This window comes from Haemorhous mexicanus, chromosome 7, assembly GCF_027477595.1.
Source record: "Haemorhous mexicanus isolate bHaeMex1 chromosome 7, bHaeMex1.pri, whole genome shotgun sequence".
NCBI lineage: Eukaryota > Metazoa > Chordata > Aves > Passeriformes > Fringillidae > Haemorhous > Haemorhous mexicanus.
The window spans coordinates 26,105,490-26,249,668 of NC_082347.1; the positions used below are offsets into that span (position 1 = coordinate 26,105,490).

At 40.2% G+C, this 144,179-nt stretch overlaps 1 protein-coding gene across 4 annotated transcripts; it reads left to right on the plus strand.

The window, feature by feature from the left end:
* Window positions 1–37,503: 37,503 nt before the first annotated feature.
* On the plus strand, window positions 37,504–102,728 carry PCGF5 (polycomb group ring finger 5). Of its 4 annotated transcripts, XM_059851603.1 has the most exons (11): window positions 37,504–37,579; window positions 47,469–47,579; window positions 69,553–69,862; window positions 79,033–79,129; window positions 83,458–83,513; window positions 83,627–83,686; window positions 86,829–86,977; window positions 88,040–88,138; window positions 89,184–89,273; window positions 91,100–91,159; window positions 93,264–102,728. In XM_059851603.1, the coding sequence occupies exons 3-11, from the start codon at window positions 69,751–69,753 to the stop codon at window positions 93,309–93,311; spliced, it is 771 nt and encodes a 256-aa protein (XP_059707586.1). In that variant the 5' UTR covers window positions 37,504–37,579; window positions 47,469–47,579; window positions 69,553–69,750; the 3' UTR covers window positions 93,312–102,728. The 4 variants fall into 4 exon arrangements, with proteins under 4 accessions (XP_059707586.1, XP_059707585.1, XP_059707588.1 ...); XM_059851602.1 differs by lacking the exons at window positions 37,504–37,579; window positions 47,469–47,579 and adding an exon at window positions 68,972–69,108; XM_059851605.1 differs by lacking the exons at window positions 37,504–37,579; window positions 47,469–47,579; window positions 91,100–91,159 and adding an exon at window positions 68,972–69,108.
* Window positions 102,729–144,179: the final 41,451 nt, after the last annotated feature.

Genomic DNA, 144,179 nt, shown 5'->3' on the forward strand with positions numbered 1-144,179 from the left:
ACCCCTGTGCTCTGTTAGCAAGCTGTGCTGAACCAGGTGTTTCTCCTAAGGACGAGGGACCAGCTGACCTTCTGGCAGGTAGCTTTTAAGAGAGCAGAGGAGAGCACATCATCTCCACTGAGAAGGCAAGCAGGAGTGGAGCAGCTTTTGGTGCCAGCAGGCTCCTTTTCAGCCTTGAAATGAGGTAAGTGCTACCTTTATTTTGGGATACAGTTGAGGGAGATATGCTTGCTTTGTTTACACTGATATGCTGCAGTCTGTTTACTGTGTTTAATTGTCATTTATAATGTGCCCCACAGGAGCTGTGCTTTGAGATTATTGCCTTTGTGCTCTGAGATGTTTTGTAGAAGTTTAGACTTCTGTTTGAGTGTTTGGAATCTGTGCTTTAACTAGCTCCCTTTCCCCAGGGTGACTGACAAAAAAAAAAAAAAAAAGGTGGTGTATAAACTTAAAAACTTCACCAACTTCTGTGATTCTGTAATTGAAGCTGTTTGCTTGGCTTCTAAGAGTTCCCTAATGTTTAGGACAGAAGATAATTCAGAGGACAGGTTGGGTATAGCACCTGTTTCCTGTAGAGCAGTGAGAAAGGAGGTAAGATGTGAATAGAAACCTGAGGTTTGTGTGATGGACCACTTGTTGCTCCTCTGCAGGAGCAATTTCTTCAGGAGGATAAAGGCAAAAAAATCATGTTTGCTTTTTTTGATGGCTCTGCCTTTGCCTGCTACAGCCTTTTAGTGCCTCATTTGAAAGAAAAAACCTTGAATATTCAGATGGCCAATCTAACCTTTGCCAAAGAAACCCCTGCCCTTTCCCCCCTTAAAAACCTGCTGTAAATCTGAGTTCACGACACCCCTCGTTCCCTCTTTGATCCCAGTTCCTCCCCTCAGGCTGCAGAAGAGATGAACTAAGAAACCACTGAGGCACAGGGGCTTCCCTGAGACCTCCTACTTGTTGCAATATATCTATGGAAGTTATTGCCAAGTATTCCAGGGGAGAGGGGGGAAAAAAAAGGAGGTGTGGGATGCTAGTCTTGAAATGTTCCCAGCCTCCCGCATGCAGAGAAGAGCTGGTGTTTGGCTGCGGTGGGGCAGAGGGGAGCTCTGCAGCTGTCCCCACGTGCCCCCTGCTCTAAGGGCTGCGTCTGCACTCATGGCCAGGTGCTGAGTCCTGGAGGCAGCAGCTTCCTCTGTTTCTGCTACTCTGGGAGAGGCCAGCAGTTGTTTCTGTAAAGGGCCTGCTGGCATCAAGCTGTGTTTTGACTGGGAGTACTCCAATATCTGCCTTAGTGCCTATTCATAGGTAGTCAGGAGCTCAAAAACCGTGTCTAGTCAAGTTGCCAAACGGCATATGTGAAGAAGTTAGATTTTTGTAGATGGTTTTTCTCTTTTGGTCTTGCTGCTTTACTAGAGTCAGAGGGATCTCCAGTACTTTTCAGTCTCTGCCTCTCTGTAGCCAGCAGCAGGGCTTTGCCAAAAGCCTGATTCCATCACTGACCTTTCTGAGGGACCACACACCTACAGACAGGGCAGGGGTACCTTGTACCTTGTGTGCCTTGTACCTGTGATGGCACATGCTGACTTACCTTCCCTCTGCTAGGCTTAAAAACATCAGGAATTGTTTTGTACCTCCTGTAGCTGTATTCTGTGGCACCCAGGGCAGAGCAGCTGGATGACTGAGTTGTGCTTGGCTGCAGGTAACAGCCAGAGCCTTCCTGGGACTATCCAGCTCCTTGTTACAGGCACCCTCTGTGCAGACACTAATTGTTCCCTTCCTGTCCCTGGCAGCAGCGAGGCTGCAGAGGAATAATGCACAGCAAATAGTTTGACTCATGCACACCTTTAGCCTCTCTGCTGAGCAGCAATGAGACCTGCATTCGCACATCAGCTTACGGAGGAATGATTTCCATAGCAACAGCCAGAATATGTGGGATAGGATGAATGCTGCCTTGGAGAGCATGGAAAGCACCTGCTTAAGAAATAACTGACTACATGGGCTCTGAAAAAAAATCCAAACCCCTCACAGTTGGCTGTGTGAGGGGAGGGTTGTGAATTTTTTTGGTTTTGGTTTTGTTTTTTGTTGTAAAAAAATTTATATTCATGGATTTTTTTAGATGTCACTTTCAAAAAATAAACATTATTGGGTAAAGAGAATGAGGAATTTCTGCTTTACATAAACTGTTAGTGGATGCAGAGAGCATGGAAAGATCTGTGGTGATTCTTCAGCAACAGAGAGAGTTTAATACCCAGAGTAAAGACCTGAAAGGGAGTTACCTGAGGCAAGCACCAAGGGGAAGGGAAGAATGACTGTTCCATGGATTGAGGGGCAGGGAAGCAGGATCAGCTGGTAGTCCCTTTAAGTAAGAGGTTTTGTGGTCATTACTGTGGGGTGGACTTTGTTATCAGAAGTCAAGGAGGCAATGCTCTAGTCCTTGGACATGCAGAGAAACAAGATGGGAAATACGCATGAAAGACTGAAAGCCATTTAACTCTTGGTTACATGCATGTGTATGTCTTCCCCTTGCTGCTGTTCTGCTTCTTTTCCTCTTTGGATGTTTTTTGGTTCGTTTTTTTTTTTCGAGTGGTGGGGGTGTTGCACAGCTCTCTGTACCCACAAGGCAGCCCAGTACCTGGACACCCCCACCAGGCTTCTCCGGGGAATGTGGCAGACAAGAGTCTTGGCTTCTCTAGGGTCAGGGGCATTACTGCTTTGGGAGGGTTTGGGTTTGCCCCTTCCTCAGCCCTTTCACCTCAGAGGAGATGAGTCCCTGGGCACACACCTGCAGCCAGCCCTGCGGTGCCAACACTGGTTACCTGGATACAAACAGCTCTGTCTTTCCAAATGGCACGAGACTGGAAGGAATTGCTTCAGCCTATTATAGGTGGAATGAATAAAAGCAACAAGGCTGATGTCATCACTTCCTTAGTAAGGTGATATGTAGTCAAAAGCGTGTGCTGCACTGCAGCACAAGTGTCTTAAAAAGAAACAATTTTGGAAGGGGAAAATTTCTTCACATTTCAGAAGCTTAACAGATTAAATCAAATTCTGGAAACAGCTAAAACCATTGGAAATCTTGAATTTGTATTTAAGCTGGATGCTGCAGACATGCTCCACATGCTATTGAATTCCTGCCCCTTCCAAGAGATCTAGATGAGTTTGCACAGCCCATCTACCTAGATATTTTTTTAACCTTTTGCTAAATAATTACTGTTCCTTAAAGATTTTCCTGTTGACTTGTGCAACCAGCTAATATTCTGTCCACCTGGTACTTTTTCAGCGAGAAGGGTGGTGTGGGGACAATGACAACCGGCTGTGCTTTTGTATGGACCCTGTGTGACTGTAAAGCAGCACCCAAAGGATTAGCTGGACCCTAATATTTGCAATTTCCCTTTGGACATGTGTGCTATAGCTCTGGCACCTGTCCTGAGTAGGGATCCTAAATCTGTGTTTTCATATGGGAGCAAAGAGCAGGGCTGTGAGATTTCTGCTGGCAGTGGAGCTGGGAATGGCAAGCCCTGCCTGCAGAGGTCAATAATGGTGGGTTATCCCACAGTGTCTGCTGCTGTGGGGCTTAGAGCTCAGGAACAAAGCAAGCTATTCTCTTTTAATGAGTATCATGTACTTCCAGCTTATGCTTCAATAGGATTAAACAGTCTCGGCATGGCCTTGGCAAGGTTGCACATACCCTAGGGCAGGGGAGCCTAGACTCATCCCTTTGATGCTGCCATGTGAGGATTGTGACTCTGTGGGCACCCTGGCAGGTGTGGTGGGGCTAAATCCTGCCCTGAAACACACTGCCTTTGTCTGGCAGCAGCTTAATGCCCTGTGTGCATGTATTTAGCTGTAACGTGGATTTTAAAAAGGTAAAAGATGAGCTGGGATACTGCATGTACTGATGTAAACATTATAGTGAGAGGTGCACTTCTCTCTAAGGAGAATTGGGCTGGAGCCTTTAGCAGCCATCTGTTTCTGCAGGAATCTTTCCCACCTCCTCTTTTTCTGTCTTTTGTTCTCCTTGTTTATGACTTGGACATTAAATGTCCCTATATGGCCAACTCAGTGTGACCATCTGAGAGTGTCCTTGTTTATAGGGATGCTTATTCCAGGCTGATGTGATGCAAAGGAGGTTCAGAGTCTGAAGCAGAGTGGGATGGCAGCCAAAGGTTGTTGACATTTGGTGTAAGCAGCAAGTTTCCCTCTGGGAGCAGGGGGGTCTCATGAAGCAAGACCTGGGTGCCATCTCCTCACTCTTCCTTCTCAGCAAATAAAATACAGCCTCTTTTCATATACTTTCTTCTCCCACTAGCTACATCTCCTCTGCCCACATACTAGCTCTCCTGGAAAGTCTCAGATATGGGAGTTGTGGACCCTCATTTCAGTGCCTGGCCAGCCAGTGTTGTGGAGGAAGAGCATGTGCACTTCTGGGGTGGAGATCTCCTCTTGCTGGTGTCTCTGAAGGCAGCTCTGTGGAAGTGAGTTCCAGCTAAAATCAATGACTGTAGAAGACCAGTGCTGCAAGATGTTATTGTTTTATCCCATGCATCTGTTTTCTTCACAGCAATGCAATGTGTCTTTGCCAAGGCTATAAAATAAGATACCACTTTTCCAGAAATTAATTGTGAATGCATAAGGTGACATTGCCATTTATGCTGAATGGAGAACAGAAAGGAAAGAGCAGCTTGTAATAAAATTCCTTTTATTGAAGCAGTAAATATCCCCATGATCTTCCACCTACCCTTTGAGGAAGTGCCTCAGCTTACCAGCACTGGCAACAAGGAGTAGATGGCTTAAGAGTTGTTTTGTTAGAGGTAATATATATTAAGTACAGCCTTGGATTTATCAGGATTTATATTAGCTCCTGAAATAAGTATGAGGAAGAGGGTCTTCCTTTAATGCTCTAGGGCTCATGCTAAGCCATTGCCCTGAAAAGAAATCATTCTCTGCTGTGAAGTCTGCCCCTCTGCCTTCTTTCTGGGGAAGCACATGTAGGGTGGAGCTGAACAAGCAAAGAAGGAAATTCAGAGTCTTGCCAGAGGCTGGAGGATGAGGCTGTGGCAGAGTGGGAAGATGGGGCTACACACAACCTTGCACCCTGCGTGGCATTTTTGGTAGCTCCCTTGGCAGGAGCTTGGCTGCAGACCTGGGATCCTCGTGAGACTTCATTGAAGCATGACCCACATTCTGGACTTGCAGGTGAAGGCACTTCAGAGACACTCTTGTGCTCCATGTGAAATATAATAGCTGGGAGCAGAGGAAGAGGTAGAAGGGGATATGTTTTTGTTTTTACTTCTTATGTGAACTTGCCCAGAGGCTCTGGGAAAGGGAGCTTCCCTTGGTGCAACTGATTGTACCCCTTGGAGGCTTGTAGGGTATTGGTGATTCCCTTCTGAAAAGGGTTTAGCTGAGGTGCTATGGGGCTGGGTGTTATTGGGCTGTGTCTCATCAAAGCACTCACATAGTGACTGTGCCTATGGGATGTTCTCATTTCATGGCAACAGGCTGGTGGTATTCCTCCTCTTATTTCCTCACCAGAAACTGATTTTTTTTTAAACAGTCTCTGAATCGATCCTCAGCTTTGACCACTGAGGGCATAAAACTCTGCTTTCATCCTTGACAGGGCCTACTGAGCTCTGGCTATGAGCCAGGAAATTCTGCGGGTCCTCACTCAAACCCACACAGTGTTGCTTGTACTTTAATTATCTGCTGCTGCAGGTTGTGCCTGCAGACATCTGGAGTTCAGATTCAATCATCTGTGGGAAGATGCCTTAAAGGATATCTTAGAAGAGCAGAGTTGAGTTGGTGCCCCGTGGGACTTCTGAGTAAAGCAGAAAAACATCATGGATGGCCTTGGGAGGGAGGAGCTAGGTCTGTTTAATTTGGAAACACTTTACAAGTGAAAACTTCACTGCTCAATGCAAGAAAAATGTGCTGAAAGTATGCTGTTGAGGAGCAAAATAGATTTTATCTATTGTTTTGAAAGTCCTTGTGTCTCAACATGGTGGGGGGGGGGGAGAAGTATGCTGGTGTTATCTTCCCAAGGCAGAAAAACTGAGGCCCTACCCCTGTTAGACTCTGCAGAACTTCTTGGTAGAGAAAAGCATGAGCAGGAAGGTCCTGCATCCCAGCCAGCAGCAAAATGGAGAGAGACTTCTGTTTAATAGTGTGCTAGAGAAAATGCCTCAGGTTTTCCCAGAGTAGCACTAAACTGTAACAGAGCTTGGTTAGCAGCCTCTGGGGGTGAGAAGTTATTCAACCTTGGCATCTGGTACAGCAGTGGGTGTTTTGTTGTGAACAAAATGCCTCAACGCGCTGCAGAGAAAAGACTTCTCCAACACCAGCTCTCGGGGGGGAGGGAGTGGTCTTTGTGCCACACCCACATTTTATATGCTGGTGCTTCTATAAGGTTCTGCAGACCCTCATTTTTAACGTGCAAAATCCTAGTAGCTCCTCCTCTGAGTGTTTGGGAAATTGACTGGAGTCATGTCTTGTGTTGGGAACAGATGCAGATACCCTTATTTTGCTCTCAAAGGGTATATTTGTTTTATGCAACAGTGCACAGCAAACTCCTCCACACACACTTAGCAGCTGCTGACATTGTCTGCACCCAGTGTGGGGCAGTCTGGTGCAGCGGGACCATTGCCCTGGGCTCCAGCAGCAGTGGAGCTGTGAGGAGGGCTGCAGGCAACACTCTGGATGCCCTGACCATTGCCCTGACCACTGCCCCATGTGGGAGCTGCTTCTGTGGGGAAGCTCACCTTACTGCTCCTGTGCTGTCTCACAGCACCGGGGCACCAGCAGAGCACAGAGGGACTTCTGAGGCTTTGCCAAGAGCAGCTGCACCTGTAGCACCTTTAGCAAAAGTATCACTGGGCAGGGATTTACACTCTGTCTAAAAAGTCCTTCACTCTCAATCTATTTCCCACTGCTCTGCTTTGCATCCTGGTGAGCTGTCAGCCAAACCTGCAGGTCAATAAGTGCACTTCCACATGCAGCCTGGAAAGGAGAAGAATCTTTCCTGGGACAGTCTTCAAGACAGTGAAACTTTCTCCTGCAAGCTAGAGGTTGCTGTAGCTTTCAACAAAAAGTATCCCAAGAACAAGTCACACATCCTCCAAACTATAGCAAACATAGAGTAGGATTTATGTTCTCAGGGGAAAAAAAGCTTCCAAAACAAGGGACTCTGCTGCAAAAGCCTGGCGTAAAGTGGGGGTGGGGGGTGAGAATGAGGAGCAGAGATTGGAACAAGCAGCATGTGACAGACCCTGGCTGTGTTTTTTAATGCTGGCTGGAAGGTGCTCAGCTGATTAGCTGTGTGTAGGAACCTAGTCAGAGCAATGCTGAAGAGATTTCCAGGGATCACTCTGCTTTGGTTATTAGGGCATTAAGCAGTCCACTTCAGTCCATTTAGAAATTTAAGAAGGATATAATAGTTGATTCAACTCTGAAAGCTAAATGAGATTTCTCAAGGTTGCCTTGATCTTCTTGGATGGACATGGAGAGGATCTGGGTCAAGGGCATTAGCTGTACAAGGCCCAGCTCCAAGCATTACCTCAGGATGAACAATGTGATTTGCTATGTAAAAAGTAGAAAGAAAACTTGTCTGAGAAAACTATGGCGAGCAGATGTCTAAAATGGAAGGGAAGAGGAGAGGAGGCGAGGCAGAGTAGCTGTCAAAAAGGAGGTTGTTACTCATGATGCAAAAATATTTTTGGGTTCCCCTCAACATGTTTGTAAGACCCACTGATCCATCTTCTTAAGGATGGGTCATTTGAAGCAGTGAAAACTGGCTATGGAAATACTTCACTCTTCATCACCAATTTGGCCTGTCCATATTTCTTTAGTTACAACAACTTATCTTGTTTTTTCTGTTTTTTAATCTCATGATATTACAGGGGTTTTGATAATCTGGCATAGACCAGATCTGGTAGGAGAAATAGGAATTTCATTGAATACTCTCTGAGGGTGGTAGAGGTACCTCATAAATGCCATTTCCCCACTAATTCTTTCTGGGCCAGTTTGCATAAGTTCAACACTTCCTAACTGTATCTGTTAAAGTTTATTATAAGAAAAGTTTAAGCAAGTCTTTGGGATAAAACTTCTCTTGCTGATCTGTCTCTAGGGACAAACCTCCCTGGGAATTCTTCTCATTTTCAAGAGATAGGCTTCAGAGCTCAGATCCAAGGATTTGCAGTGTGAGAAACATTGTGGCAATTTTCTCTAGGAGAAAATATTTTAATATTGTTTGTCTTGCATCAGCATCATTCCATAGTAAACCATATCTGTGCTTTTATACTTGCTGTACAACAAACATATCAAAAGCAGATGGGTTTTTTTCTGTCATAAATCTGAACAAGTGTGATGCACACCTGTTTAGTGCTCTGAGCACTCACATTTTCAGAGTGCAATTCTTCCTGTGGCAACACTTCAGTCACTCCAGATGCCTTCGGTCTTCCCATGATTCCAGGTTATGTTTTCCCAGATTCATAGTAAATATCCATGTGGACAAATATCATTGCTCCAGCTCAGCTGGTGCTTTTGCAGAAGGCTGCAGTGACATGGCAGCCTGACTCCTTCAATTCAGTGGAGCTTGGAGCAGCCAACACCAGGCTTCAGGTGGACACTGCTGTGTGGATTATGGAGTCTCTGCTTTGACTCCAACAGTAACTGGTGATTTTCTACTAAAACTCTCTTGGTACTATTGTGTGAATAAGCTATGGCATTAAAATTGTGGCACTCATCAGAGTGATCATAAAAACTTTAATATTCTTGTCCCAAGTTGTCCCCTGGGTAAGATGGAATAAAATTTCTCCCTGTCAAAGCCTGAATCATTGCAAGACCAACCCCAGTATTTCCTCGTGCAGTAAAAGCTAGTCTTATTTGTTTTCAGGTCAAGTTGACGGTAATTTTTATGGTAATGATGTGATCAAAACCCAATTCAGTGCAGTTAGCAGCTCAAGGACAACCTTTAGTCTAAAACTGAGTGAGAGGTCATGTAAGGCTTTAGGAAATTCACAGAATATAATCTGCAGGGCACTCTTATCAGGTGTTGATGATCTTTTTTCTCTATGATAACTTTATCATGAATGTAAACATGTGTTACTAATTTTCTTTTCCTTCTCCATGCTTTTCTTGATTATTTCTTAAATATAACAGACATGGTGCTGCAATTTCTCTCCTATTTCAAATAATTTCTCATTTTCTTTCAATCCCATTTTAAAATCCTGAGGATAAGATTCTAGTTTTCCAACTTTCCATAATTCCAAGTTCTCCCAACTCAAGCTCATTTTTCTCCTTGTACCTCTATTGCTCATATTTTAGGTTCTGCTGCTGCGCATGTGGCAGTTTCAATTTGATTGCTTTTCATTTTCTCATCTGCCTAGAGCAAATTTCATATAGCAGCCACCCAGCTATTCACCACTTTTTGATCCTTTCTCTGCTGCTATTTAGTCTTAACATTAACTTCTCTCCACCTCTTCCTCTCAAATCTAAATTCAAATCATGCAACATCAAGTAACCTGAGTCTGTATATAAAGAATGATGTGCTTTTTCTCTTCTTCCAGCCCTCAGATCTTAAATATCAACTAAGATGGATTCTTATTAGTTGTTTTGATTTCACTCTGTTTTGTTATTGAGATCTTCTTAGGAAGTTTCCTTTTGGTTTGCTCCTACCATCATTTCTAAGCTGGAATCCAGAAGCTCCTTGGCCAGCCTCAGGGACCTTCACCTGCAGGGAGGTGCAGGGTCCCTCAGGAAGCAGAGCTGCACACTCTGGCTCCAAAGTCCTCTAGTGTCTCTGACAGTAGAACTGATAAAGAGTTTGGGGTTTTGGGGTTTTTTTGACATACCATATTTCCAAACAAAAACATTGATTCACTAAAACAGACTCATCTCATCTTTTAATTGAGCCTTGTTCTTCCTTAAGTTCTTTTCACTATAAGAATGGAAAAGCAGAGCAACAAATAGATAATGATTAGGAGGTTTCCCCTGGACAAAGAGAAACAGGTGCAAAACTCTTGTCAGAGTAGGACATGGTAAGGTTGTGAACTCAGGTATGTGGTATCACAGATGAATTCCTGAGTCACTGAATTATTCCAGGATAGAATTGTTATGCCTGTTCACCAAGCAGTTTCCTCTGTTTCTTCACTCTTCAGGGGATTTATATAATAAAACAGTGGAATAATGTTTCTATAAAATTCTAACCTTATGCTGAGTTTCTATTTTTAAATTGTATATTTGATTTGTCATGTGTGGAGGTTTGCTTAGGGAGCTCTTGGTTGGCACGTGTTAAAATCTGTTTGCAGATTACTAAATCCTATTGCATAAGAACACATTCATATAGCCAGGGGCCACACAAATACCTAGATAAGTGCTCATGGGGCTAAATTGCTTCTAATAGCTTTCTTTTATGTGCACATAACAGTTGTTTTCCTGCCAAGGAAAAGTATTGCAATAAACATAAAATAAAAAACATGAATAATTGGAAGTACATCTATCAATTGAAAATATTTCTAGAGAGATAAGAAATGTAGAGCATTTAATAATATTGACATGTGCTATTTGGCACTCATTCTGTAAGTGTTGATACAAGATCCTAGCAAGAACAGAACTGTGAGGAAGGCAGTTTATTCTACCGATGCATGCTTGGCTGTCTGCTGAGGTAGTGTGTTCCAAAGTGGTCCATTCTTAGGAAAGTAAGATGTTCCCAGCTGGATATATTCTTTCCATAAACTAAAACTAAATCTATTTTTTTGTTGGTTTTACCCCATCCATCACACTGAATGAACCCTGCATAAATGAGCAGAAAAATGAGTGATAAGCAGATGTTCCACTTAGCATACCGTAAAAACTTGTGGAGATGAAAAAGCACAAATGAAAATTAACACAGGGGAAAGTGAAAAGAAAATGGACAACTAAAAATTAGGTTTGACATAGTCCTGAAAATGAAATATTTTTCTATATCTTCTCCTGCTGTGACTGCATCATGCAACTACCTCATACCATTTTATGGAGACGAGTGCAAACTAAAGCAATCTAAAATGCAAGCTTGCCAAAGTAACAAAACCTCATTTCAGTGCTGTGATGACTCCCTGGCCTCTGCCTTTTACTCCCTGTAGACACCTTTTACCTGTGTGATCTCACAATCATCTGCTGTAGCAGTCCATTAGTGCACCTGCACCCGCACAGTCCCAGGCTGCTGAATTCACTCACCTGGGCCTGCTGCACACAACAGCCTGCACCGAGGAAAAGCACTCAGCTGGCACTGGGTGAGTCCCTCACATAAGGCCTTGGCCACTGCAGCATGAATTCTTGGCTGAAGCTCTCAGCCACAAAAGTAATGTGAATAAGTAACTGCACATTATCATGGTGATCTGAGCATTGTTTTAGAAGCCAGCCTTTTCCATAAGCCCACAAGTGAAGAATAAATTCTAGATTTAAGCTTGTTCTAATGTATTTGTGCTGATGATCTCTGCTTACTGTTGTTATGTAGTTGTTTGGCCATTGAAAAAGATGGGAGGAAAGCGCTTGTCCTTCAGTAAGGGGAGTGATTGACCTCCAGTGCACAAAGAACAGTCATTGCAACAGTCTCAATGATCATGCAGCTACCTATAGGCAACACAGCCCTTCAAGCAAGAGACTGGATTGTGTTATTACACACCCTGAATTCTAGTTAATCAGGGTTTACTCTGCCTTCTACCTGTGATGGCTGAATTGTAAAGGATGCCAGAAGCGAACTGCAGATTTGTGCCAGGCCCTCCATCGTGGCATGATGAAGTGCAGCAGTGCTAGTGTGTCATGGAGGGTCAGTGGCTTTGCCTGGTTCCATCTGCACTGGCTGCTCTGGCATTGTAAGTACTCATGTGTTTGCAGGGTCATGGCTCATGCTGACAGTACAGACTGAGTTTCCCTTCCAGTTCTGTGTGAGATAAAACTTCACAAATGGCATTTGTAGCTATGTGAAGGCAAACAGTGCTAGAAAAAACAGAGTTGCTGCTTCTCCAGTGGTGTCTACAAAAAAACTTAGTGTCCTCCAATGACACTTTCATGCTCCATTGTGCTTTTTCATTCTAAAACTCTGACTGCATCTGTTGTGACAGGTATGCAAACTTCTTATTGAATACTTCAGAATAATTAGGTAGACCTCAAATTTATAAACAAGCTACAGGGTATAAACCAGAGAACAGGAGATGGGGGTGCAAGTGGGATGCCAAGGAAGAGAACTGGACCTGAAGCTCATAGCAGCTCCTTCCCTTAAATAAAGCAACCAGGACTGGCTGGAGTGGAGAATTCATTTAATACCCAGCTGCAACTCCCTAAAAATATCATGGCTGTAAAATTATTCTCAAGTTCATCACAGCATTGCAGGCTTGTGCTGACACCCAGTGAAAATGAAGCAAGAAGGAAGACGCATTAAAGACTTTTGTGACAGCTCATTCCCTTTCTAAAACTTCCTGTTGCAAAAACTCAGGTCTACAGTCTACATTGTTGCTGGTTTTATGTGGCTGTCCTTGCATCTAAGCTTTATGGCAGGAATGGTCACCAACAGAGAGACTATTAAACAAGTATTTCAGAATCTATTTTCAGCTTAGAAAACAAATATTAAAGCTGAAATAATGAGGTCTTTGGAAAAGATGATGCCAAGTGTTATTTGTTTGTGATAGTTGATAGTCCATCTGTTGGTAACATCTAGTACAGAATATAGCTTGTTGTGTTATGTCTTCTACTTTTTAACATCATGTCTTGAACCTGAGGCAAAAACAGTGAGAGGAGGCAATACTTCAGGCAACTTCTTAGGTCAATTTACAGCCAAATTATGTCCACTTCTTCCTCTTCATCCCCCAAAGACAAAGGGGATGAAGAGGAGGAAGCTGCAGAGGGAAGGGCAACGTGTTCAAGTCCTGCTAAATTCAGAAGCTATCAGGAATGCTGCCACCTCAAAATAACAGGTTTGCTCTCCCAAGCACCAGGTGATACAGCCAAGAGTAGAAGAGCTACAGGGCATAAGGCTGTGTGAAGTGAATTTCTCTGTTAGGAAGGGGAAGATTTAAAGTGGAAACTTCAGTTATGGTCACTCAAGTTTTCTTTTAGATCTGAGATTTGCCAGCATTATTTTTCCAAACCCAAATTTCTTTCACTCTTCCACACAACCACACACTAGATGCACAAGTAAAAGTATTTTGCAAGAGGTAGAAATAGAAGTGTTGATTTATCCATTTCAAGTGTTAGTTTTCATTTGTTTAAGAATTGTAGAGTTACTGCATTTAGATACTATTGAACCATCTACAAATATCATTGTCAGTAGAGGAATATCCAGTCTTCTGAAGACCCATGGGGGCTGAAAGAGGTTCTACAACTAGAATCACAAGATATTTCAAATTGTATATGGATGGATGATTTTCCTCTAATTGATGCAGTTTCTCCTGTGATTGAGTCTATGAAGCATTTCCATTGAGCATCAGCACAAAGCTCCTCCAAGCTGTGCTTCTGGAAACAAGCTGAGGAGTGGCTTGTAATCAGAGGTCCCTGAATTAGGAGGGGCTTTTTGATCAAAGGTTAAGCTGGAATGTTCGAGAACAGCATTGGGTTGACACTAAATGAAATTGGCTTGGATTTGTCTTCTCAGGAAACTAAAAGATCTCCTTACCTGCTGTTTCCCTTGACCCTAGAGCAGTGTTTGTGCTGTGGCACAGCAATGTTTGGTGTTTTTGGAAGGGCACAGCCTTAATTCCCAAGTTGCACATCTGTGCAACCCTTAAAGCAGGGCCAGCTCACTTGCTTTGTGCTTCCTACAGGACTCTTCTTGCTCTGTGTGTAAGCCTTCATGCACATGTAGTTCTTAGTGATAAAAGGGTTGTTTGCTCTAATTAGTGCTAGCTTTTATTTAACAGTAAGGCTTTATAGATTTACTGGCAGGGCTGCCAAATTTGTAAACTGTGTGATTCAATAATATTACTTCTATGCTGACGATTACTGTAAGACAAGATGATATGAAAAAAAACTACAGACTTCTTTCAATGTTGGATTGTAGATGTGGAATATTTGATTTAATTCAAATACTCAGTTTTTAGCCTTGCCCATTCATGAGGAAGGTAAAAATCACAACTTGGGCTGGCACAGAATTTTAGTCAAGAATGAATTATATCATCACATCAGAGTATTTCAGTACTTATTAAAAAATTGCTGAAGCAGAAAAAGAAAGGTTTTGAATAGATTTTCTGTTCTACAAAGCCCAAAAGGAAGAGCTTTTCATGCAGGTGTCCTGTTTGTTTAAATTTATCCCTTAACCTTCTAAATAAACCTTTTTTATATGAAAGACTGCTCAGCAGTGTCTTACCACTGATGCTAAAGGGAGGTGAATGTTAAGCTGCCATATGGGACTGTTGCAAAGCAGCAGGGATAGAATCAAAGGAAATAACTTCACTGCCTTGGGTAACTTAAACAGACTACATCATCAGCTGTGTCCTTAGGTCAGCTGCTACCTGCTCCCAGGTGCATGCTAAGCTGTGATCTGGAGTGTCTGGGAGTCTCCCACAGTCTTCCTGACGCACCAAACCCAAAACAAACACATCTTCTTCCTTCAGCTTTGACCCCCCTCTCCTTGGCTTATTTAGGTGGAAAGCACCCAAAATGCAAGTTTGGCCAAGCACTTTGAACCCTGCTAAACTTCATCAGGTCTTTAAAAATTGGGGACTGAGCAAGAAGCTTTAAAGCCCATGGCTTAGATTTCTAAACCCCTAGTAAAAATTTTACCCCCTTGCTAGACCAGCCCTTACATTCACTGCTCCCTAATTCTATGAAATAATAGTTCATGGACTCCCCTTATCCATCAGTTGTGATATAAATGATTGCCAACCAATCTATTTTCCTTTTTAATTAGCATTAGGAAAGGGCATTGAAGTTGCTTTTCCCCTTGAGTGACACAAGGGAGTTCCAAGCCTGAGGATGACACAGGATGCATTCTCTGCTGTAGGCAACAAAAGAAAGTGCCTTTTTTTTTTTTTTTTTTTTTAGATTATTAAGAAGTCTTATGACCTCAAAGAAAAATACTAGGTGCCCTGAAACTCTTAAGTGTAAGGATAAGGGGAGGATGGGTTTTTTTCAACTGTGTATTTGAGAGAAGAAAACCTGGACATCCACTACCATCATGAGCTACTTACTTCAGCAAAAGATGTAAGAACTATAGTCCAAATTCAGTGAGATGTTATCTGCTTCTCTTTGTGACCACAGGGCTATCTGGTGGTATACATTTCTTCCCAGGCAGAAAAAATAGATTATTAATATTATCATAAAGATTAGCCTGATAACACCATGTCTATTTCCCCCCTAGGGAGCTACAGAAGAAACGTATGTTGGAGATAAGTTTGTAACAACATCCCATAAGGAGGTCTCCTGGACACTTGCTACCCTGCTCAGTAGGCACTTAATTTCATTAGTCTGTGAAAGAGGAGGTAGAAATTGTAAAGAAACATGCAAAATGTGTTCCCCAAACTTAACCATTAACATGCTTATGTTAAATGGAAATACCATGTTACGATTGCTAGCTGACTGCATCAGGTTTTACTTAATTTGTGGCCTAACCTAGTAACACAACAATAATTAAGACACATTATCCTCATTAGAAGAAAGGAAAGGTTTGTTGCACAAAAGACTAATTAGATAACTTACACCCTCAATTTTAAGAGCTTTTGAAATCAAACCAATAGCTATGTGTAATTCCTGAGACTAGTTTGTCTTTCATGTAATGCAGAAAACCACCACTAAATGGATTGTGATTTACCTTTGAGGAGCCTGCAGCTTGTCTGCTATGGATTAAAGGAATATATTAGGCCTCAAGAGTTAAAAAAAAAAAAAAAAAAACCAAAAAACAGTGAGACAGGATCACACAGAATCTAGGCCATTTGTCCTTCACAAAGTGGAAGGGCCTATATTTTTAAGCCCTACTGATGCAACTGCTCACACACTCCTGCTTTCTTCCTTTCCTTTTGGAAACCCCTGGTGATGGATGTCCTATGTAGTGTCTACAAAACCCTCTGCAGAGATTAACTAAAAGGATGATTTCTGCCCCCTTGGGCTATAATCTTCCTGTTTCTCTGGAGTGTTTTGACATTCATAAATCCTTTTCCATCTAGCATGCTCCTGGCACAGTGATCAGACATAGCCTTGATGATGTTACCAGCAGTTTGTAAACAGCCCACACAGTATGGGTCTATTTAGGTGGAAAACAAAGTAGTCAAACCCAAACAGCAGAACTATGTAGTTGAGATATATGTTAAGAAAAACACCCAAACCATTACCTTAGACTGTTTTCTGTTGAGACTGCAGAAGGTTTTCCTCAGGATTTTAATTGCATGATTATAAAATTTGACTCAGCTTTTGAATTGTGCAGCAGCTCAATCTGACAAAGGTAAGTACAGAGCTCATCCCTTGAGTTTTCAGTGATCCCAAAGAAGTTAACCACTTGAAGGACATTTTCAGTCATGTAACTCTGTATCAGTTTTTGCCTCCCAGGAATGAAATGAATAAGTCCTAGTGATGCTGGAAGTAACTAAAAACATCTTCTGATGACTTGAAGAAGCTCTGGGCCAGATCTAATGCAGCTACAGTATTTAAACGCAATTGATTTATGTCAGTCTATGTTGGTAGAGTACTTAATCCTCTGTGTTCAGATTACACCACTCTGGAAAATCACTTCTAAGTGCTTCTTTGCTCTCTCTCCTTTCCACCCACTGTAAATAGCCATAAGAATGAAATGGCAATGTTAGCTGGCTTACCCCACAGCACAGAATTCAAGGTGCATAATGCTGCCTCTAAACTAATCCTGTGATGCACAGTTTTTGTACTTGCCCACTCCTTAGCCTGGCTAGAGAACATGTTCCTGTTGAAATGCTCCTGCCCTTCTGGATAGTGTTGTAACATAACAAATGGTAATGGGAATAGGGCTGCAGCAGGGAGCTGAGAGTTTGGGGACTCTTTAACATGTCACAGCCTTGTTTTTGTCTACAAGGTAATCTCTGCAGATAGGTGCAATATGTTGTTCAGCTTCCCAACTCTTTCTTAACAGCCAGGCAGGCCCTGGATCTGTTGTACAGGGAGACCAACACTATACAGCCTGGAGGGAACTGCTAGAGTGTCCCCAGGGCCAGAGAAAGAACAGTCTGGGGCACTGAGATATGTTTGCCATTGCAGTGGAGGAAAGATGTGTCTGGGAGCTGTTAAAGATAGAACTGGCTTTATTGTTGCCTCAAACTCTTAAGGAGGAAAAAGTCTCCCTCTTGATTTCCTCAGTGCATGCATGTCCTAGTTACGTAGGCTGTGTGCTAGGGGGTCAGGATTTGAGCCAGTGTTTGGTGGCTCCAGAAATCAAAGACTTAGCACTTCAACTCATTTGCAAGTACCGTATAATGAGCTTCTTTAGTCTGAGTTTGCTCTCAGAAGAAGTTCTGTAGCCTATGTATATTAGGGCAGCATAAATGACAGATGAGTCAAAGCCTTTTTCAGTCTCTTCTCTTTTGAACCTGTAGAAGAATTATCAGACTTGACTGTCTGTGCTCTCCTGAAATTAATTAGAGCTTTACTACTTTTAGTCTCAGTGAAAGTTTTGTTTCCAACTTATCATGACGACAGTGAAGAGCTTCTTAATATTTATCAGCAAGTTCAGCACTTTCAAGTTCCCAAAAAAGTTAAAAGGTGAGAGCTTAAAGTTTTTTCCCCCCTGTTCTCAGATTCTAAGAAGGTAACCAAAATCTTGATGCTAGGAGAAAATTCTGTACTCTGAGTTCAAGTTCTCAGCCTTATTGCATGAAAAGGAGACATCCTTTTAAGCTAAAAATCCCAAAACAAAGCCAGATCATAACTGAAGTATGCTTCAAGGCTCTCTGTGAGCCTTCCAGTTTCATGGGATAGAGACACTCCTATGGTTTTTTTCCTCATTTGCCTTAGTTTGAAAACTTTATTTTTAACTTTGAAGTGTATTTCAGACATTAGTTCTGAAAAATATCTGTATTGGCCCAACTCCTATTGAAGTCAGCAGAAGCTTCCACTCATGAAGTCACCATAAACCAAGCTCACCAGAGTGACCAGTTGTGATGAAAAAGAAAGGAGAATGGTCCTGCTTGGGAATAAGGTGACTCCCTGGGACTTGGAAAGAAGCTTTGGTAGCAGACCATTAGTGTGAGCTCAACCTATCACTTTTCCAGTGCTACAGTTACCCTTGCTCCATAGAGAGGACAGTTCCTTACCCAGCAGGAAATGATCTGAGATACCTGGCAAATAAATGATTTATGAATAGCAGCTCTTTCAGCTGACTAAAGGGCAAGCTTCTCTCTAGTGCAACTGTGACTGCAGGTCTCTGGACTGGTAACATTTTCTGTCCTCACCTTGAAATCAGGCCCACAACTGCCACCCTTCAAAATTTAGTAAGAAGCAACAAAGTGACTGAGAGGTTCTGGCACTGTAGCTGAGTCATGTTTTGATACTCTTGCAGAGGGCAGTGAAACATACCCTGGATATGGGACAGGTCCAAAAGTTATGCTGTTCTCTTTCTGGAAAAACGGTGAAGTTACAGGTCTTGCTGGTGGTAAGAAATATTTTCTTGCATTTCTGCTCTAGAACTTGTATGGATCAGATGCCTGCCTGCCCAATATCAGCCAAAAGACTCCCTTCCTTATGTCTCCTTCAAAAGAAAAAGCAGGAACTCTGATATGGGTGGGGCTGTCTGAAAGGGGAGGGGGAGTGAGAACCAGACCTGAGCAAGATGGCTGGGCCAGTAAAATCCATTCTGCTTCTTCCTCTGTTGTTGTTCAGGGTTATCTAGCCCTTAATAGTGAGGGAAGTCAGGCAAATAAGAGCCTCTTTATGTCCAATTTCTTAAACAATTGACAAAGTAAAGACAAATGCAGGCTGGTCGAAGTTGTGCTGTTCATAATGCTAAATGCCAGCTGTTCTCTTGTAGAATTTTTGGTCAGGACAGCTAAGTAAGAGCAGAGGGGAGTGCAAGGCTGTTTTAACAATCTTTTTACATGGATATGTACATATATGTATCTATTTTAATTTTTATGTATATCATTGAGTATGTCCTACTTTTGGGGCTATGTTTGGTCTTTAAATTGGACATGCCTTTTTTAGATTTAAGTTTATTCCCTGGGTGGGTCTTTCCAAAGTGAGCCAACACTACAGTTAAAGAGCCCATCAGTCCTCCTGACAATCTCAGCTTTTGGCAAAAGCAGCAAGAAGTACTATTGACATCTTATCTGTTCTGTCTCTGGTTTAAAATACAATAAATAACTGACTGAAACATTGATTTATTACAACTGTAAGTTAGGCTCTGGTGTCTAAAGTACAGTTTCATACTGGACCACTTTTGGTGGTGTACCTCTGCTAGTAATCACATTAAAATGAAATAGAGGCTCCAAAGCTAAAATGCTGTTTATAAGATCTATTCATGCAGAAGTCTTCCTTGTCTTTTTTATTCTCTCTATTGCCAAACATTCTCTTAGGTCCACTACAGGAAGCAGTATAAACTATACCTTCTTCCATGTTTCTTAAAATGTCTCTCGTTGAAGACAGAATCAAGAGCACTTAATGCAGATTGTATTGTAAACCCTTCTGCTGTACAGAGGTGAAAAAGACCTTGGTAAAGGAAGGGTTTGAATCCTGCCTTCTTATGGTTGAATGGAAACAGAAAACTGAGGAAAACTTTTCAGAGTGGGATCTTGAGCTAGAAATAAGTCCTCTGTACAGGAAGTATTCAAATGATAAATTATAATGGAAGAAGTGTTTTTTTAAATTACTTTGGAAGGAGTGTGGATTTGCATCCTGTCATCTTGAAGGAGACCCAAGTGCCAAATCTGAATGTTTTATTGTAGAATAATGGTAGACAATTATTGGTGTGATAAAGCCACAGGGGAGGAGGTAGGGAGGTGGGAAATGCAGCATGTCTCTCTGAAGTGTATTGTCCTCTAGCAAGAAAACAAGATGAATTCTGAGCAGTTATATTTAATATCTCAAGGAAAAGAGAAGGGGGTGACCTCCAATTAATGCAAATCTGATTTCCCAAAGCCACACATGACAAAGTTTGCTTCATTTAGATATCAACAAAATCTCACCAGCAAAAATGTGATTCTGATCATAAGCCTCTATTAAGTTGAGTTTATGCTACCATATTTGTAATTTTACAAACTGATGCTTGGTGCAAAAATAGAAATATTAACATGTACTGATCCTTGTACTGAATCTAGCACACACAAAGGAGAAGTTCAGGAGGTAGAAGCCACTGGCAAACTGCCATTTAGAGATGAGAAAACAATTCAACAGGGATAAGAAATTTACAAATGCTATGTGTAAGAGAGCATTTAAGTTCTGGTCTGCATTAATTCCTTGTTATTTCTGGGTTACTCTAAGTCCAGAGTGTGTGTATTTTGAAAAATGTGCATGTTCAGTTGAATGAAAAAGCTTCACTTTTAAGCCATAGTGTAATTGCCAGAGGTAGATTAAGCTCCTTGGTGGTGGGGAGGGACTGAAACAATTTCAGCTCGGGTTTCAGAATTGTTTAGATACTTCTGGGGTGCTGTGTAACTGATGCAAAACACAGATAAAGGGCTGGGGCAAGGAAAGTAAAGGCTTTTAGTAGATCAGTCCTGAATGTGCATTTATTTCTGCTCTCAGAAATTGTAGCAGTCACTGCTGCTTGCTGGGGATTTTGTTGCCCTGGGAGAGGAGGCCATCAGAAAAACAACCACGTGGCAACTGGTACAGCTTGTCTGCTAAAAAGACAAAGCATGATTGTCATGAGAAAGGCTACCTCCATACCGAGCACTTAGGCTACTCTTGGAACTTGGCACTTTGCTAGCTTGTCTCTGTACACAAACTTCACAACCAGCTATTTAAGTGTACCTGAATAATTAGTAAGAAAAATTCTGCTGTTATCCCACATCAGGAAAAAACAAGACTCCAAGTATATTTGTTAGACAATGTCTGTATTTTTTGTGCAAGAGTGCTCCATTAAACACAAGAATCACTTAAGTCTTGAATTTTACCAGCATATATTGCTAGGAGCAAATTTGAGAATTAAAAATTAGTATAGCGACTGCAGCCAATTCAGAAGCAAGGAAACAATGTAATTTGCTCCTTTGAGTGATGATAGGTTTCATAAAATCTTTGGCTTTATAAACTCTTCTCATGGTATCAAATCTACCAATCTAAGTATTCAAAGACATTCTCTTTGTTAAGTACTAGAGATTAGCACTGCCTTCCTGAATGAGCCCCTGGAGCAGTGCTGCACCCATGAGTGATGCTCCTGCACTGATGTCAGCAGCTGCAGTGAGAAAATGATAAAAGTTGTCATGGACGTGTTCCCCAGCTGAAGATGTGTTTACCTTGAGCATCACCCACCTAAATGCGCTTCAGTGGAACTCCAGTGAGCTCTTTCCAGTCTGCAGACTGGCAGCAGAGGCCATGTCCTGCTCTGCATGGGCCCACACACGGGCCGTGTCCCCCTCTGTCCCTCTGTGAGGGCACACACACCCACGGGCCGTGTCCTCCTGTGTCCTGCTCTGTGTGAGCACCCACCCACGGGCCGTGTCCCCCTCTGTCCCTCTGTGAGGGCACACACCCCCACGGGCCGCGTCCCCCTCTGTCCCTCTGTGAGGGCACACACCCATGGGCTGTGTCCCCCTCTGTGAGGGCGCACACACAGGCCGTGTACCCCTGTGTCCTGCTCTGTGAGGGCACACACCCATGGGCTGTGTCCCCCTCTGTGAGGGCGCACACACAGGCCGTGTACCCCTGTGTCCTGCTCTGTGAGGGCACACACCCACGGGCAGTGTCCCCCTCTGTCCCTCTGTGAGGGCACACACCCACGGGCCGTGTCCCCCTCTGTGAGGGCGCACACACACACACACACAGGCCGTGTCCCCCTGTGTCCTGCTCTGTGTGGGCACACACCCACGGGCAGTGTCCCCCTCTGTCCCTCTGTGAGGGCACACACCCACGGGCCGTGTCCCCCTCTGTCCCTCTGTGAGGGCACACACACCCACGGGCCGTGTCCTGCTCTGTGAGGGCACACACACAGACTGTGTCCCTTTATGTGGGCACACACACCCATGGGCTGTGTCCCCCTCTGTGAGGGCACACACACACACACAGGCCGTGTCCCCCTGTGTCCTGCTCTGTGTGGGCACACACCCACGGGCAGTGTCCCCCTCTGTGCGGGCACACATGGTGTGCGACCCCCGGCATGGCCAATGTGGCTCCTGCGGCCTCTGCTGCGGGAGAGGAGGAGAAAAGCAGCGGGAGGGAACTGAGCAAGGGTTACAGCTGGGAGGACAGGCAAAACAGGATAGAGAGTGTGTGTAAAGCTGGGAGAGGGCTACAAGTGCAGCCGTAGTTCCATCAATTATACATCCATTAATAATACAGCTCTCAGTTTAGGGCAGAGGTGGCTTCCTTGTGCCATTCAACCCTGTCCCCTATCACCTGTGCTCATGTTTCTGGGACAACATAAGTTCGTCCTCTCTTGTGTAAGGGAGGCCCATTTTGACTATTTGTCAGAAATCATTTCTTCTAAAATATGATCAAATTGTGGATTCCAAGTAAGTTGCATCAGTGTTCCCAGGGTGCTACAATTTCTGTGTCATTCTTATGATAAAGCTATTAGGAGAGAACCTCATCCATGACTTGTTTCTGCTTCCTTGTAAAGCTAACACCCTCCAGGTTTGGTAACTTGTTATGACTAACAACTTGGTGGAATCACTAAAAATAGCTCCTGGGGAGGGAAAAGGAAACAAAGGAGAAAATTTTCCAGAGCAAACACCAAGGAGGTGTTTTCTGAAAGTTTGCTTTGATCCTGTTTATAGTAAAAAGTACTGTGAAAAACAAAAACTGTATGGCTTACAGGATAAAAAAACCCCCAAAACCTTTAAAGGGCTTAAATCCTCCTTCAACAACTTATCTGAACAGAGACTTGTACCTGACTTCTTGTCAATGAAAAAAAAAACTAAGAAATTAATCATATTGATGGTTTTTTGCTTATACAGTAAGAAATGTCCTTCACTAGGTAACATTTCTTTGATGTTTCATTGTGTTGCTTTATTGATATTAGAATGATGAAGAATGCCTTCTTTGGTAGTTAGCTCAGTGAGGTTCAGTTATGTTTACCGTACGGAAAAGTAAAACTAATGTGGTAAATGAGTAAAACTAATGTGCCATTAAGATATTTTTATTCTGTGAACAATATTTGCCTCAATAACTTTCTTTTATGTGTCTAGATTTGCTATGGACAGGAATAGGGAGTGCTTTTAGGTATTGTCAATATATCACTTAAATTGCTATTTTCCTTCTTGGTGATTTCCTGTTTGTGGGTCTTGGAATTCTTCTTCTAGTTTTCTAAGGAAATGGGTTCATACAATCATGTGATTTGGATGTGGTTTGAATCTGTCTGTCCTGCTGTGGCACCATCTTAACCAACTAGTAAATTAACCAAATTGGAGAGTGGCAGCAGTCTCCAAACAATTTACATTCTTATATATTCATGAAAATCAGGACCCCATTACCAAGGTTAAGCTGCTTTTCCTGACTAGGGTTAGGATTACGCCTAGGGTTAGCATCTCGGAAACCACAAAGCCCACAGCTCCAGGCACACTGCAGCCTCGAAAGTCAGCCCAAGGGGAGCGCAAAACTGCCTCAATACTCTTGCCTCCACGGCTTTTTCCTCGGAGGCAACCATAGGCCGGGGCTGCTTCTCCTGCCTAGGGTTAGGGTTAAGGTTACACCTAGGGTTAGCGTCTCGGAAACCACAAAGCCCAGAGTTCCAGGGGCAATGCAGGTGTGAAAGGCATCCCAAGAGGAGCGCAAAACTGCCACAACATGGCTGCCTCCATGGCTTTTTCTTCAGGAGCAGCCCTAGGCCAGGGCTGCTTCTCCTGCCTAGGGTTAGGGTTACGCCTAGGGTTAGCGTCTCAGAAACCACAAAGCCCACAGCTCCAGGCGCACTGCAGCCACCAATGGCATCCCAAGAGGAGCGTGAAACTGCCCCAACATGCCTGCCTCCATGTCTTTTTTGTCGGAAGAGAGGCTTTAAGTGTGCCCCTGACAAGCGATATTACCTCTACTAAGGATTCAGCTCCTCCAAAATACAAAAGTTTCCACATGAAGAACTATGTCATAAGTATCCTAAATCCAGATAAAACTTCACTTAAAATGCATGCACAGTTTGCTACCAGTGAACTGAGCTCCCAGACAAGATCTATGGCATATCAGGCTCTGTGAGCTCTCTTCACAGAGCCCTTCCTTTTGTGACCTTGGCCGAGGGTAAGCTAGATCCAAATTCTGCCTCTACGTTACTATCCTTGTTTATTTAGACAGATATGGATTAGGCATGAAGAAATAATCATAAAAATGCTGCATTTCATGATTAATTAGGCTTTTAGTTTGCACTTTATGACATAATAAATAGAAGTGCACGAGTAGCATTTCTAGGGCCCTTTATTAATTGCTCTACTTCTGGGAAATCAGCTTGGAAAGTGGCATGTTAGTGCTCCTCTCCTGCAACAGCATGCATAGTTCTTTCACCTCTAATGAAGTTTAATCAACACAGAAAACGTGGTAGGCGTTCCAGGTCACAGGCATTGTGATGACTCAAACACTAAGTGCTTTTGAAGACCAGAAAGCACTTTGCAAACCTTCCATTGTTCTTCTTGTAAGAACAAAGGTAAAACTACAGACTCCTTGCTGCATTCTCTTTTGTCTTGATGGAGGTGATTTGTCGCTCCATTTTTGCATATATGAAGCAGTGAATGAAATCATCCTTTTGGCACATTACTGCTGTTTGAATTCTCATTCTGTTGTTCAGTACTTCAGTCGTTCTCAGGAAAATCAGTCCCAGTGATCCACCAGTTTTGTGTAGAGCAACTGAGTTTTATTATTCTGAGATGTTAAATGTATTTTCATTACATAAATCAATGTGATATTTCTTTTAAAAAGATGGTATTTCTTCCTAAACATTTTTTATGTCGTAGGGTATTACAGAGCTGATAATTGTGAAGTTTTCCTATTATTTTCTAGACTCAAAAGTTAGTGTTTCTGCTATTATTTCCTTGTTGAGGAAAAAGGGAAAACTGAGAACAGGCTCAGTTTTATAGTTTCAATATTTTATACCTGAAACAAAACTGCTGGTTTCATGTACTGCTGTGAGAAAGCTCACACACAGAAAATGTTTCCCTTTCAGTTCACCTCCCAGTTCCAGTACTGAATGAAAGTAACAACATTCACCTAGGAGTCACTTGGATTTTTCTGGTTTTCTTTAGCAGGTGGTGACTCTTAAAAATCTGTCACCTTTTCTTGCCTCACTAAAATTTAGGCAGGGATGACAGGTGAGCTGAGACTGCTTTTTGTTCTGCGTAGTTACTTCATGTTCACAAAGGACTGGTGGTGGTGCAGCTTACATCCCTCTAACAATATTGCTGGTGTGCTAGGGGTAAATGGAGGCAAACCGGTGAAGTGGCATGCTTTTCAGAAGTGCACTGTTAGCTTTGTTACCAGCTGCAAACAATCAGGATTTGTGGCAAGTGACAATCTGGAAGCTCCTTGACTATGTTGCAATAGAATTATTTCATCAGTGTTGTACTATTTCCAACCCCCTCCATGAGGACAGCTTTCTATTTTTTGCTGTTAGGGAAACCATACTGCCTGGAAAGATGTCTATATTAAGATGACATATTATATGGTGTTGGGAAATAGATTTGCATTTGATTGGCTTATTCTTAGAAGATTAGTCTTAGATACTAACCACACACAAAAGTATTTCTTCAAATGTCATTTCTTATGTTCAATGTACAGCTTGAAAAGGAAGGCTCTGCTAGGAGCAAAGATGCTTAAAAACATTCACAGGGATTGAATGCAGGCAGGGAATGGTTCTTGACCACCAAATGCTTTTATAAAACTTAGTATTATGTGTAAAAGGATGCTCTTGGCTCCAGCAGCTACTTCCCCCTGTGTTCTTTTGCAATAATATCTCCTGGCTTGGCTCAGAAGAGCTGGCTGGCAATGGGAAGCCTGTGCAACAGGAAGGAGAACAACTGGAAAGATCCAGTAAGTTCTCCTGCAACCCCAGATTCTTCCAATGCTCTTTAAGCATTGAAAGGAGCCTCCATTGTTTTGCCTTCAGCAAAATTTGCTGGGAAAGCAGTTATCCTCTGATAGACAAAATAAGTACAGCCTTCTAAGAGGAAAGGATACAAACAGGTTTGCACTGCCATCTTCAGCCCTCGGAAAAAAATGGAGTCTTTTAAGTAGTAGGCAGAACACGTTCCTAAAGAGGGATTCCCACAGCCTGCTTATAGCAACCAGGGCAGGAACCCAGGCACAGGGATGCCAGAGATGCTCATAGGAAAGGTGCTTCTGCTCCTCTTCATATGTCACTGAGCCCCCTTGCCAGTCACCCAGGAAGAGATGGGAGATTTCCTCCATGCAGCCACAGGTAGCAGGTGCTACAAAGGGAAAGTCTATAACCCCTCCAAGGTATGGCAGAGGGATAGAAATATAAGGAGAAAGGTCATGCGTCACTGTCAATTCCTGTGTTGGGGAGAGAGAAATCTACAAAAAAAATGGGGCTGCTTAGAGCTCTAAAGGGGAAAATAAAGCAAGAGCAGAGGGAGAGGCTGGGAAGAAAAAAGGAAATTTGGGACAACGTATCTCCAAGTTTGTATTTCAAGTTTGAAAAATTGGTTGCTGTTTTCCTCTCTCAAACTCCTCTCCCCTTAGGCAAAACAGCTTCACTAGTGGTCAGAAGATATATGGTCTGGTAAGGAAGTGCTTAAACAGCACTTAAGACTCTTCCATTAGGTAGAAACACATATTCAACAGAGAAACATATCATTATTGATTGAAATTGATGTGATTTTTTTTTTTGGTATCTTCAAAAATTTCTTACTAATTTCTTGGAGAACATGGAACATGAAGTACTCTGCTGAGGTTAGTGGGATATTTGCATCATTGACCCCTCCTCTCAGAATATCTGGAACATATGTTCATAGTAGTTTAAAAAGGATTCCACTCAAAATCCAAAAGTGTCTTAGAAATACATCAGTACTACTTTGCAGCTAGATTTCCAGAGATGTGTGGTTTATGTAGAGTGAACCATCACATTAGTACAAAGCCAAATAGCTTTAAATACAAAATGCTGAATTTCCAAAAGCTGCTTGCAGTAGCCTCTCTGTTTTATGCACTATTAAACTGGTGTGCAACAGGCTGTCACTGAACATTTGTTCCACATTCTGCTGAATGAAGAATGAATGCAAGGCAGCTGAGGTACCTTCCCTGCAGAGAGCAAAGATGAACAAATCGGAAGCTGCTGCAGGGGTGGAAAAGGAGAGGTGTGGGCTACCAGCAGTGATGCTTATTCAGAGATTGTGAGAGAAGGAAGATGCTGCAGCTTACTGAAATTGCTGGAGCTATTATATAAGCCATTAAAACAAAAAAGATAAAAAAAAAAAACACAACCAGAAAAAACTCTGAAAAACACAGCCAAAAAACCCAAAAACAAACCCAAGCCACTAACCCTCAAAATAACTCTGTGCTGTTAACTATATGGCATTTTACAGCTAAATGAAAAAAAAAAAAGTCCTTATTTGGTGCCTGTCATGGTTTGAGTCTCACAACTGGAAAATGTTTGGCAGTGGATGGATGTTCTCAGAAGACAAATAATCTGTAACAACTACTAGGAGTTACTACTGGCCTCAAGTCTGGCTAAGCATTAAGAACATGTGAACTGTGTTACCTAATCCTGAGGCTGAGTAATTTAACTTTAATAATTTAACCTTTAGTCTAGGGCTTGCATAAAGTCTGTTGAGTAAAGGAATGTGACCTCTTGCTAACGATTCCTCACCCTTCACACCCTTAGGAACCCTGTGATAAAAGCTGTTGGGAAAAGATGGGTGAAATTTTCTGAAAAGAAAGATGGCATTAAAATAGCCATGCTGTCAGCAGGATTAAACTTGGGCTGATGAAATGTGCCTAAAATCTGTTCTGAAGACAGGAGTTTTCTATCTATCAGGCAGGTTTAGCATAGCTAATGCCAGTGTAAGTGGCTCCTGTCACACCAGTGTGCTTCTTCCTTCAGCTCAGCGAGTGAGGCACATCTGATAATGCACAGGGACACCCCAGCTCCACTTGTCCCTCTTCAGTGGCTTTGCTGTTCAGCCAACCTCCTGAGTCCAAGTGATGATAAATAGAAGATCAGCACTTGTTTTTATAAGGGAGAAGGTGTATTTTGCATTGAAAGTCTCCCAGTTTCTCCTGGCCCCTCTTGTGGTATGGCTGGGGTCACACTGGAGGTGTCTGCACATCACTGAGGGGCTCCATCTAATGGTTTAAGAACTCTTGTTCCAAATGAAATAAGTAACAGGGGTCTCAGGCTAGCCTTAGTCAGGTTTCTGAGGCTTAAGAGACATTGAAACACTAAAGACTGTCACTGCCAGGATGTGCTCTCATTAAGACAGATAACCTTTCATTATTTGCCTCACTGTTTCACAAATACTGTGACTCATTTTTGAGCCTGGTACTTGACAACTGAAAAAACTGATCTCCAACAGAATCTAAAATTTACCCGTATCACACAGCATTTTCATTTAGAATGCCCAGCTAGTTGTATCTGGTCTTTTAAGACCCGAAGTTCAAAGTCCTGCAGTCACAGCAAAATTAAAAATACTCACTCCATCTGTCAAAGCAAGTCTTAAAATATTTGTAAAACTATTTGAAAGTGAAAATAGTTCACTATTTAATAGAAACACTCAAATATTCACATTTTTATATTTACTTTTTAAAAGGTGGGGGGTTTTATTGTTTTTATTTTTGCATTTGCATAAATGGAGTTGATAAAGCTTTTCTTGTGTGTCAGTTTCTAAACCAGGTCTGACCAGCTCATTTTGTGTGGTGGAATAGGATTATTAAAATTATTTAATTCCAAGTAGGAAATAAATTCAGTCAGGAGCCAGACATTTCCTATCTTAGACCTAATGTGTGAGGGCTTTTTAAATAAGTTTCAAGGGTATTTACTAACTTCTCTTTGATTTTAGGAAAATACCTAGACGTAACATAGTGTTTTAAAGAAGGAATGCCTTTTGTGAATTGTGATTTATACTTGACTGGTGCCACTGGTGCCCTTCCTTCTTGCCTTTCCTAAATGCATCCTTCAATCACAGGATCACAATAGAGATATGAGATTGTAAACGAGGACATCATCCCAGATAGACAAAATCTATCCATATCTGTGATTCACCAGTTGGTTGTGCATCCATGTTTAATTAGCTCTTCCAATATAATATCTATATCTAAGCAATTGTGGAATCTTCTCTTCCCCTTTGGCTGACCTACACAAGTCTCTAATGCATTTACTTCGTATATTTAAAATTAGTGACTTCAATCAGTAACTAAGGATATGTGGGGCTGAGCAGGTTGTAGCTGAGAAAATATAAGCTGAACACAGAGGAAGGAAGAACAAAATTGCAGTGGTTACAGTCATCCAGCCTGGTAAGCCATTAACATCATTGGCATATTTCATTCACGTGATCTTGTGGGCAATGAGATGGGGAAAAAAGTGGCATTGCCTCTTTATTTCCCTCTGCAGATTTTGTGAATGAAAATCCCAATGAGGGTGCAAAAGCCTGACACTGCCATGGTACCTGCACTTAACCCTCTGGTGGGCAGAGCAGCTGCTACTGTAGCTGACAACTTACACAGACACCTGAGTGAAACCTCTTTCTATGGCTTTTATTTTTCCAGTCTATTTCCTCATGTTCTACTGTTCTTCCTCATTTAATCTCTTCAGCTATAAATTAGTCTTTATCAAGTATGCTATATACCAGTAAAGAAGTAACACCTTACATTCAAAATTCAAATTAACTCTATAGCAGTGCATATGGATCCTGAATTTGGCAGGAATTTAGATGAGATATTGAAAGTTTCATTACATAAAATTTGGGGGCGTAAATTTTTTTTAGTATCACCAATTCATCTTGTAAATTCTTCCTATTTACAGCTTTAGCTGTGTGAAAACAGATTAAATGTTAAGCTTAGATGTCCACCTGCTTCTACTTATTTGTCACTAAGGATGTCTGTAAATTTCGTTGCTAAAAGCTCTTTCTCAAAACCTTGACTTTCAGTTATATCCACCACTATGTTTACCATCAGCTTACAGAAAACATCGTTTGAACTTTTAACCAGTGTTATAGGAAACTGTTTGGTTAGTACTAAGCTTCTGAAGTCCAGATCTAACTGGAGTTCAGCTGGGTTTTTGAAAGAAGCATGATCCATAGTCCTACAGTTTGTCCATCTTCTGGCTTCCCTTCCCTAATGATGGTCAGCTTACTGACAAGTGCCAGCTGTATTTTGTGAGAGATACTTGGAGGACATGAAGCTCCTGGAAAAATACAGCATAATTTACAGTGAGGGATTAAACCTGCCTGCTCTATCTGTGGTTACCTGGAGTATTTTTATTCAGGATCGGGGTGGTAGATGCTTCAAACCAAATCCTCACATGTGCAAATTTGGGTAAAATACACCTTCCACATGGGATGTTTTTAGGGGTAGTATTAGGGCCTCTAAATACACATTTCTGTCCACACACTCAGTACATAGCCATATGTCACAAGCTTCCATTTGTACCATAGAAGGTGAGTTGTTTGTGTTTTGGTCTTTGTTTGCTACCAGCCCTGCTAGGACATAAGCAAATGGATTTCTGCTTTCTGTTTCATCCTTCTTTGTGTTCAGCACAAGGGTTTGTCCCACCAGAGTTCTACTGCCTGAAGAATTGGAACATCATGCAGGATCATTGTGTTATCATCTGTTATTCTCCCTGGCCTTAGTCATGGCTCACATAACTAAAATAAAATCCAGAGTCAATGTGTTTTCCTCTGGGATTTGGAATTGAGAAGAGAGGAGATTTTCAGTCATTTGCTCATTAAAAACCAGGCAATCTGAAGAGAAGGAGGAGCGAGAAAGAAATAATCAGGCCCTGTGACCAGAACCAGTGAGAGCACAACTGGCATGTGGCCAGACACAGGAAGGGGTCACAGGTAGTATTGACATACCCATGCATAAAATTAGCACTATGAAAAATCAAATTATGAAAGCACTATATTTCTTCTGCATGGATTTGCAGCTATAGACTCTTCATGTTTTATTAAAAAATTCTCACATAGTGGGAGAATTTTCATGCATCGGATAAACAAAAATATCTTGGTAACTATTCTGATTAGAAGTATAAAAACCAGTCTTTCAAATTCTCCTTTCTTATCCCTTGGTTCAAAATCTTTTCTATGTTTGCCAAGAAAATGTACTACTACACAAACACCTGATAAGTAATCATTCACTGACTCACTTTCAAAATAAATATGTACGTATATGTATTTCCTGATGATAATTTAAGGTCTCAGTAGCCTTTCAGACTGCTCATGTGTGCTTTTACAGTAGTTGTACAAATAATCCAGGATTAAAAACTGCCGGATCACTGCTGTCTGCAAGGAAGTTTATAAGGAAGATTACTGTGTTCTCAGGGATGGTACCATCAGGTATATGCAGAGGGGATAAAAAAATGTATAAAATATGTGAATGCTATGTAGTAGGAAAAAAACCTGTGCATTTTATTATGTGCTAAAAATAGAATTTTTGTAAATACATGCATGCTGTGTCATCCTAAGTATTTGGTAGTAGACAGGTTGATCTTTGAAGACTAGAAAAGCTCCCTCTTACACAGAAACTCTTCAATCCATCAGTGTTCTATTGTGTCTTGTCTGCTTCATTTTAAAGAAATTCAAGGAAGATCTCTGAACTGTGGAATGGATTTGTCACACAAATCTTTCTCTTCCCTCTTCTCTGTGTACTGTTGCATCCCATTGTAAAGAAAAATCTCCAGTATCCATAGCTCTAGTCCTCTACATCCAGACATCAACCACATTGCCCCAAATATATAAACTCCTTAAAAATTGTTTTCAACAACCAGGGACTAGACTGAAAAGAAATACTGTGTAAGAGGAACTTTTTTTTTCCTCTCTACCTTTTGAAAATCTTTACTCGTACATTCTAGTTGACATGCAAATAAAAACTTAGAAAAAAGCTTTAAAACTTAAAACACCTTTAAGTACAAAGGTGTTCAGATGCCCCAGGAAGGACTGTGACAAAGTACACCAGATGAAACACTTGTCACCTAAAGGACTCTGAATTCTAATTTAGAAATTGGTGTAATACGAAGAATTTGACTGGGTTATAATTTACTCTATTTGTTCAAGTTGCCAGCAAGAACTACTGCAGGTATTTTAGTTGAAACACTAAAAACTTAGAAAAACTCTGATTTCTAGGGATCTTAAAAAAAACAAGTGTCATCCTCCTTTCTTTTACTTCAACAGTGGCTCAAATCAACATTAACAAAAGGAAATAGATTGAATTCAGGAAATATTTTCCTTTAGGATGATCTGTAAATGCTTACATGGTAGGGTATACATAGAATCTAAATTTAGATATCTTGGTTCACCTCCTCCTCATGAGCAGCTACTTCTCTCAAGTGCCTTGTGAGCTGCTTTGCACACCGCAGGCAGGGGTAGTGCAGAAGACTAGTCAGGTCCTCATCTATAAACAAAGAGCAAAAGTCTCCCTGGAGACTTTGCTATTCCATCTGCTTTCCTGCATTCATTCCATTTGGCAGTGTAAACGTGATTGTCTAGTGTGTTCTCTGGGCTGTGAAAAGACCATTCAGTAATTACGCTCTCAATTCCTTGGTAAGGGATTGTTTCCTTACTGGCAGGAGGGAAACTTCTGAGCTGCTGTGATTACTGAGCACAGGTATCAGCCTTGTCCTGCCATCCCTCTCAAATAGTGTTAGTGGTTAGTCTGCTAAAACCTACTTGTAATTTTCTATGAGCAGAACTCCTCACTGTGAAATAGAGCTCATTACTCTGAGACCACCTCTCTGTGCCCTCCTCATTGCCCATAGTCATTGACAGATATTTTAGCCTGCCTGTGAAATGATATCTTGTAACAGTTTCTTATGTTGTGTAATTATACCTCAGTTCATATTCCATAAAGGGATGAACATCAAACTGGGAAACACCTTTCTCTGATATTACAACCAAAATGCTTCATAATAATACTGCAATATAGAGCATGGTTGAGTTAAAAAGTAGTGAAATGGAAGGAAGTAGAGAAAGTTTCTGGAATAGCGCAACTGGAGATGAGATATGACCTGCCTTAAAGCACAGGAGCAGATCGGTGGAGACTCCTGATGCATTTGCAAGAATAGAGAATTCCCTGCTGAGGGTCTAACCCTGATGTTGCTCCAACACTGAGGTTATTTTTCTTTTACATACATATTTATAATGCACCAATAAATGATTAAATGTGCCGTTTACCCAAGGATCTCAACAGCCTCTATCATGAGGAGAAAGTAAACTCTTAGATTTTCTTGTGGTAGGCTCTATACCAAATTTGTAAATTGGTAAATTTACTGGATTAGCTTTGTAAAGCTATTCCAGCTGACAGTAGATATCTGGTAATTCTTACTCCTGCTAGAGCTGAAGCCAGGCTGAGCAGGTGTTTTACAGCTCTTCTGTCTGCAACTGAAAGAAAGCCCCCAGTCTAGTCCAAAGGTTAGAGAGCACTCTCTTCTGCTTCATAATTCATATGTCAGGGGGTTTCAGTATTTATAGAATAGAAATAAAACAATGCTCAAATAAAAATATCCACCAAAAAGCAGAATTTACAATTTAGTCTCACTGTTGGTATGAGATACTCTGTAATTATAGCAACACTGAGCTGTGCTCAGTAAAACCCAAGAGTGCCTTTTGCTGACCAGAAAACAATTGATAACCTTGCTTGGAGAGCAAGTTAATTAGTAACACAAACAGAATGAAAAATCATAGTGTAAAATGGTATTTAAAATAGCATCATAATTCTAAATAGGGAGTTAGGAGTGATACCCTCTTTTCAAATGGAAGTAGTTTTAGAGTGCCCTAGTACTCTGCTAAAGTAGTCAAATTCTGGATGAAAGGGAGAGAGGAATTTATCACTCACTGGCAAGAAGTCATAAGAAAGCTGCATAATTAATGGTAGACATTTTAAAGCCATAATTTTCAATTTCTATGTAATCTTTGGAAAAGGAAAAATGTACTTTGGCAATACTTCTGAGAAGGTGGGGAGGGCACCCACTGAGACTTATGAATATTAGGTCAGAAATCAAGAGCCAGGGATCCGAAAGATCCCTGATATAGCAAAAGGTTGTGGCTTGCCCCTCACTGGAAATTTTGTGAGCTTATTTAACAGGCAAAATCTACTAATGAATTGAAAGTTAACCCACAACCTACATATAGCAACTGCTGAAAACCAATTAAACAAATATAATTTTGCTTATTTTTAGTTTTAGAAAATATTTCTCAACCACATATTTTACACTTGAGTACAATTTTCATGCCAGTTCTCCAAAGATGCATTAGCAGAAGCAGAGTTCCAGATGTGGCTGTTGCTCTAATCCCAATTAACTGACAGCTTATAAAAGCCATCATCTTAAGGAACATCTAGATTTTACAAAGGTTGGGATCAAGAAGGAAGCCCCAGGGAGCAGTTTAAGGCTTCTCACTCTACTAGAAATAAAATCAGCAGAGGAAGTGAAAGAAAGATAATTAGAGAACTGAGTCTTGAACCAGGCAAACTATTTTCTTCTGTATGCAAAATCTATCATGAAACTGCAAAATCTGTTTGCACTAAAAATTCAGTATGGTGTAAGATATACAATAAAAATAGAATCTGTAGTTCAGGTTTTCACAGCCACTTCATGGATTTAGACCTTTACATTGCTACGCCCAAAATGAGTAGTGCCAACTCTTGTGCTTCAGTTATTATTCTCTCACTATTTGGTGTTTGGAGCCAAGAAAACAAGTGAGAAGTTGATAAACTTTCATCTCAACTTACAGTTACATATGTATATACTTATATTTAAATAGATGGCCCTCTTGGCTGTGAAGAAACCCTTGAAAAGGGAAATCTGTATCTATCATTTAGGTAGACTCAGAACACTTGGTGAGAGAACTGTCACTACTGATGTTTGGCCTTGGGGGCTTTATGTGCCTTCCTTGCTCTCTTAGTAAAGAAACTTAATCTGCTCTGAGCTCTGTCCTGCCATGTCTAGACCATCACTGGTAGCTACATTTCCACCTTGTAACAGTACCTTGAATAATTTTATCTTCTGGTATGTTTTTTTTCTGTGTCTTTAGTGTCAGCATCAGTTTTTCCAGTAAAATCAATGAGTGTTCAAGTACTTTGATGTACAGGAAAGAATTTGTTCTCTTTCTGACCTTTCTTTTCAGATAAAGAACTACTGTTTCTCTCTGAAACTGTTCTTTCATGATTCAGAGTTTCTCTCTTTTTTCTTTTTTTTTTTTTAATTTTTACAAATAAAAACTTATAATCGAACCCCCAAAACAAAACCCCACAAAAGTCCACAAAACTTTTAATGATAGGACGCGGGTCTCAGTTTTCAGTGAGCTTGATATGATAGTCTGAAGTATAGACAGCCTAGTGTCCTTTCAGTGAAGATTCTTTTAATCTCTAAAAATACTCTACAGTGTGTGATACCCATTGACTATAAACTCTATGGAGTTCAATGCATTGCTATGATAAAACCAATCTGGCTTATTATCAAAAATACAATTATAGCCAACAGCTGACCCGACAGTCAAGATCAACACTAGTCTGACCAGGAAAGGCTCAAAATATGTACTTACTGACAGGGTTCACTGCTGTCTAAATAAATGTGGTAATGTGACCTGATTCAGACAATGTTAAAGCAATTTTAACTCAGATATCCTGGTAATTTGCCCCAGGAATGACTAAAAGGGAGAAGTTTTAAATAAGAAGGCACAAGAGAAGTCTTCTCTAAATTTTTTTTTTAATGCAATGCTACTTGTAAAGCAGCATGGATATATTAAAATTATTCTTTCAAAACTGCACTCCTACTTTTCATCTAAGAATGAAAGTTGAGGTTAGGAAAGCTGCTAACTTGCAGGTGAATGCTCAGCTCTAAGTTAGTAGCAGCAGTCCTGACGGCTGGCTGACTACTCTAATGCTTGCAAGGAAATAGTTCTAGCCAGGGCCCTTATCCCAAATTTTGTGCAAGAGGCAACATGGAACAGGTTACAGGGACTATTGATTCTGTTATCAGTATGAGGAAGTAGAGTGCTTTACCATCAAATGCAAGGAAAACTTGATTGAGAAGCTTACTCATCTGAAAATGAGTCAGGGAAGTTCCCGTGGTGCATAGAGAGTGCATAGTGGGGATTCCTATTGCAAAGAGATCTCATGGCTTATATTTTGCTACTACATTTATTGTCATTTGCTGACTGTGGGATGGGAGTAAAAGGAGCATTAAGGAGCTGCTTATTTAGAAATAATGAGTATATGAGTAATGTCACAGAATTGTGTTACGTCCTTATTATTTCCTTGGTTTAAAACTGTTTATTTCAATGGAATTTACCCAGGATATGAGTCGCACCCACCCCAGCAGAAATAAATCAAGGAGAAAACAGCCTTTGCTGGGATGGCCTTTTGCCTACACCGAGGGAGCAGCGCGGTGTTGGTGAGCAGCTGCTGCCCGCACACAGCAGCTCTCCTTGCCTGCGGCTCTTCGCTCCGCACCGACGCGCGGACACCGCGTATTGCCCAAACTTTGAAGTTTTCGGGATGGGATGCACTAAAAGCAGGTGAAGGAAAAGAGTTGGACTTGTGCTCTGCTCTTGCTCGTCCCCGGCCCCGGGATGGGGCCGCACCTGTCCGGGGAAGGGGCAGAAAACGGCAGCTGCCGCTACCGCTATTCGGGAAACGCAGCCACGGGAGCACCGAGCAGCAGCCCCTCCTCCCGAGACGCTACCGCTGACAGGGGCGGTGGCGCGGGGCCGCCAGAGACACCCCCAGTTACATAACCAACGCCTGTGGGGGCGGCTTCGCCGGTCCCGCCCCCGCCCCGCCGGAGGACAACGCGGAGCGCCCCGGCCGCGGTCCCGCTCGCACCAGCCGGGCAGCGGCTCCGCGCCGGCCCCTCCGCCTCAGCGGGCACGCGCAGGACGCATGCGCGTCCCGGGCCCGCCGGAGCGCCGAGCATGCGCGGGGGCGGCGGCCGGGCAGCGTCCGAGGGTGGGCGGGCGGCGGTTACCCGCGGAGCCCGCGGGGCACCGGCGGTCCCGAGCCCCGCAACCCGGCAGGGGCTCCACCGGCGGCCGAGCGGCGCCGGGGACCCCTGGGGCGGCAGCGCCCGAGCCGGGCTGTGCCCTAGTTTGTGTCCAATCAGAGAGTGCAGCGCCTGCACCGGGCGGGCGGCAATGCGTAAACAAGCCCCGGGAACTCCTCCGCCCCCCGCGCTCCCCTCCGCGCCGCTCCCCGCGCCGCCCCGCAGCCGCCCCCGCCCGCTGACAAGTCCGGCGAGGCGCGTTCCCGCCGCTCCGCCGCCCTCCCCTCCCCCGCCCGCCTGCCCGCCCAGCCGGCGCCGCCCGCGCTGCCACACGCACCCACTCCCGCACACGCCCGCGGGTGCCCGTGGCCTCTGCAGGGGAAGGTAAGGGGCCCGCCGGGGGCCGCCGGGCAGGCGGCGGCGAGGTGCGGATGCGTGCGGGGGGGATCATGTGTCATAACAAGTTGTTGAACGTGACATTGCTCTTGAACTGCGGCGGCGGCGGACGCCGCGCCGCCGCCGAGTAACTTTCTCCTCCAATTCGGCGCTGAGGAGGGAGCCGGCGGCGGCCGGGCGGGGCGGCGGGGCTGGAGCCGGCGGGGCTGGGAGCGCGGAACGCGCTCGGCAGAGGCTGAAGCCGTTCGCGATGCTGGCGGCTTCCTGGGGAGACGGCGCGCAGCGCGGCGGGGGACGAGCGAGAGCTCCGCGTCTGGCGCCTGCTGCGGGAGCCGCTGCCGCCCAGGCAAGGATTTTTCTAGCAAGGCGCCAGGGCGGACAGTGAGCGAGGAGCGGGTGCCGGTCCGAGCATCTCCTCCGGCGGGTAGTTATCCCCACTGATGCTCCGTGGCGGTTTGGCTCGCTTCCGGCGTGATTAGCTCGGCTTATTATGTAAGATGTCACCGGAGGAGGAGAGGCACAAGCCCTCGGTGTGGCGGAGGGGGGAACGCACCGGTCCGCCGCGCCTTGCCCGCTCCAGGTACCGGAGCAGAGGGAGCAGCCCCGGGCCGGAGCGGCCGGGAGGGGACGGGAGCTCCCCTCCCCTCGCAGTCCGCCGCTGGAATACGGCTGCTCGGTTTACACGTGGGTTGGGTGTGTTCCCCAAACCTTGCCTTTGAGCAGAAACGTAACCTGTCCTGGTTCGTCTCCCATGTTTAATTGCTTCTATTCTCTCTCAAAGAAAAAAAATAAACATGTGAGCATAAAAAAGTTTAAGAACTTGATTTTTGCTTCCTTTATGTGCATATTTAGTAGATTAATATGATCTGGAGACGATTGAATGAATCATCAGTTCCCTGAAATAAAAGCAAGTGAATCATCTCACATACACAACTGTGAGGGAGCATAGTTGGTACCGTAGATAGTGAGAGGTTGGTGTCAGTTTCTGACGCTCAATGGGATGTCAGAAGTACAGACAATGCTCAGAAAGCCAGCAGCTTCCTGCGGCTGGTTTGTGAACTCTGAAAGTTTTGCACCATTCAATTGCAGTTTTTCTGGCTCAGTGGTTAAGTGGTAGCCTCTTTCAGTTAGCAACTTGTTACCCATAATTTTAGCCAAATAGTTAAAAGGGGGGTGTAAATGGTAAGAATTAAGTAATTGTGTTATTCAAAGTGTATTAATTTAAAATAAAATTTAAACAAAAGTACCTAAAAGTAGCATCACACTATGTCCATACCCTGAAGCCAGAGACAGATCCCAGATGATTTTAATCTGGGTTTTGTTTTGCTTAGTTTTTTTAAGCAAAAATAGTCTGTGTTGAAGTAAAAAATACGTAAATATGTATTTTTAAAAGCCAAGACAGCTGATTTAATAAACATGTTGGAGTTGTACCTAGATAGACTTCTGTTTCTGGTCCTCTTGCCTGTTGGTGTTTAAAATGGGATAGAGTCTGGATCCTGTATATAGTTGTCCTTTCAACTGCAGCTTGCTTCCAAAGTAGATTTTTCATCCTCCACGGTTTTGGAACGCATTCTTCTCTTCCTGTACAGAGGCAGAACTATGAATTTTACAAGATTAATTTTTCTTTTTTTTCTCGGCATACCTGCCATTGTGAAGAAGCAAAGTCACTGTTTTTAGTGTGGAGGTAGTGCTTCCCACATCCAACTCCCTGGATTTACAGTATAAAGTATATGGAGGTCTTTGTATGTCCTGCTAGTAAACGATTCTGTTTCCTGTGGCATCAGGTATCCCTTATCACGCTGCCTGTGTTTTGTACCTCTCACCATTCTCCAGGTGGGAACAGAAAGGATTGCTTTGGGTGTTTGTCACTGCTGGGGCAAAAGGACATGTTGTCATTTTTGTCTAGAACTATGCACTGGCTTCTCATAGTATTAATTAGAGGATTAGAGCAGGAAAGTGTGGGAAAATTGTATTACTTCAGGGTTCATTGCATGGATTTTAACATCTGCCTATCAGAAATTCTGAAGTGTTAACCAAGACTGCACATGACAGTGAAAGCACTGTAATAGAGAATCTCTTAGGTATGCTGGGTGGTCAAGTTAACAAACAGGAAAAATGCTGTTTTAGTTGTGCATTTCATTCAACAATCAAATAGCATTCATCCATATTTATTCAATTTCCTTAAAAAGAAGCTAAAAACATACAGTGTGTGACATTCTATGTGCCCAGACCTCAGCTGAAAGTAGTAAAGGAGATAATACTGAAAGTGGACTTACCATTCTGCTCTAGGTGGTTTTCCCTGCTCTATGAACACTCTAGGATTTAAAGTGGAAATGAAAAATTCTAGGTTTCACTTCTAAGCCTGCAGAATATGCAAAATAAAGTAAGATAAAAATGTGTTGGTTTAAAGTTGCTCCTGTGCAGCTCCATTTTTAGACTGATAAGCAAGTTACTGTGGGATGCACAGAAGAACTTAGAGAAAAGTGGAGGGCAGTGCAGATAAAGTGAACTGTCTGAACTTTGTATCTTGATTTTTGCCAAGTTGGGGATACATAGGAATTGTTCTTATCATGACCTATTGATATGTGTGTATATATATAAATTTACACTACCTTTTTTAGAAAAATATATCAAGTTATAATCTTTCTGTACTTTGAAAGACTGGTGCCAACAGCATCTTCATATGTTCTTCCAGCTATCTGAATTAGAACATCCCAGTGAGGAAAAAAAACCAACCCAAAAGATTAGTTCCTTTTTGCAGTTTTGGCTGTAAAGACCCTTTTTAAACAAGTACAATAGTCTCAGGCAAAGTTTTGATCATTTCCATAGAAAGACATACTGCTGGTGTTGAAAATGGTAATCCTTTCTACAACTATTGAAAACTTTGTGCCAAGTACACCTTAGCTTGTGGTTATTTGGTCCCCCAAATCCTCAGTTAAAAAATATTTATTGCAAAAAGTTTTATTTCTATTTTTACACTAAATACTTGAAAGATTAAGTAACAAAGTTTATTTTGTATCAGTGTTGTAGCTATCTCTTTTGAGTGATGGTGGGTAGTGCCTTAAACATTTCTTTACAATGAAGCTTATTTTCAAGATTATTGTGGTTTTGTCTTGAAACTTTTCCAGTAGATATAGTGCCGTGAAAAGTAACAGCTTGACAGGCTTTGAGACTGAAGCCTGTAATGAGCAGAGCAGGTGTAGCACTGGCAGCCAGTTCCATCAGGCTGTGACAAGACAGTGTCTGTCTCAATGTGTGTCCATGGGAAATAAGTGTTGCTGTCCATATCTGGATTATTGCTTATAAACCAAAAATTATTCACTGTCAAGTGTGGGCCCCTTCTGGAATAAAGGATATGTAGTGTTGCTTGAGCACTATGGTCTTAATAGCTGTCACTATTAGTTCTTACTTGTGAAACAAGTAATTTTGACTGGTTACCTAAAACTGAAACCATTTATTCAATTATTAATAGTGAAATCCATGCATATGTCAGTAGCTTTCCTAACAGCTAACCAAACTGTTCATTTACTGCTGTGCATTGGTAATTTCTTTCCTGTAACAGAATAATTTTGTTTGCCATTGGTTTATGTATGTTTTGAGATTTGAAAGGAATTAAGAAAGTAGCCTGCTGATTTGCCATAATACTTCTATTTTCATGAAAGATCTAACCAGGAAAACACAAGTAAACTTTCTCAGAAGAACTCAAAGATGAGAATAACAGTTATTGGAAGGGTCTTCACTTCCTTGAGATACTGTCATGTCAGTGACTGGTGCATCACAGAGAGCTTCAAGTTGCTGCAGTCTGTAGTGGTTCAAGAACTGCCTTCCCACACCAGGTCTTCACTGGCGCTGGAGTTGGTGCTCATTGTTTTAGAGAGGGCACAGGTGGAGATGGAGCAATGAGTGCTGGAGAGCAGATATCCACACTGCAAACAGGGGATGCCTTTGGTGGCTTCTTTGCTCAGCTTCAGCATAGGTTCTTCCACAAGGAGGAAAACCACTTTGTGTTTCATGGCAATTCTTACCAGACAGAACCCTTCCCACACACAACGTACCAGTGGAGATGTAGCAATGAATAGCAGTGAGACCTAAATGGTGAGCAGTGATATTTTCCTGATTCATGGCTATGATTCTCATTACATGCATGATATTGATGGCAGTGTTACAGAATTACTTTCTGTCAGCTGAATCTGTGAGTACAATCTGATAGCAGCAGGGAGAGCCCTAGTTCGTAATTGCTGTAAAATCGCTCACATCCAGTTGGTTATTCCCATCTTTCAAACTCCACCCTACACACTTGTTTTGCTCATCTGTTTTTGCAGCTTAGTTTTTGAAACACAAGCTCTTGGGGAACCCCTTGTAATTCAGTCTGACTTTTTGTATTGTGTTACATCTATTAAAGTCTTTGTGTATAAACAAAGTACCTTAAAGTAAGGGAATCCACATTTTAAGTATTCTGGAGATAGATTTCAGTGCTGGTTACTACTAATCGGATCAGACAGAGAGAGAGAAATTCTCTATGCCACAAAAAAAGTAGTAGATCTCGAGATAAAAGTCTTGAGTGATTCTTAGAGAAGTGTCAACACCGATTAAAGCAAATGTAATTATATTTATTTCCTTCCTTAAGAAGAAGAATGGAATATGTAAGAAACCAGACTCTTGATTAATTTCATAATGAAAACACAGTTCTTCTTTCAGATGAAAGATCATCTCTTAAATAGCCAATATGTGTATTGAATGAAGTTAAAGATGTTTCTTTCTTTCATGGTTTTATAAAATTGTTGTTTACTTTTTTGAAGAATCATCAGTACTAGCAGCAGAGACAAAAGATCCTTTATATGATATAAATGATATTTTGAGTAAGTATTCTTGGTTGATTCTGGCTGTAGAATTTCCCTGCATACAAAGTGATTTTGAAGAGCTGCTTAATCAAACCAATATTTTTCAGCTTTCCATCTTAACTCTTTTGATATATCATAGATAAAGTAAATTTTAATGCTTTCATCCCAAATACATGTTTACTAAAAGTACAAGTGGAGTTTTTTTTTGTGTGGATAGTGATCAAAGAATGCAAATAGATTTACTTGAAATGATGTACACAGTGACAGTTGGTGCCTTACACAGGCTAGTGTTTAAAATCTACTATTGATGTGTAACTCTTGTGTATTAATTGCTGAAAATTTAAAATGTAAATTTACATGGGATTAATGTCCAATTCAAAATTACCATTAATAGCAGAGAAGCTCTTTCAGTTTATTTATTGTGAAGCTGTGTGAAACCAGTGAGACTTGTAACAGAGGAGCCTTACTTTAACATCTGGCTTTTCCAGGTGTAACAGCTTTAGGTACATCCACTAGTACAATAGGGAAAACCACGCAAACTGTTGGGCATACAAGCCCTTCTTCAGGTTTTGAGCAGTAGCAGCAAACAATGAACTAGGGCTGCAGTTCCAGGAGACATCTACAGCCACTGTTTAGAACAAGGGAAGTGCTGCTGCTCAGACTTATTCACTCTGAGCTCTGGCAGTCATTAAACCCTCACATAAATTAGGTTTAACTAAAGAAAACTGGGGAAAAGTTTTCTGCTGCTCTAGAGTATTAAATGGACTTAGAGATGGATCAACAAGCTCCAGAGTGTTTCTTCCCTTCTTTTTGGTACAGCTGGTTGGTTAGATCGGCTCTGCTGTTCATCTAACCATAGGTTTAAGCCAAATTTCGAACAGTTGCTGTAAGTTTATTTCAGTTATGGCAATGAAATAGCTCATTTGATGAAAAGTGTGGTTATCACCTATATAAAAAAGGGGATATTAGTATGGTTAGAAATTCTGAGGTAGTGCTCTGTCCTGGGCAGAAAGAAAAGAGATCATTCCCACCAGAACACTGGAGGCCTTAGCTGGAGTGTCACCACACACTAGAGACAGTATCTGCAGTTAAGTTTATTATTTTTGATATCCAGGAGATCTGTGAACCCTCATTTCCACATCTGACTTGGTGATCAAGTCTAAGAAGTTTCATTCTGGCACCGGAAGTCTTTGCTAATATGTGTGTAACATTGAGAGAATAGCATAAATAGAACAGCATACATGAAGAAAAGTTTTCTAATATTTACTGAGGGTAATCTCTTGTATACCTTTCTTGCTAGGCTGATGCACTAGCAGTGTTTGGGTCACATGGACCAGAGCTGCTGGAGCAAGTTTGGTGTTTTGTGGTTCTGGACTATGAGATACAAACTCTGCATCTGACTTCTTTCTTGGCAGAAGAGAACCCTCCCCACTCCTCCCATCCAGCTGTTTTACACCTAGATTTCTCAAGCATATCTGATAAATAAAGAACACTTGCAAACATCTGCCAAACATTGGACTTTTGGATTTACAGTTTCCATCTCTTGGAGTGGGTGGGTAATATGAGAGAACACTGACAGGTAATATGGTGACTGAAATTTCTCACAAGGGATGATAGCTCCTTACCATGTAATTTTTACTGGATGTTTTCAATGGAAGTGTCTCGACTCTCATGAATCAAAGGAGAAATCCATAAAAATACAAATAGTTTGAAACTTTAGCTTTAGCTGATGGAAACTGCTGTAACTGTAGCTTCAATTTATCCACTTGTCTTTATGCCAGTACTGAATATGCCTGTAGACAGAGTAACCACAAGTACTGCTTGTACTTACTTTAGTTAAGTCACCATAGACCTTGCCTCAAATTGCTTATAAAATTGTCAGTTATTAAATAATTCCAAGAACAGGATTAGGGAGTAGTTGTCATTTTGCTGAGTGTAAAAATGGTTTTTTTGGTAACCTTTTCATTATGCCAGGACCTCAAATTTGATTTAGTTATTGTCCTTGTATTATAAATGTATTTTTTTCCTGTTCTTGTGAAAATTGAAGTGTTTGATCTAAGTATAAGCCTTTGAAAAAAATAGTCTATGTTTATAAATGTTCTTAGATGAGGTTGGTGGGGGTTTGCCCATGACATTTTCCAAAGACAGTATCTGCAGCCAAGTCATTGAGTAGAACTTTCCCTTTCTTTGTTCCTTCTTGAACAGCAGACAGAACAAGCAAAGAACCTCTCTTCACTTCAGTGCTTTCTGGCTTGGTATTGATTCTGTTGATTCACAAAGGTGAAGTCTGTTTGACAGGTGCAGAAGTCAAACTGCTGACAGCTTAGACTGCATGGAGCCGTAGTAACTCAGCAGGAGAATTCCTGTATTTTGGGAATGATTAAGTATAAAAATTAAACTGTTCTAATATAGCTAAAGGGCCAAAATGTTAGGACATTTCTTATTTTAGTAGGTTGTTGGTGTGACTGTAATTTATCCATTATAGTGCTTCTCACTTCTGTTCTTAAAAGGTTTTTTCCCCAGCACCCCCTTATCACCTGCAGGCTAGTGTAGAATGGGCACAAGAGGAATGTTGCAGGAAGACAAAGGATGGTCAGCTCGGGGAAGTTGAATACTGCCTTGGAGGACCAGTATCGGCCTCTCTTGGATACTAAATTACTATTTTTTGGTGGGTAGGTAATATAGGTCGTGGGTTCACAGATGGCCTTTCATTTTTAACAGCTGTGAGACACATGCAGCCAAATTTGCCCTTGTTTCAACATCACCAATACAATCAAAATTGTGTGAAACAGAGCTATTTACTCAGTCCCAAGTGTCCTGAAAAGTTGAAGCTTTGAACATCAGGTGTATGGAAATAAAGAGTACTGAAACAGTTTGGACCTAGACTTCTATGTCTCCCTTTTCTGTATCTGTAAATTATGGCTTACAGACTTGTCTTGTTGAATAGGTTGTGAAGAAGATTCTTTTATTAGTATTTGGGGAGCACTGAAATACTGGAGGAATGAGTGGGTATAACTGTGTGTGGTATCAAACACTAAGGAGTAAAATACTAAAAAGGGGCATAACTGTCTTTCATTTGTTTGGTAGTAAATAGAGTATTAAAACCAGTGCTGCAGTTCACATATGTGCAAAGGCGCAAATTTTTTTTCTCTGCAATTCTTTTGAAATCTGTAATTTTTATTGAAGTTATAATGATCTCAGTGGGCCCATTTAGGTATGGAATTCTGTTGAGTTTGGCCTCATGGATATATATAAGAGATTGGTTTTGTCTAAAAGTTGAGTATTTAAACAAAGGAACATAATGGACAAATTGAGTTCTGGGAGAGGCATTAGTCATTCAGGTATATTTTTCCATAACATGCTTGGGTATGCTGCTTGGAAGTACAAAGGTGCTGTTTTATTTCTTAAAGGAATTATGCATTGAGGTGCATCTGTGTAATTTTTAAACATATGTAAGTTCCTGCTGCCCGAGCTTGAAGAAACTGAGAAGATACCTGCTTATGTTGAGTGTAATATAAAGACAGATTATATTAGCTGTGGCTCAGTGCCATGGTAACACCATTAGGTTTTACCCTGAACAGAACCCTGACTAGAATATGGTTTTAGTCACCTTCCAACTCAGACACATCTTGCTGCTAGTAGAACCATCTTGCAACTTTTCTTGTCTTTAAAACAAACAAGATTCATTAAAAATACTTTATTAAAGAAAGCGTTTTTAAGGAAGCTGTGATAGGGATCCTGTGGATGAGTTCTGATCCTGTGGATGAGTTCTGAATGTGGAATTTGCCTGAAGAAAGGCAGAGTTTAGGGAAGAACTAGTGTAAGTTTAGGACAATAGAAAGAAGCCCACAGTCCTTGAACCTGGACAATGCAGAGCCTTCTCTTATGCATCAGTGAGTGTGATGTTATTGATTGTGCTTATTGGAGTAGGTGAAATTTATATTGTTCACAGCAATAAACACTCACATTCCTTGAAAGTTGCAATTGACAGTTAAGTGTTGATTCCTGTACTTTCTTGGCAGTAAGAAAAGCATAAACATTGCTGAGCATCCTGTATCGAGTGAAGCCTCAGAAGTTTGTTTTGCAGGAGCCCTTTGTAGGTTAGAGTAGATCTGACAACTCCGTGTGGTGTTGCTGTAAGGGTAGTAGAACACTGGCATTAATCACCGTGACCATTTTTTCAGATACTGGACAGTGGTGTTGCATGAAGTGTTACATTGCATCTCACAAGCTAATTGAACTGCTAAGCTATAGTCACTTCTTTCTGACCACTTTTTTTTGAAGTATTTTGTGGGCTGCACAGGTTTTAAATAGTGACTAGAAAACCTGATGCTCCATTGTTGTTTATTTTATCATGGTACTGTGAGCAACATTCCCTTGGAAGTCACCAGCTCTGCAGGCCTCAGTCTCTGGACCTATACCAAATACAAGGAAAGCAGTGATTCCATTTAAGTTAAACAGGGCATGGAAATCCAACTGCTGACTCTGCAGTTGCTGCTCTTGTCCTATGTACCAAAATTAATCAGTGTAATATGACCAGGAACTCCAGAGCTTTTTTGAGTGGTACTAACACAGGAAATAACCTTTGAAAAAAATCTCTTCTACGACTTGTGCTTTTATTTGTTCAGAGCATGCACAGGTGCAGGAAGAGATGTTTAGGCTGTATTCCTTCTCTAGAGGAAAGGCAGTAGATCAGATCTTTGCAGTACCTTCATAGTTAGGATGTTCCTGCTGGAGTGAACTGCATTGCAATTACCTGCACCAGACATTACTGGACTTAGTAAGAGTCTTCTTCAGAGCTGTATTCCTGTAAGCAAGTAGGTGCTAAATACTTTCATTTGAGGGGGGAAAGGGGGGTAGGGCTGGAGTTGCTGTCTATGCAAGCAAATGCTTACAGTAGTTTGTTTTTTGGATCTCATGCTTGTGCTTTTCTCTGCAACACTTCTGAGTTAGCAAGGCTTCATATTCAGCGGTGTGTTGTTTCATTGTCTTTTTTTCTTTTCTGTGCATGTTACTTCTTGTTTCACAAACACAAGGAACTGACCAAAATCTAAGTAGAAGATAAATTTCGGAATAAGAAGAAACCTGTGTATGCTGAAAAGAAATCACAGAAGGATTGTTGAGAAGAATCTGGAGTTCAAGTTCTGGTATGAAACTAAATATTTTCCTTGGAATTCAGGTCACTGTCTGCTCTGCAAGACAAACCTTGCTTAGCATAGATTATAGCATGTAAAATAGTTCATTGAGCTAGCAAAGATCACTTTTTACTAGAAAAACTGTTTAAATGGGTTCTGACTAGCATAGCTCCTACTCTGTTGTACATGGTATCCACTAAGATATGTTTCATCCTTTAACCAAATGAAGTATCTTATATGTAAGAAAACTTTTTTATATGGAAATTAGCCAAAAAGTCAGGTCAGCTTTCTAGTGCTAGATTTTTTGCCACTATTAAAAATGTTTTGAGTATTTTTTTTTGTCCTTAAGATGTAGAAAGGAAAACAATTTTTAAATACTACTTGAGATGCATTCTTCAGTCTCTGCAATATTAAATCAAAAGGCAATTCATTTTTTTAACACTGAAAATGTTGAAATATTGCACACATTTAAATAAAGCTGTATCATTATTCACCTAGAAAATACCTTGGTCTATATCTGCCTCTGTTTTCACTGAAGGCACTAGCAGGCACTCCTGCTAATTTAAGGGCCTACAATTTGAATCCGTTATACTTATGGCAGAAGTGCTAAATTTAAATCTGCAAATTTGCACAATTTTTTACTTTTAATCATTTCCAGAATTGTGCTGTGTAAAGACTCATCAAGACTAAAAGTTTACTGAGTGCAGTCACCTAATCCCAGAGAAATGGCTAGATTATTTTTAATCTTATGTCAATGAAATTCCTGGTACAATTTCAAAACCTTTGTTTTTGAAATTGCAAGACAGAAGACTGGAAGGTCTCTGTGTATGTTTTCCAGGCCTATATCCTAGGTGCTCTTTCATAAAAACACCTGTTCAGTATCCACTGCACTGCAGTTCAAGCCATGATCTCACTGTTTCTAAGTGCCAGCTTCAGCTGGTGTAAAGTGCTGCTACCAGAAGTTTGTTAGTTCTGTGTTCAGTGCAGCCAGAAAAAAGAACAGCAAGCAGGGAGAGGAGAAACTCATGAAAAAATTAGTTTAACAAGATGACACAGACCCTTGAGTAATGACCAGTGCTTTAGTAAAGAGAAATGGAGACATAATGTGGCACTTTTCTCACAATAATATAATCATGATTTCTCTACAACAGACATTTGATTCAAATGTTAGAGTCAGCTTAATTATGAATTTAAAAAGCATCATAAAGGAGGTGGAAGCAAAACAATGAAAATGGGAAAGGCTATGCATTCATGTCCTACCAACTCCTTCCACACTTAAAACTGCAGAAATAAGTCTGCCGTGTTCAGTTGTTCATGAGGGATACAGCAGAAAATATCACAAGGGAGTAATTCTAAAATTGATATATTCCATATAAATGTAATTAAGCTCCCTGACATCAGACTAGTTCAAACAGAAGTCTTATACACTTCCATGTGCATATTGCAGAGCTAAGATCTAAGATAATGAAATAGAAGAATAGGATAGATAGCAAAAGAGAAACCACTATGTAGAAACTATTCGTAGGTTCTGTTTACAGAGTGCCTCATTCTTCCCTCACAAAGCACAGACTTCTAAAGGAGTTTTGAAGGGTCATGGTATAATCAGCTGCCAGTGTCAAGGGGACACAAAAGAATGAAGGTAGTCTTAGATGAATGGACAAGGGGAATATCAAGCAGTTGTTGAATTACATTGATTCAGTGGTTTTTAATGCTGTGATCATCACTCATTCTGAACTTGATTCTGGCAATTGCACATCAAGAAGGATGCAGAAATCTTGAAAGTTGTATAGAGAAAGCCTAAAAGAATGAAAGAGTTCTTGGCACACATGTTTTATCATGGATGGCTGGGGGCACAGCTTAGTAAAAGTAAAGCTGAGGTGGCACTTCCAGACAGTAATCAAGCCATCTCTTGATTTTATCTTCCATAAACTAAATGGAAACATTTGAGATAAAGTAAGTCATATTCAACACCAGCTTATTCAGTCTAGCTGATTAAAAGAAAATCAAACTACTGTATATTAGCAAATGAGGTAATAAAAACCAGAGTAATTCAGACTACTATTAAGTATTTTTAATTTTTTTAACATTTGAAACTAGTAATGATTTTTGTAAATTGCTCTTTACAATATAAAATTGAGAAGGATGTTTTAATCTAAATAATCTGTTGAACTTCAGGAGAAAATTAATATTTTGAGTGCAACTCAGATTACATGATTGGCCTTTTTTTACTTCATACGTATCAGAGTAAAGGTTCTTCAGTCAGTCTTTGCTGTAACTTTTGGAAGTTTAATTGCACACAGTCCTGGCAGAGAGTTCTTTGTGCAATTACCTGAAATTCTCCAGAATTCAGATTGCTATTTCAGAAAAAGCAGAACAGAGACATCTATAACAGAAAGACAGCAGGATGACATTAATCAGGTGAGACATTTTCAAAGTACAACACAACTAGTGTGATTTGTCAGCACTTTATAAAGGCATGATAGGGTCCCTTGTAAAATACCTGACTACTTAAGTTTTAAATGGTCTTTTATCTTCTTTTTCAATGAGTAGTATTCAAAAATATGTGGAAAGTAAAGCAACAGCTGGTCTGCAAAAGATAGCCCTGGGATACAAGGGAGAGCTGTGTACTGTATTTGCATAACATGTTGGTCCCAAAGTAGGTTAGACATCTGCTTAGCCATGAAGTTCTCTGTAAAAATACTGTTCCTTGTTTGTTCTGTATTAAGTCCTTCTCCATTTATATTTTTATGGTATTTAAAAATAAACCTAGAAAAGATGTGTTGTTTTAACCATTAATAAAAACAAACCAGCTAAGGTGCAGAATGGTCCAAGATCAGCGTTCCAGAATTCTTTCAGAAAGAAGAAAATCAGACTTAATTGAATGGCTCATATTTATTTTTAAAATAAAGTTAGAGGAAATAAATATTGAGTGGAATTGTATGCCCAGCTTCCCTAAAGTAACACAGGGGTGTATGTTCTGTAAATAAAACTAGCATATGCTTAGGAACCATAAGAAGTCAGGATTCCTATCTTTAAGGCTTCTTCTCTTCATTGTGGCAAATTTTTTCAGACCACTGACAGAAAATAAATATTTTGTTAGGATCAATAAATATCCCTGTTAAAAACCACATTCTTTAAGCCATCTTTTTACAATATTTCAGAGGTATGCAGGATAGAGCTTTACTTCAGATGTACAGTAATCTTTAAACCCCTTTAGGAGATTCTCAATGTGCTCCAAGTAGCTTAAACTAGTTCTTCACTATTCATAATATTTTTCATATGTGACACTAGTGCAGTGTTTATTTTAGGAGTCAAAAGCCACAGGTTCAAATCCCCTTCAAATCAGTAGGGAAAATTGCTTGCAATGACTTCTGACTTGGACTCTACATTTGATTTCTATTTTACCCATAAAATTTATGTATGAAAACTTAATGCAAAGTGGTTTTTTGTTTTTGATGTAATACAGCATTTTAGGGCTCAGTGAAAGGACATTAAGAATATTCAATTAATACAAATGGTACCTTTCTATGAATTGCATTAAAAGCAACAAGTGTTTAGTGGGATGACACCCAAAAATACAAAAATATCATTTGTATCTAGTATATTCCCAGTCTTAAAAATATTTAATAACTTGATATAAATATATGTCTGAGATTATGCCATAAATCTGTATGGCTTCTTGTAAAGTATTTATTACCATAGAAATGCAACATCTTCCTGCAACAACGTCCCTAGCATCTGTCACAATCTTTTCACACATCCTCTCCCCTGGGTGAGAAGCATGTGCATTTAATGGCTGTGTTTTGGTAGAATTTTTGTGTTTAGTTTGAGGCAAGTCCATTGACAGCATTTATGTTGACAACATAATCAATGTATAGTGTTTCACAAAATTATTCTGATTATGTTAACTGACCTACAGACAAACTAGAAACTGAGCTGGATGCTGCCTAGGTAAGTACTTCATCTGGCACCCAGCCCACTCCTGCATTCTTTCCATCCCTCAGAGATGTTGGTCATGTCATACCATGCCCATCTGCATCTGGCCATGGAGAAATGGGACAGCCTATATCTGCTTGTAACACAAATACAGGCTTAGTCACAAGTGTGCATAAACACCCAGTACCTACTCATACATCACCAGACAGCACAACAGAAAGGTGGGAAATCATTCCTTTTGTTTATTGTGTTGTTTTTGTGGATTGAGCTCAGTGGGCAGCTAAGCACCACAAATCACTCACTCACTCACTCACTCACTCACTCACTCACTCACTCACCCTAAGCCCCTATGAGATGAGGGAAGAGAAAAACTAAGAAAATTTGGGGGTTGAGGTTAAAAAAAAGTTTTAAAGTTTATAAAGGAAGGATAGATGAAAGATGAGAGGAAGGAAAGAAAACAAGTGGGGCAAAGGCTGTTACTGTCCGCATCCTGCAAGAGGACTGTGAACAGCCAGTTCCAAGGAAATGACAGCTAACATCCCTAAGGCCCCTGTTATTCCTTATCGTGACTGAATGTGGTGTTACATGGCATGGAATATCTCCTTGCTTAGTTCAGATCACCAGTTGTATCCTCTACCAATGTGTTGCACCCCACACTCTTCACTGTGGTGGGAGTGAGAAAGAGGAGGCCTGGGTGCTGGCCAAGCACTGCTCAGCAATAGGTGGAACCTTAGTGTGCTGTCAGCACTGTTTTGGGCAGGTAACTAAAAGACCATATGAGCTGCTGGGAAGGAAGTTAATTCTGTCCTAGCCAGGCTCAGTACAGTTATTTAGCAGGAGAACTTAGAAAGCATTTGAGACTTAAGCTATAAAAAGCCATAGAGAGCATCTGAATAACAAAACGTTTTTCAGGAAGGAGGAACACAGTATTTTGTAGATAAAACCTTAGTGCTTTTGAACACATTTCATAGGCCACATGGTGCAGGAGATGAATATTTCTAACTTAGACTGAGAAGGAAATCAGCACATGAAAGATATTCAGGGTATGCATGTGTGTATCCCATGGAAGTTGCTCAAGAGTGGAAAAATAAGAATTTATGCTTGTCTTGGACAAAAGTTTGTATTTAGATCAGTAGCTACTCTGTTTCATTCCTCTCACTGCAGAAAACAGACTACTTATACAGTTGTGTGCATTACATAATCCTCAGCTTTCTCTACTAGAGTATCAATTTTCTTGTGCAGGAGCTTTTTGGATGTTTTGACTAAATGTCTTATGTTTGTGCCTACTCCAGTCCAACGTAATGCATCCCTTTTTTAGAGAAATGAGATCTGAAAGATCATATTTGGCATTAGTCTGGTAGAACTGAATTTTTTGCTGGAATCTACCGAGTTTTGCAGGTTTACTCTCAGTGCTGTTTTGGGAATAGAGAGAAAAAGGTACTGGTATTTTTGTTGACACAGAGTCCGTAGGGATGTAAGCAGTCTAGTGTTCCTCGTGTGAGTAGCTTTCTTTAAATAACAATGTTTGAATATTGTGTGAAAACTTTATTCTTTCCTGATCTCTGCTCACATGCTAGTGAAGTGAGCCCCCGACTCCATTGTGAAGTAGAGAGTTTGCTTGAGAGCTTATGAAGTATTGGAAGTACTTTAGACAGAACAGAAGATACTTGCAGTGTCTAACCATCCGGGGTTTGGGAGGTATGAGGAAGGGACTAGAAAAAGATCACAAATTTGGCAGTCTCAAAAGAGCAGTTTCTGCTTGTGCCGTGATCACAACCTAAGCAAACATAACAAAGCACCCTTGGGACTATAATGGCATCTTTGTGGCTTTAGGACTGAGAAGTGCAACAGAGCAGTAGACCAGAGGACCACTTGAATTCTGAATTGTCCACAGGCTTCCAGCACACTTGTATTAGTGCACTGGAATTTTCTCACATAAGAATGACAGGAGTTAGAAGGAGTGACACTTTGTTCTCTCAGTTATCAATGCACTGAGGGCACTGGTGGTATCCATTATTTGATGTCTTCACCCCTGGTTATTGGGAGATTGTGGTACTTGTGTGTGTGTGGAATGGGCGTAATTTACAAGCACATTTCTAACCACACTGCAAACAGGGCAATGATGGAGATATTAAACCTCACTGCAGAGTGAATCTGTAACAGTATTCTTCTATTTCCAACCAAAAATACTTTCATTTAATTACAAACATAAAATGAGACAGTATTTCTGTTTCAGTGATTATTAATATTAACTGCTGCTTTGTAAATGAGTGTAACTGTGCATTTTTTATTTCATTTTTAGTAAGTCATATATAGCTGTAAAACACTATATCAGCTCTAGATGTGTATTAACAAACAATCTCTTCATCACAGCAGAGGTAAAAGTACATTTAAATATGTCATAGAGACATAAAAATAACTTGTTTCAGGAAGTCATGATGGTATTGTGTGGGATTAGGCTGTGTAAACAGCAATATTCGTGTTCATGAGATGTTTGTTAATATGAAAAATATGAGTTGAGGGGTCTGAATCTTAGGCTTAAAACTAAATTCAAAAATGCAATTAAAACAAAAAGTTCTGTTTCAGTCACAAGTGCATAAAATTTTGTATCTATAAATACACAGACACAGACTATATAAGGCATGAAGTTCTGAAGAATCCAGCTTTTTATCTTCAAATATTACATCTTGCAAAATGTTTTACTTGTCTCCATATGCTGAAAATTTGAGACTTGACTCTTAATTTTTTACCAATCCTGTTCTACAACTATCTGCCAATATCTTGACTATTTTCAGGAGCTGGTATCAATAGCAGTATGAGGCAAAATGTAGGCTGAATGTTCAGTATGGCTATTTTTTTAAATAAAATATCTCACCTCAGAGATTAGCTGTCTGGTTTAAATGCTTGTCAAATTAACATTCAGATGAAGACTAATGTTGTGATTAACACATTGTATTGAAATTTGAGAGTTGGAGGTTTAATTCCTAGGCAGTCACGTCTTCCTGTGTTGCTGACATCAAAAATTTATTAGGAAACAGCTAGAAATATTTTAGTCTTTATGTAAAACAGGCTCAGTAATGCAGCCTTTTCCTAACACAGTTTATATTGTAGACATTATAGAGCAGATGGACTCTCAAAAGGGTGTGTTTCCGCTGGAGCTGAAGGTATAAGCTAAATGGATATATTTGGATATATTTGCCCTAAATGTAATCTAGCCAATTTTATTAAATACCAATAAAAATACTGTCAGGTGTTTCAGTAAATGGTACCCAGCTTGCCCTGGAGCTGTGTGACTAGATTATTCTGATATATCTGTTCACTTCTGTTATTAATGGGGTTAGCTAGTTCAAAGAATTTATCTGCTTTTCCCTTTCAAAAAACAAATTGTTTTCTTTTTAACAAATTTTGTCTTACTCCTTTACTAAATACTGCTGACAACCTTTAGATTTGCTTCTGATTTATTTTCTTGTAGAGGCAGCAATTTTCCATCCTCTGTCTTCACTTGGCCCTCTCTGCCCCAAAATACAGAGGCTCTTCCTTTGTGCACAGAAGACCAAAAGGCACACCTCTGTGGCTGTTCTGCTCAACAGAGCTCTTTTACTGGGGAGTACTAGCTGACAGTTGCCCCAGAATTCCCAAGGTGTATGATTTCCTTGATGCTTTCAGAAAAGAAGAAAACAGACCTAATTAAAGCTTGAGTCCATAGAGTTTTTCCCAGATTTTCCTAGAGCTGGATTGTGATAATACATAGCCTGGACCCTAAATTTGGCTACTCTCATTCTCATCCTGAACCACACCTAACAGAGAGCCCATTTCCAGCCTGAATTGCCCACTTCTGGAATGGCAGTCTCCTCTAGGACAGTTGGCTAGTAGGTGTTCTAAAGTCAAGTAGTGACCTGAATATAAAACTTAGTTGTTTGAGTAGAATTCTGTACTGTGAAAGGACATCTCCTGCAATTTGAGATTATTGAGTTTTCCTCTTGGAGAAGAATTTAGACTCCTGTTACATACATAACATGGAATAACATCTCTACCCCAAAGCTATACTGTTTTGAAAACACAATTATTTCTCGGGAAGCTTCATTTGTTCATCAGATTTTGAGTTAAAATTTAGTGCCTCTAAGAAATGGAGCAACCCATAGAAGCAGGGGAATGCAGAAGGGAGATGAGAAATAGAAAAACTTGAATGAAGGGAATAAAGAGGGAAGTTGAGCCATGCAAAGCAGCCATTAACCCAGTTTAACAGGACTGTGGGGTAGTTGCTGTTATGCACTATTCCAGGAAGCTTACAGTAATGGTAGTTTTGTCCTTAAATTAGCAGCTTTTTCATAATTTACATTTTTAGACATGGCATGGAGCAAATGGGAGTGGGCACAGAGGTGCTGTGCAATCTGATACCAGTCTGTACTGATCTTTAGGAGAACCCAGTGGGTTTGTTTAGCTGACATTATGATGCTTAGCATAGTGGATGCCAATGGGTAATGTAGACAAGGAGGTGCCAGAGTCAGTGCAGGCTTGGGTGTATCCCAGGTAACCACTGGTCTCAGGAGAGACCAATGCCATGGTGTGAGACCAGACCCCAGCACTCACCGTGGCATTCACCTCTGATACAGGTCAGACTCAGCTGGGGTGACTAACACCTTATACACTTCCTGTTTGCAGGTAGCCTAAAACTGCATGAAGTGAACATGTTCCTGACCTATTGAGTAATTCTGGTTGGTATTTCACAGAATCACTGAGGTTGGAAAGGATCTCTGGAGCTCATCTATTCCATGTCCCCCATTGAAAGTGGGATCAACAGATGAGATTGCTCATGACCTTATCCAGTTTGATTTTGAAAGTTGTCAGTGATGGAGGCTCCACTTACCTTTACTGTTTCCCACAGTTACAAGTTTATTGTTCTTTGACCACTAAGTGCCATTTAAATTGGCTCCTGTGTACATCAGTGACAGTGGTTTGGAAAATAACACCATTGAGAAGTCATGTTCATAGCAAGGATGTTTGCTCTAACAAACATAGTAAAACTGACTTTTTTACTGAGTAAAAATTGTATGTAAAGATTTGGACAGGTGTTCCTAAAATCCAGACAAATGATGGGGTTACTTTTTCCATCTTTAAAAAAGTGACTGGATGCAGTCTATCTTCAACAAACCAGTACACTTTCCATTTCTCTTTGTTATGGCTATCTTTGTTAGGTGGTTTTGTTAGCACCACATTAATTGCACCAAAAGCATTCGTTTTCAGGAGTATTTTTGAATCTCTCTACTGAAATTCATTAGCATTTTCCTTATTGACTGAAGGACATTAACATAAAATAGGATTATAAGAAAGCAGTTTCACTAGCTCATCTTAACAGTTCTCAACTGTTCTTGAGTTTTTTGTACTATTAACTGATATATAAAGTAAAAGGCAGGGTAAAGGCATTGCTTCACTGGTACAAATGTTAAGAAAAACAGATGCAATGAAGAAAATTGTACAATAGATTTTAAATATATCAAGTAAAACTGGGAATTGCTATTCTATGTTTGAAATTATCTGTTTTAGACGTATTTTGTAACAATGGTTTCTGTCAGGAATTTGGTAAGTTGATGCATAATAGAAGAAACAGCCCCCAAATACATATTTTAGTTCCTGACTGATAGAGGGTTTTGATGGTACCAGTGTTTCTGACAAGTTTAAAAGACACAGGATAAAACATTAGACAGAATTCCATATTTCTCAGCAGGAAAAATGTAAATCTCCTTAATTTTATTCCTACTGAGCTGTGGCAACCGAGGTCTTGTATTTAACTGTGAATTATTAAATAGACAGCATGATGATGATAGGAGCAGACTATGTGTTACATGTATCAACAAGTTCTCATAAGCCAAATTCCTTGTCAAAATTTCATATTCCCATCTATGCATTTGTGATAAAGGGAAATAATTTTAAGAGTATTACGCCTTTTACTCTTAAAAGCTTCCCAAGGATATTAGATTAGGGAATGGAGTGAGATTTGCCATATAAATTGTTAGGTAAAACCTTCTAGCTTCATGCCTCTAGAACCTAAAGTTATTACAGCACTGAAGAAAATAGTCACATCTAAAAAAACTCAATAAAATGCATACAGATTGTAGTAATGTAGAAAGGTCAGAAATTGGATATCTTTAGCACAGTTTATCATTTGCTTTGGAAAACCATCCTTGAAATGTATTTAACATTTATGGGAGCTCAGTTCATTACAAAATGTGAAAAATTTTGCAAGTAAAAATGTTTAGGATATGTTTGGGCTTTTTCAAGTGTGTTGATACAGGGAAAAGTCAGCTGGCAATTTGAAGATGAGCTGTTATATCTGTGATAAATCTCATCTCATAGAATGTCTTCGTGTTTGACAGTCACTATAGAATTTGGAACTCTTGCAACACAGATTAGAAATAGCAGTGAGGTATGAAACAAAAGAATGATGCATTCTCTCTGCTGACTTACACACCTTTTTAAGGTATAAGGAGGTGACTGTTACATATATCTGTATATTCCTGCATGAACTTCCAGACTAAAGCTTGATGAAGGCTGATAGTCATGATTTTAATGAGCACTGTAGGCTTGCATGGACTCTGGGTATGCATAGTGAAGCAAGATAATAATGTTTATACAATCCAGGCCTAAAGATGTAACATAAATATAGTTAATCTGCCATGTTATAGATGGCAGATAATATAGATATACCTGCAGGGGAATGTAGTGATTTCAGTAGGATTGTGATTCTTTGTGAGGAGGAAATTAAGATCTGTTTCTCTATATATAAAGCAAGATTCTTAATCAATGATCCAATTTGTATATTTGTTAGATGTTTTCATTAAGTGCCATTATATATTTGAGGACCAAAACAGATATTATTTTGTTGTATTCAAATATCTGGATTTCTAGAAGGGCTTTTCCTGTACTGGTATTCATTTTAGACTCAAAAGCATCTAATCTCCAGAAGTATTAGCTACATTTCTCACCAATGTTTTCTTCCTTCAGAATTTTGTAGCCAAGTAGTCCACAATCAAGTCTAGTTGATGAGACTGGATAAGTTTGAAATGTGACAATGAGCTTCAGCAGGCAGTACAATTTTATAAATGGATCATGTATATTCTTTGTATTCTGAGAAAGACTCAGCCCTGCTCTGTCGAGAACCCTAAAAACAGGGCGTCCAAACTGCCACAGCCTAGTCAGCTAAAAGCCACATGATCTCATTGGCTCTGCACTAAATCCAGACTTCCAAGTACTACAAGAGGAAGTTCAAGATGCAGGGATGGTAAACGTGGTCTCAAAGTTTTTGGTTGATTTTGTGTTCATTCTAATTAAATGCACATAAACCAAGAATATGCTGTTTACATGCAGGCAGAGTCTGAAGGCCAGGATTCTGTAATTGCAAAAACAATATCAAGCTTATTTTACATACTTGAGAACTGTTTTATACATCTTTTCTTTAGAAAACTCCCTTTTGATAATGTCACATGCTGACACCATTTATACAAACTTCTTTAGTTTCATGCAGTCATGGAACTAAGGTTGGGCAAACTAGCAGCCAACTTCCTAAGCTATGTCACTGCAGAACTGGCAGATGATGTCAAGTTATGGGTTGATTGCTCACTTGAGAATAGGTTCTGGCTAGAATCCTGAGTTTGTCTCTCCTCAAAACTAGCACACTATTCACATGAAGAGTCAACTAAATGTATCAGTTTTACTTAATTGTTACCATTAGTATAGAGGATAAAAATTATTAGAATTTCAAGATTATGCTTTCTGTGAAAGATTACATGCAGTGACTCTCATTTGTTAGTGCAAACTGTTAAAAACATTAAAATACCCAAAGAGCTTTTTTTTTTTTTTGCTTTTTCTTATGGAAGTTTTTTTTATCTAACTCAGTAGGCTAAATTCTACAGTGATTATGGTCATATGATTAGATGGACAGGTCACATGGAACATGTTGCTGCACAGACATTGACTCTTTACCTACATATATATGTTAAATTGCTGTCAAAGAAGATCATAGGAGGATATGAACCTTGGTATCTTGGTCTGCCCCCTATTTTCTCTTAGCTTATTCAGAAGAAACATTCTCTGTTTTACAATTTAAATGCACAGGTGTCTGTGTTAAGTTTTCTCAGACGAAGCTGACTGTTTCAATAGGCTGACAAAGTGGCAGTTCCCATGAATGAGTCCCATGCAGTTCAAATGAAATGGAGTCCACCCAGCGTTGTGTTACTAATTTAAAGGTTTTATTCTTGAGAGAGCTGCAAACAGAACTCCTGTTGAAAATCGATTGACATAGAGTAGTTAGCTCCCTAAGACATTGTGAATATTCTTAATTTGTCTTGTAAAAGATGAGGCAATTTGGTTGCTACTTTTCTATCTCCCTTCAAGCCTGTTTGTTTCCTGGTTCTGCCATCATAAGAGTCATGAGTAGATTTTGTTGAGGATTGCTTTTGCTGAGCTTATTGACGCTTTAAATTTGTTTTGACTTAAGATCTAGTAGCAAGTCTTGTTTTTAATTTGCAGTGCAAGTTGATTGCATAATTGTGAAGCTGTTTGACATGTGTGATACAATTTGATTTGCATTCCTGCCAGTTTCCAACTGTAAGAAACAAAATCTGTTAGTAACAGTTTTAGTAGGAGTCACTGGAGGCTTCTTACAGTTTGTTTTCATTGTTTTCATTTGTCTTTTAATTTCATGGAAATTGAGAGATGAAACTCTATAAAACTATTTGAAGACTTCAGGTTATGGTTTAGCTGTGCTGTATATGTTGATGTAAGTGGCTTTGATAATTTGAGAGGAAAAAAGAGTGGAAAAAATATTATCTATAATAGGTATTTTTATATGATTTATGTGTACAATGTGATATAGAGTCGAAGAGGATATATATTACTTACAGAAAAAATGATTTTTTAAAAAGTAATAGAATTATAGCAAGTAGCTGCTAGGATGTCTTGTGAAAAAGCAAAGACTATGTTGTGACTTGATTAGCAAACTTGAAACCTATGATCAAACTGTTATAGAAATACATTTCCTCTGGAAGGATACATACATCAAATTGGGAAAGTGTTTGCTCTGGGACCTACAGATCCTGGAAGTCTGTAGAGGAGGCATAGTCTTGCCCATGAGGACAACAGCTGTGTCAGGCTGCTCTGTGCATGAGTACACCACTGGAATTTTTCTGATAATGTAGCTCTGAGTATCACTGATTGATTTATTTTTTTCCATTGTGGAGTAGCAGGGAGACTTGAAGTAGCATTAATTGCAGAACAGATTTTCCCTGGAGAAGCCTCAGAATAAGCAGGTGATACTATTGTAGAGAGGAGCATAAAAGGAAACTGAACTGGCAGAAGTTTATCATCAGATAGCAATAGGTAAAGTAGTTAAGAAGTATTGGAGATTATATAATAATAGAAATGGCAACACAAGTGGGATTTCCATTAATTCCGACAGTCTAATAAACTCTTCAGTAGAAGTGAAGTAAATGGCTAGAGACCAAAAATGTAATTCTGATGATGCAAGATGTTCGTGGTGCAAGGAGAACACCTGATTAGGAACCAAGGTAATTGTTTCAAATTATGTATCTTCTTTAATATGTTACCAGAACACAACACCATTACTTGCTCTACTTACAGAGACTTGCTAGATTCTGTCCTTATACAGAACTGCTAGAAATTTATATAAAGCATAGGACTGTAAAAGACTACTTTGGTCATGCCCTGTGGGTCTCCACAATCAGGCAACTCCGAAATAATGCCTGCTCTATTGCAGCCTACAGAACATGCTGTGAACCACAAAACATTTGTTTCCAATACTCCAAAAAAAGGTGAAGGAGATGTAGCACAGCAGAGTGAAGTGCATGGAAGTTAGCATGCTGTGAGATAAATCCAGGAGAGGTTGAGGATACCACCAGTATTTTAGTTGCCCAGAGATCCTAACTCCACCACAAATCACTGGCTTTTAACCAGTGACAAAAGCACACAGACAAATGGAGGCACAGAAGCACCTTGGTTTGATGTCTTATAAACCTCCTGAAAGTGCGTCACCCCCTGTGAGCAGTCTCTGATGCTTCAAAGGCTAACCCCACTTCACCAAAAATCAATTACCTGTGGGGGGAAAAAAACCCAAACCAATGTGCCACTTGTGTTGTGGCGCAATACAAAGTTTTATACTATAACAAAGAACTTTTGCCTTTAAAGCCAAAATAGTGTCAGCTAGGTTATTTGCATATGAAGAATCACCTTGGCTACATGGCCATCTATACCTGAACGGTGCTTTAAAAAGCCCAAACAAGCCAGAAAGCAACAGCTGATCACAGTTCACACATTGGACACTGGGGTAACTGAGCAGACCATTTGGTCTGTAAAATTTTCTAAGTTTGTCTCACTTCCTCTGGGAAGTTTCTGAATATCTTTGTGTCTGATACATGTAATCATGCCTATTCAAAATATTCTTCAAAATAAAAATCCACAATAGTGAAAAAAGAATCAAGGAAACAGAAGGAAAATAAATACCTTTTTAAAATATGCCCATCACACTTAAATCTATGGCTGCTTTTAGCTTAAAAGTTTGGATTCTGATGAGATAGATTGTTGGTTTTATACTTGCAATACCTCTGAAGACTATAATCACAGTTCTTGAATTTGCTGTTTCCAGGGAGGTATGTAAAACTGGTCACAAGATCTTCCCTCAGTATGTTTAATGGTCAGCTAATAATATGTTCTAAACCAGATATTTTTTCCCTTCAACCTCTGCATACATTTGACTGAAGTTAAATTGTCTCCTTCATGCTTGAGACAATTTCTAGTTAATTTTTGTTTCAGAGTTCTGATTTTTTTTTTTTCCTTGCACTGGCAATCTCCCTCTCCCACTGTTATGACCTTGTTTCTTGTTTTCTGGTTCCCTAGCTGGGAAGAGACAGTGAGTGTGCTACGGCTGACCAGTATTTCAGTGTTCTAAGGAAATATTTAACAATACAGATCTGCTCATCTTCCCCTTGCTGGAGTCACTTGTTTGATTCTCTCTTCTTTACTAACAGCCAATTATTATAAAGTCTGTAGTAACTTACTTTATGAATTCTCTTACTTTTAAAAAGTTCCTGGAATTTAGTTCAACACAGTTGGAACACTGTGTGACACAATTTTACCTTTCACTTGAAGTATTTCTTGAATGCATTTTTCTTGTTTATGTATTTGTCAATGGCCTAATAATACAGATGTTGGCATTTTGCAACCTGCTTTGCTACTTTACTTTAGGCCATAAAAGAAGAGTAAGCATTAAGAAATGCTATATATATCCCAGAAGTGCTATTATGTGCTAATGCATGGCTTCTTATAGAGAGCTTAGTGAGGATGAAGAAAAACCCTGTTGGTAGAAATGCAAAACCTCACTGCTGATCATTTTCATGTGTAACTGATGGGGATAAGAGTAGCCTGATTCCTATTGTTTCCTATCAAATCAAAGGCAGTTTTCACACTGAGCATACTAGTATTTTTATATGATAAACAATGTTACTACTCTTTGTCTAAAAAGCAAAGAACTATGTCACATCATCCCAAGATTATGGCAAAGACTTGGATAATGGCAGTAAGAGTTAGGTTGACTTGCTGCTAGTAAATTGCTCATATATCAGAGAAAGTATACAAGAAGGAGCAAGGAAAATTCCAACTGGATCTAAATAAATTAATTCACAATGAGGATAGTCAGGGGTTGAGACAAGTTGCCTAGAGAGGTTGTATAATTGCCATCCTTACATATACTCAGACTTTCTTTGGTTGAAGCTGTGAGCAATCTGAATTAACTTTAACATTAGACCTGTTCTGAGCAAAGGCATTAGACCAGATGATGTCCAAAGGTCCTGCCAACCCAATTAGTGTTCTATTCTAGATAATGTTCTGCTTGGTTGGGAATTTAACACTGGAAATAAGAGATCCCAGGTGGTTATATGGGAACTCTTCCTCCTACCTGAGTAAGTATGCAGTAATTTTAACTAGGTTGCCTAGAGTTTGAGGGAGGCTGATTTTCCTGTCTGTGGTGCAGCACTGATGAAGTGACAAGTGGGGTGCTGTGTCCAGTTCTTAGAACAAGAAGGACATGAAGCAAGTCTCAGGGGCCCACAGGTGTTTAAGTTATTGGAGCACTGTTCATATAAGGAGAGGTGGAGAGTTTGGGGACTGCTCAGCTGGGGGGAAAAACCTCTCAAGGGGATCTTTTCAGCATATATAATTCCTTGATGGGAGGGAATGAAGAAGAAGAAGTCAAACTGTTCTCAGTAGTGCCCACTGACAGGAAAAGAGGTAATAGGTGCAAATTGAAACACATTAAATTCTATCTGATAACAGGAAAATATCTTTTTTCCACTATGAAGTTGATCAAAACTGGGACAGATTGCCCAGAGAGTGTTTACAGCCCCATCTATGGACACAGTCAAAACCCAGCTTGTTAAAGTCGTGGACAACCTGCTTTAGCTGGCCCTGCTTGAGCAGACAGGTTGGATTAGATGATCTCAAGACGTGTCTTCCAACCTAAGGAATTCTGTGGTTTCAAATTTTTAAAAGCTGTAGAATGGCATTTCCATCAGATGTCTAGAGAATCAGTACCCAGTGAAGGTGTATGTTGTGGTTCTCTCTAAATGCCATTCAGATTGCTTCACAATTTCTATCAAGAAAACTAAGGATTTTTTGTTTTGTTAGTTTCCTAGTTCAGATGGATTTCAGTAATTCTTTCATCTACAAAATACAATTAACTCTTAGGATAACTGGAGGGTAGTTGTGGACTTGCCTTGAAACAGACTCCAGAGTAGCTTGATAAGGATGTAACATTGTACCAATGTGGATCTTCTTGCAAAGTTAGAATTATTCACTCATTTCAAATTTTGCTGAGAATTTGGCTTTATTGATCAATGTTTATTTTGTCTCTGAAATTAATTTGGGAGCTGACATTGAACATTGGTATATTTCAAGAAGTATTAGAACTGCTTTAACGGAATGCTTGGAGTTCACAAATTCTTGTGTGTCCTGGCTGTTCCTTTCAAAAGATACATTTTATTGATATTAAATGTAAGTAATTACTCTGTTTCACATCAGGATGATACAGTAGTTCTTTAAGGATTTCAAGAAACTACTCGAGGATGGTAATGCTTAGAAAGCAGCAGTTATTTCTATGTGTTAGGAAATTCATATATGTGAAAAAGAACCTGGCTTTTTTAAAAAAGTAAGCACTGTGTTAGAGAACACTGAGGACTGCTGAGTGAAAGTTAGTTGATGAGAAAGTCAAAAGTTGAAGAAACACAGAAAAATGAGAGCAGCTGTATTTCCATCACGCATTTGAGGGCTATAGTCACCAGCTCTGTCATACCCTGTGTCCTAGGGTGACTTTATGATACTGTATTGTATCTCCCACCATCTGCTGATGCTGGATGTTGAGTTCTGTGCCTTAAGATCAGATCCAAGAGCCAAGGGAGGGAGAAGCAGCGGCGTGAAGTTTTGTCTGCAGAAGCTTCACTTCCTCCCCCAGATGTCTTTTGCTTGGTGTGTTTTCTGCAGCACAGATAGAGGGAGGGCAGCTTTCCTTTGCTTTTTAAGCTGGTTTCTCATCTGTGAGCTGAGTCAAGAAAGGTTTTCATGGGACAGTGTCTTTTTTCTGGAACTGCTCAGCTTTTCTCAGGTCTGGAACACCAGGACAATTGCTCGCCCCCCTCCCAAGTGGCACTGCAGCCTGGACACCAGACCTGAGACTGAGCGAGAGCCAAGCCAAACCCACAGAGAACCCTCTGAACCACAGAAGGACTCTCTGAATTTGCCATCTCTTCAGAACAGCGAGAAGTTTTATTGTTTAATATTATCCATTTTTCCAGGCTTGTGAATACTTTGCTTTTTAAAGAAACAGCTTTTTTCCATTTTCTTCAAGGAGATTTTCTCCTGAACTGGTTGGGGGAAGGGCTCCTGGAATCTGCCTTTTCAGAGGAGACACCCCTTGGGTGTTTCCTCCCAAATTTGCCTCAAACTAGGACAAATATTTTGGTGCCCAATGTGGGGCTTGAGGAAGTAGAAAAAAATTTGTTCTAATTGCATTTTGGTTTTACTTATCCTGTATTGGGATAAAGCAGCCAGTAGCCATGCTGCTTGAATTTATAACACCTCTCTGGCTTGAGGCACTGATGTCTTTTTGGTCCCTAGGCTTAGGCTTGTTTTCTTACCCACAAATAGCTCCAGTACTGTCCCTAACATGTAGCTTGTACAGAAGAAGGGCACTGATTAGGATGGATATTTTGCTGGGTGTGATGATTATGATTTATAGGGTGTTAACAAAAGTACTGGGGTTTGTTCAAAATATGTATGGTCTGTTGTTTATTCATCCTAGCTTCCGTAGCCTGTTTTGGGGATTTATTGGTAACTGCACCCTGTTTGTTAGAGGAGGAGGAGTAGGGGATGAGGTTTCCCAGCCCTTCCTCTCCTTCTTCTCTTTTAAATCTGTTATGTCACCTTTTGAGAATATTTAGCTTCCCCTGAATGTTAAAGAGACCACTTTCCTGGTATTTTATCTGGTAAGCTTCTTGTGTACGGTCTGCAGCTTGTCTAGAGTGAGGGCTGAGATGTCCAGAGGGGTTGAGGAGGCACCTGATCCAGGCATGGAAAATCCTGAGTGGTGTGGGGAATGGGAGAAAATAGGCCAGACCCTGAAGGAATTTTCTGACCCAATAGCCTGGGACTTTCCCTATGAACAAATTCAGAACCCAGATGAGCTGGGGAAATATTTGCAAGAGAACCAGGACACCATGTTTCCTGTCACAAATGACACATATCTACTCTGATGAGCTCAGTTCATTTCTTAATTCTGTTTCTTTCATAATATGAAATGATTGATTCAAACACTGTTGTTACCTTTGAACTGCTATAAGTAGATCAAAATGCGCACATCACATATATGGACCTGTATGTTTAAACAAACCTGTTGCATGCAGTGCTGGGAGTTAACTATCTTTGAATTTATAATTAATTCATAGGCATTTATTAACGTAATTTTCTTCCTGATGATATAAAGCATAAGTATTTAAGGATCTACTTTCCTCTGATAATGAAATGAGAGCTTCTTCTGTGCTGCTTCTCATTTGCTCTTCATGTTGTGGTCTGGAAAGGTGCTGAAAGCCTCAGTTTTCATCACCTTCAGTCAGCATCAACTTGGTACCAGCAGGACTGAGTTCCTGCACTGTGGAGAGATGAGGCAAGAATTTGTCATGTACAGTGTCACTTACCTGGCATGGGACTGCTTGTCCTTAAAGGAGGGACTTCAGCATGACTTACGGGGATCAATACCACTTGTGTGTGTCTGCAAGTATCCCAACTGCTGTGTGAGCATTACTGCCTGGCCTACACAGTATAATGAATGACATAACTGAGTTTTTAATGTGCTTGAATACAATACTGTGCATCCATTAACGTGTAAACATGAGCCCAGCTGATTAATTCATTTAGAAAACATTGGGTTCTTTATTTTTTCAAATGAGACACTTGATAAACTATGCTGTGAAATCTCACTTAGAATATAGTTTAGTTTTAAAAAAAAGTCTTACCAGATGGAGTGGTTTGGAAACAGCCAGGAGAGCATCAGCAGCTGCATGTTTTAAATGCATATATATGTTTAATAATGCTGTATCAAACTACATTTGAGCAGGGCCACTCTTATGCACACTCTGAAATAAGTCAAATTCTAATAAACCAACTGAATGTGACTAATGAAAATATTCCCATGATATGTATATAGTTTTTGTTGTCTTTTTCTCTATTTAGTGTTCTTTAGCCTGTGACTTGTCAGTGTGTGTTTTGTGGTATAAAACTGCAAATAACAGTTAACAGTAGAAGGTTTAAACCATCAAAACACAACTCTGTTAAGCTATACTGAATCCTGGGGTGCATCAGGCACAGCATCACCTGCCAGTCTGGGCAGGTGGCTGACCCCTTCTCCTCTGCAGTGGTGCAGTCTCACCTTGGGTGCTGGAGCACTTCAGGCCACCTCCATGTAAGAAAGATCTAAAACTGTTAGCGAGTGCCCAAGGAGGGCTGTGAAGATGGTGGGGGGCCTAGAAGGGAAACCTTGTGAGGAGCAGGTGGCTCAGCTCACTTGGCTTGTTCTGCCTGGGGGAGACTTGAGAGAGTCTGCAGCTTCCTCATGAGGGGAAGCAGGGGGGCAGACACTGATCTCTTCTCTGTGGTGACCAGTGACGGGACCCAAGGAAATGGCCTGAAGCTGAGTGAGGGGAGGTTTAGGATGGATATTAGGAAAAGGTTCTTCACCCAAGAGGGTGATTAGGCACTGCAACAGCGTCCCCAGGGAAGTGGTCACAGCACCAAGCCTGACAGAGTAGAAGAAGCAGTTAGACAATGCTTTCTGGCATATGGTGTGACTCAGGGATGTTCCCGTGCAGGAACAGGTGTTGGACTTCGATGATCCTTGTGGGCTCCTTCCAACTCAGGATACTCTATGATTCTATGCTGCTTCAAAAGATTTTTAGCTATATAAACTTTTGTTCATGTTGTGGAGAAATAACCTCATACAAGATGAACATTTTATCAGGAAAAATCATTCAGATTCTGTTGAATTGCTCTGTCTGGTTTATCACGCATTCATCATTGCACTGTAACTTTAATTGTGACAGTTTTTGATGCACCTGATTCAGACTAGCCATTGAATTTATGTTAATGGAGATCTATTGCCTGGTAAATATTAGAGCAGTAGGACTGGATGGCAGAAACATGCCAAAGTTATTAAAGCCTTCAGCTGTTGCAGCACTTACACATGGATGAAAGGGAAGAGTGCACTGGAGGGCCACTGCAAAATGAGCTTTTATTTCAAAATGCAGAACAGAAGAACAAAAACCTAAAACAGTTTCAGGTAATGTGGTGGCATTGCAGCTGATACAGGAAATGTCTCCTTATGTTTCTGTCATTATTGTTAAATGCAGTATAAAAGAAATTTTCTAGAAACAGTACCATTGGAAAATTAAGGCAGCATTAATTTTATGGGTAATTACCTGGTAATATGATGGATTTCTGTGACTAGGGGGGCAAAAGCAGATGCACTGAACCACGGAGACAGCTTTTACTCGTGCTAAGCCGTTGGCTAGTTGGTCCCGGTTCGAGGAAAACACACGTATTTTCTCGGGATTCGGGCTAACTTAGTGCAGTGTTTAGTGTTTGCGTTTGCGGGCTGGAGAATGGGTTTACCTTCCACCCTTCCACGGGCAGAAGCTGAAGTTATTTTTAAGAAACAGTGCCGGTGCCCCGGCGGGTGTGTGCCGAGCGGAAGGCGCGGGCCGGGCGCCGCCGCTGCGCTTACCTGGGGCCGGCAGCGCCGCCGCCCCGCTGCCGTCCGGCCGCCGTGCGCGGGCGGCCCGCGGTGCTCCGGCCGCCGCCGCCCCGAGCGGCGCTGCGGGCTGTGGCGCAGCGGGGCTCGGCCGGGAGCAGCGCCTGCGCGCCCGTCCCGCCCGCCCCGGGACCGGCCGCGGCAGCCCGGCGGGGAGGAGGGAGCGCTCCGAGCGGGGGAGGCGCACGGCGTTTCCCTTTCTCTTTCGTCGGGCGCCCGCCCGAGGCCGCGGGGCTGCACCAGGTACGGTCGGGGCCGCGGCGGGGGCGGGAGGCGCCGCAGGTGCGGGAGGGGAGGGACGGGCGAGCGCGGGTAGAGCCGGGCGGCCGCCGCCCTCTCCGGCCGCGGTCCCGCGGGGCCGGGGCGGCGGGGGTGCTGCTCCCCGCGGGCCCGGCGCGGCCTGCGGGCCCGGCCCGGCGAGGCGGAGCGGGGCGGGCTGTGCCGGGCGGGCTGTGCCTGCGGGGCGGCCGCGGCCCCTGCACCTGTCACCGCGGGCCCCGGCCCGTCCCGCCCGCGGCCGGAGCCCGGCGGGGCGGGGGCACGGCCTCGGCTGCCGGCGCACGGCGGCTGCTGTTATGTAAATTACAGCCCCGGGCCGCTGCCAAGTTCATGGCGACATTGGTCCTCCGGGGCATCGCCGCCGTCCGGTCAGGTTCACATCGCTCTCTTTTTCCACGTGTGTTACAGGTAGGAAAATGACTCGCCCGACACAGGAGCTGGAGTTATGAGCCATGTCTCAGTGAGACCTGCGGAATTAAGATCAAATGCCTGGAGAAGTCCAGCTGCACAGAGCAGCGCCACAGCTCTTGTGAACTGTGGACATCAGCGCCTCTCAGACTTGCTTCTCTGGCCCCAAGCACTCTGCCAGCGTTTCCTGCTCCACGAATGGCTACTCAGAGGAAGCACTTGGTGAAAGATTTCAATCCTCATATCACCTGCTATATCTGTAAAGGCTATCTCATCAAGCCAACTACAGTAACGGAGTGCCTCCATACCTGTAAGTAATACTTTGCAAAATAGTCCCGCCTTCATAAGTTTGTTGGGTTTTTTTAAGTGTTAATGTGTTTAATATGGTCACTGTGCCTGTTTTTGTTTACTGAATTTTTACATGAAATATTTTGAATTAGTCCAGTCTCTTCTGAAGTTTCCTAAACACTGGTCTGCAGTCTGGGTTATCTTGAACTGTGTGCAGTTCTGTGCTTCACAGTACAAGAGAGATATGGAGCTCCTGGAGCAGGTCCAGCAGAGAGTAGTAAGTTGATCAAGGATCTGGAATATCTTACAAGGAAAGGCTGAGGGAGCTGGGCCTGTTCAGGCTCAGGAAGAGGTGGCTGAGACAGGGCCTCTTTAAGATGTGTAAATATCTAGGTTGGATGTCAAGAGGATGGAGCCAGGCTCTGCTTGGTAGTGCCAACAGTAGAACAAGAGGCAATGGGCAGAAAGTGATGCACAGAAAGTTCCACCTGAACTTGAGGGAGAACTTCTTTACTGTGTGGGTGGCCAAGCACTCTAACAGATTGCCCAGAGAGGGTGTGGAGGCTCCCTCATTGGAGATATCCAAGAGCAGTCTGGATGCAATTCTGTGCCATGTGCTCTGGGATGACCCTGCTTGAGCAGAGAGGTTGGACCAGATGATGCAGGGATCTCCCTTTCAACCTGACCCGTTCTGTGAGGCTATGCCAGCTCTGCTGGACCTGGCAGAGTACAGAGACCCTTTGCCCTAGACTAGTGGTGATAGTGCTGGCTCTAACACCTAACATATCACTATAGCCTGTCTGGTCACAGGTGAGATCATTAGGTCAGGTGTGCTCTTTTGATGATATAACCATGCTGGAAGCTTAAACTGATGTATCTGTTGGCAGTATGTGTGATGCATACACTAGTTTGGTCAGTAGTGGCCCACATCTCTCTAATGTGTTTCATGACACAGTGCAGAGAAACATTTGAAGGTGGCAAAATATTTGCTTAGGGAATAGATCTCTTTCAGTGAAACTGTCTCAGGAAAAGTTGTTTAGGTTGTCTTCTGCTCCTACTACATCATCATACATTGTCGTGTATGAATTATATTAAACATATGAATGGTCCTGTCAAACTCTCTCATCTTACTTTTACAAGCTTATTTACCTGCTTGCTTTTTTTATATTTATTTCTGAATAGCCAGTAGTTTCACTGGACCTCCTTTAGAATTTGACATCTTTCCAAATAACATTTGAAGTCTTCTAAAAGAAGATGCCTACTGGAAATAGCATAGAGAAGACAGTCTAGGAGCTTCCTGGAGTGGGTGGAGGATAACTTCTTGACATAGTTAGTGAGCGAGGCCCTGCTGGACCTGCTGTTTGTGAACAGAGAGGGACTGGTGGGTGATGTGAAAGTTGGAGGATGTCTTTGGGCACAGCAAACACAAAAAGATAGTTTTCAATTCTTGGAAAAGTAGGAGGGCATTTAGCAGAACCACTTCCCTGAACTTCTGGAGGGCAGATTTTGTAGCCTGGTTGATGGAGTCCCTTGGGAGGCAGTCCTGAAAGGCAGAAGAGTGCAGGAAGTCTGTATGTGCTTTAAGAAGGAAATCTTAAAGGCACCAGGAGCAAGTTGTGCAGAAAGATGAGCTGGCAGTGAAGGTGACCAGCCTGGCTATACAGAAAGCCTTCTCTGGATCTTAGTAAGAAAAGTAGAGCTTTTGAGTTTGGAAGAAGGGACAGTCAACCCAGAAGGACTGCAGGGACGCCATGAAGTTATGAAGAGAGAAAATTAGAAGGGCCAAAGCCCAACCAGAACTTAATCTGGCTACTGCCATAATAGACAATTAAAAATGTTTATATAAATACATTATCAAGAAAAGGAGTGCTAAGGAAGATCTTCATTCTTTATTGCATACAGGGGGATAATAGTGACAAAGAATCAGGAAAAGACTGAGGTACTTAACAGAGGTAAATTTATTAGAGACAGATAAATATATTAATAAATTCTCTTTCCCTTTAAAGAAACTGGAAAAATTCCAGTATTAGCTATTTTTTATGGTTGGAGCTTATTGAACATTGACAGCTTTTAAAAGGTTGGGGTTAGGGGAAAATAGTTACATCAGAAATCAGATTTAAGAAAAAAATGTTTTTATTGTGCTATCTTTTTGTTTACATAATTTATTTTTTATTTACTTTTGGTCCTGTTACAAAACAATAATGGCAGAAGGAGCATTCTCTTCTCAGCAGCATCTGCTTCTTCTGTTCTTCTTTCTGTAGTTTGTGAGCTCTTCACTGAGCCTGCTCTGTCACTGCCCAGTTCCCAGGTCAGAGCACATGAATTTTACTGAGCTGCCATATAGTTACACAGGTCTTCTCATTGAAAAACTGCCCCACATTTAGGTCCTTAAGTAGAAATGCAGGAAAGAAGGAGGTGTTTCTTTAAAGCAAAGTCTAGTTTCAGTTACCAAAATACAAAGATTACAGTGATGGAAAGGAAAATTTAAAACTTGAAAACAGTGGTGATATGCAAATCTTATGTCTGCAAAGGAAAAGGTGATGGAAGAATTCAGGGAGGTACTCTGCTAAGTTATCTTTCAGAAAATATTTAATATTTTAATTTTTTTTTTTCAAATAGGTATGGTACCATACAGGTATGATTCTTCAGTATTGTCAAATAGATACCACAGTATACAGTGATTTTAACTGTCCTTTGGTATTTGTCTTGTGCTTACTAATTGCCATGATTGAAAGCAGTGTTGTACAGATTATCAAAATCTGCAGATATTAATGGTTGAAGAAGCTGTGCAAATTCATTAGATACTGGGAGTACAATGTATGACTTTGGACAAGATGAAAAGCATGTATTGACATAGATGTTCTCCAGTGATCATGGGGCAACTAATGTGATCAGTAGTAACCACAGCAGGGAATTAGCAGTTGATTTGCATATTCTGTATTTCTGGAAAATATTAAGTCCTGCTCTGAGAAGTTAGTGTCTTTTCAATAAGAGATGTTTCTGCTGGGGCAGAAAATGTTGGACAAAAAACTCCACTATTTGCTGGGAAACATAAGTGCAACTTGGGTACCAGAAATGCAAATTTTCTTATCACTGTTGGAAAGGAAACGGTTGTGTTAATGCAAAATTACTTATTCTGCAAACTCAGTACTTCATTTCTTTTTTGCTACTTTCAACAGAATGTTTTTTTCTTATGGACTGAAACCTTTTTTTCTAGTCTGTTACACAGTTGTCAAGGATGTTTAAGAACCACTGATGGAAGCAGTCTGGATATGAGCTAAAGGGCATGTCCCATCATCTGTCTCCTGAGTCACTCCATTGTTTAGTACAGTGTCCACTTACAAAATTTGCAAAATAAACTTTCCTTGAGAACATTCTTTAGTGTCTTAAAAAATAACAGACTGTTTACACAATCATAGAAATGCTGGTTGAAAACATCAACAAGCATCTGGAGGTTGTCTAGGCTAACTTCATGCAGGAGGCAGGTTAGTTGCCAGCACTCTACCAGATCAAGCCATGTCTCTGTGTAGTTGACATTTGAATTTCTAAGCATGGAGTCTCCACAGCTTCTCCTAATAACCATTTCCAGTGCTATAGTCTTTATCTAGTTTTTCTGAATATCCTGCCAAATGTCAACATGTGACCATTGCTCCTTGTCATACTATATGCCGCTCCCCAGAAGATGGGCTCCATCTCTCCTGTAACTGCTGTCCAAATGGTACAAGGTATTATTACATCACCTGCCAGCCTATAGCATGATTTGCTTTTGGCAGATTGCCATTTCCACTTTCTGATTACATTTCTGTCCCTCCCATAGCTGGAAATTGACTCCAAGGGATATAATGTAATCTGCCATCTTCCCAGTGAGCTAGAGGAGGCTGTTTAGCTGTACTTCCCTGGGCCATCCTTCCCCTCTTTCTTACAGGTGACCATAACACGCTACTCTTTTCTAGTCATCAGGTACCTCTCATAATCACCTTGATTATGGTGATGAGCTTTCATCTTAGTGAATCCTACCTGGCCTGTAGATTTAAGTACATCCAGTCTTTCTCAGTAAGCATCAACCTGCTGCTCCTTGGCTGTTGATCATCCCTCTCCTTCCCAAATCAAGCTGGTATGCAGGGAGGATCAAGCACTGCCTGTGAAGACCAAGGCAAAAAGATACTGAAGACTTCAAACCTTTCTGTATAAGCTATTCCTGAGTTGTTTCCCTCATTCATTAACAGGCATATTTTGTCAAAGCTTCCTTCCTACTAGCATACTTACATAATTCCTTATGTCTCTCATCAGTTTTAGCTATGGCTGAGCCTTGGCTTTCCTACCTTTGTCTTTTAAGTGCCAGAGTAGTGATTTTATATCCTTTTGTTTCCCGTTCTTGTTTCCACTTCTAATATGATCTACTTTTGCATATTAATTAGGAACCGTATGCACTAAGCAATTCTTGTGCACTAGGCAGTTCTTCTGACATAATTCCCTGTACAGTGGACTGTATAGCTTAGCCAGCTCTCTTAAATCTCTTTCCAATGATAGTCTCCTTGGGAAATCTGATGAGCAGTTGCTTAAACAAGCTAAAGTCCCATCTCCTGAAGTTCAGAGTCCTAACTGTGCTGTTTAAGTGTGTATCCTTTCTCAAGATCCTCAACTCACCTCAAGGCAAGCTGCTCTCTGTGGCTGTATTCATCACCAACTTTTCCCTCTTTATGAACAGGAGATCAAAAGGTGGTTTACTCCTAATTGGTCTCTCTAATATTTGTGTTAAGAAATTGCCAACCAAGGCAGTCTAGGAAATTTCAGAAATGTCCTTCCCTGCAGGAAATTTACCAGAGATATAATTTTCAATATCAAATAATCTTTCAGCCAGAGTGGTTTTCAGATTTTGCTAAAAACCTATGCTGTCAACACAAGATCCCAAAAAAACTTCACTGCAGCAAAATTTCTCACCCTCAGACAAGCAAGCTGAGCTGCCTTCTCCTGCAGAAACTTTAGTCAATGGCATGTAGCAGGGCCTAAATGTTCCTTTTTAAATAGTTTTCAACACAAAAAGTCTTTCTTGGTTATCACATCCTGAAATTCTCTCTCTCTTGTAACAAAAAAAAAAAATCTAGTGTGACTGTGTTTGGTAGTAGTAATTAAAAGAGGAGTAGTCCCACTTGTATAGTTTCTGAAAAGGGTGGTTAAGTGAAGTTTTCTGTCTTGTTTTTAAGCAAACACTCTCCCTAAAAGTAAATGCTTTTAAAGCAGGCTTAAGGTAGATAATTAAATACTTCAGTAAACATACCAAATGCCTTGTTGCACCTCTGTGCCATCAGCGAGATGGATTTGATGTTCCACTGGATGGGTTTGACGTTCCACTAGCTGTGCCCTTCCTTTGCTCACTGAATCAGAGTGATTAACTTTGAGAGAGGAAATCCTTGGAAGAATTCAAAGGATGAGTTCTGACAAATAATTTGTACCACAATTAACTAATTAAACATTATCTTGTAGAATAATTTATTTTTAAAATGCAATATGAAGTTTTATTTAGGTACCTCATTAATCAACATTTAAACAGTAACCTGGATGGATACATATGTAGATATTCATAAGATATATCCTTTTTTTTGTTTGTTTGTGACATACAGCACAGTCTTGGCACTTGTATCTATGTTTTTCATCTGATTATGAAGATCTGAAAGAATGTGTGAACCAGATCTCTCTGTATTGGAAAACAGCATTGTTATGCAGCCAGCCAATTAGCATATGTCACACAAGTGCTTTCATCAGCCATAGAAAGTCATCTTACATGAGTTTAACTTTTATTGTGTCTCATCTGAAATGTCATTGTACGACTATGAAACTGAAGTTCTCATTTCACTGGCATGTGTAGCATATACCTCAAAATTCTGCAAACTGTACATTTAGGTTAAGCCATTTTCTTTTGCCTGTTTGCTGCCCTACCATGACCTACAGTAAAGCAAATGAAACCATGTTATTTTCCTAATCTGTACTGGAAGGGTTTTGGTTAAAGGGTTAAGGGTTTTGGTTTTTTCCCTAGGTGGTGAATTAATGATATTTGTCATTTAATTGTGTTCAAGGATTCCCTTTTTGCCTACCTTTTTCACTCAATATTTAGATTTCATGCCATTTTCTGAAACTGCAAAGAGATAAGCTTTGAAAAATGTTGAGTGTTTTACATTGAGAGTAACAGAGGACGATTATACCTGTCATATAGGAAAATATTTGGTTGATGATCCCACTAGGAGTGTCATGTATCAGTTCATTATTCTTCCATGCTAGAATTTATATGCATTTTCTACCCTTATATTCCTGTTGGTAAATCACATTTAGTTGTGGTCAGCAAATCTTCATAGCACCATAGCTCTACATGAGAAAAAGCAAAAGTTGGTTTAGATTACTTCAGTATTGATTTACAATTTCAAGGGGGTTTTTATGGTCTTGAGCTGGCTGTACAAACAGATGATCCAGATCTGTGTGTTTATTGGCATGGAAAAACATCCATATAGGACTGGAATAAGGTTCTTGGTTCCTTATGATGTCATCTCTGTATATGTTCTACTCAAAAGACCTTTCCTGCACTTGAAATGAAGCTCTTCCTTAATCATTAGGTGCTTTCTTGGACCATGCATGCCTTCCAAGGCTGTCATCTCCTCTGAAAAACAAAAGGTGTAATAAGAGCACAAAAATATATTCAGACTGAGGAATTCAGTTTCTTTCCATAGATTGGTTTATATTATAAATATTTCTTCCAATTATGGTATTTTGGATATTAGCATGCTTTATGTTTAGCAGTGTTTAGTGTTTGGGAGATTTTATGGAGTCAATTATCTAAGTATATTAGTTATTGATCCTGTGGCATGGAGTTCTTCTGAATAGTAATAATTTCAGATTTCTTCTGGATGTAAATGAAAGCTATAGCTTAGATAGGCCCTATTTGCCTTTAGTTTGGAAAACAAACAAAAAACCTAGGAAGCTCAAATGTAAAATCTCTTTACAAGACAGCTCAATGCAGTAAGAACAGTGTCATCTCATCACAGACTTCAAGAACTTCTCTGACATGAGTGGAGCAGAAATTCTGAGAACAAGTGAAGGGAATTAAATTCTCATAAGAATTTCAGAAAGTTTTTCTAAAATGCAAGGAAATTCTTTCAGAAGGAGGCTAATTCTATTGCTTACAGAAAAGAAACCAAATAACTCTGGTATTGAAACAAAGCCCCTTCTCTTTTTGAAGAATTTTTGTGCTAATTCTCTGAGTCTGTTGCAAAAAAAAAAATCATAGAATGGTTTGGGCTGGAACAGACCCTTAATTAGTTGTGACTCTCCTCCCATGGGCAGGGACACCCTCCACTAGTTCAAGTTGCTCAGAACCTCATCCAGCCTGGACATTTTCCAAACAAGAGAAGGTTGGGGGTTGAACTTATCAATTCCGAAATTAATATTGAACAATTGTAATTACATTTTTACAAATTTTTCCACTTTGTTTATTCTTGATCATTTTAACTTGGTGTTGAGCTACAAAGGCTCCATAGAGATGCTGCTGTTTATACCAGACAGAAGGCTTACTAAAAACATAAAGACTAACTCCTTCCTTTGTTATAGGAGTTAGCAGATGAAACTCCATTGAAAAAAGAGTTAGCTTTAAGTTCAGTTTCTATGAAGTGAAATTAGAAGAGGCCTAGAGTAAGCCCAACTCTTCTGTTACTTGCCTCAGTGACTTTTAGCTGAAATTCCAGATGACAGTAATTTACATCTGTGTTAGACTTCACGATTTCATTATCATACTTGCTCCTTAGCCATTTTCCCCCACACTCTTGAAACTGAGGTTTCCAACTACTGGCATTTCTGAGACAGCTGGTGACTCTTAACCTGGTGGCTCAGTGGTATTGTCCTCACCCAGCACTAACCCATACACCTTCTCCTGGCAGAATCAGTGAATTCAGCACAATATAGATACCAGGATTAGGAGCTATCAGGTGCTGCAGCTGAAAAGCTTAACTGACAGAAGAGTTATTTTACAATTCCTTGACAGTCTTGGGCTGTGAAGTTAATGTCTTTAAGTTAGTGATTTAAAGCAGTTGGAAGAAGCACCTACATGGAGGTTTACTGTGTGTGCATTGTCAGCATCAGCTGATTTGATATAACTCTTCTGAGCATTCTAAAGCAACGACAAAGGCTTTGTTTGTTAAAGAAAGTTCAAGATTCCTAGAGTGGTCTTATAATTAGGATTTTCCAACTTGTTTAAAGATGTTCATATTTCTTTAAGTAATTGATGAAAAAAGTTACAGTGTTTCAGCAGAAAGCATATTGCAGTCACAGCAGTCCATTTATTTTTTCAGTCCATTTACTGATGAATTTGCAGTTCTTATTTCAGTGTAGGTGAATTAATAATAAGAAGAGGGTAGAGTTTATCTCCATCCAGAACATTGTTGTGCAGCAATAATAGCAGGCATATTTGTTCTCATCAGCTTGGCTTCCATAATTAATTACATTAAAATCTACAGTCTGTAATTGGTCATTTAGAAGCAACAGTAGTGTAGCACCTTGTGTAGTTTACTTTCAGTTAATTGGTTTTTAAATTCACGTTGTTGGTTTGGGTTTATTGATACTTGCCATGGTCCTGATCCTGATTTTTCATTATAAGGTTCAAATATTAAATGTTGAGTGTACATTCTGTCATTGCTTTGGAAAGACCTGTGTCAAAAAGGAGACACTTTGAACCTGTGTACAGTTTCTGTGACCTTTTCTCTTACAATAAGTATTTTAACCAGTATTTTCAGCTGCAAGCAACACCATTGAACTGATGTAAGTTATTTCAGATCAGCTGAGGTGATGGTGGGCTGTGCTGGCTGAAGTTCCCCAGCACCACCTGAGAACCTGCTCTTTAAGGTGGTACAGGCTGTGGGCTTCATGTGTTATGATGCTGGGAGAATTCTAAGTAGCGAAACTATCTCATAATTTAAAGTGTTTGTCCAGCCTGTGCTGCTGACCTTGGTGTCCCAGCAGAGCAGAACTAACTATGGTTTTGAGGAACAAGAAGGGGATAAGATACATTGTCATTATTTACTTTAAGACAATACTCTTTTATTTCTGATGTGTGAGGTAGCTACCAGGTACCATTAGGTCATACTTGAGCAACATTATTTAGATTTTGTCTGAGTGTGTTATTTCTTTTTTTTTTTTCCTTCTCTGTCTTAGTTTGTAAGACATGTATTGTTCAACACTTTGAAGACAGCAATGACTGTCCCAGGTGTGGCAACCAAGTGCATGAGACCAATCCACTAGAAATGTTAAGGTAAGAATCTACTTCATAGCATTTGCTGAAATGGAAGAAGAAAAACAGCAACAAAATCTTAATTTTTTTGTCCTAAAAGGGCAATAATTGTTTTGGTTAATGCATATATTAACTGTTCTAAGCCATACAGGCTTTCATTTTCTCAGCTCAGACTACATTCTAAATTGAATTTTTCAGATATAGTAAAAGGAGGAAACATAAGGGAAAGACACAGAAATAGTGCTTCTATTCTACAAGTTTAAAAAAAAATAGTGTCTCTATTAAACAAATGAACCAGATACTTTTTATTCTTTACATGAAATTAAATTCTAGAGGATTGCTTTTTCAAATTGTTTAGGGCATCCCAAACCTCATGGCAACTTTTTCTTTTTAGAGCAACATATAGAAAATGAATCATGTTAAAAGCATTGTTTTTCAGGGCATAAGTCCACCAATCTGAATTGAAATCTGTTGTAAGATTAATGAAAAGACACTCATGAAAAGAAGCTTCTACATTAAAAATACCCTTTTTTGAGATTTTTTTATATTGTATTAGCACACCATCCAATAAGATAGAAAAATTTGCAAATGTCATAAGTGGAAGAACTTCATGTTTTCTTGGAGTGATGAAGGCACTCTGTGCCCTCACTTCCAACACTATCTCCACCCCATCCCCCAGTATTTATTGTTTTGTAATACTGTTGTGAACTTAGAAGGGCTTATTCTTACCTTAATGTAAAAATATAAATTTACGTCTGGAATTTACTAGGCTTGGTATAATTTTCTGATGTCATTGCTTTTGTTACAATTTGTCGTACATTGCTTTGATTTCTGACTGATCCATGTGTGCACAACCATTCCCAGTTATGTACCAAGAGCATAACTGAGAGAGCTTGAATTCAGCCACTGTAAAGGGTGTTATTGGCCTAAGACTTTGTCATCTGAATATTTTTGGAAGGGTGGGGCTGAGAAGGTTCACGTAGATTATTTTTCTGATTTCCTGTCAGTTTCTGAGGTGCTGTATGAGTCATAACAGAATATGCTGTTGGCTAATAATAAGCTGAAAACAAAAGCATTTAGAAATATTTCTTTTATTTTGATAGGACCACTTCATGTGAGATGAAAAATGCCTTTTCTGAAACATGTAGTAGATGTTTAGTAAACAAATACTGTCCTTTGAGTAGGAAATTATAAATGGGTGAGGAAAGTTGAGAGCACAGGCCAGAAATGTGGGAAGAGCTATTTTCTCTGCAATTATTTCCTGAAATTCCTTTTAGAGTCATTTGGTCTCTTTGCCAAGAAACTGCATATAGTTAGTAGTTTCCTGGTTGTATTTTATGAACCAGCTTTAAACATTTGCTAAACTAATAATCAGAAGAGCACATGAGCCATGCAATGGAATTATCTTCCTGGATGTTGCCTGCATAACTTAACACAAGAGTTACACTCTGACATGGAGATCAGCCCCATCATTGCTAAAGAATGCAGTCATTTTCTGAGAAATTGTGTCGAACTCCACTTAGAAGTTTTAACTAAGATCTCTCAGATAAGCTTTATAAACTACTTCTAAACTCAGTTCTGAGTAACTTCATAACTATGTGAATTTTTTACATGTATCTCTTACTTGGCAACACTTAGGGTCTCTTGTAACTACAAGACTAAGTCTGAAATTCAACATTGAGCTCTAAAATGAAAATGTAGGAAGAGTGTTAAATGTTAAGAATTCCCTTGACTGATTTAGCAGAATTCTGCATCATCAGTACTCAGTAGGGTCTGTGTTGACAATGCCATGAGGGCAGACTTCCTTTTTCTCTTGCTGGCATGTTCCTGTGCATGCAAGTTTTCCTGAGCAGTAGTCTTAGTTTGGTTCACTTTTGCTGATAATTATCAGAGAGTGTTGATCTTGTAACTCATTCAGTACTATAGAAGAGGTGGGAAAAGGAGCTATAAGCTGACAGAAATGCTTGGTTCTACTTACTGTATATTCTGGTTTGGAGATTTGGAAGGTGGTTAGAAGACGTGGGAATGGAAAGAGGTGTCTCTGAAATACCAATGTTCTTTTTTCAGTATTAACAGGAAGTACTGCAGTAAATGACTGAGACCACCTTTTTCAAATAGTTTCATTTTGGAATGAGTTTGATGTGAGACACAGAAATACAAATCTGTCAGGGTGCTTACATGTGTGGATTGTGGGAACACTGAAAGATGCATCTGAAATTGAGAATCTTGTAATAATTTCATGTTTCCCTTCATTTAAAGATCAGATTGGACTTTTTTCCCTGCTCCTTGTCAGAGTATTGATTACTATTTATCTTCTGTAAAGAAAGAAGATTTTTTTGCTTATTTTTTGAAAAAAAAATTAAGTCATTGACTAAAGTGGGAAGCCACTTCTTGCTTCTAGCATTGTAGATTTGCAAAGTATACTGGATTTTTTTGCTATTTAAGCATTACCAGTGACTTTTGTTTTGAACCATTGAAAGTAAATTAGAAAGTGCTAAATGGGAATTTTCAAAAATAAATGAAAAAAGACCAGCATGTATTATACCATCATCAAGAACAGAGGGATTTTTAATTAAGGTAGTGGTGTTCTCTTTTGAAGTCTTTATTTCATTTCTTTTAATGAGTAAATTATGAAGGTTGGAGCTTTCTTACAGTTTGAAATGAATTCCATTTCTAAGGCACATTCCCAAGTTCCCAGTGCTCTGCTGTGGGTATCTCACAGAAAGCAGCACCCTGTAGTTCCCTCAGATACTGACAGAGGAGGCTGCAAGTTACACCACCTGGGAAGGCAGACCTACATTGTCATCTATTAGAAATCCAGCACTCAGACATCCTACAATTTTAATTTCCTTCTTATTTGTGAGAAAGTGCTCTCTCTGCACTGCTTTGTATTATGGGAGGGATGTTTCACTTGCTGAATTTTTGTTGTTGTTGTCCCCTTAAGAAGAAGCAATTAAAAATGGATTGTGGTTGTAGCTGAAACATGAATATTTCTATGGTATGACTGAATCTACTGATGGATACCGCAGGGATCTAGTCTCAGAACTTGATGGTTGGGAAATGGGTCTAATTGTAAAGCACAAGTACAAATTCTGTAAGGAGAACCTTGAATACTCATGTATTTATTTTAAGATAGTTTTTGTTAATTTATATGGATTGTAGGCTTTCCTCAACAATAAAGACATTCATTCTTACTCCTACTTTGCAACTGTTGGTGAGCAAATGACAGAACAGACAAACATACTTTTTTTTTGACAGGCCTATAGTGTCTTATTAGTACCATGTACACACATGTATTTGCAAATATATATATAAAGAAATATATTGTTATTGAGATGAAAAAAAGGCAATTTAAAATATGCCAGATTCTGACTGAATGTCAAGATACCTAATTGCTCTGCATTATTTAGTGTTTTATTTTGTCATGAGTTTTTGTTTAGGCTGTGGCAATGGGAGTTTCTGTTGACAAGAGAGAACATAAAGGGCAAAGGAGAGGAAGGAAAAGGAAACAGAATGAAAGCCAGAGGAAATTGAAGGATAAGAGACCAGGAGAGGAAGTAGAACTAGAAAGCAGATGATAAACTAAATGGATAGAAGAGTTGATTAAATTTAGAGAAAAGGAAAGAAAAGTATTTTAGCTTCAGCAACAAGGGTAACCGCAGTGTGTACACTGGAAGGGACTGTAATAACTAGTTTTGGCACTGATATCAGGGTATCAGAGGACATGCCTGTGCTATGTACTCTCTTCTGGTGTGCAACACATGGCAGATTTAAATAGTTCAAATTAACTGTGCTGGATACTGAGAACTATCAAGTCAGAGCAGCATGGGTGCACTGTGGTCTTCTTTATCCTGCCAAGACTGCTTTGCTGTGGTGTGGTAAGGAGGGAATAGTCTATTCTGTTTTTCGTAACAGGCTGATTACCAAAGCTCTTCAACACTTAGTATGATAACGGAGTTTATCATTTTCATGCTTACTACTCATGAGCTGGACCTTAAAATTGGATACTACTTTTCCAGTCTGTTCCTTCTGGTAACACTACTGTTTGCATGTAATACAAATTCAAAAATAAAAATTTCAGAGTATAATGTTTTTATCTTTTGGTTCATTATTATCTTTATAGGTTAAAAAAGTAATTCATTAATTATTTCTGTTATACCATTTAGGAGATGGTTGAGATAAGCTTTAAGGCTGTTGTCTCTCAAACTAAAATCAGTTGGCTTTGACAGGATTCGTTATTTACCAGAAAAATGCAACTCATTATTCAAAAGCTTTTTTTATTTAAACACTAAAAATACTTAAAATGCTAGTATCCATTTAATGTGAAATGTATTTTTTCCCTCTGAAAGGCTGGATAACACCTTAGAGGAAATTATATTTAAGTTGGTGCCTGGACTTCGAGAACGTAAGTTTCTCATTTGGTTCTGGGAACTGTTTGGGTTGGTGGGGGAATATGGCTCTTTCTAATACCTGGTATTGATTTAAAAATTCACATTACTCTTCTTTGATGTTAACTAGAGGAACTGCAGCGAGAGATTGAATTTTGGAAGAAAAACAAACCTCAAGAAAATGGACAAGGTGATGATTTTTTTCCCTCTCATCTGTGTGTTAAGTAACATGGCTTATTAAGACCAGTTTCTTCACTGACACAAGTTCATTTTCTGTTTTTCCTGCATTCAAAGATACTACAGGAATTTTTAGTGACTTGGTGCCGATGTATGAGCCTTCACATACTACTGCTTATCTATCAACCAGTTGGTTAACAAACTCTAGCTGTTCTACCATTATTTTCATTTGCATTACCCTCTGCACTCACTTGCAACGCTCTCACAATTGTCCAGCTGAATTCTTAATTTTCTTAATAGAGCAAGACAGGATTTTTTTACAGGGTTTTTACAAATTATTTTCTGTTACCAAATTTCACCATCTGTTAAGTAGGAGGTTGTCAAGAATTAGTTATGACAAGCAGTAAAACAGTTTTCCACACATGCCAAATAATTGTTTTCTATAGATCCCACAATGCTTTTTTGGTTGGGTTTTTTGGTTTGTTTTTGTTTGTTTGTTTGTTTGTGTTTTTTTGGTTTGTTTTTTTTTCTTTGTTTTGTTTCATTTTTTTGTAGCTGACCCATGAACTTTGAAACTCAGTACTGAGGTGCTAAGCGAGGACTAGATCCAGCTGATTTTATGCCCCTTTAATTTGACATCAAGTTTTTAATCCCATAGTTTATTTGATTTGATTTTAAAGAACTCTTGAAAGAATCTGCTAAGTTAAAAAATGGCTATTTTCAGTAAAGGGTAACTGTCAAGTAAACATCTTATAATATTCTTCTGCATTCATTTCTTTATAATGTCTTCTTTTCAACTTTGTAACATTTAATTTTCTTTCTCTCAAGTTTTGTTGACTTGGATTTGGCATCCATTGTGAGGGACAGTGTTACTTTCTCTATTATATGAATAAATTATGAACTGCAGAACAGTTTAGATTAAATTATCTTAGTTTACTACAGTATACTATTAGTGTATACCTGTTCAGTTTTAAAAAAACTTAGAAAATATTTTTGTGAGATAGAGACATTTCTTGACTGTTTAGAAAATGGTATTCTGCTATATACATAGAAAGAATCAACAGATAATTTGCAAATTTGTAGAATATTACTTGCTTTTGACCAACTCACTCTTCTGGTTCTTATCTTCCTCTCCTAATTTAATGATAAACCCAATGGAGATGAGTTAGTAAGTGTAATGAGAGCTTGGTTTGTGTTTGGGAATGAGAGGAAGGCTCTAACTCGCAAATTATACTTCTGAGTAGCTACAGATGTATCCAACTCTTTTAGAGACTGAAGCCTGGGGCAATCCAACTTTGTCTCTGCAAAGTATTGAAAGCCATGACAACTCTTTGATACAAATTATGAGCACTTAAGCTATTTTCTGCCACAAACAAGCATTTAGAATCTTGCCTGGGAAGAAATTATTTGCTGAGGATAATTTTATTTAGAAGAGACTGTTTCAGTTGTCGATACCATGCCCTGCAATCAGATTGTCACTGTAGTTTGAGTCGGTCAGTTATACCTGTGCCACAGGTTGCAGCACAGTTCCTAACCTAAGCATCTAAGAGCTGTTAAAAAACCCCAGGACTTAAAATTTTCACATATCAGAAGGGAAAAAACCCCAAACAATAAAGCATATCTCAGCCATTGGTGACTCCTGTAGGAGAGTGGTTACCAGAAAGAATTGATGAATGATGAAATACTATGGTTCAGAGAGAAAATATTCGTTGGTACTGTCCAGCCTGAAGTGAACAAATGCTTGTGACAGGTGGACTCAATTGATAGAGTTTGTTTCCTGGACTTTCAGAAAAAAAGAAAAGAAATCTGTAGTTTGATACTGTAAATTCTGCTCCTGGAGGATGATAGGAACAAAATGTATAATACACATTCAACTAAATGTGTCAGTAGCTAGTATTGACTTGGGGATAAATATTGCATAATTAGTGAAAATTTAAAAATTCTGAGAGAAAAGTAATTAATATAGCTTAAAACTCATCTTGAATATGGAAATTTAACAGAGGCAACTAATTACTCTGTCAAGAGACTTGGTCATGGCTTGGTGTTTAGTAAAGTTTACATTCCATTTTCTCATTTGAACTCTTCTAAATTCCTTTAGAATCTGGTAAGTGTAGGAAAGTAGCAGAACTTGATCAGAAAGGTTTTTAAAAAACATGAAAGCAGCTTATTCAAGTTAATTGTGATAATGTTTTATTCCAATAGAGAGCAGCCTTTGTTTTAAATCAAAATAAGTAAGTTGGGGATACAGAAAAAAACCCAAATGTATACAATAAGATGATTGTATACTATACTCTAAATCTGTAAAACTTACTCCAAGATGTACTTGCTAGTCTTAGCATTTGAGTGCTCAACTTTGCTAAACCTTTCTAAACTGTGCAAGAAGGTACTTTTCCAAATAGTTAGAATTTTAACCAGGAACCAATAGAACATGTTAACAGCAGAGGGAAAGGGGATAACAATTTTTATGCAATTATGTAGTTTGTATAAGCTCTGCTAAAAAATACACAGACCTTTCATCTTTTCTTATATTTTTTCTTTTTAAAAGGGAGTAAGTAAATATATGGCTATTTAGTTGTAAAATCCTTCTGGAGAGAAACACCTGGAGTTCTTACAGTGACCTATTTAGATCTGGTCAGAAGTGGTTAAGTCTAAAGTTTAGTTTACCTCGTGATTACATTACAGGGACTTGTCTTCACTGGATTATTGTGACATTTAATATGAATTGATTAGCTGTGTTACTTTGATATATAAGTGTTGGGATTAGTCATTCTATTGTTTTTTTAAAAACGTTAATTTTGTCACTGAACTGCCACACTATACAGTAGGTTTACTTGTCTGAGTGATTGTGACGCATGCACAGTTGCAGGGTTTTAATTATTGAACATATCAGAAGTAGACAGCCATACCCAATATAGCCCATCAACTAATTATTTTCTGTTCCATAGAAGTCTGTTGTTTGCATATTGCATTAAAATTTCAGTAGTAAAAATTTGTTTCCAGAGATCTTTAAGTTGGTCAGTTTAAGAATGCCCTCAGTTAAAACTGTGTGAAGTTAATGTGAAGAAAAATTGTGGCTCATAAAAATGCCTTATCTCCTTAAATATATGGTTCTTAATTACTTTATACTTAAATAGTATGATCTTCATATTTTACAGATGAAAGTCCAAAAGCTGATAAACCCAAAGTAGATGAGGAGTGTGATGAAAATGAAGAAGATAAAGACTATCACAGGAGTGACCCACAGATTGCAATCTGCCTCGACTGTTTGCGCAACAACGGGCAGTCAGGAGATAACGTTGTCAAAGTGAGTAGCAAACAAACTGTGCTGCACTTACTGATGACAGAACAGCAGCTTAAAGGAACCAAATCATTTTATAACCATTAAAAATAAACTGGAATGTAGTGACCTGTTCCCACTTCCACGCTTATTTAGTCCTTCCCTTTAAGGCATTTCAGTGCACCTTGGGAATTTTGTGAAAAATACAGTTCTATTCAGAAAGCCGTCTGTGACAGTGGAATTTTTGTTTGTGTGGGGATTATAGTTTTGTAGACTACAGCCTTTATGGTATATAACTGCAGTACACAACAGATTAGAGCACACCACGGAGGTATTTATAAAGCCAGCTGTAGGTGAGCTGCCTCGTACCGTCAGGATTACTGTTTTAACATGCCAGAATGCACCTGCTTATCAAATATGTGGTGCCCTGAATGACTGGGATCCAGATCTTCTGAGCTGTAAATCTGATTCTGACCCTGATGTGTTGTCTGTGGCCTTGGGGAGGTCAGTTTGGTCTGCAAAATGTGTGGAGTAATACCTGCCAATTGCTGTTTTAAGATTAGGGATATTTGGTTTCTGTTCCTGAAGGGGGTTACCTAACATACTGAGTCTAGAAGTCTTTAGAAATCACCTTAGATTTTAACAATGTTTTATTAAATTAAAAATAGAAGAATAAAAGGAAAACTTTTCTAATAAAACTGCTTGTATTTTCTGAGTGTTATGTTACATGTATAACTTTGGAGGTTCTTAACACTTCTGAGAAATGCAACATTTGTTTGACCCCCAGCGTTACTAACACAAACACACTGATTATTTAAGTTCTTCTGGGGGCTTTGATGGGTTTGGTGGTAGCTGGGCTTTCGTTTTTTTCTTTCCTCCCTTCTGTATCTTTTAGAAATATCTCTAGAACTAGAGATGGGTCAAATGAAGTCGTCATCTTTTAAATTTTGAAAACAAGTGAACAAAAAGGAACCTATTGTGTCATTATGAATTAAAAGAGAATTGGTTACTGGTTGAAAGATTGCTCACATGTTTTTAAATTTTTAAATTTCTAACATGTTTTTTTCTGATTTGTTGCTGTTGCTTCAGGGCTTAATGAAGAAATTTATTCGCTGTTCTACTCGAGTGACCGTGGGAACTATCAAAAAGTTTCTCAGCTTAAAATTAAAACTTCCAAGTTCCTATGAGGTACATTTGAAAGAAAGATGTTTGTATTTTAATTTCCCTGCAACATAATATAGTTCTATGAAATTTAATCATATTTGAATTGCTTTCCCTCTTTCTAGGGATACAGGAATTTAGACTGAGGCACAGACTATTTCTTCAGCCTGTTCTTGTAGAGGAGCCAAAGGCTCCATGCAGGGCAGGCTGTCTGTAGCACCAGCAGCAGCCTCCCAGCTTTGGTCAGGGGTAGGGCTGAGTTAGGTTTGCTGCACAGGTTATAACTATACACAGGAGTTTGTCACGGTGTCATGACATGCTGACCAGCCTTTTTGGTGTCATTTGGTTTTTAATCTGTCTGGTACCTTAATGGCTTGTGTTACAAAGAATCTGCTGACTTCAAAATTTTGCCTTTTTTTTTTTTTTTTTTGTCTGAATTCCAGAAAATAATATAGATCTAATAATGAAAATACTGTCAAACATTTGCAGTGGCAGATAGCAGTAAGATGCTATAATACAGTTTAAAGTAGACAATTTTCACACTGAGATCGTTGTTTCTCACTGTCTTTTGCTTTCAGTTAAGGAATGTCTGTGTACTTTGAAGTGCATTTTTCTTGTAATTTATAGTTAATTATAAACTAATTTTTAAAATTTTCTTTACAATTTTTTAAATGAAAATTACTGTACTTCTGGTTTATATCTTTGGGTTTGAAAGAGTACTGGCATAACTTCATAAGGTGGCCTTCAAAATACAGCACTAGGCTTTCTCTTCAAATGGATACTGTGTAGTGTAGCTAAATATAGGGAATGTTTGTCTACTGGTGATTTCATACCTCGGTAGCAGACTTCCTTCTGTCCACACTTCAAATAAAAACACAAAAGTGAATACCAGGGTACAGAATAACATATTGTCAGCATGCTGTATTCATCCAGCTTTGACATACATGTCTGATGGAATCATTATGTAATGGTAGGAGTGGAAGGATTAACTCTGGAGATTCACTTAGCAGTTAATTTAGACAAAAAAATTCTGCAACCCTTTGTCTTACTGTTTGTTCTGTTGTATTTTAAGCTGGATGTACTATGCAACGGAGAAATCATGGGGAAGGATCACACTATGGAATTCATCTATATGACGAGATGGAGACTAAGAGGCGAAAACGTAAATGCTGTTACATTATTGATAAATGATGTTTTGGTATATTTATTATAGACACTATACATGCTTTCCCATCTTAGGCCTGAATATAATCTATGACCCTTCAAAAAAACCTTATTACAAACGCCTTCTGCATGTTTTCTTAATTTCTTAATGTAAAACCCTATGGATGAAACCCTTCAGCGCATATATTGTGTAGATTCTGAAACTTCAGAATAGTGGAGGTATGATGTGTACATGCAAGTTCTGCTCAGAGTTTTAAGTCAAGTAACTGAAAACCCAAGCCCTTGCTCTTTTTCAGCAAATTTGCTTTTGGTGACCTTTTGAGTTAGAATAGTTGGGGAATCTGCATCCAACAGTTCTTCAGTAAGAACCTGTTTTATTCAGTCAATAAACTGAAAGTGACACTAGTGAAATGTAATTGTTTTATTACTGTTTCTATTAATACTAATTCTTTTTGGATATGCTGTATAATAACTTTCAGATAACAGCCAGATGGGTTTTCCTTGCTGCATGTGTATATTTTAGAATTGCAGTATTTAACTTTTTTAAAGACTTTTTTCAGAAATTATATTCAGTTTGGTTTAGTATTGCCTTGTATATTTTCTTTATTAGACGTCATATCCCCTTTTCTTCTCCTTCTTTTATGCATTTGTTTGTGTGCTGGTTGATTGGTCTTCACTCTTTATTGCTTTGTAGTACATGCAAGTTTGTCTGTCATTACTAGTGGAGGCTAAATTGGAGTGCAGCTAAGGATAAGCAGTTAACATACCCTAATGTACTGATCTGAAGAAAATTCCAAACTTCCTCTATTCTTTTTAAGCTTCCTAGTGCTTAGAATAATAAGTGCTGGGGCATGGACAGAGAAGACAGAGGATTAATACACTGTAAAGCTAACAATTCACAAGTCTCCTAAACTTTTACCCTAATCTGAAGCTGGAGGGAGAAGGAGAGATTTTGATAGGAATTAGGGAGATCAATATATTTAGGCAAGTATTCAATAAATTTGAAAGTAATATTGCATTGAAATTTGTGGATTGCTGAAACCTCCAAGAGAGCTTTAACTAGAATTTTTTCCAATACTGCCTTGAAACCAGTGGATGTCTGTTTGGTTTGCCATCTTGTATTTTTGTTAGCATTGCTGTACTATTAGGAATTTTTGAGGCAACAATTTCAGTGATAATTGAATTTTTTCATGGTATTTCATCCTGCAGCCCTTGCCTACTGCATGAAATTGGAGGCAACAGTAACTATGATCTTGCTAAAAAAAATTTGCACTAAAAATTCCCAAAAATCTCAGAACTATAGCTTTTAACATTTAGTGAATGCAAGAGTTCACAACTCCTGGTTAAGTTTGTAAGTGTATTTATATACACACAGCATAGCCAGGTATGTGCATTCATCTTCTCTTTCATGTAGTTTTAAATCATTCCTCTGAAGTCAATGATGATTAACACCTCTAAAAATTTAATTGTGCTGGCAATAAATCCAGTAATATCTAGGCTTCTATGATCTTGTTTTCCTCAATGAAGTTGCAATGGTAATTAATTAACAATCTCTTCTGAATGAAGATCAAGTGAATCCAGTATCTTCGTTTCTGGTACTATTGACCTTGAACTTTTACTGCATAGCTGTGGACCTTACATGAGATAGACAAGAAAAGGGAAAAACATCCATTTATTCATTAAACAAGTCTTTCCTGTTATAAAATAAGTAAATTGATTGTAACCTTTACATTTAATTTTTTTTTTTAAAAATCAGTAAATGGTAAATGTGTATGTCCAGTTGTGGATGCCTCTTATCTGATCAGAAAATCATCTCCTCCGCAGTTTCGGTGTCAGAACTGCTCATCTTCGCAAGTCTGCTCACAGGATGGCACTTTCTATCAGGTAAGAGGCACTCACGACTGTACAGACTACAGTCATTAAGGTCCTGTCAGCACTCCATTGTAACTCAGCTTGTGGAGTTTTTATAATTCCTCACTACAAAGTGCTAAAACTCTGTGAGCAAAGTCTGAGCATTTTCATTACTGCAGCACAAACTTTATTCAAGGATTTAGGAGTTTGTCTTCTGTGCCATAGGCCAGTTTTTGTTTGTGATCTTTTTGAGAGATGTAGGTTGATATCAATATCAGCCTCAAAGGATTATCTACCTCTTGCTATCTCGTTCCTCTAACTAAGCAGTATTGGGCAGTCACTGGCAAGGATCAAAAATTAAGAGACTACACTGGTTTCATCTCTTTGTGGGAATTCTTATGTCCTTTTTGATGGAGTAAAAAAAAAAAGTTAGATTTTTCTAAACTTCTTTTCACATTTTTAAAATTAGAAACCAAATAATCTCTATAAGCAAAACATCCAGAACCTGCAAACTGAAGTTGATTTCTAAATTTCAGTGACCAATCTGGTTCCCAACACTACTTGAAACAGTATTTCAGTTTCCTCATTGAGAATTTTGATTTTAACTGATTTCTAAAAGTTGCTTTGCAACTTTGGAATATCATTTTTGGCTTGAGTAAAAAATTAGAGCTAGTGGTAGAGGGTCACTCCCCATTAGTGATGGAAGTGAACTGCTGCACTCATGCCTCCTTCAATAATTAGAATTGTCCCAGCATAGTGCATTTGATTTGTACAGTTTTGTGATTTTGTTTGCTAAAACGCTGAGCCTCACTGGCTTACTTGAAAATTTCAGTGTGGTGATTGCTCTGTCTCTGCCTGTGTGCACTTCCAATTAGATCTGCACACTTTTAGAGACAATTTATATAATCAAAGTCAAAACGTGAAACAGCATATAAATGAAATGGTATTCATGTCCTGTGCAAAGAAAAAATTAATCAGAGACCAAGTAATTTATGATATCACAGATACATGTTAGTTAATTGCACATGCAGTCTACATGTGGTGCTTCCTGTCTTCTCTGCTAAATACTCCTGGTACTCTTAATACCTCTGGGTTTACCTTGTGATTTCTCTGAACTCCAGTTTGTAAATCCCCTGCAAGTATGATCACATTTAGTTCTGGTGATATTTCACTACCATGGCCTGAAAAGTTTATTAACCCTGTAGGTCTCTGGAGCTATGTCTTTGTTTCTTCACTTCTGTTGCATTTGAAGGATGAAACAAAATGTTTCTGGTTTTAATGATAGCTTCTGTAATAATTCTTTGTATTTCCAAATTTGGAATTAAAAAAAACTTACATTAGCTTTGTTTCTCTGTTGTATAGCAGAGAGGTATTTAAGGCCATACAGCAGCTGAGACAATGAGATTTGCCAGGGTTTTATGCTATAAAAATATCCATTATGCTAATGAAGTTAAGAGGAAAACTTGAGACAAATGAAATGCTGACAGACTGAAAAATAAGAGGAGCAACAAGTGCCCAGATATTCTACAGCCCTTTTGGGAAACCCATCCACTCTTGCCTTCCATTCCACAAGTCCAATTTAGGGACCCAAGAAGCTGATTTGCTTTATTTTTTTGTGTGGTTTGTTGGTTTTTTTTCAGTAGGAATCAATAAAAACTTATCACTAGATCTGAGGTTAAGGAGTTTGGTTTTGGGGAGAAGGTCATCTCTCAGAAAACCAGCTGCCAGCAATTTGACCTTTTTTACAGTTAGCTATGGAACCTCTGTATATAAATTTCCAAGTACATCACCTGTAAATATACTTTGGTTTAGAAAGTATAAAATGTCAAGATTGCTTTTTATCAAACACAGGAACCCAGAAATAAGACTTGTGTGAGCACTCCCAAGTATAAATGTAATAAAACATAAATATTGGAATATATGAAAGCAGATACAGAAACTGTATATCAGTGACAAATAGCTAATAGATTTGAAGTACAGGAATGGATTTAACATCATCATATACATCTGCCTTAGAGATAAGGTCTGGCTATTCTTAAGGTAGTCTTTAATTGCATTTTCTTTGTATTGTTTATGAATCATGTCTTCATGCTTTCTTGTCTGTTTTTGTTGTTGTTTTTCCCTTGCTTGTTTTCAGTCTTACCCTATGGTACTTCAGTATCGACCTAGAATTGACTTCGGTTAGACCAAAGGGCCAGATCCCACTGAGATGAATCCTGCACTATTTGTTTACCCATCGACAGATTGCACAATGAATGGATGTGCCTGGATTGGGGGGACACAGCCAGAATTTCAGCATGCAAATAAGGACATTGTCTTTCTTAAAATTGTCAGTTGCATCTCTGTTGTTTCTATTAGAGCAAGCCAAGTGCCATTCTGCTACTGAAATGTGCATAAGATATTTGTGTATCTTAAGAGTGTGCTGCAAATCATAGCCAAAATCATGAAGTGTACAGTCAAGACTCAAAACCTATGGAATATTTTTGCTTGCGTGTTAGAAAATTTTTCTGGTCCTAATATTGATTACACTAGCAAAATGGCAGAGTGCTCATTCATGTGGTGTTGCAGTTTCACACACTTACTACTTTACTGAATATTGTTGTTTAAATCATAGAGTACTGTAAAAATAACTAAGGATTATACCTTGATGATATTTTGTATAGAAAATATATTTAGAAAAGTGGTGATTAGGCCACTACCTTTTCCTTGATAAGGTTCTCATGGGTCCAGGTATAGCTCACTCATGAGTGTGCAACAGTCCTTTTGCAGTGAATGAAGATTAATTACACTGAACAAGAGAAGTAGAACATGATCATTCAAAATAGTAATTTTAAACCTTAAAATTGCTAATATTGCTTGAAAGCATGGTAGCCTTTGTGATTGCACTTTCCATGGTTTCCCTGAAGTTTGGAATTTGGGATACTAGCTATTTTTGGAAAAATGTCTTCTGGTCAGATTACATTTCTTCTAATAAAGCCTCCATAAAATGAAGGTAAAATAATACAAATGTCTATGGAACAACTAAATTCTGCTACAAAATTATGACAAAGGCAAAATTTTTCATAATTATTACTTTTCATAATAAATATTTTCTTTTAAGATTGAATAGAGATCTATAATATACTAAGACAAAAAAAATACATAGCTTTAATTACATACTGTATCTCTTGTGACTATCTGGAGTTTAGAATTCATTACAGAAATTTTCATTAAAGTCACATCATAAAACTTTTTCCATAAAATTAGAGGTAATGCAATACTGAAGATTAGCAGTCTGACCAAAATAATTCTTCAGGTCGTCTTTTTTCCTAAGACCTGGTTGTGCTGGATAAAAAGTGATTGTTGCCTTAGGTATTAGGAGCATAATGGTTCTAGTATGGGATGTTCCTTGGGGTTTTTGATAATGTTGCAGGGAGCATAGCAGTGTGTATGTTTTCTGTCTTCCGTTGTCTTTGCTTAAAGTCAGTTGAGTTTTTCTGATCAGATTCTCTGGAGATACTTACAGTTCAGTCATGTTATGTAACTTCTGCTTAGTACATACCTGCTAGTGTTGTAGATAGCTATTTACTTTCTTTATGCCTTTTGCATCAAGCAAAAAGGAACCAAATCAATTTTTCACAAGCTACTGTAGAGTGCACTGATCATTCTTAGATAGACAAAGTGAAAAATCTTTCTTGGGATCAAATACAAAAGATAGATGTGAGGCTGTAATTCCTTTGTAAGTATGTTCATGTACAGTAGTATGTTCTGTAGGAGAAATAACCATGTTGTGGATTAGGTCTGGCCCCTTTAATGTTGTTAAGCATTCTAACATAGGTGACCCGAGGAATCCCACGAAGTTGGGTTGAGTTCTACCGCTGCACTCCAAAGCCCATATGACGTGCAGAAATCAAGATGCTGTCAATAGCAGTCTGTTAAGGAACCCTGCCATTACAGGTCAAGGTTGCACATATTGTGGAATGCCAGTGGAACTGGGGAAGAAAAATGTCTAGGAAGAAGCTGCTGCCCCTTTCTGCAGTGTGCTGGCCAGCACAGCCACTGCTTTGCCCAGAAACAGGCAGGGGGGACGTGCTGGCTGCAGGGAGCAGACATCCTACTGCCCACCCAGTCTGTGATGCACTACTTGACAGAAAGAAGATGCTCCTAGTAGGGAGGGCCCTTCTCTGCAGAGTCTCTAGGGAAAAATAGATTCTTCTTGTATACAGAAGTCCACCTCATGGAGCAGCTTGGAGGAGCAGAGCATGCTTTCTGATCGAAAATCATTCTTCTCTTTAGTATATACAGTTGTTTTGTACAGTAGAAATAGGATATTATTTGTAAATATTTACATGCACATACCATTTACACCTTACAATTTTTATATATTTCATGTGTTTTTATACCAGAATTTTCACTGTAAATTTGCTTGACATAAAACACCTGTTTCAGTTTATCACAAAACTAATGCTAGGATGCTTAAGCATAATTTCTGCTTGGTTCACAGCACAATTTTTTTCTCAACAATTGTGTTTGCTGTTTTGAAAAATTGAACAGACTTGTTTTAAAAAGACAGGAATATACAAGTTTTAATCCATCTACCTAACAGGACCCTTGGAATAGCACTATTTTGCCTTGGCTTTGGAATGGCAACTAAAAGAAGCTTTTTTTTGACTGTTTGATAACTTACTGTATTCATAATTCAGAGAACCATGAATTTTCTCAATCAGAGATGGACATTGGTTTTGATTCCTGGTATTTTCTTGATGCAAGTTAAAGCTAGATTACAGAAGGCAAATCTTCATTTTAAGCATGGAAAATACTGACAGATCTGAACCGACGTTCCCAGCTGTGAATGGCGGCATTAAATGCATATGAACTAACCACCTACACTTTCTGCATTTCTGGTTTGATGGCGTGGTGCCTGAGTGCTGCTATAGTTTAATCATTTTTGTAAAAGTAAAGTGCCAGTGAAGTACATATCTTAACTGGGCAGCTTGTGCAACACGGGCACTGCCTTCTTTACAGGAAATTTTCACTCATAGAGTACACATGTGCCATGTCTCTACAGATACACAGGTTTAATTCATTTGTGCCAATTAAGAGTATCTGAGCACCATAGGAATATGAGAATGCGTGTGCAGATTCCTGTGTGCCAAAGATGAGATAAAGTGAAATGAGTACCTAGGCTTTCCCTTCAGACTGCACCATATGCCATGCTAGAACTGATGCCTGGATAAAGTCACACTTTCTGAGCATTTCCATGACAAGGTGTCACCACTGCATCCTTGTAAAACATAGGAATATAAAATAAGTGTTGCTGCCACTGTGTTTCTGTGACTTTTCCATATTAGCAGCATCTAACTGCAGAGGGACCTAAAAAATTCTGCACTACTACCTAACCTTGCTGTCCCTTATTTAGCACATTTGGTGCTGCTTGGATTTTTTTTCCCCTAGAAGTGAAAAACTCATTTATGAAAATCATAAACAACTTTTTTTTTTTTAACATAGCTGGTTGCTGCATTTATCTAGTAACAAGCTGTCAGCTAGAATTTAGAAACAAGATCCTGTAGTATCTCAAACAATATGGAATTAGATGATTAATCAAGAAATGTGTCTTCCATGATGCATTACTACACTCCTGGTAGCTAAGGGCCTAGTCCTATGAAGGAATTTTTTCATGAAATACCAAATAAGATTGCTACAGTAACTGAAGTGACTCATCACCATAGTTGGTATTGTTCACATGAAAGCTTTGGGGATTTGGGTCCTAGGAGTCTGCAGTGCAAGTATATTGTGCATACTCAGCTAGCTTGCAGTTATGCAAAAAAAAGTTACACAAGTATTATCTTGACTTTACTGAAAATGTTACACAATGTGAAGTGCCTGATTACTAATACAGAATACCTTTTAAGCCCATTATTTTCATTTGACAGGGTAATATTTGCTTCTGAATTTTATCTATGGTCTTAATATTTTCAGCAAGAATATATCATAAGCATACTGTATTGAGAAGCTTTCATGGGAAAAAAGGATAAAAAGAAATGTGTTCTTTTAGGTAGTTTAAATTAAAACCAGCCTATCTCAGTAGAAATTATATTAAAATAAGTACTTTTATGTTGAAAATATTCCATTTTCTGTGTGAGCAACCCTGTAATTCTGGATCTTGGTCTTTTTGTCTCCATAGCTTTCAGCATCTTGACTTGACTTTTCTGCTCTTATCACAAACAGTTCTAGTGTATCTGCAGGAGAAAAGAGACTCATCCCATCCCATTCCATTTAGATATAAGCTAGGCTCTTACTGCAGACAAAATAATGGTCCAGAGGTCCATCTCATCTCTCCCATGAATAACTGGTGTACGTGACTTAGTGAGAGAAGTAAACAATTTTTTCTTCTCTGCTGTTTAAAAAAAATAGACCATGGCTTAGTCCTTTAATTGAACCAATCACTGAGTTGTTGTTGTGGGTTTTTTACATTTTCATATAAGTGCAGAATAGAGGTATTTATTCACTCCCCAGGAAAAAATCGTTCTTGAGAGGACTTGCAAAAAAAGTCATAGCATCAGCTCAGCCAGATCCTATGTCTGGTAGAAATACTAGAGAACAGGTCTCAAAATAAATAGATTGAGCCTTGTGTATAGAGGGGCTACATAAAATACTGGTTAATAGCATTCACTGATCAAACTCATTTTTGTCCTGGAAAAGTGCAGAGGCAATTAAGACTTACATCCTTATCCAAGAGTTTGGTCCAGTTACTTCACTTAATCTGGCAGATTGAAGGCATCTCTTTGCTTCCTGCGAAAATGCATATATCATGCTGCATATTCCCTTCTCATTTTACTTCATGCTTTGTTGACTTATTATTTTTCCCAGTTAAAATGTCTAAACAGGCACCTTCTCTCCAGTAATTAATTCTAGGTTCTTCCACATCTTTTGGCCATTCCCATACTGCATCCCATTTCCTATTCAACAGTCAAAATGTTAAGGACTTATAAAGGTGAAATTGCACATGAAGTGTCAGCTCACAGGTTGCATTTATCAGGCAGCTCTCATGGATTTCAGCAAAGTTTTCACAGCTCTGCATTTTCAATCCTTCACAGTCAATTTGAGCAAGGCCATGCTTCTATACAGGTTTTAGCTAAAAACATTTATTTGAGGAGGGATTGTAGCCTACTGGAGTGTGCTCCAGGATGAGTTCCAAAACACGAGGGGATTGATTCACCTGAAGGAAATGTTAAAACTTCCAGCTGCACATTTACCTCTAATTTTGTCACATAGGGGTTGTGTGACCTTCAGACCTCAGCTGAAACATCCCTTGCAGGAATGTCCTTCAAAAGATGATCTTGCAATATTTAATTTTTATTTTTTCATAAGGAGATCTACCTATTGATCTTCTTTTCTACCTTCTGTCTGCACTGTCTGTAGGTCAGATTAAAACCTTAGGTTCCAGAATAGGAAATTAATTAATTCATGAATTCCCAACAGATCCTTCCATCCAAGGTATATGCCATAAATCTTTTGCATTCAGGTACCCTTTTTAACTTAGGTCTCTGTGGTTCTGGAGTGGAGCATTGAAGCAGAGGAGCTCTGTACATGGGTAGAGATGTCCAGGCTATCTTTTGTATTTGCAGAAGGAGACAAAGTTTGCTAAGCTCAGGATGGAGGAGAAATTCTGGAATGAGAGATGTCTGTAGAGCAGTAGTTTTTGCTGTTACATTAATTTTAACCAAAGATAGGCATTGGTTTGACTTTGCTTGCTTTTCTGAATCATTAGGTCCTCCTCTTTGAAGTAACTTCTACATGTATTTTTAGGACATGCTTCTAACATGGCTGGCAGTTGACAGGATGAGGTGAACAGAAGTAGCTACTGTGCATTTTCCTTTTTCCTTATGACAGTCAATGTAAAGCAAAGAGTTGAGAGAAGGTTACTCTACAATATACAAAATGGCTGCACAGTAAAATGGTTTTGCTGCTAGTTAACATACTGAGGGTTTTATTACAAATGAAGTTGTAATGAAGATGGTTATTGTCAAAGTGCAAGGCACATATTTTATAATGGTATTCTACTCTTAAAATTCAGTTTTGTATTATATTGAGTATGGTAGATATTGTTCCTGTTGTCTCCTGAATTTTGTTGTGGTAAAATGAAACATGCTCCATTTTTACTGAAAAAATATCACATACCTATTGATTTAAAATTAGTCTTTGTTGTCAGATACTTTGTTTGTTCTTAAAAACTAGGGTTTTTTAAAAATAAACTATTTTTATGGATAATCTGATTGCCTGATAGTTTTAAGGGGCCTATTTAATACCAAAGGTAATGCTGCCCAGAAATGAACTTGGAATATGACATTGACACTTTCCTGGAGTGCCTGAATGGTCAAGAGGTACCTGGAGTCAATCAAGCAGAACTGAACCAGTGGTAGTTGTCTGTGTCACCAAGCTAAAGGGTTAGGCACACCTAGCAGTTTCCAAAACAAATTAGAAAAGGAAAGAAATAACAGGAATAGCGTTAAGGTTTAGTCAACAAAGAGTAGCTCTGAGTCCTAGCTCATGTTCCTGAAGAAAAGCACATTGGCTTGCATTTACTGATGTGTCTGCTATACCTGGCCTGTGAACTAACAAAAAACTCAGTGTGCTGTCAGTCCTGTAAACCTTCCAAAGCACAAAATAGTCACCAAGCTACTTTTGGGGTTTCTAGTCATAGTTCAGTGATATTTTGGAGGGTGGAAAGGACAGATTTGGAGGATAATAAGAAGATATTAAGTATGTTTTACAGATTTTTATAGCTATTTTTTTAGCAAATGGCATTGCTGTCCTTGATGTGAGACCATTGATTAGTAAGAAGTGATTATTTTACTTGTGAAGTATAAAACAGAGAAAATAAAAAAATCCAAATTATCTTGATTTCCCTTTCCAGGATAGTGGCTAACTAAACTGGAAAGTAATAGGTCAATATAATTATTTAGCTGGCTGAAAGATTTCATCCTAATACTGATCATATTTTTTTCTCAAATAGAAGCTTCTTAGCACAAACATGAAGCAATGCATCATTTTTCCCTTATTGCAGACTTAACTATTGAAAGGAAAGTATTTTGCATTTTTTTTAAAATTAATGCAAAGCCTGAATTGTTGGACGTTCCAGGCTACTGAATAGATGATCTAGAGTTACTCTCGATGGATTTTTGGGGGTGGGGGCCTAAGTGTCCTTATATAAGCTGTGATCCAAGTTAAAAGAAAGGAGCCTATGGTGAGCAGTAATAATGTTCTAATGCTTCCTTGCATTTGATCAGTAGTTACCAGTTTTTAATAAAGCAGCCCTCACAGTACTTAGGAGCTCATAGAACATATTGTGACCTTACGTTGCTAATTTGTTTTAAAATGTAAAATGTTTTAAGCTTTTTGTCAAAAGTGATAACATCCTATTACAAATAAACCTTTTTGTGGTTGTAAAATTTAGCTTATAAATCATTCAAATTGAAGTGAAAAAAACACAGGTCATTGTTAATGACAGTCTATCCTACTCTTACGAATATATGTATTTTTGTAAAGGAAAAGCACTTGTAGATATTTAATCAGTCCAATATCTATCTATGTTAATGTTTTGGAAAAACGAAAACAAAATGCTGCTTAGAGAATCACTTACATATTTTTTATTTTTTGTGCTCAAATGCAATTTCTGTTGATTTATGGAATGTTTATTCTGTGTGAAGCTGTATAGTTAGTACAGCTGGGCTAAATGCATTTCTCACCTTAACCAAGTGTATCTGGCTAAGATAATACATTGTGTCCAATCAGAAAGCAATTGCAAAACACAGGTTTGTGGTGCTGTTTTTCATCTTTGATATTAGCTTCATCCTGCCTTATAACTGTTCTACTTCATAATAAGTATAAAAAATGCTAACCATTTTTTGTTCTGCATGTGTTTCAATGGACATTTCAGGGTGTATCTGTTTAGTTGAGTCTTACTATGTTACTAACATTTTTATAAGATGACAGAATTTTACATACAGTATTTAATAAACAGTCCCCTGGATGAAAAAGTGTGCAAGATTAGTCAAGTTTAATAGTTACCTTCCTTCAAAGGAAACTACTGCTGGGTACATGCATGGAATGTGAGTGCATCACTAAAGATTCTGAGAATTTGGGCTAATACTATTTTTTTAAAATTCAGAATAATTCACTTCTTGTAATATTTTGCAGCTATTTGAAATCTCACTTTCAACTGTGTTTTGATTTATCATAATGCATTAACACAGTTTGAGGGAAGAAAAAAAAATAAAGAATTTTATTAAAGTATAGTAAAGAGTGGCAACCATATTTGTTTGTGTACATATTAGTGTACAATCCAAAATCTCTTTACTTATTTCAGTGGGATTCTACAGGGATCAACTTCATGGGTCTGATGCTCAGTTAAGTTCTTCAGCTTGACCTCAGTGGAGTGACTTTCTATAATTATCCTTGTAGCTGAGACTTGAAATGAGCCTGGCTTCCCACTTCCTCACCCACTTCCTAATTTCCTTTCATGGGTGACTAATATTGCTTAAATTTACTCTTATATTAACCTTCTCATGAGTAAGTTTTGCAATAATGAATATGTACATTAGCAGTAGAATTCATTGGTAGGAACTCAACTGAGTAAATACTTGTGTCCTTGACAAACTGGGGGAGAATTTGACCCAGATTATAAACATTTGAAATGGCATTCTCTCATTTATGTTCATGCTTTGCAAAGATCTGCAGTTGATCAGGATTTGATATGTTTAATTACATGAACAGTGCCCATTTTTATAATTTTTGTTAAGAGCTAATTTCTGTAGTAATTCATTAGGGTCAACATCTCAGGGTCCACAAAGTAGCAGTTTAAAATCCATTTGATCTGAGTGCAATACCAGTACTGCAAGCTTGTATCTTTTGAAGAACCAAATATGTTGTGTTTTGAAGTACTTTTAGAAAGCACTGTAAATTTCACCCAGTTTTACCAAAGGAATGTGAGGAGTTTTTTTATCTGGAATCTGAGTGTGGCCCTAGAAAAAGTGAGACACTTATAAGTGAGTCAGCACTAGTGATCAATTTTCCATTTAGGGACAGGAAGTGCTGTACTTGGGGTTTTTTGGCAAAACCTCATGGTCGTGCCTCTTGATGTAGAGTGAAGCCTGTTCAAATCTGCATCAACATTTGTAAGCAAGATTTATTTTGAAACAACAGCTCATGCAAAGCCTGTGAGTGGGCCTCTAGAACTTGTGTATAAATGTATCAGATATGTAATGATATTTCTAACAGTGAACTACCTGTATGGCTCAGTACTGGTGATGTTAAATTGCATGTTCCATGCTAATGTCAAGAAGGTTTACAGCACCTTTATAATGATTGATAACAAATGACAATTTGGCCTGACCTGTATGCTGCAAGATGCCTCTAGCCCAGTTGGATTAATTTTATGAAAAATCTAGATGAGCAAGAAGTATAACTAATCTGCTTACTAGCACTGAATTGCTCCTTTCTCAAAGCAATAAATATATTCATGTTGTAACATCTGTTGTGCAGCCTACAATACGAGTTGTTTTGTTGCATTGTTTCTATATAATTTATTTTGTGCAATAAAAAAATCTCTGGTTTTATCTGACTTCCTTCTAGTTTGTAATAATATTTGAATTAAAACATTTGCTAGCTTTATATCTTAATCATGCAAGCATACTGTCAACTCAGAAGTCTGAGTAGAAAACAGAATGCACTAATATTATTCATTATAGAAAAGACAGAAGGTTTTTTTCATGGCCTGATTTCATTCTAGTTAATGTCACAGAGTGCTACCATTCATTTTCACGGGTCCAGAGTTCTACCTAACATTAAAGTTGTCTGCAATTGGGACTCATTTGTAAAATACAACCAGGTGGGTTTCAGTGTGAGTGTGTGCTTGAGGCTTTTTTTAAAAAAGAAAAGAAAGAAAAGAAACAACAAAAGCAATCCCAAGAGATTCTGCAACTTTTTTTAAGCTAATTTCACTGCTTTTTGTTCTCTCCCTTTTTGATGTTTTTCTGAGTTAATATGGTTTCAGCAGTATTTATTATTCTGTGCACTTACCTTTATTATGTCGTTGAGTTGTTTTAACTATAAGGTAGTGTAAAATAAATGTGCATGCAAATTGGAAGGTAGAGGATATCCTTAAAAGTGAGCCCTTGGTGTGAAGTAGCATTATTCACACTACATACTGAATTACTGCAAAGAAAAACAATGGAGGGGGCCCTGTTATTCAAGAGAACTTGTACCTTTTGTCTGAGATGCTCCTACAAAACCTGCAATACCACCACATGAGCTCTGAGATGTGGCTCAGATTTGGAAATGATAGAAAGGATTGCTGATTGAAGTAAAGTGATCTGAAACAAAGTACATTTTGTATCTTCTTGTAAAATTCTTCTACATGTTAGCAAGAAAAAAACACTTGTGAGCACAAAATGTGAAATGCAGCGCATTGCAATACATGCATATGATTGAATAGCATTTGTTAGTTATTTTGCAATTGGCTGGTAACAGGCTAAGAGCAGCTGTGGCACCACTGGCTGCTCTGTAACCTGTGCAGAGGAAGCAGTGCAGCTCCAGTGGCTTTCTTTGGACCTTTTTTACATGGGATATTTGACCTCCAGACTTGTCAAAGGTTACAAACTAATACTTTCCCTTCTTCTAAAAGTGTTCCTGAGATTTAAGGTCACTCAGTGAAAAAAACCCCAAACTCTACATAATGCTTCTATATAAAATGTCATTCCATTATTTATTAAAGAGAAATTGAATTGTAAGTGCAAAATATAAGTGCAAAATTCTGCTCCTAAATAGGGAACTTTTCCTCAAGCAAGATTTCCATTTAAAATGCAGTGATTAAATTATTCTAAATAATTACTTTGTTTCAGGTAGCTAAAATGAGAACCATTGTGGGGAAAAAAACCCCATGCATAAGAATAGTAACAAATGCCTGATAAATCATAAAGCTGGATTATGTTTTATAGAAGGAGGAAGTTAGGTGGGATACAAACAGCTGTTTACATCAAGGGTGTAGCACATGAATTTCCCTTTTGGAACTGTGATTCACACTGCTTTCTACCCTAATTATTTTTTCCTCTGTTATTCCAGAGGAGAATATGCAATGCAATGTCATTATAGGCAAGAGTAATGTTTTTCAGAAGAAAAGTGCTTTCGTAATTTAGGTTTCATTAAAGCAACAAAAATTTGCTGGCAGTATGTAATATGAGCACCTTGTTCCAGTGGCACACTTCCAACATCTTCATTTGGAAAGAAGACTGCTGCATTCACAATTCATAAAAGCATTGGCATCATCCCATTAAACTCACACAGGAAAATAAAACATTCTTATATGCAAAAACACCCTATCTTTTCTAAACTATTTATAGGTAATGTTCTGCCCTTTCCTGTAGTACACAAATGATGACAGTAAGTGCACTTTTAGATATGGGAAATAATTACAAAAAGGAACTTAAGAAAAACTGTACTTAAAAGCAATTTTGGAGACATTTTAAATGCCTTGGATTTAATGTCATCCTTTTGCACGTTTGTATGTGTCCCATGCCCCAAAGACTTCCAGTCCTGCTGCCTACAGACCCCCTCTACAGATCTGTGTCCTAGTGCATCTCCAGAACCAGCAGAACTTGTTACTAGCCAGTTTTCCTCCTTTAATTTCTCTGTCCATGTCCTTCTCAAAGTAATGTGATTTTGTCTTAACTGGTTTCTAAAATGTGTTTTATTCCCATGTTCGTGCTTACAAGCTGCTAGAAGTGATGCAGATGTGGAGAGAGTGCTCTGTGTGCTCTTCATGTCCCCATGCTACAGCCAGCATCAGGAGTTCTAAACATCCTAAATAGAGAGCTCAGGAAAGTTCACTGCTGCTCCTGTGTTTTGCTAGTTTATGGTGCTGGATTTGTAAAGCACCTTAGTACTCACAAAGAACTCATGGAGTATTTGATACTATTGACAGGGAAATAGGCAGGGCTACCAATGCTGATTGCCCCTGGAAGCCAACAGCATCCAGAATAGAAGCTGTACTTCCCTGAGTGCTGCCCTCATCTCTTGTGTGGATTGCTTTATAATGCTAAACAGCAATTACACCGACTGCTTCCAGAGCCTCTCTCTTTCTCCAGGCTACTGCAGGCACACTGTGTGTGTGGCTGGGAGTGGGGCTGGCCCAGCCCCATCCCCAGTGGGTGCAGCTGTGAGCAGCAGGTGAGCAGCATTGGCAGCAAGGAGCCATGGAGTGCCCAGGGACACTGACCAACACCAAAGGGAACAGAGGGCACACAGGGGCAGTGCATCAACATGGATATAAAAGGTTGGGCTAAAGAACAAGAAGGGCAGCTGCTTGCAGCCTTCTGAAGTGCTAAGGGGTTACTCTGTATGGGTTGAAGCCTTCAGAACTTGCATGATGATGCTCTGTGTATTGTGACCATCTCAGCTGTGACATGTGCTGTGACAGTTCTTCTCTGGTAACCAAAATCCCTGGAACGAGAGAAGAAAAAGGCATGGGTCTGTACTGCTGAATAGTTCTGTAACTTGCAGCAGTCAGCCTATCCCTCTTTCCATGTTCTGCTGATTGCCAGAATCTTTCTTCTTAGACTGAAAAGGTTCTTCCATATAAATAAGCAAAAAAAAATTACTACAGGGCTTGAGGTAAGCAATATGCAACTTGGTTTTAATCATTACTTGGAAAAATTACTATAAAAGAACTCTCTGGCTAATACTTTGAGTGGATGAATGCACATTCAAAGCATAGCCCATGTAATTTAACTTTTTTAAATTAATTTATTCAGAGACATAAAAAATTAGAAATGTTTGCTAATCAAAACTTTTGTTCATATAAAAATAAATATATAAATTATGCTAGTATAGTTTATTTAAAGAATTGACACTATGAAGGAAAAGAATCTATGCTGTTGCTTTTGACCTAGGGCTGCTATAGTTTAATTTTCTATACTTGCTATGAAAACAAGGTGATATGTCACATCATAATGACAGCATAAAACCAAACGTGTTATGTAGATGCCTGATCCTATAAAAGCTTGTGCTGAAAGAATACTCATATGTGTAACATGCAAGGCATGGACATAGGTTTGTGGTGTTGTGGAAATACAACTGGCCTGCTGGTAGCATGCTCTCCATTTGTTTTACAGGTTGTATTTAAAACAAGAAAATCACTTGGAAAATAGATGCCTAGCCTTTCAAAGGAACCCAAAGTGCTTTCTAGGTTATGTATTTAAAACATACACATGAGGAGTGACTTTGCCATGGCAACGTGGCCATAGGTAAAAGTAGAATAGAGCAACTCATCCCAATAAAGTAATTTAAGTGCAAGAGAAGTGTTCAAGGTAACAGTAATGTGAAATCAGAATTCACACCTAAATCTAATCAGATCTGTTCCCTGACTTTGGAGAAAAGTGTCAGTCAACCTTTTCAGTGACCACACAGTGAGCTGCCCACCATCTGCATTAAGGCTCAAAATACTGATTTCTTCCTGCAGCTCCTACTCTATGGTAAGACTATTCTGTGGCAAATTCTCAGGTAAAAAATCAGAGTAAAATAATTCTTTAAATTAAGGAATTATTAATAAAGACCTTAACAAAGTCTCAATTCCCATCATGGGGAAGCAACAATAATCACTACTTAAAGAATCTGACAAGAATATTCTGAGTTCCTTCTAATATCTTCTAGATTTTGAGAAAGAGGTGGATGTGATAGGAGAACCTACTTGTCTTCCTAAGGGAGAGGGCTGTAAGCTAATTTTCTTTATCCTGATGTCATCAGCTGCTAGTCACAGAGGAGGCTGGCTAAAACCAGATTTGAATAGCCCTAAGAAATTCAGTCTTCAGCTCTGGTAATTCTTATCTCTCTCTCAATTGCACAAGAGTAGGTGAGGACTAGAATTGCCAGAGCTGTAACATCCCAGAGAGCACCATGTGGAGGAAATTGCTCAGCACACCAACACAAGGGCGTGCCAGGCAGCCATGGAGCAGGAGTGAGCCAGCCAGCTGGGCACAAGCTCCACAGCTGCAGTGGTGCAGGGCTGTTTGAGCTATTCACAGCTCTGTGCAAGGAAACTGGCAGCACAGAGGCAGTGACTGTGGGCTTTGAATGCTTGTAGAGCTCAGGTCACTGCCAGCCAGACTGCATGTAGCCCACACCTCACTGTAGACAAGGTGTCTGTCCATGGGTTGTATAGAAAATACACTGTGGGACTTTTCACCAATAAACATTTTTAATACCACCCAGATTCTTAACTGCTGCCAGGTTCAAGTACATAGCCAGCAGATACTGTGTTTTCTAAATGTCCTCACATTTTGCTACTAGGATGTGTTGATTTAGTTTCAGCTGCTGTTTGCAGCCTGATGTTAAGAGTTGGAAATCAGTAGAAGAGCATCCCTGAGCCTTCCTAGAGGACTGCAGGCAGAAGTTCTGACAGAAGACAGGAGACTTGTTGGTGGGGCCATCAGCTTGAGACTGAAGCTGTGGATTCACAGATTTCTTGCTGCTAAACTCTTTGAGAGCAAAGGTCCTGGGGAAGGAAAACCACCGGTTGTGAAGCAGCTGTATCATCTACTCTGCATTTTTTTTGCCCACAATCAACCACTGTAATAAGAATAGTGGTAAGGAATATATTGTGGTAAGGAGTGCACAGTTGTGAATATAAATCAAAGGTTTCTGTAGGAAAGTAAGCACTAGACAGTGCTTCATACTATTAATAGCTTCTAAGAAAAGATAGAATGTCCCAAAAGCAAAAGCATCATGGGTTGTCGCCTTCTGCTCAGAGAACTCACCCAAATGTAGTCCTCAGAGATGGTTATTTCATTGGAAGAAAACACATTTGACTTACAGAGTCACTTCAGCACAGGATCAATTGTAATCATCTCTAAAAGCCTACAGGTACAAGCACCTCTAGTGCAGCAGACCACAAGACGCGTTTTTAATCTGAGGACCCAAAGCTGAACTGAATCCCTCTCTTCATGCATCAGTAAAATTTAGAATGATGATCAATGAATGCTGCATTAATCCTTAAAATGTCACTGATCCCTTCCAAGCAACACTTTAAGAGGCTCCACTTGTGTCTCTACAAAACTCACAAAGGGAGGTGGTTAGATTTTTCTGACTTCCATAAATACCTGAGCAAGACAGCAACACCCATGTGCTGAAGCAATTCTGAGTAACAATGGGGAGCAGCAGCCCGGCACACAGCTGACTGCTCTCAGCAAAGCCCTGTGGATGTATGCAAGACCCAGGTTTCAGGGTGGGACACAAAGCCCTGACAGGTGTCCATCCCAAGGAATGGGAGGAAAAGTTCCTCAGGTGTTCTTCAGAATCAGTTGGATCAAGGTTTGTTTAGCTTTCACCCCCAGCCTGATCTTTCATCAAGGGTGGAATGCATGTTGAGTTTGTGCTCTGCATTCAAAGAAAAAGTACCTTTTGACAATTTTCCAAAAGCCCCATTAGGCATTTTATTTTTCTAAATTTAATGGTAAAGCCCAATACTGGAAGATCAAAAGGCAAAGCTCCCCCCTTACACTGGGAGAACTTCAGTGGCATGGAGAGACTACAAATATGACAAATACAACTACAGCAAAAGAAAGAGGGGGTCTGTGAATGGAAAATATCTTATTAAATAGAAAATACTGCAAGAGATTTTTTTAAAAATAGCTCAAGTATATCAAAGTAAAAGCCAAGGAAATAAGAAAAAAAAAAAAAAGGAAAGGCCAAAAGCTTGTTAATGTTTTTATAGATGTTCTCCATGTTCATTAGTATCTAGCATTTTTTTCCTGTTGAGCCCTAAGCAGTTGGCATATAATATACTACTGTTAATTATCAGTGCAGAGCAGCCTTTCCCTGGGCTCAGATGTGTCCTAGTCAAGATTTTGAAGTGTAAAGGTAACCACCTTTACAGTGGTTGGGTGAAAACTGAGCTTAAATTCATGAGACAGCTGCTGCAGTTCAGATGTGATTGCTGGGGAGGAGGTGTAGAGAGTTATCTTAAGGTCTGGAAACTCCATCTGTGTGCAGTCTGTCATCAGCCCTGATCTTTAGGAGCTTGGTGTTAGTAAAACAGTGAGTCCATGCCCAGGCACGATGACACACCAAACACTGCTCTGCAGCTGTAGTCTCTTATGTGCTAAATATTTCTAGCAATATCCTTAATCTTTGTTCTTTTCAATATGTGACACAGCTGGAGCTGGTCTCTTCTGATTTTTATATATATAGCATTTACAATATATGCTAATATTATGGCATTTATAGCAGGTGGTTATGTAGAAAAACAAAGGTAAATTGACCTGGTGCTTTGCTGCCCAGCAATAAGCAGAGGAGTGATTCATATTCTGGAGCTGTAGGTATGAATGTGCTGGACCTCCACCATATATAAGTTCATTATATATGGTATGTATCACAGATGTCTGTTTAAATCACAGAAAGATTTTGCCCACTATCTTTTAGAATCAATTCAATTGAAGCAGCCCATGGGCTGCAGAAGGCCTAGGCTTTAACTGAGTGCTGTGCTTGCTCTCCACACCAGAAGTCCCATGTAAGAAGCCAGCTGCGTTGTGTTAAACTGCTTCCATCCTTTCATGTTGGATCTCCCATCAAAGCAGGTACTGACTTATCAGATTTTCTTAGAGAAGATTTCCCTCTGTTGGTCATTAACCTGCCTTTGTCCTTTTAACAGCAACAGCTCTGCTTGAAATTACAGTGGGTAACTTCTTTGCAAGCAGCTCTCCCAGTGCACGTTGTGCAGGATGGAAACTGCTGCTAAACCAGCAGCCACAGGTACGTGCAGTTACTAAGGTCTGAATGCAAAGTTCTCTTAGTACTCAACTCCTTCCTTATTAACAACATCAAAGCATGGCACATCCTCCCCCAGTAGCCCATCCTCTGGAAAATCCCCATCCCACCTGCATGGGGTGGCACAAACTCACAGGAAGGTTCCTGGGACACCTGCAGCATCCCCACCCAGCCCTACACCGGATCGTGGGGCAAGCTGATTTGCCTCCCCCCTGGAAGATTCCTGGGAGATAAACTCTGGGTGATGGGCTCATTTTGTCTCTTAACTGGTGCCATCTGTAACACAAACAGTGCCCTGCTGGGCCCATGGCAGTGAGAGCCTTGATGCTGCAGAGACAGGAGGATTGTTCTGGGTATGTGAGCAGACCTGTGCTGTAAGTGCCCTGAGTGGCAGTACACTGTTAAGAATGCAATATATTAATCTAAAATCCTGCTAAATAGTAGGTAGTTAAATCAGTTTCTCCTTTCATCCTCTCTCCAATAATTATTCAGTGTTTCTCTCTTGGTTTTAGTTCACACCATGGACTTAGACTTGATGGTTCCAATTCCTCCAGTTCCTTCACACCTTTTATGCATTATGATTTGCATACTGCAAGGAGAAATGGAGAAATGTTCTACATTGATATTGCATTTCTGACTAATTTCTGATGTATATTTCTCCATGAAATCCTCTTCTCCTTAACTGTGTGTTCTTTTTTTTTTTTTTTTTTTACCTCCCTGAGTCTTCTGCTTCTGTGGAGACTTGACTTGCTTCAGCTGTTAATAAATTGGCTTGATATCATTCCTGAGAACAACTGTAATTTTTTGGTTTTTTCTTAAACATTAAATTTAAGCCTTAATTTTTCTATTTTCTTCCAAACTTTATCTAAGACCAGCTACTGCACTCACTAAATCTGTGCCCCTTCTACCCAAGTGTGATTCACACAGAAATTTAAACTGGGGCCAACTTCTGCGCTTCCTTTGCCAACATGTTCAAATCAGGGAGATTGCACATCCTTGTGTACAAGAACTTAATTCTGAACTTTCTCAGTTGAAGTCTGGACTTTCTGTGAACATCAAGTTCATGTAAAGCAGAGTAGATTAGATCCCAAGGTTCCCATTTTAGTATATACAATGCTGAATTTCATTTTTCTTATTCAAAACAGAAGAGAATCAAAGTGGGTGCTGTTGTGTGTTTCATTCCTGTGATCACTGCTATTGCTTATCACTTCCCACAGGTTTGCAAAACCAGCCCCTACCTACTCAAGTCGTTTTGAGGGTCTCCCCAGGAATATCCATGGTCTCCTCAAGCTCTCCAGGTGAGTCTCTTTGTTTCCAGTGCAGACCTCCTCCTGGGATGAAAGCAGGCGTGGGACTGGCTCCTTCTGTCCCACTGGGGCAGTTTTAGAATGGTTATCATCTTTGCTGTGCACATCATTGGGCTTTATCATTAACTGAACCTAACGTCAACTTTGCATTTGTTTCAACATGAAAACAGGATTTATCATGGAAATGGGTTGAGTCTAAACATAGCAAGAATGGACCAGAGCTCATCACTGCTCTTTATTAATCTTTCAGTCAGCTAATTAAAGAAGCAGAACACGTTCTTGCTCTTTGCAGTGCTTCCTAGTATAGACAAAGTATTAAATTCAGCCTTAGCTGCAGGAGGATATTGGCAAGAGATGTTTGGATCTGAGTAGGTTTCCAGTTTTGTTTTAGTCTGCTTCTTAACATCTGCTGAGGTGGGTGGCTGCTTCAGGGGGGAGGGAAAATTAACTTTATTGATTGAATAATTTCCTTTATGAAGGCTCTGAAGGGGATGGCTGCCTGCAGAAATAATATTTGTTAAATGGCCATATTTGGAAAATGAGTCAGTGAGAAAATAGCATGCAAATCCACCAGCTTATCTCCAGCAGGGAAAGAACAGAAATGTGCTAAGAAAGGAAGATAGATGCTGACTTGGAGATGACAAGATAAAATGACCCTAACAGGATTTTTTTTTGTTATTAACTAAAAAAAATATCAAGAAAATGTTGGAACTGGCCATTCCAAATGCTAAAACTTTTTAAATGAGAAAATTTGCACAGAAATAATTGCCCACCTGCAAAATATGTTAAGTTCACATTAATGCTGCATGTGCAGGGTTTTGCAGCTCTATCCTTTACCTACCTTCACCTGCTTTTTCTAAAAAAAAAAAAAATGAAAGAGGACATAATGATGCATACAAGACATTAACAATGAAGAAAGGGAAAAGAAACATCTTTTTGTTGTATGTTTGTACTTCAGCATACTAAGGAAGGATGGCAAGACCCTGAAAAGTTAAAATACCTCCCAGACAAATCCTTAGGTTTCAGAGACCCAGGCAGCAGCCCATCTAACTAGCTACAGTTACTGTCTCTTTAGCAGCTTTGTCACTGCTGACCTCTCTCATTTACTGTGAGTCCTTATAAGAGAACATTTTCCACAGTCTTTTGTCCTGGCAGCTTACTCTTTAAACCCAGGAGCATGCTGAAAGAGTTTCTACTTTCTGCCAGTTCGTGGGTGTCTTGGGTCTCATTTTCTCTTGAGCTCCTGAAGAGATGCCGTGGCCTCACTTGGCTTTTATGATGCTGTGGGCTTGGAGTGCCTGCTAGGGAAATGCTAATTCTTCTTATTTGGAAATCTTGGGAAAGGGGAAAGGGGAAAGGACACCTGCAGCAAATTGATGGAAGCTAAATTATTGCTTTTGTCCTTAGCCTTGAGACGGAGGTGGGAAGTGGTAGATGAAACAATATGAAATCTGATATTTACTAAGTAAGCTTTTAAAACTCACACATTAGCCTGGGAGGCTGCCTGTGGAACAGAATAACTTTGCACTGATGCAACTGAGTTGCTCCCTGCCAGAGCTAAGCCCAGAGCAGCTCAGCCCCAGAGGTGTGTGCAGGGAAACGCTGGGGCTGAGCAGCCGTGGGGGAGCCACCGTGCTCAGACTGACACCGCCCTGCAGCCACCAAGGGCACCCTGCAGCCACCAAGGGCACCCAGCCCCTGGGAAAAGCTTTGAGGGCCTGGGTTGGAAGGGATAAAAGGTTCACAGCAGTGGCACTTGTTCTCACTGCAAATCCCTCCCCAGCACTCCTCTAACAGGGCTAATGAAGCGTGCAGCAAGGAAAGCCAGCGCTGAGTGTCTGGGGCTTTGCAAAGCAGATCCACAGCGCCAGCAGGGACTGACTGCAGGGTTTGGCAGTGCCTGATGGCAGCACCTGCCCTGCCCTGCCCTCTTGATGGGCACTGCCTCGTGCCTGTGCTCCTTTCCATGAAATTCCCAAGTCCCGTCAGTGACAATGAGCATTTCCTAGCCCACCTGAAACTTCTTCTCTCTGGAGTGGTTTTGCTGTATGATTTTTCAGACATGATTTCCTGTACTCAGCAATGGTGAGTTTGCATCTCCAATCCTGTATTCAGCTTTGGGACCCTCACTACAAGAAAAGCTTTGAGGTGCTGCAGCGTGTCCAAAGTGCAACAAAGCTGGTGAAGGGTCTGGAGCAGCTGAGAGAGCTGGGTGTGTTTAGCCTGGAGAAAAGGCGGCTCAGGGGAAGCCTTACTGCTCTCTACAACTGCTTGAAAGGAGATTATGGCAAGATATGGATTGGCCTCTTCTCCCAGGCAGCTAGTGATAGGATTCAGGTTACACCAGGGGATGTTTAGATTGGATGTAAGGAAACTTTTCTCCATGGAAAGTGTTGGCAAGCATAGGAACAGACTGACCAGGGAAGCATTTGAGTCACTATCCCTGGAGGTATTTGAGGAGTGTAGATGTGGCACTTGGGGACATAGTTTAGTGGTAGACTTGGCAGTGTTAGGGTAACTGCTGGATTTGATGATCGTAAAGGTCTTTTCCAACCAAAACAATTCCATTATTCTGATTCCAAATGTTCTTATAGGGAATTAGTTGATCAGAGCAGTACTGAAATATACTTCTGGAAATACAACCAACAAAGGGAAGAGTACTAGGTGTGAAACAAGCACAGAATGAGGTGTGTGATGGCCCTTCCTAAGGTTATCACAAAGACAAAACATTTAAAAAAAATACAGCTTCCTACAAGTCAGAAGGCATCACCTCTGGCCAATGAACATTTCAGCAATTCTTTAAAAGATAGTCCTAGTCCTGAAAGATAATATTTATTATAATTTAAAAAATAATAATTTAAACCCTCTGTTTACAGTGAGGATTGTTTTCCTGCCCTGCATTGCGGAGTTGTTTTATCCTCATTCTGTTTGTTTTAATAAAGATGGATGTATCATTCTCATGTCCCAGAGAAATATGAATTAGTTTATTTCCCTCTAACTGAAGTGTCCTCTATAGCTTAATTAGATGTACTCTAATTTGCCCTGTGAGGATGGGGAAGAGGAACATTCTCTGCAGAAAATCCTGCCCAGCCCAGGTCATAGAAGTGGTCTAATGAATGGGCTGCTGAGGTTGTTCAACAACTCCCTTGATCTGCCCCAGAGCCTCTGTCAGCTTGCAGAAGAGAAAATAACTAAGCATTGCAATCAAATACTAATACTATTTTCATAGTATTTACAGGCAGATGAAGATCTGCTCTACTGATTGTAGTGTAACTCAATTGTTTAAATGGGGCAACAGCTCCTAGTCTTCCACTGACTTTTTTTCCCAGAGGCAGTACATTCAGAATTGAAAGAAGAGCTGCTAGTGCCCTTTCCATGCCAGCCACGTTACCTTGAGCTGCACCCTTTCCACTAGACTCCAGTTTATGTTAGGAAGCTCTTCCACTGGGAGTGTCTCAGGGAAGCCCAACAAGTGTCAGTTCTGAACTCCATACCAAAATGGCAAACACTGATCTGCTTTGTGTTGGATTTGGTGTAAAGGATGGGCTCATTTGAAGTACAACATACACAGTGCTGGAATGGCTGCATTTTCTGTGGCAGATTTACTCAGCTCTGGCTGGTCTTCAACAGGGGCACAAATGACTCTTGTAGAGTGGGCCACAGCTGACTCCATAGGTGAGAAGCAAAATCCCATCTTTTTTGAAAAAACACAAGGCTTTCATGTCTTTTATCTGCATTCTGGTGTATTTGGGTTTATTCCCAGTAGGAAGACTATTAACATATATTTCTTCTTAATCAAGTGCTGTTATTGAAAACTAAATTCAATGGCAAGCCATCAAAATGGGGGTCTGAGGAGGAGGCTGAGCATATGACAGAGGAGAAGAGAGGCAAAGGAGGGTGGGTTTGTGTGTCCCAGGACAGAAGGGATTGGGAGGATCCAGCTGCATTCTTCTACTACCAAAAGGGGTGTTGGAGAGTTAAAAGGTAATTTCAGTAAACAGAAACTTTGTTAAATAGTAAAATGCTGCATAGGCAGAAGAACAGGGACTGCCACTGAGGTTACACAGTGCTGAGAATTAGGATATAGCTCTGTACTGGTAATACCTGTTCACTGCTAGAAGCGAGCCAGATTAGCAGTGTTCCTCATATATTCACTTCTCAGAATTTAGGGGAGTTTAAATGTTCTTGTGATTTCTGAACATGTACTGTGCCCTTGGAGCTGCTGTCCTGACAGTGGTGGGGAAAAATAAAAAGCCTCAAGTTAGAAGCCTGAGTTTCATGGGAATTGTAAATGTCTCAATGAATTTCAGTGGTTCTTTAAGCAAGCAAAATGAGAGACTGCTCCAATGCCTCTGTGTAATCAATTTCAACATTTATGACTCAGACTATGAAACATGCAGTGCTGAATTATTCACTCTGGGCCAAGAAGAAAAATAAGACAACATCTCTTACTACACTGTGAAATATTATTACAGGACAGCAGTGGTATGTTGAACTCCTAAAAATCCTCTTAGTGTAAACTAACTGAAAGTAGCAAAACATAACAGTCTTGGCTTTTGGAAATATACAGTTTAATTTCATAGTCTTTTGGGGTTTGTTTTTAAAACTGCACTTTTCTTCAAGCACAGGAAAAGCTGAAGTGAAAAGAAACACATTTGTTTATTGGAACAGCCCGATGTAACATGATAGCTGTTATTTCTGTTCCTTTGATCCTGGGCACACAAGACAGTATGGCTTAAAGGTTGGGCAGGGTGACAGTCTCTCTGGCCCCTGGGCCTTTGCTATGGATGCCTGAAGTGGTCTTCATTTGACACCTTCACAGTAGCCTAAAACACTCAGCAAGTGAACTGTGTCCAGCTTGTGAATCTCTTGGCATTTTTCAGGGAGATCATGCCCTGAGACAGCCTTTTTGCACTTGGACTAGCTGAAAGTAACCCAGACCTAATGTTAACATTGCTTGAAAAGAAGCTATGGGGGAAAGAACTTTACAGGAAAAAAACCAAAAACAACAAACCAACTAAATCAGGTATGAGACCATTTTACTTATACCTACTGGCTCAATCCAGAAAGCCTCATTATTACCATACCAATTTTTAGGCAAAATGGCTGGGTTTTTTCTTTCCTCCCTGACATATTATATGAGCAGTCAGAAAGCCTGAGGAAAGAATCATGAAAAGTCTCTATGCTCAGCAAGAAGTTGCTTGGATGATTACATGAGTAAAATGTCCTACTACAGCTTCAGGGAAAAGCCTTCCTGCAGGAGCCTGGTCCTGGCTCTGTCCTGAGGACACTTCCTTGGTCCATTTCTGCAGCTTGCTGCATGTCTCAGATGTGCACCTTTCCCATGGCAGTGGGTGATTTCTGCCCTTGCAGATAAAGCAGGGTCTTTACATTTGGTTCTCTTCTCTACTAGAGAGAATTCAAATCCACATTTCCAAGGCAACCACTTCTCCTGGAAGAAAACCCTTCTCTCCTGTTGAATGTGTTCTTCCAAACCACAAAAAATTAAATGGAGAGAAAGTATGGACACAGAGAAGCAAGAAGGCTGCAGGGCTGTGGCTACTGCTGAGGGCACTCGTGAGGACAAGGGGAGTTCTGAGCCATGGTTCCTGCCCCCCAGGATGAGCTGTGTTTGGCACTGGAACAGTAATGTGTGCCAGCACTTCTGGCAGCAGGGAGAGAAACCAGAGAAGCCAGAACCCCCTGGAGTGCCCTGAGCATGGTGAGTACTTCCCTGAACAGTGCCATGGCTTCAGCTGGTGAGATGAGGAGTGTTGCCTCGTGGAGGATGATGTCACCCAGTGACAGAGGCATCCTGCTCAGAATCACAGCTTTCTTGCCCACAGGCAGAAGCAGCCAAGCATCAGATCAAGTAATTGAGAGCACCCTAGCTCATTCTCTGTTCTACAGGAAGACAGGAGGTGCCATGACATCCATCTGCATCTCTGAGACTTGGGAACCCACTGCCACTGGCTGTGTTTGCTGCCACTGGGCTGAACTAAAGCCCTGCTGCTGGGTGTGGAGTGGGTTAAAGCAGAGCAGGACACTGAGCATCTCTGCTAACCCTCAGCTGAGGCAGGTCTGGCTGTATGAAGTGGTGCAGCTCAAGGCACCTGGATGGGGAAGTGGAAACAGGAGGTATCTGTGAAATTGGGTTTTCTCTAGTGCTAGGAGGCAATCAGGCAAAGAGAGTCTGGAATGGGATATTTGAGTCCTGCACAACTCTGTTTTGATGGCCTTGTATGCCTTTTTTGTCTCCTTCTCTCTCTTTTTATTTTTTTTGTTTGGTTTGGTTTTTGAGGTTTTTTAAAATTATCCCAGGTCTCTTGGTCTGAATTCCCTAATTTCGAGAACCCTAACAGTTTTCTGAAAGGATAAGAATTTAAAGAGATTAGGTACTTCTAGTGCAACTAAACAGAAGTGTCCTCCAGTATATGGAAAAGATAGCCTAAAACCTGCTTCCAGTTCCTCCATTTAATCTAAAGGTGTCTGTTCAAGAAGCTTGGGAGGAGTCCTGTTCATACTAGCACTTAGTGCTACAAAGAAAGACTGCTTTTGGGTATCTGCAAATTTGGCTGCAATGATGTTTTAGCCTGGACATGCTCAGCCAGGCCGTGTTACAGGAAGAGGGATCAGCATTGGCTCCCTCCTGCTGCACTGGCAGGCATTCCCTGTCACTGAGTCTCTGTGCTGTTGGAGCCAGGGAGAGGAGGCTGAAATCAAAGTTAGGATAGGCAAGGATACAGTGACATGTAAAATCATGAATCTCAGCATTCTAATCACAACCATGGTTATAATTAGTGATATGGCAAAGATAAAATATGCAACATGCCTGAGGGACCTATATATCTGCTGCTCCTGGATTGCTATCTGACAAGCTTATTAACCACAGCAGTGTTGGAATACATGCTCAGAGTGGTTGCTTGGGACTGGGCTGACTGTTCTTTGATTATAGTGACATGGAGAGAGCAAAGTGAAACTTAAGAGTAAAAGAAGTAGTGAAATGAAGGATCTATTTTCTCAATTGGAATGAAGGAGTTCAGGCTAGCAAACCTGCATTACAGCTGATGTGGGAGATGAGTGATCTCCCACCCTTGGAGAGACTGCTTTTCTTGTGCTTACATTTTGGAATGTCTTCCATTTTCTTTTGCCCACGTGTGGGCACTTCTGAGCCACCAGGCTTTCTGTGGATGCAGAACAGGAGCACATGCAGAGTGCTGGCTGTGGATGTTGGAGCATTTCTTCAGGGTAGGCAGAATGAGGCTCCAAATTTGGCTTACTAAATGATCAGCACTCACAGCTGTAGGTGCTTGGGCGCATAGTGCTGAGTAACTACACTTAAATATGTCACTATTGTTTGGGGTGTGCTGACAGATTCTGGGGCAGAAGAAATCCTTTATCTAAAGGAGCAAAATGCAGAGGTGGTCATAAACTACAATTTCTCTCTCTGTGCAAAGCTGATGTGTCAGTATGTGTTCTTGTCCTGCCTGCTTGGGACAGAGAGGTGAGATAATGAACATTATTTTGGTTTTGACCTGTAGAAGATGTCAGTCATGTGGAAAGTGTTCTCTGGAAAATTTCAGATGGGTTTCTGTACTGACTACACCTACAATGGCTTGGCCAGGCACCCTGACAATGCTTTTGTGGCACTGCTCACACTTCTGGTCTCTTTGCTGGGTGTACTTCAACCCCCTTCTTTGTTGCCCCAACAGAATGGACTGTTCCAAGGTCTGTGAATTCAAGTTACTTGTTCTGTCCCCTTAGTCAGATGTGGCAATTTGAAGTGGAAGCCATAGCTCATGCAGGGAAGTTGCACACTGTTGGAACCATATGTCTAGAAACTTGAAGCTATTAAAGAATTGCAAGTGAAATCGGAAACTTGTGAGTGAATTGTAGGTCTCAGTCAGACCCAGCTTCACTCCTGCCACAGGTGGAGCCTGACATGGCAGAGAACAGACGTGTCTGTAGGAGATGGCATGTCACAGGAGTCTGTCCCCATTTCCATTGGTGATGTGTATGTACATTAGTTACAAGGGTTTTGGGGAGTACCTTTCAAACTTTCAACTTTCTTGCATTATTAGCAGAAAATTAAGGAGGTGTATTTATGCTTGGTCTGATGCACCTCTTGAGCACCTTATGCTTTTGCAGAAGCTGACTATTAAGGAGCTGCTTACAGTGGCTGGGAGGTTTGTGGTAGAAGCTCCTCTCTGTATGGCAATGTTTGGGTTACCTTCATTTCCTGAGTAATTGATGAGCAAGAAGAGCACCTCCTCCAAACTGAAAATTAATTGTAGAAGTTTAGGGAGCCTCAATGATGATTAAACAAACCCAAACTATCTCATAAAGTGAGAGCTGAATAGGTTCATACTTTGTTTTGCTCAAACATCTGTGTTTAAACAAAATCTTTTCAATTGCACTGTTTATTCACCCAAGAGCACCTCAGCACATTCTCTGTCCCTCACCACAATTTCTCACTCTCTTTTTAGCCACTAATACCCCATTGTAGTACAAAGCCTGGAAGGAGGGTGGAATTAAAAGGCCAGTAGAGCTATACTTGATTATTGTAGGTGGTAAGAAAAGGTCACCACTTGCTTTAATTTTCTTGCTTTGCAAAAGTAGGAAATGTCAACATAGCACCATATTTTGGGTCAGTATTTAAAATTATTGAAAGAAAAAAGTAAGATGTAATAGTGGCAGCTGAGTGTTGTTTTTCATTTTCATGCATTGGGTATTTATGACTGAATGACAAAAGTCCACAATGCCAATAGACCAAAAGGAGATTTGGCCCAAAAGGCACACCTTGCAGCACTTAATCAAGCAAATACCCTAAAAAATCAGATGGCAATCTTGCTGCAGGATCATTTTTTGGCTATGAAGTATAAGAACAGCAACTACATTAATAATTTTCAACATGATGTACTTACTCTCTTCTTTGTAAATGACTTGTTTCTTATTTGTGCTTATGATGCTAAATCTCACTCTTCCTGCACAGCCACAGAGCTTGCTTTAAAGTCCAAAAATTGTTATTGGCCTGTTTTCAGCTGATTCTCTTGACATCAGTAGGGAGATCTGCCTCTCCCTGGAATGCGTTAGTGAATATGAATGTTATAAATACACCAAGAAAAAAAGGCATTTCTTCAAATAAGTCAGCAGCAGCTCCTACCTCAGCAAACACCTTGCCACCTCCACTCAGCAGCAGGCAGAAACCCAGCTGTTTGCATAGATGCCCATCTTCTGAGCTGTTGCCTTCCCTTTAAAATCCATTATTTCTAAAGGATTCAGTCATATCAAATTAAATCTAAACAAAGGAAGGTCTTGACAAGTCAAGCAAAGAAGCAATATCATTTTACTACAGAGTCAAAAAAATAAATAAATTACTTGCTATAATTTTATATCCCCTGGGCAGAAAAAAATGCTTGCTAGTCAGTCATGATGGCTGTTTTCTTTTCCCTGGGCTTTCATGTAGGAGGAGGAGCAGGGGGTAACCTGGGACATCCTAAGTGGCTTTTCTTGTAACATGAGATTTTCCTGCAGCACACAAGCGAGCCCAGCATTTGTGTGCAGCTCAGCACAAGTAATCCTGCAGAGGTGATCACACGCAGTTATTGATGGAAGGATGACAGGGCCCCTGAGCCATGCAGAAGTGGCTCCTCCATGGCTTGCACTAGTTCATACAGAAGGCATCCAGACTATGTCACTGCCAGACAGCTCTGCCTTATTAGGATGAGGCAGTTTTCTTCTGACCCCGTGCCTCCCTGCCTTGCTCAGAGCCTGATGAATGGGTGGATACCAATCTGACTCTCACATTTTTCATGCCAAGCTGGTTATCCTGTTTTAACATAAACTAGAGCCCCTTTCTCTAAGCTGTATGTTGGCATTTCTTTGAGCCTAAATCTCCAGTCTTCTATCTTGGGAAGGCACAGACTGTATTCGTCGCTGTCTGTGGGTGAAATCTATATTCCTCACATGTTTAGGTTCACAGCAAATCCTGTAGTTCTGGTGCAGAAGGGAGAATTTCTACCTGAACCTCTTCCCTTCTCAATCTGTCAGCAGTGTTTTTTTCATGTGAGAACTTCCTGAGGAACTACTTTAGTATTAACAAGCAATCATTATTAAGATTACTTGGACCAGGGCTTGAATGGTGCTGTGAAGTAAACACAGATATAAAACGTGGGCACTGGCATTTGGCATTATTTGGCAATTAAGAACCTGACTGGTTTTTTATGCCAATAAATTCTTTACTTTAAAAAGCTGCTGTAGCAGGAAAAAAAAGTTTCAAGGAGGTTAATTCTATTCACCCATTTCCCTAAAGAATCACAGCATACTAAACATGCTTTTTTTCAACACTGAGCAGAACCTGGGCATTATGTAAGTGAAGGCATTGGTCTCCATTTGCAGACACTGATGCTGCAACTTCACCCATGTATCTGCAGGGCAGCTGGGCACTTCTGTGGGTGAAAGTGCTGCAGTCTGGCAATGGAACAGCTCAGCAAGGAGTCAGTTTGTTACTGGGAATGGGCAAGATAGCATTGCTGAACTTGACTCTGATTTCCACCACTTGATGCAGTCTGGCCCAAAATGTTCAGGCAGCAAGGTATCCTGATATTTGCCTCCAGCTTCCAATAGATGGTTTTGCTGAAGCTGACAGTTTACTCTTGTTTGTTCTCTGCTCTAATTTTGAAAGCAAAACAGGACCTTGTGAATACTCAGAAAACAACTGACAGCATTGTTCCAGAATAGACTTAATGAGGGTAACTTCTGCTTTTAGGAGTCTCATGACTCCTTCGAACATTTTCTGAGGCCCCATTTGTCAGTAATGGCTTTTTGCAGTAGTAAATGTAGGCTTCTACAGCACCACCACCTCAGAGCAGCTCTGAGGTCAGTGGTGAAGAGGACAAGATTTGGAGTCCCACTGCATTGAGTCCCACTTATTTTGTATGAATCACAAAAAGTTAACAAGTTCCCCAAGTGGTTTGGAATCTTTTTCAGTTGTCTAAATTTCTGTTACAGCCATAACTAATAAAATAGCAGAATAAAAAAAGAAAATTCCTCTCATTTCTTCTCCAAGCGAGAAGTCCCAGTGACCACTCTGGGGAAATGTCTTATTGCTATAGCATTTCATTCATGCTTCTGCAATAAACTGTGAATTGCAGGAGGAAGATATTACTCTTCTAGACTCTCAGTCCAATAGGAGATTCATATGTCCTAAGGATTTATATCAGTTCTCTTATCTAAATTTCCCTGTTGCTTTAGAGCTGTTGTTGCTGCAAGTTTTGCCAGGGCCATCCCACAACACTTCCTGCTCTAGACTTTCACCAAAGCCAAAGAGCACAGCAGCTACACCCATAACTTCCTTAGACAGATTCCTGAGAGAATGCATCATCTCCCTTTTCTTGGCTTGCTGTAACATGCTCAACTTTTATAGGCACTAGACCTTTTAACACTTTCTAAATTTATGCTAGCAAAGGCATGAGCGGTGTAGAACCTTGAACTGCATCCATCACATTGCTCTGTGTTAAATATACCTGAGAGTGCAATGCCTCTGGCCTCTCAGAGATTCTCCTTTGTATCAAAGACACATACTCTTAATTAATAAAAGCTGAAAGAAGCCCTCAAGCAGAGGTGTTCTGTAAATCATTAAATTCTCAGGCCTTAATCTGCAGAAAAAAAGAAACGTGTTTAGACTATTACACTTGTGCAGAGTGTGACTGCCTCCTCTTCAAGGATTATACTTCTTGGTGAGGAAGAAGCATGCAGGGGGTATGAAAAAAAGGAAATCAGAAGTGAAATACAATGCTGACCATTTCTTTAAATATATATGTTTTTATTCACCCCAGAGAGCTTATTTCTCCATTGTAAAATATTTGCAGTAGCAGCTTTATTACCATAACAGAATTCTACTTCCAGCTACGCTTGTTACACCAACAAAAGCTCTTTATAGCTGCTTTTACAATGATACCTGCTTAAGATAAGCTTGAAAACTCTCTAATATTTCATCCTTCTTAAAGACCATTCCTTGGCTATTCGTTATACTTGCTTCCCCACTCCTGTTTTCTTGGAAATTCTGTATAAAAGCAGCATATTGGTTTTCAATAACTTGTTGTGAGCTTTCCCATAACTTTGTAGGGGAGAAAGGGCTTTGGGTTTGTTTTTGTTTTTAATCATTTTTGATGTTGATTAGAAAAATGTTTTGACTTGAGAATTCTCATGTTTGCTCTGTAAAGAACAGACTATAGTCAGAGAACCAGAAGATCTCTCAAACAGCTGCTGAAGTTTGAATGACTGAAAGCAGACCCACTATAAAGTGTCTTCCATCTGATACTTGCCTTCTTTGGGCTCACAGAGGAATTAATATACTCCCTTGTGGTTCCCACAGAGCTGGGCATGAGCTGCATCAGAGAAAGTGATGTTTGTTTGGGTTAGTGGGCTTTGCTGTAAATGGGTTTGCATCTAATCTTGTTTCCATTGGGTTTATTCAAAGTAATGGCTGCTAGCTGACCAAATTACAGTAGTATAACTCCTGCCAGAATGGAATTCAAGCATGAGAAAATACAATAATTAAAATCTAAGGGTCCCTGAATTATACAGAGAGGCATCAAGAATAAGATAGATTTATGATCCTGTCTGTTAACTTTTGTACTAAGTATCCAAATTCTAAATTCTATTTTAGGTAACCTTATTGTCACTTTATAACTTTGCTGTTTTCCCTAAACAATCACTTTAAAATTTGGAAGCACCTCCAGAGTGGCAGTTAAAAACAGTTTTGGTGGTGTTCATCTCTGATGGATTTCCACATTATCAGACACCTGGCTTCATTGCTTTGCAGATTTTATGTCTTAGAGAAAGGGACAGATTTGCTGGTGATAATAAACTTCTTACTGTATGAAGCACAGACCTAATACCTTCTAGGTAGTGAGATGAATGTTTCTGTCCTTCCATTGCTGCAGCTCTTGGCATGGGCATTGCTGTGATGGAGGGTCTGTCTCAGGAGCAGCTCCCCAGGTCTCCATCACTAACTTGTAACACTTTGGTTACTCTCTGGTCCCATCTAGACTGTGCAGTACATGGGGGCTGATCCAACTGCCAAAGCCCCTCTAAGTCCCCTGTGGCTGCACAGTGACAGATGGCTGCTCTGCAAAGCCTGGCTGTGCAAATGCAGTCTGATCTCTGCTGGGGCCATGGGACGCCACGCTTCTGCTCCCGCGGGCCAGAGCCGCTGCCTGGGCTCGCCATGAAACCTTAGTCCAGGGCTGTCCACCTAATCCTCTGCAGGTGGCTGGTAAAGCCCTGAGCTGGCTTGTGGCTTAGCTTGGCATGCAGCAAAGGTGGCAACACGAAAGCAAAGACAGCCAGGTGAGCCCTTTGGGGCTGCAGGGGTACGAGCTGCAAGGCCAATGGATCTCTGCACCAGCACAGTCCTGGGCAGGAATGAAGGCACAGCAGCAATAGTGCCACTGCAGGAATGAAGGCATGGCAGCAATAGTGCCACTGCAGGAATGAAGGCCTGGCAGCAATAGTGCCACTGCAGGAATGAAGGCCTGGCAGCAATAGTGCCACTGCAGGAATGAAGGCATGGCAGCAATAGTGCCACCGCAGGAATGAAGGCATGGCAGCAATAGTGCCACTGCAGGAATGAAGGCATGGCAGCAATAGTGCCACTGCAGGAATGAAGGCATGGCAGCAATAGTGCCACCGCAGGAATGAAGGCATGGCAGCAATAGTGCCACTGCAGGAATGAAGGCCTGGCAGCAATAGTGCCACTGCAGGAATGAAGGCATGGCAGCAATAGTGCCACCGCAGGAATGAAGGCATGGCAGCAATAGTGCCACTGCAGGAATGAAGGCATGGCAGCAATAGTGCCACTGCAGGAATGAAGGCATGGCAGCAATAGTGCCACTGCAGGAATGAAGGCATGGCAGCAATAGTGCCACTGCAGGAATGAAGGCACAGCAGCAATAGTGCCACTGCAGGAATGAAGGCATGGCAGCAATAGTGCCACTGCAGGAATGAAGGCATGGCAGCAATAGTGCCACTGCAGGAATGAAGGCATGGCAGCAATAGTGCCACTGCAGGAATGAAGGCCTGGCAGCAATAGTGCCACTGCTGGCTGCCAGCACCAGGAACTCACTGACTGAGGCTCTGCTCACCTCTGTCTGCCTCCAACACTAGAGCTGGGACTGGTAGTGGAAGAAAATTTATAAGGCAGTAATTTCTAATTGCTGTCACCAGTTAGGGGCCACCAACACAGAGGCAGAGCAGAAATGCTTCTGTCATTATTCCAAAAAAGTAAATACCTCAACCATTTATTTGGCCTTAGAGTAAAAAAAAAAAAAAAAAAAAAAAAAAAAAAAGAGAGCCTGTTAAAAGGATTTATCTGAAATTTTCTGCTTCTCTGAACAGGTAGCTCATATAAAAAGATCAATGTTATGTTGTCTAACAAAACAGGGCAGGGCTGGCTTTCATTTTATAATTTCAAGAAAACAATCTTTGGCCTTGTAGGATGAAATGAAACACTGAGAGATGTGGGGACGCCAGCTTTGCTGAGTCCTTTGCCCCATGCCTTCTGATCCCTCCTTAACTGATTATTTTGCTATTTAGTGTGGTCATTTTTGTGTGGGTAGGACTAGAGGACTAATTAGACGGCCTCTTTCTCCCCCTACTGCATTTTTAAGATCCTTTGGAGAGTTTTCACAACATACTTTCATTTCATGAAATTTAAACATGCATTTCCTTAGCATGGAGAAGTGGACAGCACATGAATATTATCTTTGAAATGCCCCTGGCAGGTTTTGCCAGCCATCTGTCCAAACTGTGCAACATTTAGACTGACTATGGTGCTCCCGTTCAGATCTGTATCAATTTCCACGTGATCTAACTTGCCCCTCTCCACTGTAACCAGTGCATCCCAGCACAGAGCTCTCTCAAAACACGTGGAGTGCTTAAATCATGTTTTGTGGTGTGTCAGAAGTCTCTCACTCTGAGAGAGACTTGCTACAGAATGGCCAGCAGCCCAGTGCTCAGGGCTTAGTACACCAGCCAGGCAGCAGAGCCAGGGCAAAACAAAGACTCTGCCTGATAGAGAACAAGAACTTGGCCTAGACATGCCATGAGTGCCTTGAATGCCAGGCTGCTGTTATTCAAAAGGTTTCTATCTTTATTTTTATCAAGCAGAGAAGCTTTCCAAAGCAAAAAAAAAAAAAAAAAAAAAAAAAAAAAAAAAAAAAAAAAAAAAAACCTACCTTTCTTTGGCAACTACTCCCTGAGTCAAGAAGCTTAAGTTCCCCTAATAACATCTATTGAAGTAGGGAAGGTCTGTTTTGCCACATTTTACAAACCAGGACATGAGAACAACCACCCTGCAGTGTAAAGTAACCCCAACAAAACCGAGCACTGACACAGTTCTTCTCCTAGCTGAACCAGGCAATGCCTCTCTTGGTGTCATACCCTGAGTGACACAGGCTACAGGCAAACACAGCAGCCACTGAAACATTCACACCTAGTCCCCCTCTGTGGGGTATCCCAGCTAGACCTCCCTAACTTCCACCTCAGCCCACGTAACTGAGGAATCTGGATCTGCCCTCTCATGTCTGAGCATGGATTCAGAAATCAGGCTAAGAGATGCATATTGAAAAGATACTTCTTAAAATGTTCTAGTAAGGCAAGCTAAAAAAGCTACAAAACATTTCCACAGGAAAAAACACAGGATGTATGTCTTTCAAAGGCATAACTATAGTGAAGTGTGATAATTGCCAACATGTGTATCTTATTTTCAAAATGTAATCCAGCCAATCTCAGTTAATAAACTGGATCATGTATTTGTTTACAGTGTTCTTTGTTGAAAAGTCCCTTTTATAATAATCTCATACACATGGAAGTAATTTTATTCATGTCTTATCAGTTGGTCATGCTTTTAGAATAGTCTTTATTCCAGTTGCACAAAAGCAAGGAATATTTTAGTTACAAATCTGATTAAAGAAAAATTAGTGAAACTTGTTTGCTAAGCACTGCAGACAAAATGAGAATTATTTCTGCGTTATCTGTTGTTGTACAATATACTCTGAGCCTGCAACTCTGCATATGTTGCTGTATACTCTGAGCCTGCCCAAAAACTCTGCCACATGCCAGGTTTGGCCAATATCACCTTATTTTCCTCTTTTATTCCAGTCTTTCCCACACTGAACACACATTTCAGGCGTTTGCCAGATGGAAATGCTGCTGTCACCCAGCACAACCTTGCAAACAATGTCTTTCAAAGGCTGCTCTCCATATTGTCCAGATTGCATAATTCCCAGGCAAACTAAGCCAAGTTAATGACTTCTTTAATTCCCCACTCCAAAAGAGTAGAAAGCCCGTATATAGGAGTTTAAAGGAGCAAGGACTTGCTGACAAAACCTGTGGTGAACTTTACGTGACATTCAATTGTTTTTAGCAGTTGCAGAACAGACTATTCACATTTCCAGTTCAGTTTTACATCAGATTTTGACTAAGCTATGATTGTATTAATAGAGAGAAGTAAATCGTGATGGATTTTTTTCTGGAATATTTACTTTTTCATCATTGGGCTTCAGCTTTTATGTGTAGAACCTTTTTCATTGCTCTAGGTTTTTTTGGATTAAAATATTTATGTTCCCTATTTTCCTGTATTTTGCAATCCCAAAACAAGTATTAAACCATACAAAAGGGCTTTTTAATATTTCTGCCTGGTTTTGCTCCCCTTGCTTTCATACTGCTAGCAAGCAGATCAACTGTGAGATACCCATATTCCCTCTGAGCAGTCTTGCTTCCCAAATAGCTTCCTGGACATCGGTGGATGTCCTTGTTATGTCTGGCAGCAGCTACCAAACTGTGATTTACCAGCCCAGTGAGATTCTGGCAGCTCCAACACAGCGACTAGCCTGACAGAAATACAATTGTTCCTTTAATTTATATGGTTACAAGCCCAACAGAAGTAGGGTAAAATGAAGGAAAATTTGGGAAGGGAATCTAGGGTAAAAGCTAAATAGCTGTGAACACAAATATCACAATCTGGCTCTTGATCATAAACAGTGTTGTTGGATGCTGTAGGACTGTTGCAGATGTTTTGTGATGCAAAAGAGAGAGGAAATCCTTGGCATTTGAAGATCACCTGCACATGCCAGGATGCTTCATGCATAAGAACATTAACTTTGCACCCCAATCACCATCTGCAGATACCATTTCAGCTCTGTTGCAGAAATTGTGCCAGTAGCTTGTCTGGACAAATGGAAATTATTATGCCTTGGCTTAATTCAGCGACAATGTCATGAAGGATTTTTCTTTATAAGACTTCATCCTACTTACACATGTGTCCCCAAATCATCTTACTTGTTTGGCTCTTTCAAAAGAACCACTTTACAAACTTATCCTTTTGGTTGCTAAATTATGCAATAAAAATGCAATTCAAATGCGGAGCTAATTCCACGACATTTAATTTCATCTAGTTTACTGTTTCATGACATTTACGAAATGTTTAAGAGGCCAAAGTCTTGTAATACCCAAAGAATGGAAGTTAGTTAAGATCCACATCTAAAACGAATGAACTTGTCAAAACCTATAGGGTCTGACAATAAACATCAGGTTCTTTTATGCTAATAACTCCTTTACAGGAATCTGCACTTCATAAAACTGGAATTGCTTTGTTAGATTCATGCATCTGATTACTGTGAACGAGGATGCTGGGTACTCAGGAGACTGGCTGTGGGAATGGGTAAGGGCATGCAAAGCCACCCAGCCCTCCATCAGAGAACTTAGTGTGGCTGACAAAAGGCCATATGGAGGTATTGAGGGAAAAGCTGCCCAGAGTATTTAGAGCAGTGAAGTGCCACACTTGTGAATACCAGTTTTAGAAAGTCAGACTTTCTAGGTCATTCAGTTCAGAAGCTGTAGGATGAGAAGTGGAAGTCTGAGACTTTGGTTCTTTCCTCCTTTGGGCTGCTCAATGACACAGAGTAGGCTGGAGAAATTATTGCCACATGCTGAAAAGTATTCACTCTCTTTGGCTGCACTGGTCTTACTTTATGCTGCTCTGGCATCACAGAGCAGCTCTCAGAGCTCTCACCAGCAAGGGTCAGGCAGAACCATGAGCCCCCATGCTGATCTCTTGTAGTCCATTCCCATTGCTTTTGTTATTTGACCCCTCAGTGTGAGGGTCCACCTGGATGCTCAGCCGGACCTCAAGAGTCAGGCAGAAACCAGAACAGAGGAAGATTATCAGTGTAAATTGCACCTTATGAGAGATGGGCTGCTGAAGGTTGAGCATGAGTTAAGGAACAGGAGTGAACTTCAAAGGGTGAAGAGCCTGGACTTGCAGGTTGTTTTCCTCGGTGTGGATGTTGCATGAAAGAGCTGTGGTAAGAGCCTCTCAAAGCACATCTGAAATGCTGACACCCCAGGCAACAGGTTGTACACAGAGTTGTCCTGACCTTGGCTAAGGTACATGGAAAAGATTTCCAGTTTTGTACTGCATGTCCTCCCATTTGATCAAATGACATAAGTTTGTGGTTTTGGAGGTTATTTTGTTTCATTTGTGCCCATCAGAATGTGAAAGGAATGCAGATGGAAGGTTGATTTATTTTGGGTTTTGGTTTTGGGTTTTTTTTACCACAAGAGGAGTGAGGTCTAGTGGAAACTATTTACTCCAAAGTGGAAACTTCCTTAGCTCCAAACATGTAGGTGCCTAAGTAGACCTTGCTTCCTTGCTCCAGCAATGGATACTATATCAGACTGGCCCGGAGGATTAAACAGTACTTTGTTTAGGGGTACTGCTATGAGGATTTCCAGTATGGAAATCGAAGGTGGCCCTGGCTTGAAGAGAAAGAAAAACTAAGGATTAAGTGCTAGCAGTCTTGCATCGTTTTTACTAATGAGGACATAATTGGTTGACTGCAGGGTTAACCCCATGACACTTCAAACTGTGTCACTTTCTGTGGGAGACACTAAAAAGTAAAAATGTGGAAATACAGAAATGAGAACTTAAACTGTCAAATGACGATAGTTTTATAGTGTTAATGCAGACAATATAGAAAAGTGGCCTTTGCCTTTCGTATACGTCCTGTTGAAATAATTAACACTAAAGAGATGAAGTTTTGGAGAGTCCTGCAATGGCATGAAATATTCATTTCTAGTAAATAGTTTAAATTAGAAGCATGAAAAGAGAAATCATTGAAATCATTCTGAGACTTCTCACAAAGTCTGTTGAACTGTTAGATGGGAATAAGGAAGGGGAGTGAGGAAGGAAAAGTGGTTTTGGTTTTTGTTTTCTTTTTTAACTCAAACCCTGAGCTCTAGTTTACCACTATTATTGATGAATCATTTGCTATTTCATTCAAGTAGTCACATGATGCTCACCAAAACTAGGAAGGAAATGTTTGAAATGTGTACCTAAGTCCCTTCTCCTGATTCAGCATTTGTAATGTGGGATCTAGAGTAGTATCAACCAGAAAAGCTGCCCAAGGTGTTGGTTAACACTTTGTGGAAGACTTATTACCATCCTAAACATGAAAAATTCTTCTCAGTTGGCTGGCACTATAGCAGTGAGATCTCAATAGAAAAAAAACCCCATATACTGTGGCAATGTTTGAAAAGATTCTCATTGTACTACTCTGTTGTCAGCCAGTATCATCCATATTTGCTTGGTAGCAAAAAGATTTTCAGCATTTCTTCTACTAAAATGAAACATTAAATATATATGTATATAATTTTAAATTAAATCACATACATTTAGTTCTATTTTGAATAGTAAAACAAGGTTCATGCCACTTACATCTTGGCTTCACTTCCTATCACTCAGTTCTTTCTTTTTTCAATCATCTTTAGGCAGAAACTCCACTGCCAACCAGTTTTAAGCACGATGCCTTTGATTAAATGCGCCCAAGCTTATGCAGCAGAGAATAAAGGGCATAGTGCTACAGCTTTAAAGGAAATGCCATCAGAGGAGTTCCACCCACAGACTGGGAGTCTGGAGTCTGCCTTACCATGTGAGCTGAGCTCACATGAACCCCAAGTACATCAGTCAGTGCTCTGCCCACGAGACTACAACTAGCCAGGAGAGCAGTCAGGTGGTCACTTTGCATCATGAGCAAATGGAAAACTACTGAGGCAGGGACCTCTTCTGTCCTTGACCTGTGTTTCCAGCTGTCTGTTACCATTAATAATTCTTACTTGCTTGGGTTGGGACTGTGTTATCCTTGGTGCAGTACAAAGAGTCAAGCGATTTTTTTTTTCCACTTGAAATGTGTTTGCCATGACCTGTGGACACTGACAGCATCCTGGTCTCCATTTTATTCTCTTGATAAATCTACACAAGAGCCAGAGGTGCTGATTTCTGTCTGCAGAGCATCACTGAAATGCTGAACTCTGATGGGAGCAGTTTTGACCATAGGACAGATCCCTAAGGTCAAGGGGACCCTCCTAAACCCAGAGATCACTGCTTTGTAGCCATCCAACAGGGTTCCACAATCATTCATCAAAAACACTAAAAGTTTAAGAGGAAATACTTCAAACTCACTAGATACCCATCAGTGTTACATGAGTCTTCAAACAGACTGGAAAAAGACACTGAGCAGTCCTCCTGTTTGGAAAGATTTATTTTTTTTTCTAGAAAACAGTGAGTTTTTACCCTCTCCCACTTTCCCTGTATACCAAAAGGCTGAGGAGCCCATAACAGAGTTATTTCCTTATTTCCATCTATTAGCACTCATTGATCTGCTGTATCACACACAGATTGCCAGCTGTCTTTGGGCCTGTCCTTCTATCCCAGCTCTGAACAGCCTTGAGCATGACAGATTCAGGGGCTTCAGAAACAAGGATGAATAATGCCTATACAGAACTCCACTAGCTTCTGTAGTGTAGCTCTTGGAAGTGTGGACAAAAATCCAAATTCATATGATTTTACCTCCGTTTTCCCCACTCAGAGGGGCATTGGAGTGAGATGTCTCCCTCCAGAGGTGTCGCAGTGCTGAGCCAGTTGCCCTCTCAGTAATGCTCCTGAGAAGAATGGGCACAGTGACCCTCTTGCAGTGTCCCTTCTCATAGGCAGAATTAAAAACTGACAACAGATGCCTAAATGTACCATTGCTTAGGAAAGAGATGTTAGCAACAGCTCCATGCAAAAGTCTGCCAATTTGTTTTTGCAGACTAAGTATTGTACAGGTGCATATTAAATATCATGGTTCTCCTGAATAGCCTTAAGTAATTCCTGAATAATATAAAAGAAAAACAATGCTTTTAAAGCAATCTTGGTGCTCTGTCACCCTTTTTTCCTCATAGTATGCATTCATTATAAACACTAAAATGAGACAAAGTAAAGCATATTTTAAAATCCGTAACCTAGATGTCACTCAGTACTTTATTAAAATTGCTACTTATAGCATGAGAAAATGGAGAACAACTTTTTCAAATAAATTATAAAGGTGATGAAACCTTTTATCTTCATACAGGTTTTGGATTGTTAATTTTGGTAGTGCACCTTTTAGATGCAATTATAGGGCACATCTGTTTTTATAGCGAATAAATGATTACTGTGTGAAAATCTGACCCCAGTGGTGTTTGCATGGTGTTATGTTCTGCTGGACACGCAGTTCTGTGCACTCAGTGGCCCTCTTGCACATATCAGATGTTGTCAACATTGTGGCATGGAATTCACTCAGTGCCACTTTCTGGATCCATGCTCATGGCCCCGAGGTGCCACATTGCACCTGTGGGCAGAGTGAGCAGACAGTTGCATCATCCTGCTCTTGCACCTGTTCTGGAGGCTTTTATTTTCCTCTGCCTCTTCTGTGGCTATATGGATGCTCAGACAGAAAAGGGAGATGGAGTGGTTTAACAGTAATGCAAGAATGTTTTACAACATTTGAGTATAAAAGCACCAGTTTTAATGAGTACGTCTGGAATTATTAACATGCATAGCAGCAGAGAAACAAAAGAACAATTTATTTGTTTTTATTATAACTGGCAATTTACTAAGAAGCAGATTGTTGTTAATGAAACTACTCATATGGGTAAAACAGGCAGGACTTGTCTCTACAGCTCTCTAAGGCTGAAATTCAATCACTTTGGTTAATTTGTTATTTATCCAGAATGTTTTGTTTATTATCTTGTTGTCCTTCACAAGTAAAATAGTGTATAAATTTCTCTGCTTCCCACCTTTCTTATTCTATGGTTATAGAACCTAAAGGTATCAATTTAAATAATTCAGCAGATGCTGCTGTCTGTAACCATAATTTTAGACAAGATCTTGGATACTTTTTCTAAAAAGATTGTCAGAACAAGTCTTCTCTCCTGGATGCTCTCTTAAACCACAGTCATGGTGTGCCACCCAGAGTTGGGATAGTAGAGCCTGGTCACAAAGTGGCTTTGGAGAGAGGATGAGGTCCTTTCCTGTCAAGTATCCCCTCCATGTTTCCCTAGAGATGGTGACTTTAATTACAGCTTAAAAATAAATGCATCTTCCCATGAAAAAACACAGGGAAGAAAACAACGTCTCCAGTAGCTACATAGATACAATTGTGATGGAAAAGTGCTGCCTAACATGGTGCAAATGATCACCTATGCTGGTTTTATTTAGCTATGACTCACTTCTAAACAGATCATTCCTCATCGTGCAAGGGACAGAGTGGAGAGAGGGATAAAGAATATCAACCCAGCCCCAGCTTATCTTGCTGGCAACACAAGAAGGCTTCCTTAAAATGTTCATTTTCCCTCTTCTGTGGTGACTTCTACTGGGATCGACATTCCATGTCCCACTCTGCACGAGATAACAGTCTGCATTTCCATGTGCCAAACAGTATTTTTAGCACATATTACAATTCCCTAGATGGAAAGCAAAACCACAATGTTGTATCTCAGTCCAATGGTATCACTTGAGGCTACAGCTGGTACTTAAGTCATACATCCTTAATTATATCAGATTCAGAGTGGGATCACATTCTGTGCCCTGGAAGGTTGCTGTGGCATGTCATGTGTCAAATCACACCACAAGCAAAAAATATTCGCTGTACCTTTTTTGGGCAGTTCTTGCAAAATATAACCTGCATGCACGTTCCCCTCTGTGCATGTAGGCAGACAGGCACCAGAGGTGAACTTGGGCTCTGAATCCCAGGGGTGCCCTGTTTGAGTCTCTCCCAGGGGTTGATTTTGTCACCCTTTCCTGCACAGCACCAACATCATGGGGTGAGTTCCAGCCTTGGAGCTGGTGCCTGACCATCAGGTACTGCACTGAGCCCAGGGACTGCTTGGCCCAGCCCCTTCTCCTGGCCCTCACCATCTTTTCAAGGATGATGTACCAACCTTTTTGAGTTTTTCCCTGGCTTAAGCACAACCAGAGCTCCACATGACCACACAAAATGTTCCTGCAGACCAGTGGAAGGGAAGATGACAGCACGTAGCTGCAGGAGAGGATGGAGGATTCTTTCTTACAAAAACAGAACTGAACACACCAGCACTGAAAGCATTCATAAAACTACAGGCACTGCTGACTGTCAACAGCATGAGCAACCTACCAAAAATATCCACCTTGTATTTGTCTTGCTTGAAGACAGGTACAGATGAAACTCTTGGGAGATAGAAATCTCTGGCATAAACCATGATGTCTCCTGAGGGGAAACATTGCAATGAGACCTGGTATTCATGGAGGCTTAAGAGAAACAAAAAGCATCTAGACAAGGTGTGTTCCATGCATTCTTCTGCCTGTATATTTCTGGGCTGTCTCATTTTTATGATCACTAGGGAAAAATGCAATCTCTAATTTTTATATATTTTTTTCAAAACGAAAGGATTGATAAAGAAGATCCCTTGTGGGTTTGGGGATTTTTATTTTTTTATCTGTAAAATTATTTTAACATCTTGAAATTATTTTACAAATTCAGAATTGTACCACACTGAGAGTGATGGGATTTTTAAAAAACAAGATTTGGTTAAACCTCCATGTTTTTAGAGTTAAGAAAATGGACCCTGACTTTTCTATAAATAACCTTTTAGAGAAATGATTCACAGAGCCCACAATGACCAGAAAACATGTTTGCTATTTCACAGGGACAGCTGTAGCAGGAAGGGAAGAGACTTCTGACCAGGTACCCATCAAATGATGACATGAGATATGTGACCCTCCTTATAAAATTCTGGAGCATTTGTTTAAGGGTAAGCTGCTGCTGGCATGATTTCAAATCCTGACCAGATATTAGCTCTCATCCACAGCTATCTAAAGCCCAAATAAATTAGCTCAGGTTTTTCACATTGCTTCATTCTGACAGGAAAGACTAAAATGTTTGCATGCCATGAGCATTGTAGGTGTGCAAATCTTGGCCACTAAATTGAGCTTGATATGGTCTTGTCTATTGTTTTGATACAGCTGAACATTTCATGGAGTAGATTTTAGAAGAGAAATTACTGCTAAAGACCTCCAAAAAGAGGTATAGCCAGTGAGTGCTGAAATTCTACCATTCCTCAGAGAATATAAAATTATTGAGCATTGAATATGCATTACATGTGAGCAAATACTTCAAGCTTATAATCTAGTTATTGGTCTTTACTCGTATTTGGACCTAGTTTGGTTCAGTAGAATGAAAGGGTCTTAAAACTATTTTTATGCTACCGTTGTGACAACTTCTGTTTGTTTCATAAACAGATGGGGGATGCCTCCCCAAGAAGAGTAGAATAAAGAAGTCATGCACGCTGACTTTTACTGGCACAAATGCTTTTACAAAAACTAAATTTCTCACTGGAAAAAATTACAGCTATGAATTGGAAGGTTGTGTTAAATGACTAAGTTCAGTTGAAACCTCATCACAGTCCTTGCAACAAGTAAGTATTCTTAAAACTGACAAAATTAACAAAAACCCACATATCATTTATTTATATATCAACATTATTGCAAATAATTGGATATTGCCTCCACTTGTTACAGATGGAAACTTGAGCTGCAGACAGATCTCTGACTAGGCAGGCCCTCCCTGGCTTTACCTTCCTCCTCCTGTCTTTCAGGGCTCTTAGAAAGGAAAGAGCACAGGGTGTATGTCATGTTTACATTGACCTGCCCTCTCCTGCCGCAGGTGGCAGGACACTCTGCAAGGAAGCTCATGTCTTTTACAATCTCCTAGTTTTGTTTTCTAATCTACCAGAGCTTAGGTTATGGCAGAGGGCATTTCTTTGGCCACACAAAATAGAGCAAAGGGATCCACATATATAACCATATATATATATATATATGTGTGTATATATATATATATATATATATATATATATATATATGGGTTGATTTATTCTATGAGGGGCAGTTTGTTACCCTCAAACTGTGCTGTAGATCACTGAACATAAGTGATCCATACTACCACAAATTTTCTGAGCCATTATGCCATTATGCCTTAGAGTTCAATACACATACTCAATAAATACCATGGTGCAGGTAGAGCTGTACCCAGCAATGATTCCTGGAGGAGGAGGTTTCAGTGATCCCTGAAAGAAGGTCCTTCCTTGTCTAAATGGGAGTGTTAGGAAACCTTCACAGTGCTGGGGATTTTGCCTGTCCTTTCACTGTGCTATCAAGCAGTATGTCAGCATTTTGGGCAGCATTTCAGATGTTTTCTCAGTTACTTTTGTTTATGGTAACTCCATGAAAGGAGTTCTGTTTCACCAAAAATTACCATTATTTACACCTGTCTCCAGGGCACGCCATCCTTGGATTATCACTCTAGTGTAATTACTTATCTTCTTATTCCTCACTGCTCAGGAGTGTAATGCTGGAGAATGCAGTAATGCTGGAGGAAGGTTACAGAGTAAGCTTCTGTATAGTTGAAAGAGACAGAAAACTAAAGGAGCTGCAACCACTGCATAAATAAGCCACTTGACACCTTTAAAAGCTTCAACTTACTCTAATTTTGGAATAAAACTAGCATCTGTGCTGACAGCTTACATGCCAAGTTTCAGCTTGATGCAAATTTGAGAAATCCTGAATAAAAACTGCTAAATCTCAAGAGCACATAAACACTACCTGATCCTAACTGACATTCCAAACAGACAGTAGCTAAGCTGCAGTATTTATATAGTGCACTACTTCATACTCTGAAAGACAGAAACTAATCTTCTTTAGACATGCTTTACCAAGTGTACAATTGGGTCACCTGAAGGTTATTATAAATAGAACTATTTGGATAAATACAAATGACATTATAATTTGGTATCACTGTCTTGGGAAGGAGCCTGTACTCCTGCAATGCTCTCCAGCAAACCAGGCACCTTTATACTCCATAACAGTAAATCCTGCAATATCAGCTGAAAATGTGGGAGACTGTTTGTATTGGGTTGAACCTGGCTGGATGCCAGACACCCACCAAAGCCTCTCTATCACTCCCCTCCACAACTGGATGGGGGAGAGGAAAATATAAAAGAGGGTTCGTGGGTTGAGGATAAGAACAGAGGGAGGTCACTCATCAAATGCTGTCATGGGCAGAACAGATGTAAATTAGAGATATTAATTGAATTTATTACTAACAGAATCACAGCAGGACAATGAGAAATAAAATAAGACCTTCCTAACACCCTCCTTCACCCCTCCCTCCTTCCCTGCTCCACCCCCTCCCCAGCAGTGAAGCAGGGGAGTCAGAAAATGGGAGTTATGGTCAGTTCATCACACATTGTTTCTGCTGCTTCTCAGAGAGAGGGAGTCCTTCTCCTGCTCCAGTGTATTTTCAACAAGTATTAAAATTTAAACAGGGAACTGGTACAGCTGTTTATTATATCTTGTTTACATATTTTATTTTGTAACTCCAGGATTCTCTACTGCCTTACTGTGTGTGCTCAGGAACTCCACTGAAGGTGAAGGCTTTTGCAAGAAATATCAAAATATTTATGTTTTAAGGAGAATAAGCACAGGAAAAATTTTAAGGGAAAAGATTTCTTGAAAGATTCAAGGAGAAATTCAGATATATTAACCCCATTATCTAGACCAATTCTTTGCTTTTATAATGTTTCTACCCCTACAGTTAAGCACTGTGGTGGAGTTTTCTTAATACAGGGATACTTTCTGGGGCAAGGACAGAGGATGGATTATGAACCACTTGGTACACACTTCCTCTGAAGGTGAGAGAAGCAAAACAGCATTATTTGTTCATTCATTAGGTAAATTTAGTCACCATTACATGAGTTGTGTTTGCATCACTCCTTTTATCCCACACAAACCATGGAGAGTTTTTTTGTGCTTTTTTGGCAGACAAGGAGGAGTTTTACTAGAATAGACGCTGTTTAAGGAGAAGCAAGTTTTGAGTGAGTACAAGTATTTATGTAAAATAAGCTAGGCAGTATCCATAAAACACATCTTGATCTTATTTACTTACATTTGTGGTTTTTTTTAAAGGCCCTTGGTGAATGCACTCATGCAACATGCACTGAGTGCTGCCTGTAGCCATGTGCCAGTGGTGCAGGGTGTTTGAGTGGCATCCACATCACACAGCACAGGAATGCCCTTGGCACCCACCTGTCAGCACTTCTGGTGCTTCTGGAAAATCATGAGTTGTGTCAATTGCTGCCTCTTGCTGGCACACAGGGAGCTTCTGGTGTCTGGGCCCACACTGCCTGAAGAAATGTCCTAAAGCTGCTGCTCCTGCCCAAACCTGCTGTGAAACCTCAGGTGTGCTCGTCAGAGGTATGAACATTTCAGTCTCTATGTGTGACGGGCCTGTAGTGACACTACAAAACAGTGAGGGGTCTTGTTGGGAGTTTTTCTCTCCCTTCTGTGATTTTGATCTGTGGCTGTGGCATAGCACTGCAGGGTGTTCCTTGTCTCTACTCCAGGGAAATTGCTGGAAAGCAGCCACTGGGTCTATAGCGGTGCCTAATGGGAAATTTGCAACTAATAGCAGTGGGGGAAAGTTAAGAAAATCTTGGGAAGGTGAAAGAGTTGGGTTTGAAACTGATGGTGTTTACAGGAGACAGGAGGGAGAGCCCTCTTACACTTTTAGAAAAAAAACTGGCTTTCTCAAGCAACTTGCCCTGAGCAGGGAAGATGGGAAAGTGAAGCAGTCCTGGAAGAGGGAAGGCTGAGCCTAGGAAAGCCAGGCTGGCATAGCACCCAACAGGCTCTGCTTGGCCAGGTGCTGTGCTGTGCCTGTGCTACAATTCTGCGGCTGGATCCAAAACAGACTCCTGCTGCACATGAGGAACCAGATTTTGGGACAGCTGTCCCTAGGGCTTGCTCTGCTGCAGGAACAGCACCACTAACACTTGTAGAGGCTCGCCCTCTACTTTGGATTCCCTTAGGGTTGTAGCCACCGATGAAAAGCAGAAGTGATTTATCTTACAGACCAGCCTGAGAAGTGTGGCAGGAAGGTTGCAGATTCATCAGCAAGGACTGCAACATTCAGTGGAAGGGCAGCATCTTCCCCAGCTCTCTGATTCTAGCTAGCATCATCAAATGTGTGCCAGAGGCCCTTCTTCCTTAGGAGTCTCAAAACCTCCACAAATTCAGACATCCCTTCTATTTGTAGAAGTTAGCCATCAATAGGAAAGGCAATTTAGAGCTAGCTAACCAAGACACTGGAAGAAGCAGGCACTATACTCATCCCATTTAGACATTACAAAGGATGCCACAGGCATTAAAAATGTGAAAGTCTTGACAGTCTGCAAGCATGAGCTCTCAATCCTGCCCAAACCAACACATAGGGTTAATACTGTCTATGCCATTTGCCCTAGCAATTTCAAGGACACTCACGCAAATACATGACCTTATCCCATATTTATTACCTTTAAAGCTCGAAATCTAGGTACTTCCACCCTGTCAGACATGTCTGCGTGCTAATAAGCAATTTCCAACCACCAGGAACCCCGGGTGCGATGGTTTCTCAGCGAGGCCCCTCCCCAGGAAAAGCCGCTGAGCGGGCGCTGGAGGGAGCTGCAGCCCCGGCTACCGCGCCTCTGCCGGCAGCCTCCGCTCGCTCCTCAGCACCCTCTGCTCCTCCAGCTCCTCCCGGGCAAAGAGGATGAGTATATTGAAATTATTTAAATTGTATCTCTCGCTGTCACTTCAGTTCAAGAACGCTGTCTTTTTAAAGAAATCAGACTCGTTTGTCAACCGCTAAGTAACCGAAGATTTACAAAGCCATGCTAAACAAATGTTAATTCTAACAGCCGTTTACAATTTTATAGATCACATGACAAAAGTACAGAAGCTACTTTCTGAATTAAACATTATTACTGCCACCTCATTTGAATCTTCTTATTTGTTTCTTATTTCCAGTTTGAAGAGAAATTGGATAAAATTCTGTGCCTAGCATCTGCCTCTATCTCACTTAAAAATAAATTCCAGATGAGATGTGACAAAAGTAGTAGGCTATCTCCTAGCCTTAATGGCCGTCCCTTGCTGTACCTTGGAGATGACCATGCTACTGCTACATTCTTTACAAGTGAAATTAACTAAAATTGAGATTGAATAACTACCAGCAGCTTTCTAGAGAGAAGAAATGGAAACCTTAGTAAAGCTGAGAGGCCACTAAGTGAATGCTCTTCACTTGGTGAGTTTTTCTCTTGCAATATCTTTCTTCCAATGTTTGCATAAACTGCATTACTACAGATAAGCTCCCTCTGAAGAAGCCATTGCATTTCTAAAAGAGACACTAATGATTTCTTTCGACCCAAAGGCCATGTTCCATGGCAAGAGGTAATATAATATTCACCTTATTCAGGCAGACATAAGTGAGTTAATCACTTACCTAGGAGATAATATATAGCTTAGGCAGCAAAGTCCATAAGCCTTTTTCATTTGGCTAGAAAGCTGTTATACTTCACCAGTCAGTGACGACAAGGAACTCAAAGCGAAAATGTAACGATGCCAATAAGACAGAATTTCTGATTACCTCTTCCTTCTCTGTACTAGGAATGCCCAAGCTGGATGCATCCCAGCTGGTGATGTACCTTCAATCAAACATTTACCGTTTGCCAAAGAGATATAATTGTCTGCCAAGACAACCCAACTTGCATGTAAGTGCTTCAGATGATTATTCAAGTTCTTTGCACCATTTTTTATAAATGTATATAATTTTATTTTTTAAATGAGACCTTTCAAGTACTGGGGGATAGCCAAAGGGTAAGTGAGAGCAATAGATTCATCTAATGTTAGTCATAAGGGAAATTACATGGACTTAGGAGGGTTTGAGTGCACCTTGCATATGCACTTCCAGAATAAAAGGAGCTTTCCTCTCTTGCAAATGAAGGCATGTGATACAGGGACTAAAACAGTAAGCAAGCTCAAGGTTGACATATTTTCAAATTTGCAGCAAGAATAACAAATATAAACAGACTAGCTTGTTATCAATGGCAGATAGATTCACAGTTATTTGGACTCTTTTGGGCAAAATTCTTCAAATTTCCTTGAAGTCCAAATTCAAAAGAAACAGGTGGCTGCAAAAAGGGGAGGCTGGACAAGACTGGGGTCATCCCTTACAAGCTCTGAGGATGTGCAGTCTCAGAACAGTCCTGTGCACTTCCATCTCCCCTAAAAGATGATATGGGCAGGTGGCACAGGAGGGTACCACAGCTTGGGAGTTAGCAGGCCAGGGAGTCCAGAAGCTACAGTGTCTCTAATTTTTGTGATTCACATGGCAAGTGTGGTGAGCTCTCTAACTGCAGTTGGCAGAGTAACAGGTGGATTTCAGTGGCATCTTGCCTGAGTTCTGACAACGGGTCACTGAGAAAGATGCTTCTTTGTAAAACATTTCCATTTCAATGAATCAGATCTTTCTGTTGAAACAGAATGTTTTGCTGAAAACCTGTTGTGTTGGAAAACTCCCAGCCATGTCTTTCTCTCCTACTCCCATGGAGAGGAAATGCGCTGTCTCCAGCCTTTGCTTCCTCTTTTGATGTTTCAGCCATCCTGTGCTTCCCCTTGTGCCCACTCAGGGTCCATCTCACAAAGGACAAATCTCTTAAATAGCCCAAATATTTTGGACTGTGAAGTGTATGAGATCTTCAAAAGGTATAAAGAGAAGGAAATAGTACTACTCCAGAAGAGAGATACAGTACAGATGTGTGATGGGAGTACATCAGCAACTGAATAGGAAAATTCAGCCTACCTTTTCTGAAGGACACGTGTCATTTCAACTCCTGAAATACCAGTTTGCACAGAGATGTCTGACACCATTTGATGGCAAACACTAGAAAACCATTTGAGGAACAGGAAAAATCCTGTAGCAGCCCTGTAGCCCTAATGTTCCTGAATTAAACCAGGGGCTATTTTGGCTATAGCTGAATTTGACTTCTGACTGCAGGGGAAAAAAGTGAGATCCAATCAGTATTGGCAATTTAGGGAATTTAGGTCTTTTTATTTTTCATATTTGTGTCTCACTCCCAAATGCCAGTCTCTGTGAGTGTATCTATTACTTGTAAGCATTTAGTAATCATTTGTGAACAAATGTTAGCATTTGGTCTGGTTCCATCTGTCATTCCTAGTGGCGTTCTGTGCCTGGCCACGTCATTGCACAGAGAAGTGCCAGAGGCTTTTCCCCCTTCCTGACAACTCAAACTCATTGGATACAAGAGATATATTTATGAAGTATTTTAAAATAAGGTGTCAAGAAGGTCTCATTTCAGTTTAAAAGGCCAACATCCTGCTAAGGCAGAACTGTTCTTCCAGAAGTACAAGAAAATCTGTTCAGGGTCACATGCTGCCTGTGTCCCCCCACAGCTATTCAGGGGTGATTACTGCAGCGTGCATATGTTTATCTGAGCCAGAAGCATGGTGTGCCAGCATGGGGTCGAGTGAGACTGCAAACTCCTCCGGGAACAGAAAGAACTGTAGACACAGCCAACGTGTACTTGGGCATGAGCAACAGTTTTCAGTCGAACTTTACCTTGGCCCCTTTCACCAAAAAATTCAGTGAAGTAGCTGGCATCATGTGATACAAGATTTTTAAGCAGCTTACAAGAGATGTAAAAAAATCAAGGAAAGTGTCCTTTGAAATACAGGCATTGAGTGTGTTTGGCCCTTTGTCAAGGCTCTCAGGCCACCTGGCCAACAAATTCATGAAGTCAGTAGAATGGCAGTTGCATACTTCTATTTAGTTTTGAAAACTGTGTGTGTGGTATATCCCACAAATCTAACTGCTAGAATGTCTTTATCATGTTTTCTTACTGTTCCATTGCCCACTACCCCAGTTCATCACTTTGCCAACAAATTACTGCAGGGTCTACATGCATCACCTCATTACATGCAGCACTGCTGCTCCCAGCTAGCATCCATCCATGCAAGAAAACTGAAAGCCTACTTAGATATGTCTTTCCCAGCTGTGGTTATATCTTTGACTCCCTTGCGGATTTATGAATGATATTGAATACTTTTAGTTTCAAACTCTGGGCACCAGATGTATGCTACATTAGTTAAAAGTAAGAAAATGTGTTTGCTAGTTCAGCATATGGTTATTTTGCTCTCTTACAAAAATAGGAATAAATTTTTGGGCCTATTTTCATAATTGTCATGAGTCAAAATATTCACCTGAAATAGTTTAGTTCGATAGAGCACTTGAGCTTCAAATAGCACAGGAGAGCATGGACAATAGAAGTTGATGCCCTTGATCTTGGATTAGCTTTCTTGTGAGATAATCTTGGTAGAAAACTATTTCAGTGTTATTGACACTGTCAAAAATCAGGCCTTTATAGCTCAATGGAACTGAAAAAAAATATTAATTTGTTTCTATACTTGCCTTTCTACACATATTTTTTTCTTTATTTCGCTTTCTTTGTAGGCTCAATGGCGCAAATCCTTCCATGTTTCAAGCTGGCACAGCTCCACAACAGTTGTGCCATTTATTTCTAGCTGGGGACTGCCACTGGGTGCAAAGTTGCTTGTACGGAAGCTGTTGAAATTACTATCATTATGTTGTTTCTTGGAATGGAAAGGAAAAAGATGAGTGAGTGTTTGGGGGGCTTTGTTTTAAGTGCAACAGGCCGCT

Bases quoted from the DNA above. Each gene is read 5' to 3' on its own strand.
- PCGF5 (XM_059851603.1), top strand. From the start codon at position 69,751: ATGGCTACTCAGAGGAAGCACTTGGTGAAAGATTTCAATCCTCATATC. The intron at 88,139-89,183 runs GTACATTTGAAA...TTGTATTTTAAG, and splicing joins AACTTCCAAGTTCCTATGAG to CTGGATGTACTATGCAACGG. The intron at 89,274-91,099 runs GTAAATGCTGTT...TCTCCTCCGCAG, and splicing joins GGAGACTAAGAGGCGAAAAC to TTTCGGTGTCAGAACTGCTC.